The sequence below is a fragment of the Mytilus galloprovincialis genome, chromosome 5 (assembly GCF_965363235.1).
Source record: "Mytilus galloprovincialis chromosome 5, xbMytGall1.hap1.1, whole genome shotgun sequence".
Taxonomy (NCBI): Eukaryota; Metazoa; Mollusca; class Bivalvia; order Mytilida; family Mytilidae; genus Mytilus; species Mytilus galloprovincialis.
The window spans coordinates 37162443-37287599 of record NC_134842.1 but is presented as its reverse complement, the minus strand read 5'-3'; the positions used below and the strand labels follow the sequence as shown (position 1 = coordinate 37287599).

Sequence of the window (125157 nt, the reverse complement as noted above, 5' to 3'; positions counted from 1 at the left end):
CATTAACATAATATTATACCCATCACAGAAGTGAGGTCCAGGACAATTCAAGTATATCTTATGATTATCCTTTGTAGTAAATTCTATTTTTTTTATGAATGTGTATTTAGAATTATCTTAATTTTTTGTATGAGAATAATGTTCCTTGTTTTCCGTACGTACATATTAAATTAAAACAATTCTTAATATGACAAAAAGGAAAACATATGGCCAGGAATATCTGACAAGGATCTCAAATAAGGACTAGGTCCTAACAACCACTTAACCTTTTATATAATATGGTACATAAACTCAGCTCTGTAATTCTTTTCAAAGCAGAACCAAATGCATTGTACAATGAAAGTTCCAACCATGTACTTGGGTCCGAAGCTGCACATAACTCATTACAAACAAAGTTTTATTTCGTTTCAAGCCATTGTTTCCCTACTAAACTATGTATTCTTCTTACTAGTACACTTGGTACAATCAAAAACCTCAGCTGATAAACAATTGTTCCAATAAGGCCTTTGAAAATAGTGGAATAAATTGCTTTTAGAGTGTCAAAATTCGTTCGAAGTACTTGATAAATTGCATGCTTATAATTGGTGCTTTTGATTTTTCTACCCTATATACCACTTTGCCTCATAGTTTTATTAAGAAAAATTCACACACCTCATTAAATGGTCATTTAGAAAAAGTCAGAATATTCAAACTCTTTTAGGTCACTTTTTTGATTAGCAACAAAGGGAGCTTCAGTCAATATATATAAACAATACACCAATGTTTCATGAGAACTGCTGAACACAATTTTGTGTTAATGTCTGAAAACTGGAAAATCACCCCTTTTTAATTAATAAAACCCGTTAACTCGGAAACGTAAAATCTAAAATTTATAAAAATTGAAAGTTACCTCATGTTAATAGATATAAATAATTCACCAAAATTCCTTGCTTTGTGAAAGCATTTTTGAGAGATTAGCAGAAAACTGAAAAAAAAACAACAATTTTATTGAATAAAAAACCCATTACCCAGAAACTTAAAATCTAAAATTTATAAAAAAAAAAACAAAAAAAAAAAAACAAAAAGGGAGCTCACGTCAATAGATATAAACAATTTCCCAAAGTTTAATGCAAATGGTTAAAGAGTTTTTGAGTTAATGTCCGACATGTTGACAACAGACGGACAACAGTATACCATAATACGTTCCGTAAACGAGGTATAAAAAATATTATGATATATTGAGTAGTAATTTAAACACATTCTAGATACATAAATTAATACTAAAAACATAGTCATAAAAAATGGAATGCAAATTACAAAGGATTATATCCGTAATAAGAAATACTGATTTGTCAAAGACCGAATTATTTTAATATTTCATTTACTGTTATCTGTTTTTGTCCATTTTAATTCCTTGTTATCTGTTATGAGCCAAATCAATTTGCTGTTTTGCTGTTATTGGGACCCCCTGGCCCCCCCTCATTAATATCATTTTAACAGTATTTTTAAGAGGTTTTGTGTAAAGCGTTTGAAATGACATTTTGTTTTTTAGTTGTTTTATCAGTTTTTATTTAGATTTCATATTTCTGTTTGTGGTGTCAGGTCCTCTGTGACCGACGTGTGGTCTTAGTAATCCAACAGCTGTTTTACCTGCCTGGTAAGACTGAGGTTATGAATTCAATCCCCGGAACCTGGCTGGTGCATTTAGCTACATCTCTATCGACTTAGTATGCACTTTTAAAGCCACATTTCAGTGGTTCTTTCTAAGCACTCCAGCTTCCTTTACCAATGAAAACTTGTCAATTTCTTAGTGGAGAAAAATAGCACCAATTATTTGTGTAGATGTTGGATTATGTAATACACTCATTTGAATTAAGTGTAATAAAGTGTGCCATTACAACTACCCATGCTATGTTGGATTGATATGGACGGTCAATTGAATTGAAATGCTTTTCTTATAATTTGAGGTTTAAGTCTCTGCTTTAATTTGATTTTTGACAGCTATATTTTGATTGTATATGGACAATGATTTTAAGAATAAATCTGAGACTTAATATAAAAAGTGCATTTGAATGGGGACATATGGTTGGAACCCTAAACTTATCATGGGAACACCCCCACCCCCACGCCCTCCCCTTTTTAAAATTGTTAGATCTGCCCATCTTACTGTTTACATTTTTCAGTTGGGGTAAAAGTTCTCACGAAGATTATATTAGATTTCCAACTAAATTTTCATACACAACAGGCGATGTGGTTCATGAGTGTTTCTCTTTTTTTTTTACAGATTAGACCATTGGTTTTCCTATTTGAATTGTAGTTTGCTGTTCCGTGTTGAAAGCCGTACTTTGACATATAATGGTTTACTTTTTACACATTGTTAGTTTGTGACTTGGATGGACAGTTGTCTCCTTGGCACTCATACCACATCATCTTATTTTAATTTCAGAAGTATTATAATTCAAATCTGAAGGTATTATGAGAAGTAACTACATGCACTTGACAAATAGCAAGAAAGGAACTGCCATTTTATCACGACTCAGTCACAGTGGTAATAAACATAGGAAAAAAGCTCTGGATTCATTACAGGTTCAAGAAAGTCACTAATGCTATTTTTGATGTGATTTTTTTGCCATTTGAATGAGCAATGAGGCACACATATGCAAGGTCATATCTTCTTAAATGCCAAGAAACAAATCATATTTCTAAAATCTATACTTTTTTAATACTTAATAACAGAGGTTAATAACAATACAACTAGCATTCACAAAAAATAAATAATTGGAATGGTCATAAACATGATAAACTTTGAATAATTGTGCAAATTCTATCAAATCCATGTTTAAACCTTTCTACTTTACTCTTTTAAGAGACATTTGTCAAAATAGCAACAATAGTGACAAATTGTGTACTACATACAACATAATATATACCTTTAAAAGTTACTCGTTTTAATATTCAATGTACAACTTACTATACAAAAAATATTTGGACGGGGGCAATGAAGACAAAACTAATACACCATTTGATGAGAAAAATACATATTTCTAAAATAACTGTCTATCAGTTGCTTTGAATGCAAAAGTTCTAAAAAATGAGGGGCCTGATGGTGCATTTTCGCTATAGTGGTCCGTTTTTCTACAGATTATTATTTTTTTTTTATATATTTTTGTGATCCTTGATCATGGAAATTTATTTTCTGTGAATCGTGATTGACAAAAAAATCAACTCGTGAATCGTGATGAGACCCCTATCAGACACCTCAATAATATATGAATTTTTACACAAATTCATCAGTAATTTTTCTTTTTACAGTGACTTGACTGTTAGTGTTGCTCTCCACCAATTGCAACTCATTCAAAATTCTGACCAAATTGCAATTTGTTTTATAAAATCAAATTGTTCAACTGGTCAGAAATTTAAACAAACTGCTGCAGAAAACCACAGTCAAGTTGTGAAAGTGCAAGGTGATAAAATAAAACATACTTACAATCTAAGACTTTATCTCAACTTTAATGATGTTGTGACAAAATTAGTTTATCAGTTTGTATAGGTATATTATAGTTTACCATGCTTAAGGTGAACTTGTTATTTTGAATTGCTGTAAAAATGTCCAAACTAAGCTTTCATATAGTTTTTCTTTCGAAAAGTCTTCTATATCCATAAGAATCACACATTATGTGAACATTTCATATTCAGTAAAATATGTGTAAAATTGCAATATGTTTGAAGGAAGTTTCCATGGGGAGATAATAATTTTTTCTTTCAAATTTGGTTAAAAAAAACAATTAGTTAAAAATCTGAGCTAAAGAGCTTACATGTTTTCTTGTAATTGAATGCCTTTTTACCAAATTAAAAACAAATTTTATTTTGATATGATTTTGATATTCATTTAAAACGTTATTTTAATTTTTAACCACAAATGTATTTAGCATTGGGCCTGACTCTTTTCTTAATAAGTACTGTTCATGCATCAAATTTCTTACACAGTATGATTTGAACATGACATTTTTAACTTTTTCCAAGTGTTTATCAATCAAAAATTATTCTTAACTAATTGTTGATAGATAACAGTGATGAATGAATCCCTGATAATTTCTTTCCTGCTCACTTCTGAAATCATCAAAGATAAACCAACATTATTTTTCCAACTTTTCTAATTCATTTTTTTTATATAAGACCTTCAGATATTATCAATTATAAAATGGTGTCATATATTTGTGATTTTCTAACATTCAATACTGCTATGAGTAATCATATCTATCCTGCCAATATTCATCATCAGTTATGTTTTCTAAGTCTGTAAATTGTTTTAAATGGAATTTCGTAACTTGATAATTAACCATTGTTCTGATAGCAAAGTAGCCACAAATTGCTTCAAACACTATAAACAAAGCTTCTACAATATGTACAGCACGCTCAAATGGTAACAGTAATGGCTGAGTGTTGAAAAGTAGAAGTAATATGAGTGGTAACTGAATCAGTACTGTCAACAACCAGGAACCAGCTAGCTCTGGTACCTGCAATAAATAATTGTATCATCAAAACAAAATGTTTTCACTGCAATTAGCTAACATGTTTTATTTTAATTGCAATTTCTAGCTTTTCAAAGGACGAAAGTTTCCAATATTTATTTTTTTACTCTAGTTTTATTTCATGAACGGTTGGTTTTCTCTTGTTTGACATCTAGACAAATATATTTTAATTCATAACTAGAAAAGCTTTGGGTTGTTGTCTCATTAATCTTCATGTTTAGTTCATATTGTATATTAAAAGTGTTTGAAAAATTATGACAAATGGGCAGAAGCCTGCAAAATAAATGAAAGTATTATGAGGTTTGACATAAATTTGATCTTTGTGAGGTCAAACTATCCAGAGAGGTTTTGTCTAGATTCTTACAATACATTGTGCAGGCGAAGTCAATATGTAAAAAAATCTTCATGTTTAATGTATGATGTTTGGCAATTTAATGTGAAAGGGGATGTTATATGTCACATATTTTTATTCAATCACCTAGTGAATCTCTATGATTTTGCCCATCAATTTTTGTAGTGATTTGATTTTTGGTGTTTTAACGCCAGGTTTAAGCACTATATTTAGGCTATTTCCTGGTAGCCAGTTTTATTGGTGGAGGTAGACGGAGTGCCAAGAGAAATACACCAACCTTCGATAGGAGAACTGACAATCCTAGTCAATTAAGATGGAGTGGAGTGCACCTGCACGAGTGGGGTTCAAACTCACAACCTCAGTGTTGACTGGCTAGTGATTATAGTAGTTACTACTCAGACCACTCAGCCATTGAGTGAAAATGGACACTAGATTATTCTCAAACAGCAGGGATGACAACACTTTTTCAGTAAAATTTTTAAGTCTGAAGGTATTTTAAATGATTTCTGTATATTACATAAATCTTACCCTTTCTGCTAAGTTGCCAACAAAACCAACATATAATCTGACGACCTCCATTATGGTAAACACTACATATATGGCTATCAGTAATATCAGATATAAGGTGGACAAGTAAGAAAACTGAAAAAAATATACCAATCACTGATTTGAAACATTTACGTTATAATAAAAATACAATCCATGGCAATATTTATAACAGTATAGTATAATACATCAACAAGTTCTTTGAATTTTTCAAATGATTAGAATTATATACTACATTCACATTTTTGTAAATTCAAATATCTTCTATCTAGAAAAATATGGCAAAAATTTGTATCTCAATGAAGTGTTTTCCTATAAATGAAATGCTGATTTCCAGCAAATAGTGAAATTGTAAATACTGATTGAAGGTCAATTTGGCTATCATGATTATAGCACATAAATTAGATATTTCACAAACTAATGCAGAGTTTGCATGGTACCAGTTCATAATACTGGCTTCTTGCCTTTCTTAACTTAGTTATTCTTGATTAAAAAAAGTATATGTACACTGAATCACAGAAGAATAAACATACATTTACATCAAAAATACAATATAATTCTGTAAGATAAAAAATACTATATACAAATGATATAATAACAGTTAACAAGTAACATAAACAGAGGTACAGTAAAAACATGACTAAATTAATTCAATTATACTGGTCATATAACTAGCTTTCTAAAAATCTCAAAATGCTTCTTCTCCTGATATTGAAATGATGCTTTTATACACACTAACATTTGGTTAATGTTCTGCCAAATAGATATCGATGGACAATGTCATGAACAATACTACACATGTAGAAAGACATGCAAGAAGAAAATTAGAGAAATATTCATGCCTACCCTTGTTATCTTACTTTATTCGTGAAAAAAACATTTTGTGCAAATAGAATATCAATATTGTAGATATTTACCTTTACTTCAAATGTGACCAGTGTCGCTGTTAGCCAGAATGGAGCATAGAAAATGTTAAAGAAAAGTGCCATCTGTAGGGGCAGGTTTGTAACATATTCATTCCCTGAAAATTAAAATAAAAATATGCTATAGTAATACTTAATTTGTTCAACATGTAGGGCTGTTCATTGTATTAACATACTGACAATCAAACTTACTTTCAGGATTAACAGCATCATAAACCTTATTGCTAGTTGTTAGCTGCAACCAAACTCTACAATAATCAGAATATTAAATTCATCACATTTTGCTTCTCTAAGGGGGGTCTCATTGGGGACACTGGAGTGCCGATTTTTTGTAAGCGTAACATGTGAAAGTCAAATTATTGTGTCTTGAAAATGGGAAATGAGGTCTAGTGGGACCCAGGAAATGACAAAAAAATGAGAATTGCTTACATACATAGTGTAAGCGGGATACTGGAATCTGACAAAACAGTAAGCAGGATCCAGGATCCCAACTCCCCAATGAGACCCCCTCTAAGATGGCTTCATTAAGTTCATTAACACCTGAACCTAGTCAATCAAACGTTCATGTAGATGAGATGAAATCTAATAATTTACATAAATAAAAGTGTACATATTTACTATAGTGATGGTCTTTCAATCCTAATTTACAAATTAAATGATTCAGATGCTTATTTGTGTTTAAATCGGTGTCAGGATTGGAATCGAAAGTTGTTATGAAATTGTAATACACAGAAATGAATGCGGCATACGGAGAATCAATGATATTAAAGTCGGCACCATTGGCCTTCAGAAGACGAAGTCTTCTTCCACCAAAAATTACAACTCCAGCTAGACCCTTTTGTTATCGACATAATTGATGTTGCCAATAATTAACAAGTTCCGGGTCGAATCCGATACCGATACCAATAGTATATTCACCTGTTACCTATTACCTTATCTGTATGTTCCGCATCTGACAGGCGCACCACCAAACGGTGTATTTAGGATTTTGCTATATACACAGGTCATAATCACAGGGTTGACACAACTAAATTCAATCATTGTCAAATTGTTCCCTATTATAGTATTTTAATCAGTAATACTTTCTAAGATAACAATACGAATACTAAAAATCTGGACTTAAATAAGGCGTAAAGGTACAGTTTTCAATTTGTTAGCAGGCATGACGTAAAACAGCGAATAAAGAATTCAACTTTATTTACAATGCTGTTGATTAAAAAATACTCCATTCCAGGACCTTTTGTTTTCCAAATAATTAATATTACCAATAATTGATAAGTTCCAGGTCGACAGGTTCAAACAGAAAGATTTTGAAAGCAGAGAAAACTGTGTATTTTATAATTGGCATAACTTTATCGGATGACAATACCAATACTAAAATAAGGCTTATGAATAGTCATATACTTCAATTCAGTCACGGACCCGCGATATCAAAGATGTGTTCTAGTATACATATACTAGTATACATATACTAGAACACACCCGCGAAATCGCGGGGAAATAGAGTGTATATACATGTAATCTGTAAACAAAATTATAATTTGAGAATATCAGGAGAGGTATCAAAAGTCAAAGGTACTTGGGGACTGGGCACATTTTTTTTTTTGCCCTCCCCTATTTCCAAATACCGATTTTTATTCTTTCTGTTTTTCTGTATACTATGAACAAAAATATATATACTATAGTTACTATATAAAACGGTCACTGATATATTAAAAGTCACCTCAGTAAACTATTGGAATTTAAAGTAAATTATTGCAAACTTATACAATTTATTCATAGTATATATGTATCATTGGCAGATCCAGAAATTTTCATAAGTGGGGGCCAACTGACTGCCTAAGAGGGGGCCTACTCCAGTCATGCTTCAGTGACTCCCTATATAAGCAAACAGTTTTTTTCTCAAAAAGGGGGGCGGGACCCCTGCCCCCCTAGACCCCTCCTCCTAAATCCGCCTCTGTGTGTGTAGTATACAGGAATATTTCAGTGACCGCTTTATCTATAGTATATGTATGATCATAGTATACAGAAAAACACAAAAAAATAGTGTTCTGTCTCAAGTACTAATTCAAATTATGTTTAATTTCAAAACAGGCCTAAAGGGCAGCGGAAGTCTTTTATATTTCTCAAAAAGTCAGTACGATGACGGAAACAATATATGGACGCATTTATTATCGTTTTCCTCCCAATATAACCCAAACTGAAATACTTTAAGCAAGGATGATAAATGCTAGAACACCCCCGCGAAATCGCGGGCATCCAAGGGTGGTTGAAAGTATGTAAAGTGTTGTAGGTTGAATTTTTGTAAAAAAATAATGACTGGAGAATATTTCAGGAAAGCTGATAAAAAGTTATAGGTACTTGGGGACAGGACAATTGTTTTTCAACCCCTTCTCCTTTTATCCCAAAATTTCCATTTTTTTGTTTTCTATTTATTTCAATATGAACATACGTTTAGTATGTTATGAACATACATTACTATAAATAAAGTGTGTTTGCTTTTAACCATCAATTCTCAGTTAACTTATCAATCCACGGCGGTCATTGATATATTATATAGACCCTCTTTATTTAATATACTTAGTGACCCGATGAATTTTTGTAAGAGACTTTATGACTGAAGAATTTCAGAAAAGGTATGAAATGATTTAGATACTTTGGGACATGACAATTGTTTTTCTAGCCCGGCTCCTAATTTTTTCCTCAGAATTTCCTATAATTGCTCTTTTATTGATTTCAATAATGTAAGCGTTTATCTGTATATTATGAACATACATTACTATAAATAAAGTGTATTTGCTTTTTACTATCAACTATCAATTTACTAATCGATCCACAGCGGTCATTGACATATTATATAGAACATCTTTATTTAATAAACTCAGTGACCGCCGTGGATAGTTAACTTGAAAATAAATGCAAATACACGTAATTTAGGTCTTTGTTACATGTATGTACAAAGTACAGAAAAAACGCAAACCAGATGTCTAGTCTGACTTAAAATTTCATCCAATGACGGGACAATATCCGGATGCCTTTTTTTCTAGTTTTTCTCCCAAAATAACTCAATCTGAATAATCATATAAATGGATGACAAATGCGACTATGCACTGTACCTATAAGACACAGAGGCGTGTTGATTTATTTATTGTGGAAGGAAAAGAAGCGACACACAAAATGAGGTCTTCTCGTTTAATAGTTTAGATATATATATGTGCTGATTTACTTGCAACACTTTTTTTGCCTACTGCATCCTCTGATTTGTTTGGTATTGTTTCTGCATATTACTTGCTTCATGTCCAGTGGCAAATATTTCAAACATGTTCAAATACAGTAACATGTAAATTATGACTTACTTTGACATAATTTTAATAACAGTGCATACATGTAAATAAATTCCAAAATAATAACCCAATGTTTGATTGACTAGGTTCAGGTGTTAATGAACTTAATGAAGCCATCTTAGAGGGGATCTCATTGGGGGGTTGGGATCCTGGATCCCGCTTACTGTTTTGTCAGATTCCAGTATCCCACTTACACTATGTATGTAAGCAATTCTCATTTTTTTGTCATTTCCTGGGTCCTGTTAGACCTCATTTCCTGCTTTCAAATGTCACGCTTACAAAAAATCGGCAATCCTGTGTCCCCAATGAGACCCCTCTTAGAGAAACAAAATGTAATGAATTTAATATTCTGATTATTGTAGAGTTTGGTTGCAGCTAACAACTAGCAATAAGGTTTATGATGCTGTTAATCCTAAAAGTAAGTTTGATTGTCAGTATGTTAATACAATGAACAGCCCTACATGTTGAACAAATTGCCACCTTGAGGGTAAATATATATCAAAGGCAGTAATGGGGTACCCTACATGAAAATTGATGATATAAAACTATGCTATAACTTTTATGAGAAGCATTTACCTAAGTTGATCCTAATGGTTGTACCAGAACGAGATTGGACAAATGATGATAAAAGAAGTAGAACAGTAGAAAGGTTCATTTGTTGCCAAAGGTAGCAAATATTGGGAGGTGTGATGATAAATGCCAAAATAGTATTCTTACTACATTGTATCATGCATTCATGTCATGATCATCTGTTTTGATAATGGTTTAATTGAATAAATTGTTTAGGCCAAAAATAAAATATTGTTTGTTTCCCCTCACACGACCGACCCGGTAAAATCACCGCGACCTGAAAATTTTTATTGGCCATTTTTGTCCACTATTTTTTTTTTGCTGTTGGTTATTGGTGTGATCTTTCCGATGCTGTAGTCAACGAGCGTTGGTTTTTGGTGATACCTTTCCGATGCTGTAGTCATCAAGCGTTTTAAATCAAGGCATTTTTGCAAGGAAGCGCCTACATGATTCGGAATCAAGGAAACAAACAAAATGCTTTGACTCAGGTGGCAGAAACCAGTTATTTTACAATAAATCTTTAGAATTTCATGGATTTTTGATTTTATTTTCTTGAAAATTCATTCAAGCTTATATACAAATAAAATGTATGGTTTCAAGGAACTAAGATGTGTGCGTGCTTGTGTAAATATATAGAAAACCTTTAAATTTGGGTGTCTGTCCAGCATGGAGATTTAAAAATTTATAAATGCATTGCAAATAAGGCAAAAAATGTGATGCTCTGATACCAATCTAATCCTCACCTGCAGAATCCTGCTAAAAGCCGACAAGAATTTTAGCCAAAAATCAAGAGAGAAAGGATATTCAGTGAATTAGAGCCTTGTCCGAACCTATCCTTACCATCAAAATCTCAAGATATTTTTGTTTACATAAAACTGAATTTTTTCCCCACTTTGATTGGATGCCGTCATGTGAGGAGACCACAATTTTGACATCTGATTGGACCTATATGTGAAGGAAATCCCCAACCTGTGTATGCAACTACTTACTTGTGTAGTACAGTAGCCTAGAATTTACATTCATTTATTTTTTCAGTCCACTTGATGCAATTATATACCTCAATACTTAACTATAACAAATTTCTGCGTGGGACACATGTTCTGGTACACCAAAACTGGTACCTGCCACCTCACGATTTGTTTCTGTGCAAGGGTGATCTTTTTTTGAAAATAAAAAAAAAAACTGAAGCATCTTTTAACCCGCTGAGTGCATCTTGATTTGCTTTGTGTCAAACCTCTGTTCTTGTTTGAAGGATAAAATCTTAAAAGACTTTGAGTAAAAATGGTCTGAATCGTGCTTTAAAATCTATCTGCTATGCTTTGAACAGGTTGGGCACAAGTCTGAAAATGTGGGATACATGTATTCCCTGCTTTCAGGGAACGTCCCTGTTTTCTGGTGTAAAAAAAATAGTTCAAATGGGATTTCCTTTTTTAATTTATGGCATGAAAATTACAAAAAAGGCACGTTTTAATGTTAGAACTGCATCAGTAGAATTCGTAAATACTTATTAAAAGTATTTTAGGAAATACAAAAGTGAAAACATGAATATAATTTGAAGCCTTGTTTCTTCTAGAACTCGAAAAAACATACAAATCTTTGTTTAGGAATCAATTGACCAAGCTGCATGATCCAGGTGTTACTGAACATAACTAAATTATGTTCACTTCTATTGAAAATTTTTATTCACTGAATTTTAATTCCCAAGTGAATGACATGTATCTTTTTGTCATCTAATAATTGATTATCAAGGTATGAATTGGTGAACAAAGGAATTGTTTTGTTGTGAGTTATGCATCAAATTAGACTTGAAATAAGCTTGACTTTTTAACTAAAAAAACACTTGCTATCATTAAGCATTGTTATCACAAGTAGAATGTGCGCTTTTGTAGATTTCATGGCTATATCCTTATTCTATCCCGTCATTTCCATTTACGGGAAAGAATGAAGAGGCATATATATTTTATGTTGTATATTGTGTAGCGTGAAATTATGAATAAAGGAAAGATTGCACTGCCCATATTTACCTGTTTTTCTTACATTATTAAACGAAATAAACTTCATTAATTACTAATTAAGGTCAAATCACTAATATCGTTTATTTCGTCATTAGAGTTATAACTTTTATTACGAAATAAACCAATATATAGATTGCACCATATTTATTGAATTTGTATGCATAATACGGCATAAAATGAGAATCAGTATATAGATGTATACAAACATATCTTTAAAGACAAAAATTAAATAATAAATATCGTTTATTTCGTAATTAGAGTATTATAAATAAACTTTGTTACGAAATAAACCGATATATAGATTAAACCATATTGATTGCATTTTTCATACTAATATACTAATACGGGATAGTTTAAACTATCCCGTATTTGGCATCACAAATTGAATATTCATATTTCTTTTCCCCCCAAAAAATCTTTACCCCTTTTTTTTATAACATCTCCCCAAAGAAAACCCTTTCTTAAACTTTTATATAGATTAATTAATTATTCTTTTCTATCCCGTTCTTTATTGAAATCGTCTTCTTTATACTGATCCTCATTCTATCCCGTATTCAATATAAAAAGACACTTCTTTATTGAAATCGTCTTCTATATACTGATCCTCATTCTATCCCGTATTTAATATATAAAGACACTTTTTTTTTTTATTTATTGAAATCGTCTTCTCTATACTGATCCTCATTCTATCCCGTATTTAATATAATAAGACATGTTTTTAATATAAAAAGACACTTCTTTATTGAAATCGTCTTCTATCGTCTTCTATATATACTGATCCTCATTCTATCCCGTATTTAATATAAAAAGACACTTCTTTATTGAAATCGTCTTCTCTATACTGATCCTCATTCTATCCCGTATTTAATATAAAAAGACACTCTTTTTTTTTATTGAAATCGTTTTCTATATACTGATCCTCATTCTATCCCGTATTTAATATAAACAGACACTTCTTTATTGAAATCGTCTTCTCTATACTGATCCTCATTCTATCCCGTATTTAATATAAAAAGACACTTCTTTATTGAAATCGTCTTCTCTATACTGATCCTCATTCTATCCCGTATTTAATATAAAAAGACACTTCTTTATTGAAATCGTCTTCTATATATACTGATCCTCATTCTATCCCGTATTTAATATAAAAAGACACTTCTGTTTATTGAAATCGTCTTCTATATACTGATCCTCATTCTATCCCATATTTAATATAAAAAGACACTTTTTTTTTTATTGAAATCGTCTTCTATATACTGATCCTCATTCTATCCCGTATCTAATATAAAAAGACAACTTTTTTAATGTAAAAAGACACTTTTTTAATATAAAAAGACACTTTTTTAATATAAAAAGACACTTTTTTAATATAAAAAGACACTTCTTTATTGAAATCGTCTTCTATATATAGTGATCCTCATTCTATCCCGTATTTAATATAAAAAGACACTTCTGTTTATTGAAATCGTCTTCTATATACTGATCCTCATTATATCCTGTACTCAATATAAAAAGACACTTTTTTTATTGAAATCGCCGTATACATGGTATATTAGGGGAGAGAATGAGGATCATAATAATACACATCTTATGATATTTTTTTAAGAAGATATAAACTGAAATCTTTCCTTTATTCATATAAAAAAATAGCATAGTTTTATATATGTTGCAAATCGGCATTTTTCTTCAATCCCGTACGGGATAGAAACACGATATATACTGATCCTCATTCTATCCCGTATTTAATATAAAAAGACACTCTTTTTTTTTATTGAAATCGTCTTCTATATACTGATCCTCATTCTATCCCGTATCTAATATAAAAAGACACTTTTTTAATATAAAAAGACACTTTTTTAATATAAAAAGACACTTCTTTATTGAAATCGTCTTCTATATATAGTGATCCTCATTCTATCCCGTATTTAATATAAAAAGACACTTCTGTTTATTGAAATCGTCTTCTATATACTGATCCTCATTATATCCTGTATTCAATATAAAAAGACACTTTTTTTTTATTGAAATCACCGTATACATGGTATATTACGGGAGAGAATGAGGATCATAATAATACACATCTTATGATATTTTTTTAAGAAGATATAAACTGAAATCTTTCCTTTACTCATATAAAAAAAATAGCATAGTTTTATATATGTTGCAAATCGGCATTTTTCTTCAATCCCGTACGGGATAGAAACACGATATAGCCGATTTCATTACATTAAATGAATAGGAAAATAAGAAGGTCCCTGTATACTGGTTTTTTTTTAACACCAGAAAACTGGGGTGTACTGTACACTGAATTAGAATACAGGGAATATCCCACTTTTCTTGACTTGAGCCTTACCTGTTAAATTTTAGACAAATTCAATATAGAAAACCATGTCAAGGAATAAAATAAAATAATTTGCCTACCTACCTACCCATACCCTAACAACCTCAGTCGGGTGAGGGGAAACAAAGATATTTTTAATGTTGGCCTTAGTGTATTTGATAAAAATCTGTAGGAAAGAAGTTCGAAAACAGAAAGGACTCAGGAGTAGAACCAGTAGTTAAGTATAGATTCATTGTGAGGTAACCTGCTGCTGAAATCAATCTGAGTGTTGTGTTTCAACATGATTTTTACATGAAACAACTGTACCAGCTAAACCTTCACAGAATAACAGGATTTTAACTAAGTTTATTAACCTGTCTTTTTCAGTTGGTATTGTTGTGGATCCTGTGCATCTTTTGATATGGGAAACAACACGTCAGTGAATGATGTGACCGTTTTTCTTAGAGATCTCCCCAAAAGTGGAGAATCCATGTTTACCTTTTAGCGGGGTATGTCACATGATGTAAACATCCGGTTTGCATTTCAATATTTTCGTAATTTTATTCAGAAACAGTTGCTTTTTTAGTTTACAGTATTTGATATTTTCATAATGAAATATGATTTCAGAAATAAAATTCAAAACTTTGGAAGTAAAGTTTAATTTTTACAAAACTGTGAGATTTTTCTGATGACCAATCAAAATTTCGCACCAAATTTCAAACAAGCGGAAACCTTCACACGAAAACGTAAACACATGAAACAGGTCGATAATTTCATAGTCTGTGGTAAAAAAAAACCTAATCACAAAATAATCTGGTAAAATTGATTAATGGTGATAATGAATTATAAGTGACATAAGCCTATATGTTACGAAAGATTGATGGGAAAAGCCTGTCATGCACCCCCTTTTATATTATTTTCAAATCATTTAAAACTATTTTTGATTTTCATATAACTATGTTAAACAAGTGTGTACTCATACCAATATACCAATAATCTTACATCTTGTGGTCTCAACTCACTTGCCTTCTTGGTATCTTATTTCTTTAGATATCCCAGTAACACATCTTATCACTCCTTGCTGACCTAAGAAATATCTGTCCCACTCGATCTATACACCTTATCGCTATTTGTCCGCCATTACTGGATATCACACAGGTACCCGTAAAATTTTGACATCACAATACAAAATATCTGACACCACAATGGAAAAGTGATTGTTATATGCGTCAAAAGTTCAAGCGGCCGGGTCAGCCGGGATTAGTGATAAGGTGTATTGACGTCATACAACATGTGTACAACAATCACTTTTCCATTGTGGCGTAAGATATTTTGTATTATGATGTCAAATTTTACGTGAACCTGTATAATGTCCGGTTATCGTAATGGCAGACAAATTTATAGGAATACACCTTATCGCTATTTGTCCGCCATTACTGGATATCACACAGGTTCCCGTAAAATTTTGACGTAACAATACAAAATATCTGACGCCACAATGGAAAAGTGATTTTTGTATGCGTCAAAAGTTCAAGCAGCTGGGTCAGCCGGGATTAGCGATAAGGTGAATGGTAGTCTGATCTGTAATTTTATCCATTGTGTCCTATTCGAAATTTGACATCTTTACTGAGTTAATTTGCATGGCGGTTGATGCATGCATAGCTGGAGACGCATACCTTGTTGATTTTCCTGGTTGCATATTCCCTCAGTGACACCTGTTGTAACTGTTGATTAGGACGTAAAACTTGTCATGAATATGTTGCCATTTTTTTAATTGTTTTACAATCTAGATAACAGGATTCCGGTTGAGGCATATGTACAAGTTTTGAAAATTGATATAGTTGGCAGGTCTGCATGGTCTCTTTAGGTAAAATGTTGCCCTTTATTTACCCATACATGTACAATGTATGTTTGCGCCACAACACAAAATATCTGTAAATCAAATTAAAAGTTTACATAAATACATGTATGTATGCATTTTATCACTGAAAAGTAATACCCATAAATGAGCATGATGAGGATAGTTCCAGAAGTAAGTCCCTATTATAAACTTGCAATCTATTGATTTACCCTTACATGCATGTGGGAATTTTGAAAATCAACCAGAACAATCACATCATTTTAAAACAGATAGACACTTAAACAATTGACAACAATCATTTTTCATTGCTCGTGTTATATATTTTCCCCAATGACCTCAAATTTTTGCAGCCCCTTTAAACATTAATGAGGTCTGGAAATGATAGACAAATAGCTAGCCATTAGATGTATTTTGCTTGATGCTATAAGGTATATTTAAACCGTGAATAATTTCTTTCTTCATGTACATTGTACTACATATACTGATATATGTAGATTAATACTTTTTGGGATTTGGTGCCGTGGTTAGTGATTTTCTGATTTGGAACTATTCAGTTAAATGAATCCAACACAGAATCCCAAAAGAGATTATCTGCTGGTCTGTTCATATCCTGATTCCACCTGTAACCATAGGTCAGTCTTATCAGGCATTTTCCCTTCAGTGTACTAATTAAACTTTTATTTTATTTTGCAAACCCTGCATTTTTAATGTCTCAAGTGGAGAAGTATTGTAACATGCTTGATGTAGTACTATCTCTATGTAAGATATCAAACTTTATCATTATTGGAAAATCAGTTCAAATTTCATGTCATGTGTATGCATGATGCTTTTTTGATGCATTATAAAATATTCAGCTATCAAAATTCCAATACTTTTATTCATGATGATGTTTTTTTTCCAGGTTTTGAGTATACTCAAAGACAAGACAAAATGTTATGAATCTCTGAATATAATGGAATTACAAAATAAAGAAAATGTCTGCCAGTTTGAAAAGGTACTCATATTCATTTACAAAGATCTGGACATTTTTTCACCTTATTTCGGTCATTTTGAGATAACTTAAAAGTTGGTGCCCTTCTTCAAAAAATGATTGTCAAAATCTCATAACTGAGTATACTTATACTCGTAGCCTCAACGAACTTGTTCAACTGCTGCATTGCATTTACTTCATGAATTTTCCTACCATTATCCTAAAATCGTTCAAGAGCAAGAGCTTATAGTTTAATAAGAAGGGAACGCAACAGTTTGAAAATGAAAAAAAATTAATGACTCAAAACTATAAATTTCTCAGACATTGCTAACGTTTCTTTCGATTTTGAAAACAAAATTAAAACTGGAAGTTTTGCGAAATACTAAACCGAGTTATTCCGGACTCATTTCCAAGATTAGTTTTGTTTATAAAATTCACAGGAAATCATCAGCGTTTTAATTTACCAAATACTAGCTTTTTTATTGCCTAAAGCCAATAAACCTTTTGTTCAATACATGTATTTAATTTAGTTTAAAGTTTTCAATGTATGTCATTGATATATTACCTTTTTTTTTCTTAGACTGTTATGGACATACAGAAAATAACGAGGACTCCATTGAGGACACCTCTTCATGATGTTAGAAATCAGGATGTAATAAACAGGAGTTTAAAGAAGACAGTTCTTAGTCATGTGATAGCAGCAGAGCCATCTTTGAAGACACCCACCAGAAAATCTTCCAAGTGTGTATTTAAAATGCATTGATAACAGTATACCAAATGTGTCATAATGTAAAAAATTGGGGGATTATTGTAAAGTATTTTATCAATTCAAGTTACATGTGATGAAAGTCACAAAATGTAAGGAATAGGAATGCTAATTATAAAAAAAGAAGGTGTGGTTTAATTGCCAATGAGACAACTCTCCATCAACTCTAGATCTCCATAAGAGACCAAATGACACAGAAATTAACAACTATATGTCACCATACGGCCTTCAACAATGAGCAAAGCCTATACGGCAAAGTCAGCTCTATAAAAGGGCATGAAATGACAATTTAAAATAATTCAAACAAGAAAACCAACTGCCTAATTTATTTACAAAAAATGAAAGAAAACATATATATGTAACACATAAACAAACAAAAGTTCATACTTCAAACTTTAATCACTTTTATATCATTTACAGATAAACATCTAAAATCAATCTTGATATTTGTTGTTATGAAAATGAAATATACATTTTTAAATTTTAGGTTAATGATGATATTTTTTCATGATTTATTTTTGTAGAATAAGGCGGTCAATTCTTGTGTACCAAGACAAAGAGAATCAGCCTGAAGAAGAAATAAAGAAATTAGCTTTTAAGGAAGTGTCTAAAGTCATCAACAATGCTCAGCATGTAAGTCATGTAGGGCATTGATAGGTCAGACTACTACATCAAGGAATATTCAAGATAATTTATATTTTGAGCGTGAAGTATTGCATAAGGTGCAAATTTTCAAGATATACCCTTGTTATTGTTACCTTTAGAAGCAAACGATTGGTTGATTTTGAAAAGACCATATCCATCTATAAAAAACTTGAATAAAAGTCCATCTTGACTTATATCTACACAATAGTGATCCATTTGATTTGTGATTAAGTTCAAATCAAAAATGATAAAATTTGAACAGGCAAGTGATGAAGGTGGTGTTTGCAGTGACTCTTTTACTTTACTAAGTTGTTATTATATGTAGAATTCTAATTGAAAACAAGCAATATGTAATTACTATATAAAACTAGAAAAGTACATTTTATCTGTATAACAAAGAATGAAAGATAATCATGATAATGTAGATAGTTAAACAAACTTATAATGATCTGAACTGAATGTGAACATGTTTATTTTACAAACTTGCTCTATAATTTGTTGTTAACAAATCAATATATTTTCAAAATTGGGTTAATCTTTTTAAACTTTTCTATTTACTTACAGTTAATTTGTCCGCCTGTAGTTAATGTGGTACCAGCTACACCAATATGTAATAAAACAGTATCTTACAGTCCTGACAATGTCAGAGATCTACAATTTGACGATTGTCAAATCACTGAAGATCTCAAATCAGCAGATAATGATCAGGAGACTTCAAGCAGAAGCAAGATATCTATTAACACATCACAACCAGTGAAGACAGATGAATCTGAGGAACTGCAGCCAACAAATATTGACAGTGATTTATATGCAGAAAACAATCATCAGATTATTGTTGACAGTGACATTTTGATTGGTCTTGAAGAAATTTATGGTGATGTTTACACTGACAGTTCAGATGTATTATCTGAAGCTGTCAAAGACTTAAGCAACACTGAGTTATCTCCCTTGCAAAATTCTGTTACAGACAAGAATGGAAGTGTTATAGTTGGAAATGGAAGTGACCACACATATGCTGGGTTCTCATGTCACATGTGTAGTGTTGATGACAAACATGATGTCAATGAGTGTGGTACTTCTCCAATGACACCTGTTTCTAAAACAAGTACTGAAACTTCTACTGAAATGCCATCTCTACAGGAGACAGGATGTTCACCTCTTGTTAAAGAAACCAGAGACATTGGTTCTTTGGTGGAAATTAGTACACATGACATGGCATGTTCACCCTGTCACACCTGTAGTGTGGAGCAGGAAACAATGACAGAGCCTGTCACACCTGTCAAACTACCAGAGATGTGTGACATATCAGTCCAGCATTTGATTGACACTGTCACATCTGCATGTTCTCCAATACCATGTGACATGAAATCTACAGCATGTTCTCCAATAAGCAATCAGTTTACAGCTCAGTATAGTGATGACAGTTGTTCTGTTTCCACTATGACAAATGCTACACCTGTAAAACATGACATGGCATTACAGGTATTTATTGTTTTCAATTTTAAAAAACAGTTGTTAATGAAATAGTGTATGAAAAATTAGGATATATACCAACTTTTTATCATCTTAGTTAACATTTTTATGATTTTCAGTAATAAATATCTTGTATGAATAAAAACAAAATACATATGAAAAAGTTCTCTCATAAAAAAGAGAAATAAAAAGTTGTCAAAACACTCCCTTAATTTGTTTAAACAATTCAAATGCATCTTTAACTTAGTTTTTAAACATGTAAAATTACATCCTTATATACTTGTACAATGATACTTTACTACTTGAGATAAGTTGATAGTTGAATATAATTTTTGCATTTTGTATGATGCCTACTTTTGTTTTCAGGCAGTGCCAGATACAAGGTCTGTTTTATGTTCACCTCTTCACCCACTACACACCAAGGACTGTGGAATATCTGCCACGTCCACACAGTCTGATGTGATGACCAACACGGTCATTGTGGAACAGATGGACCAAGGTGTGGATGTTCGTCCAATGATGAACACGGGATCTACGATGACGGAATACCTCTTAGTAAACAGTGAAACATCAATGACACCTGTTAAACTTCTCAATAAGAAAGGACATAGGTAACAAATCAGCTAATTAGAATCTGTTTTATAACTGGAAAACAGTGGTATTTTTATCAAATGAATGTGTATTGAATTATTAAATAATTACATCTGTAATGGTAACTGGCCAAATGGTTTACCTTGTGGCTTATCAAACAGGGTTTCACATTATAAATGTCACATGACACTAACAGTATTTGTAAGTCGTTAAAAGATGTATATCAAAAAGTAATTGGAGGCATTCCCAAGAAAATTTATAGCATTGTTAATATTGGATGCAAAGTTATGTCCACAATTTTTACGTTATGTAAAAATAAACATGAAAATTGTATTGGTTTTTAAAAAAATACAACTTTATTTATAGGATTACTGCAGATGAGATCAGAAAGCAGCATCCTAGAATCTTGGCCAATAAACTAGACACTTATGCTCTGGAAGCTGAACGTTATAAATTAGATATAGGGAAAGTAGAAAAAGAAAGGGATCATTTTAAGTCTAGAATAACAGAACTTAAGGCAGTGATCAAAGAAAAACAGAAGATAATAAATGATGACCAAGGGAAAGTGGATCTTGAGAAAAAGAATTTGAAGGTATGCACATTATATTATTGTGAAGTTTGTTATTTTTTCAGAGATAAAAATGTTTTAAGAATTTTATTTTGTTTATTCACATCAATTTTGTGTTTTCAAATATATATATATAAGAGTTGAAATTTGGCTTTATAATTCATAAAAAGTCCATGATGCTTTAGCCTTATGTAAAGTAAAGATAAGAAAACTTTTGTGATCAACATTATTATTAGATGTAATATATATGCTTTTAAAAGCTATATGGGAAACTACTAAAGGAATGACTGTAATATTTTTTCTGTCTATGAAGAAACAACATAAAAAATTTGATGAACATTAAAAAACGTGTAGGGTTTTTTTTTTTAGTTGTACACCACATTTTTTATGTTATTTTTTCGAATAAACAGAAAATATTTGAGTCATTTCTTATAATTTGATTCTAAATTCTATTTAAAAACGAGTAAATCATGGAGAAACGTTGATGACATCACAGTCACATGATAAAATTCTGTCTATGATATGATAAACAAAACAACATCAGCCAATCAGAAGATGTGTTACATCCAAAATTAAATTATTAGGTTTTAACTAATAGTGTCAAAGTTATTCACCAATAGATTTAAAGCTTTTGTTCTATATTCATAATATCGTTAACAGGGTTTTTATTGTTGATTTATTCTGCTTATTTACCCCTTCCAGAAAGATTATGAAGAGAAAATAGAAAAATTGAGCAAAAGCCTTCAGGAAAGTGAACAGATAGTAAGAGATCAGAATGAAGAGATAATTCAGTTGAATGCCAGATCTTCAGAAGAAAAAGATCAGTTTGTGTCAGAGATTGAAAGTCTGAAAATAAAGTGTAGTGAAATGGAAATACAATTAGCTGATTCTACACAAACAAAAACCTTTGAGGTATTACAAAAAGAATTATCATTCATTCATAATTATAAGTCTTGTTTTAAAAATATTAGATGTAATGTATCATATATATTTTAAAAATGTTAATGCACAAAATGATTTGTAGTTATCTCCCTTTGCTTTGCTTGTTTTAAAAAAATTCTAAATTCAATTATTTTTTTACATATAAACTGCCAACTGGCTTCTGATTTTTGATTCTTCTAGCAGTACCCAGCCTTGGATGCAGTATAGTTTTCATAAATTTAAAAAAAAGAAAAAAATTAAGGAAGGGAGATAATTCAGAACTGATGTTTAGATACAAAATATTTGACCAACCTTTTTGTACTAAATCAATTTTTTGTTTCATTGTTTTGTAGTATTTGCATATTTTTATTTAAACAAATTTGCACCAGTCACATGAAAAATAGCTCATGTCCTAATATTAATTTGGATTGTTTGTAAGAAATAAAGTACTGCAAATCCATATTTTCAAGGGAGTTAATTTACAACTATTGCATACAAAAGGAAATTTCTTGTATAAATTGAAATCCAACTTAATTGGACAAGCAAACAATATCAATAAATTTTTGAAAATAAATGAAATCTGAAATTATTTTTTCAACGACCCACTGGTGAACTATTTGATTCTAATGTTGTTAGTTTCTATGGCTCTATTTACATGATTTTATTGTAATAGAATGTTGCCATAATTGAATGATTTATACCATCATAGATTGCCACTTTAAAAGAAGAATTAGACAAGAAAAAGAATGATCATCAGATGAGAAGTGCACATAATCTGATCTTAGAGTTACAGACTGAGTTAGTAGAGTATAAAGAACTAACTGACAGTCTCAAGTTAGCAGAACAACTACAGGTATTCATTATTATATGGCTTTATAGTTCTTGTTTATAAATTATGGGCAAAATCTGTCAACAATATTTATCAGTTGTTTTTATTGTTGAAAGAATGAAAAAAAATTACATAATGGTTAATGTTATTTGAAGTTAATACAACCCATTCCTTGAAGCTGACCTGCTGTTACCTTGTGAGGCTTTTTAAGCTGTTAACCCACTTATTTTCAAAAGATGCTGCATGTTTCAATATTCATTTGATGTATATAATCAGACTTAATTAATATTCAGCACTTTTTTAATGAGTCAAGTATGATATTCATACTAGAAATGTGTATGACTCTATTAAAGCCCAGATTACTTTATTATGGATAAAATCTAATTTCTTTACCAGCTGTTAGATCAGAACAGATACTTTTTCATTGAGCGTTCTTTGAAAATTGAATAAATAAATGAGAATGTTTTAATTTCAGAGTGAGATACAGAATGTTGTGTCAGATAATTACAGGAAAGTCAGGTCAGCAGCTGACAGATTAATGAATATGAAGAGAGGAGTAGATGTACAGGTGTGTGAAGTTAACTTCTAGTTATCTAGTCATAAGATAGTGCTGTTCTTTGACCATTGGTCAAAGGATGTTATTGAAATTCTGAGGAAATGGTCAGAAAAATAAATAACTCAACCTTTTCATGATATAAACCATATTAAGTTCATAGGAGATGAGCAGATTTTTTTCTCTCTAAATAACTGGACCTCAAGTTATGAGATTTCCCCAAAATAATTCTAAATAAGTGGACCTTTCAAAATACATGACACCCAACCATAATTAAAGATATGATACAGAAAGTATTTTTCTAAACTAAATTGAATGTTTGTTCATGCATAAGGTTGTTATATGCTTTTGAAATTACTTTTGTTTCTGTTAAATCATGATTTTTTTTGACAGAAAAAGCTTTGATGCTTTCTTTAGTATCATTCTCTTCTTGATAAACATGATAAACACATTCCTCCTTTAAAATCTGGAAGGAATCTTAACCTAAGGTTAACATTGCAGAATTGTTTTATGATATTTACATAAATTCTTTCTTCATGTTCCATTACATACAATTGAACTTATATTGTTAGGGATATTAAATTGCCTTCATTTCTGAAAGAACAGATTTTTTTCAATATTCATATGCAGTTTATCATGCTCTAGGATCGTGCAATTTCATAATAATCTATAAAGTAGACAGTGCCTTAACCATTTATGTGTCTGTTGCCTGAATAAGCCATAATCTAAGGAACATGAGGAAGCATGATCGAATTTAAAAAAAATCATAAAATTTAAAGAAACTTAAATCTTTTTACAGAGACTTGAAGTTATGCAAAAACAATGTGAAAATGAGAAAGAAAGTGAGAGATTTGATACAGAGAAGAAAGAAATGGCTGACAATTATAACAGTCTGAAGAGTACTCTAGAAACATCTAGGTCTAGTATGATGCAGGTAAAAAATAGCATAGAAAAATTCTGATACATCTCTGTTATTTTGTTCATTTCATAAATAATTAACATGATTAAGCTTGGCATATTTTATGAAAAATTTAATGAAATGTTAAAAAAAAATATAATTTATGGAAAATTGCATTCCCTCATCTTGGGCAAATTTTTGAACTCTGAGTACATGTATTGCATAGCGTTTTATTTTAGAAAGGCTCAATCTAAATAAATGAGACAAGGGATGTTCAACAAAATACTTAAGACTTTAATCAAAAATTTGTTCAAGCTCCAAAATCAAATGGAAAATGCAAATTGGTTCTAATGAAAATAAATGTATATATACAAGATGCAGTATACTTTGAATTCTTAGATTCATTTATTTTCATGGATATCAATTTTCATGGATTGCTGAAATCTTGCATTTTTGTAGATATTTGATATTATGGTTATGCAAATCTCGAAATACAAAGCCTATTGAAATTATGTTATTCATCGAACACATATTCATGGTTACCTCTTTTCACGAAACCCATGAAAGTTGTTATCCAACGAATGATAATGAATTCACAGTAATATATCATTTATTTATTTTCAGATTGAAACATTATATGAGAGTACATCAGCTGATCTTTTAAGTGCCTCAAACCAAGTACAGATTCTGAGTAGAGAGTTAATGACCACAAGATCAGGTATGTATACTCACTTCAGGGATAGGAAAGTATTAGTGATCATTAGGGTTTATTTTGTAAAGTAGACTAATTACACTGTAGACTGAAATAAACGCATTTTTGCGCCTGTCCCAAGTCAGGAGCCTCTGGCCTTTGTTAGTCTTGTATTATTTTAATTTTAGTTTCTTGTGTACAATTTGGAAATTAGTATGGCGTTCATTATCACTGAACTAGTATATATTTGTTTAGGGGCCAGTTGAAGGACGCCTCCGGGTGCGGGAATTTCTCGCTACATTGAAGACCTGTTGGTGACCTTCTGCTTTTGTTTTTTCTATGGTCGGGTTGTTGTCTCTTTGACACATTCCACATTTCCATTCTCAATTTTATCTCCATTCAATCGAAAATATGTAGGTTTACCACCCCTTTATGCATGATGGTAGTTTTCCAGGATATTTAAAAAACTTGTCTCTGATTTGTGCTAAAAATTTAAGTGCCCAGAATCATTAACCTTTTTAAACAATGGTAGTTAGAGAATATATAATTTTCAGGAAAAGAAATAATAAATTCATTTCCTTACGTTCATAAGAAATAGGAGACTACCAAAAAATACCTAAATAATTTGCCTTATAATGTACTACATCACCACACATATATGATTGATCATGATTTGTGGTGTTATTCTTATTTTTTTTTATTATAGCATTAGAAGAAGCCAACCAGGTAAAATGTTCCCTAGTACAACAAGTAGATGACTTACAAGAGAACGACAAGGCAGCAGTCCAGGAAATATCAAATCTTAGACACATCAATGAAGCTACAGAAAATGAATATCAAGACTTCAAAAAATGGTTTGTTTTGTGTCTCTTTATTGATTTAATCAAAGGGCATTCATTCATGGATGGGGAAAATCTTTACTCTCTAAATGAAAAACAAAAAATATAATTGGATACAATTGGGAGATGAACATATATTCTACCAATAGCATATATCTAAATGATAGATTTGAAGAAGTTTTCATTCTAGACTTTTTTCATTTTTTTCAAACATATTTTTCTTGATAAAAAAAATGATCTATACTATCATGACAACAGTTGATGACCACACCCAGCTATATGTTTATGCAAGTCAGTATCAATCATGGAAATAAAACTCGTAACCTACAAACAAATTAACTCCAAATTACAAAATCACATCATTTGCTCAAATAAATAGCCTCTAAAATTTGCAGAAAAATATAATAAATCTTGGAACCAAAGGACCATGTTGAGTAATCATACTTTGTCAGTCCCAGATAATGTTTGGAATCTGCTGTCGGGTAAACAAATCCTGCATCACCATGGCGTTAAAGAATAACTCAAAATTGAAATAAAGAGCAGGCATTGATTTTATAAGGCCCACATTCACTATCATGATAATGCCTGAATGAATTTCTTACTGTATATTGAAAACAGCGCATTATCATTTTTACACAAGAAGAAGTAGATCTAATATGACAAATTATATTTTGTAGGTCAAATGACAATCAAAGGAAATTGGCTAGTGAATTAGTAATGATCCAAGAGGAAAAAGAGAGGTAAAATTATAGTTTGTCATTAGAATTAAAGAAAGTACTGTGATTCATTTATTTTCATTGGTATCAATTTTCGTGAATTCAGTAAAACTTGCATTTTTCATGAATATTTGATTTCGTTGCTTGCCAATCTCTGCATCCAAAGCCTTTAGAAAATTTGTAATTCTTTGAACATTTGAATTCATGGTTCAATGGTACCCACAAAATCCACAAAAATTGGTATCCAACAAATAATAATGAATCTAGAATATTGAGTCACTTTTGCAACAATGTAATTTGATTTCATTTGAAAATATTGGTGTTCAACAGTTTTTAATTCTCCCCTTCGCATTGGTTAATAGTTTTTTTGAATAAGAATATTGTTAGATTTTGTGCAACTCCATAATCAGAAGCATGGTTAAGATTACGTAACAGACAATAATAATGGAACTACTTAATTGATGAAACACATGAAGTAAGTAATCAGGTAACAGTGCATGCCTTTTGTCAGGATAAATTGATTAGACTGACAGTAAGATTGTTTATGAAGGAAAAAGTCAATTCAGTCCAAAGACAACTTGGACACTATATAAAAAATGGCTTTACATTTAAACTCTTGTACCTTGTAATTAAGTGAGAATTTTTATGTTAGTTGTTCATTAGTCATGTCATTGTCAACACTTTCCAATTTGCACATTTGTATTAGGTTCCATTAGAGATTCTCCAAAATCAAAAGTTCTGACTAATTTTATTTGGAATCGGTCTGTTGTCTTCTGATGATAATTTTAAAGACTCATTTACACTTATAATAGTAACTTAAAAAAAGAAGATGAGGTATGATTGCCAATGAGACAACTCTCCACAAGGAACCAAATGACACAGAAATTTAAAACTATAGGTCGCTGTATGGCCTTCAACAATTAGTAAAGCTCATACTGTTTACTTCTCTATTTGACAGATTAGAGTTACTATCCGTAAACCTCCAGCGGACAGTGGACTCATTAAACGAAGACATAGATACTTTAGAGAATGATCTGTTTTCTACCAGAGAATTTTCATCAGAGCAAGCCTCCAGACTTGTCAAACTAGATGAAGATTTATCCCTGGCTAACCAAGAACTGAGTCATACCAGGCTGGAAAATATGGAACTTAGAGTAAGTATTTGACTATTTCCTGCTGGTTGTGAATTTCAAGGTAAATTAACTAGTTTAAATACAGATATTGAAACTGAAATAAGGTTCAACTTATGAAAATATGGAGATGTGGTTTAATTTGGCAATGAGAAAACTTTCCACTCGAAAACAAATGAAATGGATGTAAGCAATATCTTTTTCACTGCATTATAAATTCACCTTTGATGACTAGTATAATATTAAGATTACATCACTATATAGAACATATTAGGGATATTGACACAAGTCTTTTAAAATTCCTTCTCTGTGTTTATGATATTGTTTATATTTAGTAGAGTCCTAATCCTGTTTAACCTAAAGTTGCAAGAGACTAGTTATAATAATGATATTCAATAAAAAAGTGTTGCCACCACATAAAAAGCAAATTTAAGTAAATTGGGAAAACATGAGGAAACTTTGGAAAACATAGTAAGAATGTAAACATGGATACACAGAATAAATGGATATGAACAAACTTTGATATATTTGTAAATATTTTTTCTTTAGGATAGTTTGGCTGTGTTCAGAGGAAATCAGGACTATTTGCAGTAAGTTTTAGATAAATGTGACATGGTTTATTATGATTCAGTTTATGTAAGATTGGGAGAAATCACTTATCATTGGCTCATTATAATAATGTGCTCTTCATGGTGTATGTTTTCATAAGCAATGCAATATTTACTTAATTTTGTCACCTCATTTACTGTGGATTCATTTATTTTCGTGGGTACCAATTTTCGTGGTTTGAGGAAAACTTGCATATTCGTGGATATTTAATTTCGTGGTTTTGACAAAGTATGCATATATTCCTTAAGAAAATTTGCAATTCGTTGAATATTTAAATTCGTGGTTTCCCGGTACCCACGAAATCCACGAAAATTGGTATCCAACGAATAATAATGAATCCACAGTATATAGTTTTGCTACAGACCAATTTCTTTGCTATTATAATTTCACAAAAATCAAGACAAAAAGTAGTGGTTACCTCAGGCATAGATAACCTTAGCTGGATTTGGCAAAACTTTTAGGAATTTTGGTCCACAATGCTGTTCAACTTCCTACTTTATTTGCCCTTTTTAACTTTTTTGGATTCAAGCGTCACTGATGTCTTTTGTAGACGAAACGTGCGTCTGGCGTATATACAAAATTTAGTCCTGGTATCTATGATTAGTTTATTCACACACACCTATACAGGAACCTCTAATATTTACACTTATCAGTCACTTCAACTCCCTTGTAATATATTTCCTTTGATCTTGTTGACTGATGTTATTTTCATTATTGTAATGGTGAATTCTGCAACCAAAAAAACAGACATTATAAAAAGGAAATTCATTTTGACAGCCAATGTCAACAACCTCTGAAGAACAGAGTCCTTACTGGTACTTTGAGAATATGGTGGGGTTCAACAATTTTTTGGTGCCCTACCCCCTCTTTTTTTCTTATCTGAGACAATGGTGTTACACCACAACATGAAAACAAACCAAAAATCAGTTTGAAAGTGTGTGACTAGTAAGATTGGCTCTTAGCATAAAAAACAGTCCTACCAAAAATCTTTCATGAATGGTAAAGACAACTACTAAAGAAAAACAGTTGAGCACTATAAGAGTATAATTTAATTTTGGATGTAACGCGTCTTCTGATTGGCTGACGTTATTTTGTTATAAGCCCATAGACATAATTTAGTCATGTGACCGTGACGTCATCAACGTTTTTTCATGGTTTTCTACGGTTTAAAATGGAATTTAGAATTAAATTATAAGAAATGACTGTAATATTTTTTCTGTCTATTCGAAATAACATAAAAAATGTGGTGCACACTGTTAAATAACCCGCTACGCGCGTTATTCAGTGTGCACCACATTTTTTATGTTATTTCTTCATAGACAGAAAAAATATTACAGTCATTCCTTAAATAAATTTAATCAAGAGAAAACCACGGAGAGCAGAAAGTTTGAAAGTCTTACTTATATCAAAAGTATAAAAAAGGGGCAATCACTCTACCTACAAAACAAGAAAGCCATACCAGTATAAAACAAACATTTATTTGAACATGTATTACCCTTGAATGACATTGGTATTCAAACAACCATCTGTTTAGATGTGTTCAAAAGCTGAAAAAGTTAATTAAATATTTTCAAGGATTCTAAATTTTGTTAACACTTTCACTACTGAATTTATTTTTTTCGCGGGATTCCCTGGCCGAAATTTATTTGCACGAGCCGTTTGCCTGACCGATATTAATTTCACATGTGCTTCAGCAAAAAACGACCTCGTAGTTTTGGTCATTGAAAACTCGGGAACCGTAGCGAGTTGTGCGGTCAAATTTTGATAAAAAGTATATAAATATCATAGGTTGAGCGTCCGTAACCCTTTCATAGAGTGAGAGGCAGTTTACCTTAAAAACGTGTGTCGAAAACGTAGATTGATTGAGTCGGAAGATAATTTTTGTCATTGCCTACCGTATATCACTTTCACTTCCATTCGGCAACATTTCTTAAGCACACGTGTGTTTCAAAATTCTATTTCTATGAGCTACTGAATTATTTTCTTTCAAAACCCGTTTCCGTTTTCGTTTTCTTGGCAATAATACTTGTAAATCGAGACTGTCGTTCACGTAGATTTTGGCCGCCATTTGTTTACGGTTTCGAAAGAAGAAAGACAACTCGGGCTCGATAACGGACAATAACTCTTCGAGATGAGTTGTATAATACCCCCAGCGTTGATGTGCGATTACTGAACTAATTAAAAATAATTGTTAACTGCAATAATAATCGATGGGACTTCATTACTTTATGACTTAACCCCAGTAATGCCTTAATTCTTCCACATGTGAATGAGATAAAGCTTTCCAATAAATAAAAGTAAATGAACCCAAAAAGTGATTTTTTTTTAAAGTTCTAAATCCATGAAATTTCCAATAAATTTTGATTTGGGTCATGGGGGTTGTATAATATAAAAAAAAAATATTTAAGCATAAATAAATGTACTACAAATAAGCAAATATTCAGCTGTTATCTCAAGATAAAGAGCCTAGTGAATTTTTATTTTTTTTTGAAAATTGTTGAAATTAAATTTGAACTATGTAGTCAAAATTTAGGATGTATAAGATAACATAAAATTGACAAATACATCAACTGATGTTTGTTAAAGCAGCACAAATAAATACCAAAAGCTGGCATTTTATAAATTTATTTTCATCATAGTTAAATTTATTAATCACATGCAGTAGAGGTAAAGAAGATAATATATGCAGACAACTACTGAGTACTGTTTTATTTAAACTCATGATATGTACACACAGATGCAAGTCATTGAAAACTATTACCAAAAAGGGATTAAAATACATCATGTACATGTTTTACTGCAAAATGCAGTTTTAAAGTTCATTGATGGAAAGCTACACAAGGGAGCTGCATGATATAGTTTGTAATAACATTTGGAAGCTATGAAATTTGTTTTAGTTTATAATGCTGCACACTCATTGAATAGGATTCATATCATAAATTTTGATTTTAAAATTGAGTGAGGACAATGGAAACTATTTTATTTTTTTTATTTTCTGTTTATATTGTTGGTTATTTAATGGAATGGTTTGTCAAAAAGTGAATAAAAATTACTTGAGTGAGGTTGTTATACTATAACCATTGTTACCAGTCTATTAATTAATCTTTTACATCCAGCAGCAAGTGTTACTTACATATAAGCCTATATATTAATGTGGTATGAAGATACCTGCTTATGTGTACTAGTCCCATAAACAGTGTACATTTAAGAAGCTGAATTACAAGGTGACAGCTACAAGACCCTAATGTGGTCCCATTATCCCATTTCCAATTTGATCAGTTTTTTCTCTTACTCCTTACTACAACATGTATATGACTTGGCATCTGAGAGAAGAAGCAATTTATATACCATTTGAAGTCCCTTTATGAACACAAAAAAGATGTTTCCTAGTGTTAAAAATGGTTGCTTATATTGGCATTACAAATTGTAATAAAATTTAGGCACTGCCGCACTGGTCATTCATCTTTTGTGTTAGTGTGCAACATGAGGGGGAGTTCTTCCTCATAATTTCCAAAACAAAAAATTTAACCCCTATATTGTTTTCAGAAATATACAGGAACAGTAATATTTTACAATAATAAATGATGCCATCTCAAGATTAATCAGAAGCGACAGACAACACCTTATGTTATTTCACTTTGTGGAAAAAAATCACTTCCCTTCAGCAAAAAAAAATATTTTTTTCCCCCTTTCCAATTCTAAAAAAAAAAATAATGTTCCCTTCTAAAACAAATATAATTTTTTTCACTTCCCTTCTTTGACAATGTTTTTTTTTTTTTTTAAATGAGAAAGAAAACAATTTGTTACATAAAAATAATCATCTTGTCATCTTTCAGGATTTTTTTACTGTCTGTCAACATTATTTGTTTTTCAAAACAACTTTTAAAATTTTTGTATGCTGAACAAGACTTTTAAAAACCTCTGTCACAAGACGAGATACATCATGGAAAATAATTTACACTCGATTAAAATACAAATAAGATTGCAGAATATTGTCTCATCTTTCGAAACCACTTTGATGTAAAATAATAAATCTATGAGATGTAACAACACGTGTTTTTATGAACCGCACTATTTATAGACTCATCTGTCAATTTTGTCAATATCCGGTTCTATTTTAAATGAAAGTGGACTTTCGTTTTGTCGACCTACATACTGCAGTACAGCCTTTCAATGAAAAGAAATAAAACCCGTAGCACTACAGACTCCTGAGAGTGTCTAAAACGATGATAAAAGACTGACTCAATCGGTAATGAAAGGTTGACTGTCAAACGGCAACGAGAAATAATTATTTACAGTCGTGCACCTGATGGCGACAATCAAAGTCTCGATTTCAGGTTGTTTTACAAATATCCTTCTCACAACTCCAAAATATACGTACAATCACTACTTTTGTTCAAGTTAAACGACTTTCATGACCGCAGGTTAAGTTTTCTCAATGTTTCAACTCGAAATGAAACTCCTGACCATGATTGTTTATGATTCCGCCATTTTGTTTTTCACGAGTTTTTTTTTTCTCAACAATCTTTGAAAAAACATATTTTAACAGTGTTTTTACGCCCAAAACTAAAATATCGAATGCATTTGGTGTTTATCATAACATCCATGGAGCAACGGGGCCAAGAAACATGTTTAAACGTTATTTTTACTGTTTGCACTGTGACCTTCTAAAAATAGAAATCTATGTATCCTTAAGGATACATTCGGCATCTACACGGGGGTGCCAAAAGGATACATTTGGCATGCGCGCGGGTGTGCCAAAAGGATACATTCGGCATGCGCGCGGGTGTGCCAAAAGGATACATTCGGCATGAAAGGGTTATATCATTCATTGGAAGTTGTGTGTTGATAAACCATTTTTAAATGAGTTTTCTAGTAAAATCTAAATTCTTATTTAAAAACTCATTCTCGGTTGTCTGTTCAAACCAGAATAGGTTTTCAGGCTGTATGAATTTAAGATGTAAACTGTTTACTAAAGAAATCTTATTCTAGTTGGTACTTTTGTGTCATTGTAGACAGGGTATTGATCTAGCAGAGAGTGAGCTCCGAAGAAAGTCCTCAGAACTTGAGACCCGGAAGGCTGAGCTAAGGGAGAGCACTTTCTTATTAGTGGAACTGGAAAACAAAATGGCTAGTTTGTTACAAGGTTTGAGGAGCAGAGCAGGACTTGATAGATCACATATAAATGTATGATTGATTTTATTTGTTTTAATGATACATAAGCTATGAAGTTGTTCACATATTATCATATACATTTAATACACTGGAAAAAGAAAAAGAAGTAAAAATATGTCCAAGCAATTTTATTCATATTCCGAGTTTTTAGTATGGTGACAATTAATCATTTAGCTGAAACACTTTAATTTGGAAAATGCTGACTCAAACTTTTACCTTATATTTCCATAGATATTATTTGGGTCTCAAATCAATACAAATAAAATAAAGAATCAGCTTAAATTTTGGTAAATTACCTTTTTATATGCTATTAAGTCTTGTGTGAAAATTAAATGGGTGTTTGGGGCAAAATATTTTACCTTGTATGGTAAGGAAAAACACCCAAGGAGTCCAAACATTTGACACAAATTCCAAAACCTCACCTAAGTACATCCTTAAGATCACTGTTTAAAAAATACAACTGATCTACTAACAAATAAAATTTCCACAATGACATGAAGACATGTACTTGTAAAATAAACAAGATTTTTTTTTATTTTAGTCAAGTCCACTAACCAGCTGTATGAAACCAAGGTTAAAACCATCAGCTAAGAAGTCTGCAAGGAAGCCACAAACAAACAATATATCAGACTCTTGTCGTAAAACCCAGGATCGGTCATTCTTATCTATGGTCATTAAAGCAGCAGAAGGCCAGAGTGACAGTGAATATGAATCCTGTAAATCTAGTCCCAGTGACAAATCATCTAGGAGTATCTCACCCTACATAGAGGGTGTCACACCGTTCGATGAAATGTCTACTATTTGTGAAAAACTGAAAGACAGAGACTCCATTGAGGAAAGTCCTAGCGCCCAGAGTAGGGATAGGTTAGGTTTTTCTAAGAGAAATAGTGCCTTTGCCCCAGTAAGAACTGGAACTAGTGTAATCAAATCCAAGCCTGGACCATTAGATTCTACGATGAAGAATATCAGTGTTATGTCACAGTCACAATTAGAGGATACTAACCTAAGGTTGGCTGAACAGATAGAATGTATTGGTGAAACATTTAGTGAAATTATTAGATGTGCTAGTATCATAGAAAAGGCTTCAAGGCTTTCTATCGATGATTTACAATTAGAAAAGTAAGTTTAACTTTTACATGTGTTTTACCATATTTATGAGAAAAATGTAATGTTTGTCTCATAGCTAATTTCTTATATGAACACTGTTTACTTTACCATTATTTTTTTTTATTTAAGGAATGACTGTAATATTTTTTCTGTCTATGAAGAAATAACATAAAAAATGTGGTGCACACTGAATAACGCACGTAGCGGGTTATTTAACAGTGTGCACCACATTTTTTATGTTATTTCGAATAGACAGAAAAAATATTACAGTCATTTCTTATAATTTAATTCTAAATTCCATTTTAATCTGTAGAAAACCTTGAAAAAACGTTGATGACGTCACGGTCACATGACTAAATTATGTCTATGGTCTGATAACAAAATAACGTCAGCCAATCAGAAGACGCGTTACATCCAAAATTAAATTATTGTATATGGTATACAAAGTTACTAAAGATAAAATGATATAAAATTGAAGGTTATACACAAATAAGAAGAAGTGATCTGATGTCCAATGAGATAATTTTCCACCAAAGCTCAAGGACAGGGATGTGATATTAAAGGTTACTATATTGTCTTAGATAATTTAACAATGAGCAAAACCTACACACTATAGTAAGGTATTATGCCTAGGGGTAGTGAAAATATGAAACAATTCAAAAGAGAACAAAACAATCAGTTTGATTAGATTGACTCAAATTATTTTAAAAAAAACAGTATGCAAAAAATTCGTTTGCTTTTATTTTTTTTACTCTCTTTTATGCTTTTCTCTTTCTTATTGTACATTTTCTTTGTAATTTACAGTAAAGAATTGTGTGAACAATTAGATATATGCCAAACATCAGAACAGAGAACAAAAGAAGAGTTGTCTTTGAAGAAAAGTCATCTTACTGAAGCAGAGGCAAACATTTCCACACTGACAGAAAACATTACAAGTCTGTCTGACAAGATGGGATTCTATGTAAAGCAGGAGGCAGAAATAAGTGTAGGTGTTAGCCTCATATTTATTTTATTAGAGCTGTTCCATAAAAAAAAACAGTTCCCCCGCCCCAGGGAAGTCATTTTTTAAATTTTATGTGGGTGGTTGTATTTGAATAACCAAAATGCAAAGGGAGTGGTGCTCTAATTTATTTTTATTTCTGTGGGTGGTGTGGGTTAGAAAAAAATGTGGTCCCTTGGGGACATGGCTATTTCTGGAATAGCCATAAGGGGTTATACAATCAAAAAAGAAGTAATAAACATTCTAAATTTGATCTCTTAATCTCTTTTATGCGTCAAAGAGTTCTTTTTTCATATGTTTGATGAGCCTCAGTCATACTTTGTGTAAACAAAATATTACAACTTTCTCAAAATATTAGTCAAACTGATATTTTAGGCTTCATTCAGTTCAAAGTCCAATTTAATTTCTCCATCCATTTCATTATTTCATTTCATTTATAAAATTACCATGTTAAACTAAAAAGGAAACATCATATTGTATGTATATGAATTTCAATTTTGACTAATTTTGGTCAAACATTAAAATAAATCATTATATATATTTTATAGTATTTGAAATCCCACCTCTCCAATGCAAAGTCACAGATTGAACAGCTAGAGGCAGAAAAACAGATCTTATCTGGTCAGTTAAAGGCCGTACTGGCAGGTGTGACAGGAGAACCAACTGGCAACTTTGCTAAATATCACAATGATATTACTACTCTTAAACTGAAGGTAAACATAAATAATCAGTAGCTAAATACCTTAACCATGTAACTACACATAAACTGGAAGTCAACAAAAATATCAAGTAGCTACTGTTGTGTTTAGGAGGAATATGTTGGGTTTTATTTGTGGATTGAGGAAAACTTGCATTTTCTTGGATATTAAAATGATTTCATGGTCTTGCCCAATTTTGCATACATGCCTTTAGAAAATGTGTCATTTGTTGTACATGTAATTTTCGTGGTTCACCTGTAACCACAAAATCCACGAAGATTGGTATCCAACGAATTATAATGAATTCACAATAGATTCCAGCACTACAACAAGTGTGTTACAATATTTTTCCACTGGAGACAGTTATTTTTTTAACATTTAAAGCGTGAGGCTTGCCAAACTATTTAAATGATTAAAAATAACTAAATTGAGAGTGGAAAAATATTTCTATATACACAAGTTAAACTGGTGGAATGGGTTTCTCTAATGACTTTTATCCTCCCCTTTCAAAGATTTTCAGAAAGTTGTGTTCTTTATATGTGACCATCAGTCATGTTCGCCTTTTTTTATGACATCACAATAGGAAAATTCAGAGGAAACCAAGAAAATCTGATATCATATAATTAAATTTGGAACAATCAATTGCCGAAAACAGATATTTCACAACTAAAGATAATATTTTTCTCACATCAAGTAAATGTTGTCAAAATTTGCAAAAGTTAAAAGCATAAAAATTTAACGATTGTAATTAGTAATTCTTTTTTGGGTATGAGCAGTAGACAATTATATATGGTTTATATAAATGGAAAAGATAATCTTCTTTATTGAAATGGAAATAAAAGTATTGTATTTGAACACTTTTGCCAAAAAAGCAAATAAGGTTTTGGTATAATATGATTGTCAAACTATCCATCAAAGACAAAATAAATAGACAGAAGATTAATGTCCATCTGGGTTTAAAAAAAATCAACACAAAAACAACTACAAGTAAAAACCTGATATAAGAATTCAGTCATTTTTTGGAATTGATATTTTCAAACATATATTCTTAAGGTGGTACCCAACACTTTCACTAAAATTAATTTGGCTCGTTTAATTTTCATAAAATTTTGTTAAAATATTTACTTTGACCCTTTAACAAAAATATAAAAATTTTAAAAATTTTGAACCAACCATTTTGTCAGAAAAATTACACTGGTTATAAAGCAGTTTCACAAACACAAATTTTGATCATTGAGAAGCTTAATATTCCCTTTACAACACAACGTAATTAAAACGTTAAGCTGACTTTACAGAGTTATCTCCCTGTAGTGTTAGGTACCACCTTAACTGCTTTAGAAATACAAAGCAATAATAACTATTAAATGAAGATGAAAATTATATTTAATTTATTTCAGATTCAGAAATTAAAAGAAAAGGTGAAACAAGGGGAAGAATACCATGAAACTTTAGCTATAAAGGCTTCTAAGAGGGTAAGTTGAAACAGAAAATATCATGCATCTGCTTTGAAGCAAAAATGTATTGAATGTATTTTCTACAATCAAAAGTGACAATTGAAATTGTGAATTAAATGGGGAATATGTCAAAGAGACAACCTGACCAAAGAGTTATACATTTAGTGGGAGGTGTATACTTCAATGACATTGTCTGTCTATTCATACTTTTGACTTTTTGTCACATATTTCTCAGCTTTTTAACTCGCGGCAGATTCCAAATAACAAAGTTGAAAAGTTCCCAAAATTATGTTTAACAAAATCAACACCAATGAAGTTCTGTTTTGGAATGCATGTTATACTTATATAAGTAAACACTTTTTGACAAAAAATGGATCTATTCACATTATATTTTTTTAAATAAAGAACACCTTAAAAAAATGTTGCTATCATAACAAAATTGACAGACATTTTGACGGAAAATTCTTATGTTAGCAACACAAAAAATCCTGATATTTTCAGTATTTTCAAGGTTTGGATGTATATCTTGATTTAATATGAAAGGCAAATAGGAATAAAACATTTCTGAACATCTGCACCAATAAAAAAGGAATTGGAATAACTTTAAAAAAGGTATTTCTTGGAGTTGCTAACATAAGATTTGACAGACATGAACAATGCTGCTAACATAAGATTTGACAGAAATTAAGTCGTTGCTAACATAATATTTGACGGACTTTTTTGTTGCTAACATAACATTTGACAGACTTTTTTGTTGCTAACATAATATTTGACGGACTTTTTTGTTGCTAACATAATATTTGACGGACTTTTTTGTTGCTAACATAAGATTTGACGGACATTATTGTTGCTAACATAAAATTTGACGGACTAAATAGTGTTGCTAACATAAGATGTTGACAGACTTGTTGCTAACATAAGATTGTGCTAACATAAATAAATTTGACGGACAATATATCTTTGAGATTTTTAACCAACATTGGAGATCTTATCCTAGTTGAAAGTCATATTAAGAACTCCTGCAAAATACCGCTGCCTGAAATTTAAAAAGATTTCAACCCAGGACAGATAACTCTAATTTGTAACACATCCAAATGTTGCTAACATAAAATGTCAAGTTTGACAGAAATTATGTTAGCAACAGATTTGATAAAACTATTGATTAAATAAAGTAAATTGAAAGATCCAAAATGTGTATGTTTAATGTACATTATGAAATACAATTTTAACAGGCTTATATAAGTACCTACAATGATGTGGCAAGATTTTATGAACCTGTTGCTATCATAACATTTATTGACAGACGAGCACCTAATAAGTAAGGTACTTGAAATTGAAAAAAACATATATCACAGATGTTTTTAACAAAAGAAAAGCAAAAGATTTGGAAACAGGGATGTTTGAATAATCAGACTACACTAATAAAAATTATTATACCAGTGTCAACTTAAAGCCTCTTAAAACATGAACCTTGTGTCAAAAAAATGGGAAGTAATTTCCGTCAAACATTTCACATTTTTCAACTTGTTTTGATCATTTCTACTTTTAATGGAAACAATCATATCCAATAATTGGTTTGCTTGCTTTATATAACATTACTATTCAATAAAACATTCACATATTATCATTCAAATAACAGTTAGTATTATTTTTCTTAATTTGTTCTTTTTGACAGAAATTTTCTTTTCTTTTTGGAATCTGCCTCACCTGGCCCAAAGGACCAAGTGAGCTTTTCTCATCACTTGGCATCCGGAGTCGGCTTCGTTAACTTTTACAAAAATCTTCTCCCCTGAAACTACTGGTCCAAATTTAACCGAACCACAATCATCATTCGGGTATTTAGTTTAAAAGATGTGTCCAGTGACCTGGACAACTAACCAAGATGGCTGCCATAGCTAAAAATAGTACATAGGGGTAAAATGCAGTTTTTGGCTCATATCTCTGAAACCAAAGCATTTAGAGCAAATCTGAAATGGTGTAAAACTGTTTATTAGGTCAAATTCTATCTGCCCTGAAATTTTCTTACCAATCAGGCAACATGTTGTATGGTTGCTACCCCTGAATTGGTAATTTTAAGAAAATTTTGCAGCTTTTGGTTATTATCCAGGGATCTCCATGGATGAAAATTGAACGATGGAGGAACTTTCACTATTACAAACCGTGTCAAAGTTGTACAGTGTAGCGCGATCGGAAGTATTTTATCCCTCCATACAAGGAATGGTGATCATGCTAATTCATTGCTTATTTAAATTATATTTATTTGAATTTTCATTATAGAATTAGAAGTATCAATATTTTCATTTATTGTCGTTTTTAACCATTCAAATGCCAAGTCTTCATGGTCCCCCCTTAGTCGAGAATGACCAAAAAGCTGTCATGAAGGTCTCCATGTAGATTTCTTGTTTTTTTGGTAATTGTTATGGGGGTAAAAAATCATATGATGTGGAGCTTATTTTTCATGGACACTGTCAAATTTAGAACCCATTACCGGTATGGCTGATTTCAGCAACAACAAAACGATTCGTACGGGTTATGTAAAAGGTTAAAGAGATTTGTAAAGCAAACTTTAACAAATGAAAAGGTTTTTAATGACTTTATCTGGCAAATTGATACTGTGCAACATGTATCTTTCGAGTCTGAATAGAAACCGGAAACGCGGATGTATCAATTTGATTGTAATATACGAAATGAATTCGGAATTACGATACGATATTTCTTTACAGAAAATATTTAAAGTTTTTACTTTTAAACTTTTAAAGTAATTCTAAATTATCGTTACAGCAGTACTCGAGTTATTTGCGATGAAATAATATTTACTATTTTGCGTCTTATTTTGTACTTTTTTAAAAAGGGGGATGCTGATTGCGTAAGTCAAAACAAAGCACGTGTTCGACTTGTTAAAATGTTTTCTTTGTAACTGGATTATTAATTTATTTATTTAATATAAATTATCATAATCTTTTGCTAAAACTTAGTTGATTATTTCGACAAATGAATCGTTTATCCTCAGATAGTATTCTCGTGTCTGGTTTGTTGATCTACCTGTACAAGCTCAGGTACAAGTGATTAGCGATCTTAATCCGTAGATTCCTCAGGCGTTAGAACTGTATTGGATTATAACATAAAAAGCCTAAGGGTTATGCAATTACATGCATTTGATTATAATTGATAAAAAAAATGGCGTCGGGCTACAAAAAACGATGAAGTCTTGAACGATGGCGGAAGACATTTAATGATGGCGCAAGAGAATTTAACGATGGCGCGAGTCATTTGACGATGGCGCATGACATTTGAACGATGGCGGGGCGCCATCGTCAAACAGGCCATGGAGATCCCTGATTATCTTGACTATTATTATAGATAGAGATAAACTGTAAACAGCAATAATGTACAGCAAAATAAGATCTACAAATAAGTCAACATGATCAAAATGGTTGCCCTATATCACGTTTATCATGTTTATAGTCAATTTTTAACAATTTTCATAAATTTGTGTAAATTTTTGTAAAGTATTTCCCCCTGTTACTACTGGGCCGAGTTCATTATAGAAATATATAATTGTAAGCAGTAAGAATGTTCAGTAAAATATCAGTAAAGTAAGATCTACAAACACATCACCATCACCGAAACACAATTTTGTCATGAATCCATATGTGTACTTAGTTTAATATGCAAAAAGACCAAGTTGAGCGACACAGGCTCTTTAGAACCTCTAGTTATATTAAGGAATGATCGAGTATTTGGTCTACATCTGAATTTTCAGCTTAACAAACCTTCACTACCATTGATAGTTTGGATTTTCATTATACCCACTAAACATCCAAATTTTTGTAAATGTCTAATTAGTAATAACATATATGGTATAAAATTGAGAATGGAAATGGGGAATGTGACAAAGACCAAAGGGCAGAAAACAGCCAAAGGCCACCTATTGGTCTTCAACACAGCCAGAAAATCCAGCACCAGGAAGCATCCTTTAGCTGACCCCTAAACAATTATGTATACTAGTTCAGTGAAAATAGATGTCATACTATTATTAAAACTTCAAACACACAAAATGAACTAAAACAAAAAAACATTCAAGACTAACTGAGGCCAGGGGCTCCAGACTTGGGACAGGCACACAAATGTGGCAGGGTTAAACTTGTTAAGTGAGATCTCAACCCTCCCCCTATACCTTTTAGCCAATGTAAAAAAAAAATAATCAAAGCAATACACAGTTTAAAAGAAGATTGAGCCCGATTTCAGAATAGGTAACAAAAGAAAATAGGCAAAATTACAATGATACATAAATAGGAACACCTTGCAAATTTTGTTATTAATAATAAAATTTATATGTTTTTAGATAAAAACTTTAGATGAAAATTGGAAGAAAGCTGAAGAGGAAGTGTACAAGTTTGATCAGTTAGTGGATACAATCAGGGAGGTAAGTCAAAAGAGGAAATGTACAAGTTTGATCAGTTAGTGAATACAATCAGGCAGGTAAGTAAACATAGTAAGTGTACAAGTTGGATCAAATAGTGGATACAATCAGTGATGTAAGTCAAAAGAGGAAATGTACAAGTTTGATCAAATAGTGGAAACAATCAGGGAGGTAAGTCAAAAGAGGAAGTGTACACGTTTGATCAAATAGTGGATACAATCAGTGAGGTAAGTCAAAAGAGGAAGTGTACAAGTTTTATCAGTTAGTGGATACAATCAGGGAGGTAAGTAAACATAGGAAGTGTACAAATTTGATCAGTTAGTGGATACAATCAGAGAGTTAAGTCAACATAGGAAGTGTACATGTTTGATCAGTTAGTGGCTACAATCAGGGAGGTAAGTAAACATAGGAAGTGTACAAGTTTGATAAGCCAGTGGATACATTAAAGGAGGAAAGTCAAAATGGGAAGTGTACAAGTTTGATCAGTAAGTGGATATAATCAGGGAGGTAAGTCGAAATTGGAAATGTTACACGTTTGATAATTTAGTGGATACAATCAGGGGAGGTAAGTCAGAATATAAAGTGTACAAGATTGAGGGTTAATTGACTTGAAAGACTCATATTTTGTTTAAAAAAGTTGTATGTTTTCCAAGAATGTAAGTATAATGTATAGAACATTGACTCATGTGTTTTATAGGTCATTCAATTTTATTTCTTGTGGTTAATATTTTTAAGAAATTAAAAATAGTCTTTTTACAATTTCTCAATACTTCATTAAAATTGTGAAAATGAAGTAATTTTTTATGTTTTTATTTTCCAGACTTTAATAAACTCAGGATTGATACCAAAACACAAGGAACCATTAGCACGTATTATTAGAATGATTGATGGATTTGAAAGTGTGCAACCAAAACCAGGTCCATTGAAGCCAGTAAAGACAGCTCTATGGTAGTGTACTGGAGTCATCTAAAGACCTTGGAAAGCCAAAAACAATATATACCTCAGATCATCATCATTTAAATTTACTACATCATTATAGCTTTTGTAATATAGAAAAGTTTTTAGTATGATTAAGGTGAAAGTACTTATTTGATAGTTACATGAAATTGAAGGACAAAATTTTTCTTGGTTAGAATTATTTTCTGACATTAAATGAACATTCAGAAATTAGAAATTTTATATTTATTGTAATTTTAAAATGTAAATTTGCAAAGGGTCTGTTATGTTGATATAATTTTAAATGACTTTTTAATCTCTGAAATTTCATGAGTGCATCACTTGTAATACTAAGACCATCAATTGGTTGGGTTGTTGTCTCTTTGACACATTCCCCAATTTCCTTTCTTAATTTTATTCCTTTATTATGTACACAGTTTTTATCATAAATTACTATAAAGGTTGATTGCACTTTTATTAAAACATTATTTTTGGTGTTTATTCACAAAAGGTAGCTTGAACAATTATAGGAACTTATCAATTAAAATTTTGTGCATTGTGGGATTAATTTTTGCATGTTTCATTGGAATTACAAATTAGTATAGTTTTTATACAAATGAACAAGATTATGTTATTGTTTAGAAATGCATGTCGCTGTTCAAATTTTTAATTTTTGTTGAATTGAGGGACACAATTGATTTCTTTGTGTCAAACAGAAAATCTTATCTAGTCATTTAAAGAAAGAGTTCTGCAGTGATCTGAAAAAATGGTACATAAAATACTTCAAATGTTATGTAACTATAAAGTTTCAAATATTCAGTGAAATATATCATTGGAAAAACCTTAGGATTGATATATATGTAATTCAGGGAAGGCCAGAGTAACGCCTATATTATAGAAACAATTTTGAAGAACGGCATGTATTTCAAAGTTAATCAACCAAACATAGTGCAAGTTGTCTTCCCTTGGTTCAATGTCGTTTTAAGGAACAGTCCTCACCCAATATATCCTTGTAAATTTGATGATTTCCATTTCAATCTACACATCCTTGTATTTCAAGCTATAAATGAAAGTAATATAATATTTACTAATAGAAACCAGCCTCCAAACCACATGTTTATTTATATCTGTAATGACCCTTCTTATTTCATGTAAAGACTTGAATACTACATGTATGTATGACTTTCTTCAACTTTCAGGCAGTATTGTTCATATAAATGTAAATCTGTAAATTATTCAAAAGTATTTAAAATTAGTATTTTGTGAAATAGTGTTTAGTTATTCTTAGGTATTAACTGTCAAACAACTTATATAAACATATTGTAAAGGTATTTATTAAAAGTATACATCAGAAACCAATTTCACAAAAAATTTGAAGTGAAAAGTTAATCTTACAATAAAAATATTTAGGTGAATTGTTTAGGAATATTTTAGACATACGATAAATTTTACACTTAAGATTTTTTGTGAAAAGGGCTACAGGCTTTTTTCTGCTCGTTGGTCAATTGTTGTCTCTTTGACAGATTCCCCATTTCCATTCGCAATTTTATCATGTTTACCTTTACTTTTAACATTCTGACATTACTGCATATACTATTTGTACAATCATGATGTAAATATTTATTTTTACTGTGTCATCATCTGTCTTTTGTCATTAAAATGAGATAACCTGTTGTAACTTATAGAAATAAAAAATCTACATTGTAGTCAAGAATCTGTTTTATTAAAAGAACTTCTGTGGATGAGTGGTCATAGTTCATGTATTGTGATCACTAGCCTGTCTACAATAATTTTGACTGCAAATCCATATTGTGATACAAGAGAGGCAAAAGTTACTAAATTGACTTTCCAACTCATAAATCCAAAATAAACTAACAACCCCATGGCCAAAAAGTAAAAATACAAACAGACAAAACAACAGTGTACAAACACAATATGGAAAACTAGACTAAGCAACACGAACCCCACAAAAAACTGGGGGTGATCTCATTTTCTCCAGAAGGATAAGTTGATGCTGCTTCACATGTGGCACCCGTCATGTTGCTCATGTTAATACAAACCTGGTAATTAGTCTAGTTTGAGTTTTATGTGTTCATGTCTATTACAATTTTCAGTACTGTAAATTTTTACTTTGAAATCCTTACAATTGACTTCCAGTCTAACTTTAGAGATGGATTTTCTGACAAATGCAGTGCTGAGTGTATGTGATACTTAGCCAATGTATATTTAACCACAATAAACCAGCTGTGCACTCTTCCATTTTCATATGAATTACTGTGAAAGTACTTTAATTCATGGGTATCAATTTTCGTGGATTGAGCAATATTTACATGTTCGTGGGTTTTTTAATTCGTGGATTTTATTTAATTTTTTTTAAATTGAAAATTAAAGCCTTTAGAAACGAAGGTTACAAATGTTTTGAATGGTGGAAATTGCAAAGTAAGCATTGACCCCTGTAAATTGAAGTGATAACACTAATGAACCCATGATAAAGTGATCATCAAAGGTGTAAATTAGGGAGCTACCATTTGATTTTTATGGGGGGGGCTAGGATGAAAAATTTTGTCCTGCATTTTTTTTTAGTTGTAATCTCTGTCCTGCCTTTTTATTTTTCACTCTGTTCGGTCCTGCCTTTTTTTTATTAGTTATCCTGACTTTTTTTACCTAAATTGTCATCCTGCCTTTTTTTTTTGCAAAGTGTCTCATCCTGCCTTTTTTTTTTACTCAAAACTCCTCTCCTGCCTATTTTTTTCAAATTTCATCCTAGCCCCCCCCATAAAAATCAAATGGTAGCTCCCTTAGGCCATAAACATGTCACCTAAAGAAAATAGTAACATAAAAAATGATATAAACGTATCTTAAATTTTGAAATAATTCTTATCAAAATCAAGCCCAGTATGAAATTATTATTTCCCATATGTACGAGCACTATGAGGATATGAAATGAATACTTTATCATACTAGCATATCAATACCAGAAATCTGACTTTCATCGATCAAAAATATTTTTTATGAGAATTAAAAGATCAAAAGTTGTACAGTTTAGGCTATTAAAGATTAAATGAGTATAATCCTGCATGTGGTTGTAGTTCTGTGACTGCTATTAAAGTATTCTCAGATTTGGCGTTATTCAATATATTCTCAAGATTATATCAGTAGTCAAACCTACCGACGGGGATCTTTCCATGTCTTGATTTGGACAATGGTTGTTTTATTTCGTTGGAAACTTAAATTCGTGGATAAAGTCATCCACGAAAACCACGAAAATTGGTACCCCACGAATAAAAGTACTTTCACAGTACTAAGAAACTAAGGTTTCACTTCCTTCAGGCAAAGTTGACCTTGCATGGATTTGGCTATGATTTTCAGGTCTTTTTTAGTCATGTAGCTTTTCAACAGTTTTTATACATTTATGGCTTTCAAATGTTTGGTTTCAAGTGTTACTGATGAATGTAAGTTCAGGAAAACGGTTTAGACACATGAAATTTATAAAGTGTTTGTGGTTTTTTTTTCATAAGCAGGAGTCTTATTTGATATTTATCTTTCTTAACCTCTTAGTGACACATATTTTACCCATTGGAATTATCCAGAAAGAATATTCACAGTTAGCAAAAAAATTGTCTAAATCAATGAAGGATTGGTGTGTTGCTCACATTGGCAGGAACAGATCCAAGGAGGATTTTGCAGTTTCAAGAGAAATTTCAAATTTGTATTGTTAAATGCATCCTTTTTAACTCATTTTAAGCTTTGCAAACGTTTATGTACAAAATGTATGAATAAAGGGAGATGTTAGGTACAGTAAATAAGACAGCAACTTTTCTTTAATAATTCAATGATGCACACCAAAATACATGTATATATATATCTTCAATTCAACATAAAATGGTTGTTTTTTTTACAATATTTCAGTTCTTTTTAACACTTTCAAGTCTAGAATATTACTGTAAATTTCCTACATGCAAAAAAAGAGAATAAACATAACAAAGTTCTTATATTTGTATCAGAGTTATTGACTGAACTTTATGCTAGAAAGCAGAAGAAAATAAATATACATTCATTTATAAAAGATGAAAATATTGCTGGCAGATCATAAATTATTTTAAACATGGTTTTTTTAAGAAGAATTAAAAAACCTTTATTCACATGCAAATTCTATTTTCATAAAACCAACATAAGTATGATTTTAACAAAAGACATCAATTAAGTATGTCAAGGTTACAAAATTTCTAGAGTTCTTATAAACCTGGGAAGGATATATTAAATTAGTAAGGAATGCTTCAGATTAGTTCTAAGATCGCAGTCCTCCCCATTTAAATCAGTTGATTAACAGAAGGGTATATCAAAATTCATACTAAATAATATCAAGGATGTCTTATTGGCTTGCAAGTCAATAATCCAACCTCATTTGAATCTGTATTTTTGTTTGTTTAATTTTACCCTAAGCTGGAGATGGGTTATGCATGTACTCAGCATATTCGGTTCTAAGAAGAAAAGATTGATTATACATTTCCCTCAAAATCTAGATCAATTTTGTAACCCACTGGTCCCCACTGCCATTTACTGCTAAGGATGAAATCACATTTATCGTTTCATCAGCTTTGCGTTGTCAAGCTATTGTTATTAGGAAAACTGTTACTTAATTTCATTGATATAAATACAAATTTGATAAAATTCAAATTATATAAAAATCGACCACACATGGTTCTCAATTTTTTGCGGGAAATATTACCTCCCCTGTTCCAACCGGAAGTGACAATTTGGAAAGATCATCCATCAAGAAAATTCTACAAAAAAAGACACGTTGTGTGCCGGTAAACACTATTATTTAACTGAATGAAAAGGTAAACAATGAATTATGACCGTAAAAGCCTGCGCCACAGTTACGAGAAACTGTCTATTAAGCAGCTTAAACAAAAACTAAAAGCAAAAAGCCAGAGAACGAAAGGCCACAAACGGGATTTGGTAAGATGGAATCCAACTTGTTGTTGACTGTTGTGCTTTATTTTATCAATAGCTGTGTTTTCAAGCACTAAATACTTTGTTGCTTGGACATCAGTCATGCACGTTTATCGTCATTGTTTTCAGTTTTTTATATCAATCTCTTTTTGTGGTAGAAAAAGTGCACACACGACACAGTCACAGCTTATCTCAATATCTGCCCCTTTAGTCTCAATATGGAGCTATATTTATGATGTAGTTAATGCATAGACCTTGATAAACCTTTTCAAAATCATGGATCCACACCTGACTAAATTATACCGACTGAAGTGTCATAAATGTATCTTTCCAAAATTCGTGTCTGTATGTCATGTATGTACAGTACCTGGCCAAAAGTATAACTTGTCACCTGCATTTTTTTGCTATTATTTCATATAAAAACACTTTTTTTCCAAAAAAATCAACAAGGCCTTAACAGACGTAGAATTGTCTACAGTATGTTGTTTATTTGGTAATAGTTTTGTCTTCAGGTGTTTTTGTTTTCTCTTGATTTAAGTTGGTTGAATATAGAGAATTTCTGAACAGAAAATGATATTTGTGTTTATCTTGTGAAAAAATGAAAATGATCCACAAAAAAAATATAACCAAATAAACAAATAAACCTGTGACAATTCTGCTTCTATTGGTACCAAGTTGCTTAAAATCATTACAGCAGTTTAATCAATAGATATAGGAAGTTGTGGTGTGAGTGCCAATGAGACATCTCTCCATCCAAATAACAATTTAAAAAAGTTATAGGTCAATTATGTTTTTTTTTCATTTTGTCAATTTGCTGGTTTGAATGGTAATTTTCAAAGGTCCTTATTTTTATACAGTATGATTGACAACTGCCATATTCATGTCAGATCAACAAACCATTAGAATTGAGGTGAGGCTTTGATTGGATATCAACCTCCACTTAAATGCTTACCATATTGACCAAAGTATACCTTTTTGTAATCCTACATATTTTAGCTGACACTTTATGATGCAACTCAGTACACAACCCAACCTCAATATACAGTCAGGGGTACTACTTATTCAAGTAATTTTTTTTTACTTGAAGAAGTAAAAAAAAATATACACATATGGACCATAATTTGGTATTCGGCCTTTGGTTTCTTTTTGTATCCTTTTTTTATAAGTTCTAAAACTTTAACTTTTATTCTGTGGGTTGTGTTGATGTTAGAATAGTATTAATGGAACAATTGAGTTTTCGAGAAAAAATTAATACATTTTGATTCACCGTTTACGTGACAGGAAACAAAACAGGAAACCAATCTTTATTTTCTTTATTTTGCACAATATATTTCAAAAGACATAAATGAACACCATTACTAGTGTTACTTGCTTCATGTTAATATTTAAAATCTATTTTCAATGTTAAAGTTTTTTTTAAACGCGACAGGAAACCATAAGAAACCGAAAGCATTTTTTTAGTTTTATTTTATTGCAAAATCTGCTTAAAATGATCTGAACAGTATACTTTTTCTTAAAATCCATCTTAAATGTAACAGTATTATAAAACTCCTAAATATGTGCTTGTTTTGAAAACAATTAGTACAATTTATTCAGGAATTTCCGTATTTTCTTCATTGATACAGGATACCATAATCGTTGTATCTTGATGTTTTAGCCAAAAAAATGTATTTATATTTGGTTTTGAAATTCCAGTTATATACAATTTATTCCAAATCATTGGTAATGTAAAATTCTTTAAATCCAGTAAAGAAAACAACTTTTAACTTGGAATTAGCATCTTTAAAATAGGCACCATGTGATATTTGTGACCTGTACACCATCTACATGGTTTCCACATTTTAACCTACTTTAGTGGGCTAAAATCAATAAAGTACTTCCTTTCAAGTCATGCATGGTAAAAGTTTACTTTTCCTTTGACAAGTTTATTGCGTTTCTGATAAGTGTTTGCAGAACATGAATAAAAAAAATTAATTAAAAATTGTGACAAAGATACCAACTTTGTACATTCCAAGTGTAACGGTACATTAACATGTATTTTTTATTAAGTTATCTTTATTCACCTAAAATATCCAGTAATATTTACTGCTGAAGCTAAATCAATCCAACGAACATCGGCACCATGATAGGAGACGTAATTTCGATTGAATTTTCCAAGGACCCTTTACATCGTTATTGGGAAACGAAGTGTGTTAAAACGTCGGTCAAATCTGAAATCAATTTTGTCAAGTCTTTGGGCATTTATTTTCACACAAGATCGTATGTAACATTATGCACATAGGAAAAATAATAGACCCCCGGCGCAATCTCTTTGAAAATTGTATAATCCTTTTTTAAACAAGACGAAACAAGCCTACATATTATGTTTGCTTACATCCCGTTGGAAACAAAGACAATGTTTAGACCTAGTATTTCGTATATCCGGCTGTAAGGGCGTGATCACATGTTAGTCACATGTTTCACGTATGACCGGAAATGATTAGAACTTAACGACAAAAACAATTTTAATAAATAAATGGACTTCTGTTTCGTGTAAAATGTAACGCATAACGATAACGTCATTTTCTAACTTAATTATTACGAAGAACAAAACAAGAATGTAAATCATCTCTGTTTTACCTGTTTGAACATCTCGCGAGAGTTTGTATTTGCATATTGTTGCAAAGGATTCTTTTACAACAAAGCAGATTAAACCATCTAAAATGTGCGTTACAAAATGGGAAACCAAAATAACGACAGTGTTCTTACACCTGCTACAGAAATACTTATAGTTCTCGGCATTTTCTTCTCACTATTCTTATTGGTCGATGTTCATTGTTATTTTAAAGCAAAAATTACGAATTTGCCGGTGACGATTATCTATAAATGAGTCAGCGTTATGCACTTCGGACGCGAAAAGTAACGCGAGAAACGACACACAAATACGGTCGTATAATCTTTGAAATTTGTTAATTTCAATTTTTTTTCTAGGGAAGAGTAGCATACACTTGTATGTTGATAAAAATAATGGCATCTTTAGATGTAGTTACAACTTTTCTTACAGTAATTCACATTTTATCACTTTTCTATAGTTATAGGAAACGGAGCCCAAAAGCAAATTATGGTCCATATAAGTAAATTTGTAGGATACTTATACAAGTGAATTTTATTTACTTGTATTGGTAAAAAAAAATATTGGCTGAGTTATGTCCCTTAGACATTCAGATTTTTTTACTTGTAGAAGTAAAAAGTCATCCTATCTTCTTTTATTGAATTCTTAGGATTTTTTTGCTTTAATAGAATTTTAAATTATCCCTGCTCTTTGCAGATGTCTTTACTAATCATTTCAGTGCAATTTCATGGACAATGAAAATCCCATTTGTTTGTTATCTTCAGAACACTGCTCATTTACAAGCCCTGAAGGAGCAATTTTTTGAAGTCCTTGCGCAAATACTTAAGATCTTTGAACTTTATTAAAAAAAAATTGAGCAAACCTAGGAAAAATCATTAAAGGCATGATTTTACATCTCAAAACAGGGGTCACCACACTTCAAAATTATAGGGAGATGTCACTTCTCCCTGGCAGCCAAACAGGGAGAAGTGAAGACCCAACAGGGAGACTTCAGGGAGAAGTGAAGGCCCAACAGGGAGACTTCAGGGAAAATCAACAGATCACGTTTATACTTATTATGAATAAAAATTTTTGTTACTTTTCTAATCATTTTTTCATGACAATTGCTAAGGAAGTACATTTTGTAAGTCCTTGTCTTGCCATGCTTGTAGTCTGAAAAGAAATACTTTTTTATTTACATGTGGTCCTATGCAAATTGTCAAAAAATATCATGACATAAGGACCATAAGTTAGTGGCATAAGAGCTATGTTTATTCTGATAGGTCTGAATGAATTGAAGATTTGACCTGGATCAAATTATGCTGCATTTCAAAGATTTTAAAATTAAACCAAGTCCAAGAACCTTTTAAAACAAAAATGATAATCAATTAAGAAAAGTTAAAATACGGTTTCATAGCTAAGATCATGATTCAATATGCATGTGTTCTTAAGATAATATTTGATAAGAATTCAGAGAGAAAACTGTTTGACATACATGTGTTGAAAACGTAAAGTAAAACTGTTAATTTCAAATCGTGTACATGTAATCGCACTCATTTGCGGTATTTTCATGGAAATGCCAATTTCCAAAATCAAGTTGCCGTTAGAAATGTTTGTTATTGATTCTAAAACACTTCACGAGTGTTTAAATATAACTAAATCACAAAAAGTAACATTGGAAAAGTCGTATTTTTCATAACCGGAATGAAATAGGTACTTGTAAATCGAAAACAAATACCACGTGATTAATTCTAACTTTATATTTTTGAAAAATATACGACTTTGGAAGTAAATATTGCCGTTCCTTATCAAATTAATGAGCAGATATTCATTAAAATACTGTTTAAAGGACCTTTAGCTGAAACAAAGCACATGTATCAGTCTGTAAAACAAAATCCTGAACAAAAAACCGACTGCGTTTTGTAGTTTATAATTGTTGTGCTGGTTCCCGGCAGTGTACTAAACTACATACATAATAAAAATACAAGCGAATACCAGTTGATAATATTCCGTTTTTTAAAAGAAATCTGAAATTTTTTATGGGACATCACATTTTGTCAGTAAATATAAGAACATCAAAATTAATAGTGCATTTTAATATGGATAAGGTAAATGATGAGAGATGAAAAGATGAAATGGCACCATCTACAATTTTCAATAACAAAGATGGCGGACAATAAACAATCATAACAAAATCGAGATTTTTCTTTTTTCTTGCTTATAGTACACCTGGGCATGCAATTTTTACGTTGATGTATGATACTATCGCGGAGAAATCAGTTCTGACTTTGGGGAAACATGTTTTGTATTTCAATACCTATCGGTCGTTTACGTTTGAATCGAGAATTTATCAAAAATCATGAGGCGACATTGGGGAATTTTACTGAAAATCGAGGGCGACATAAACTTCTCCCTGGAGCTTCTCTAGAGCGAAGTGGGGAGACCTAGAGCGACTTTGTCGCTCACTTCGCCTGGTGTGGTGACCCCTGTCAAAACTTGAGGATTTTTGTGGGATTGTAAGAAAAATTAACTTATAAATACAAGTAAATTTTTGAGAAAATTAAGGGAACTTATTCAAACATTATTTATTTACTTATATATGTATATTTTTTTTTACTTCTTCAAGTAAATAAAATTAACTTGTTCAACAGTACCCTTGACTGATATAAATGTAAGATGTGTGATATGCAGTCAAACATGCCTCTTACATGTCTATTAAATGACCACTTCCAGATCCACTCAAATGTTTCCTATATTTAATTTAACTCTTTGCAGCAGTCAACTGTAGACTGGGTCAGCCCACACAGTCATTTGGCTAATTTTGCTGCAATGCACAGATATTCTCTTGTCAAATTTTAACAATGTTCACATGAATATTTAACTTCAAGTATAATCATGAATGTTAAATAATCAGTTCTGAAAAGTCCAAATAAGAATCGAAACCAGTTTGCAAAAGAGATTGCGTAATATGAGGGTAATTTGTGAATTCCTTGCAGATGAGAAAGTTGTTGATAATTATTGGGCATACTGTAACAGTGTTATTGAATCATATTTAGCTATTTGTAAAGAACAACATTACATTCAGATGTCTTCAAAAGTGCTAATCTTATTTAGGTTTGTTTTGTTCTCATTATTCCTATCAAATATAATTTGAAATTGATTACAGTATTCATCCAATTTTTCTTCTGGAGGTTTTAATTACTTTTATTTGTTTTTGGAATAAAAGTTATATCCAGTAGATTTAATGATGTAAATGTTTCTACTTTAAAACAGAAAATCATTTTAATTTATATTGCATTCTGATTTATGATTTTTCAGCAATTGTCTGTACTGCAATCAAGGTCTTAAATAGCCTAATTTTATACTCCATGCTTTCTAATGCAAGATACTCCTCTATGTGTGCTACTCACCTTACATTTTGTAGATGGATAGAAATCATTATGTTTGAGTAGTTCTTATAATCCCCCTATTACACAGTGTTGTCTTTACTTACTTATCTCCAACTGTTGCATTGATGTTGTAAACTTATTGGAGATTTCATAAAATTCATAATGCTTTATTTAATCATTCATGTGTGTGCATGGTTTGTTGTAATGAATCTGGTACAGTATTGTTTTAACTCTTTATTTGTCAACATACACCTGTTAATACTTATGTCTGTATAGACTTCTTATCAGTAACATATGTTCTATACCATGTACACAAGATATAGCAAATTTTGCAGTAAAAAAAAGAGAACAGAGAGACAATGAGAGAGTTATAAATTCAATTCTCAAAAAGAGATGTGTATATCTTTCTTTAGAGATATGTGTATATCTTTCTTTAGAGATATTCTTTAAAAAATGCATATATATATGCAAACTAGATGCATGCAAAAAATCTCTTGTAAATATTTTAAATATTTTATTTTATGATAAGGTTAGGGATAATTATTTAGCAGTCGTAACACTTGTATCAGATGCTTGTCTTTGCTTGTATACCTTTTTGTGTGTTTATTTTATCACAATTTGTTTAAATTACAATATATAGTTTACATGTAGGTTCTATATTAACATATAATAAATTTCATCTGATCATCTGATCAAGCATGGCTTGAATTGAAAGATTTTAACAGTATGAAATGACACATTCGTTGATCATGCTTATGGTTAATGTGTATTAACATACTAACAAAAAATGGATATTATTATTTTTACCAAAAAATGGAGGTAAAACCTGATCACATCATCAGATAAAATTTAATAGTACTATACTTGCTTTAATTGTAATAGATTAGTCCAAATAAAAAAGTATGTGTGGTTCCAGTTACACCTGAAAAAAAGTTGGGGTAGGAAGTTAGGGATTTTTTTTTATTTTATGTTTTTTTTTTTTACATTGAGTCTATGGGAGCAACATTCTGACTTCAACAGTACTTAATGAAAAATGACAATAAAATCTTTAGGGTAGGCTTTTTTTAAGCCGAAAAAGTAGGGACGGTAGGGTTACTGGAACCACACATATATTTTTATTTGGCCTTAACAATTGGTGTGGATTATTATTTTTCATGGATATGTATGTATTGTCACACAGAAATCGGACCAAATATAAATTTCCTGTAGTCTAGCTTGACGGAAAATTTTAATTGAATTCTCAATCCATTAGAATTGGTTCCCATGAAAATTAATGAATCCAGAGTGCATATTCAATGTTTTCCACAATATTTTTAAATAGCTCTAAAATAATAGAAACTCATTTAGTAGATCAAGGAATAATGGAATGCAAAATATTCATTTGAACTTAATATTTTAAATTATGTTTGAAAATACATGTTTGAATGGGTGTAATTTAATTTTGAGTTGTTTTGAATTATAGTATATCTTATTTCTTTGACTGCTGTGAAGATTAATTGTTTAAAATTGTCAATTCTTTTTAACATGTTTAATGAAATAATTTGTATCCTGTATTACTTTTGTTTTCATTCTAGATATTATTTTGTAGATAGAAAGGCTTATTGACGCCAGTTTAAGTGAAATGGACAAAAAAGGGGACAGAAAATCTCCCTCTGAAAACACAACCCTCAAACAAAGACATTCTCATTCCACTAACGGTGATGTTAAAGATAAGTCCAATCTACTAGACATTATGCATCAAGAAAGACAAGATCGAGAAAAAATCGTCCTGTGGAGAAAGCCATTGAAGACTATACACTTCTCCTGTCTGGAGACTGCCTCACTACTGAATCAAGCTGGAAAAAAGTATGTATTATTGTTGTACAGAAACTTACACACATACATTAATTATCTGCACATTGGTAAGAGTTGCAGACACATCTACCATTGTCTATATAAACATGATAAAGCTGTGACCATTCAGTCTTTACCAATTTGTCATAGACTTTTATTTCTAAAAACAGTTCCTTTAAAACTTTTAGATTAAGCTTTCGTCTTACATTTTATGTAAATCTACCCATTATCATCATTATTGATAACTTTACAGGATTTTCTCCCTATATAAAAAAAATGTGTCACTTAATTGTCATCTTCCTGGTAAAAGTTCACCATAACCATGATTACCTATATTTAGTTTTCAACAATGAGCAAAACCCATCACTGACTAAATGGCAAAAAACAAGCAAAGGAGACAGATGATATCAAAGGTAGAGCAAAACACTTAAGTCATGTAAGTCAAAGTGAGACTAGATAAATCATGGAAAAACAAAAAAAGGATGAAAAATCTGAACAAAACAGTACAAAGTCTCTTGTGGAGAGTTGTCTCATTGGCAATCATACCATATCGTCTTATTTATGTATAAACAACTAGACTGAGAATATCACGGAATATTATTTGACAAACCATTCATTCTAAGGAATAGATAACTAGTAAAAGTATATTTGATAAATTTCTTTTGATCTAGCATGGTATATTTAAATAACATATGCTAATAACAATGTTTATATTGAAAGGTTATGGAGACGGAAGGTTGCTGTGGTAACTTTATTGTTGATGCTGTTTACATTTTATCTCGTCTACATTACTCAGGGAACACATCAGCCAGTAAGTTCTTCTTTTATGCCCCATTTATGGGCATTATGTTTTTCGGTCTGTGTGTCTGTTTGTTCATTCATCCATCCATCTGACTCCGGCATCAGGTTACTGTCTTTGGTTGAGGTAATTTTTTTAGCTCACCTGGTCCGTCGTCGTCGTCCGTTGTCGTTAACTTTTACAAAAATCTTCTCCTCTGAAACTACTGGGCCAAATTAAACCAAACTTGGCAGCAATCATCATTGGGGTATCTAGTTTAAAAATGTGTGGCGTGACCCCGCCAACCAACCAAGATGGCTGTCATGGCTAAAAATAGAACATAGGGGTAAAATGCAGTTTTTGGCTTATAACTAAAAAAACAAAGCATTTAGAGCAAATCTGACATGGGGTGATCGTTCATCAAGTGAAAATCTATCTGCCCTGAAACTTTCAAATGAATAGGACAACCCGTTGTTGGGTTGCTGCCCCTGAATATGTAATTTTAAGGAAATTTTGCTGTTTTTGGTTATTATCTTGAATATTATTATAGATAAAGATAAACTGTAAAAAGCAATAATGTTCAGCAAAGTAAGATTTACAAATAAGTCAACATGACCAAAATTTTCAATTGACCCCTTTAGGAGTTATTGCCCTTTAAAGTTAATTGTTAACAACTTTTTCGTCATGTTTTTAGGAAATATTTTCCACTGTAATTACTGGGCCAAGTTCATTATAGAGAGAAATATTTGTAGCAACAAGAATGTTCAGTAAAGAAAGATCTACAAACACATCACCATCACAAAAACACCATTTTGTCATGAATTTATCTGTGTCCATTGATAATATGCACATAGACCAAGGTGAGCGACACAGGCTCTTGAGAGCCTCTAGTTTTATGAAGTTAAAGTCCAATTAATTTTAAACTAAGAACACATGTTCCCTATCATATGATCTTTCTAATTGTAATGCCAAATAGAGTTTTGCCCCTTATTTCATTGTCCACTGAACATAGAAAATGAAAATGATGATGCAAGTGGAGCATCCATGTATTATGGACAGGTTCTTATGTCAATATTTGTAAAAACCTAGAGAGAATGCCTGGTTCATTTGTAGATTATCAATGTTCTTCAAATAAAAAGGAATTTCTTAGCTGAATCTTGTTGAAGTATAAGTACCCTGAAATGAAATTTAGCCAACTAACATCCTCAAGTAGCACAATTTTGAACACTATAACAAAGAAAAGATCAAAAGAAAATTTGAGAAAATAGCAATAATTTTGTATATATCAATAAAAGTTGCTGAAGTTCAAGAATGAGAAAGGAAATCTTATATATATGTAGGACTCTAAAGTGCGATGGGGACGCTAAAGTGCGATGGCCACGCTAAAGTGCGATGGTGTACGCTAAAGTGCGATGTCCCCGGTCGCTAAAGTGCGATGGTCTGCGAAAGTATATTTGAAAGCGACGTTATTTCATTATGACGTTAACATATTTTTTTACAAACAAAAATGGACATGCCTGAAAATAAATTAAGTATTTTTGACAATCTTCTTTTACCCGGCAAGGGTTACGATATTTCACAATAGGTTAAAGTTTAACTAAGAGATGAACACCGGCCCCAGCAGTCCATGACTTACTGAATTTTAAAACTAGCTGTGTTATACCGGCGGAACCAAATGTATTTCTTTTTGGGAATTTTCCTACAATGGACCATTTCACTTTACAGTAAAGATGAAGAATAGTAGAGAGTGGTCGTTTAACTCTGTATTCTTCAATTTTTTCAGACACTTTTCTCTATTCTTTATACATTTTGACCCATTATTCTCTATTCTGTAAACCCTATCCACACCTTGTGTCCTGTTTCTGTTGCTGGCTAACGGGTACATTTATATATATATTACTGTTAAAGTCGTTCATCGTTTAAATTATGTTGATATAATTGAAAATCAACGTCAGTGGAAAAAAAAGGCATACGTTCAAGCGAATAAGATTTAAAAACAGTATTCGTAAATTATAAAAGTTATGTGTGAGCCCCTTATACTCTCTACGAAACAGAAGAAAAACCTCGCCTTTTTTCTCCGTTTTTCAAAGTACAAATCATAGTTATATTTCCGACAGACTATGTACAAATCTTGTATATTTTTTTTATGTACACAAAATGTTATTTATTTAGACTGAAATTGAAGATTGATAAAAGGTGTCCACTGTACTGTTAGAAAGCTGCGTGAACGGCAAGATACATCAATTATCCAAATACTTTATTTAATACGCTCGAATTCGGTTCAGAAACTCTTTTTTATATTTTAAAACTCATGTCCTTTACTTGCATAAATAAAGTCTACATATATACTGTAATTATTTTGTATTTACAAAATGGATCTCGTGTAATATTAGTTATCTTGGTGTAATCAGGGGTGTACAGAATTTTACACCGTTGTTGAAAATTCATACACCCTGAGGCGCAGCCGAATGGGTGTATGAATTTTCAACAACGGTGTAAAATTCCGTACACCCCTGATTACACCAAGATAACGAATTTATTTCTTATGAACAATACCTTTACTCATTTTGAAACCAGGACGTAAAATTGTAAAAATGGTAATGAAAAATTTCCAGCGTAATATTATTTCAATGTCCATGTTGCTGCACATTGTCAAACACTTTTTTACTTTATTTTTGGAAAAATTCAGAAAATTTTTGTGTTCTTTTGAGTTTACAAAAAAAAAAAAAAAAAAAAAATCAGTTTTTTTTTTTGTAGCATTTTCTTCTTATTATTTTTTTTCTAATTTTTTTTTCTTTATTTTGTGAAAATTTTATTTTTTAACCTTTTTTTGGCAAAATTTCATTTTTTTTAAATTTTGGCAAAATTTTATTTATCCCCGGGTGAACAAGGGTGGGGTGTTATTTACACCGGGGTAGTCAACCAATCAGATTGAAGTATTTTTGCTGCATAAGAAATAAGACATGTTACATAGGGCTTACAAGAATAGAAAAGAGTCTACCTAATACCAGGAAAAATGGCTTAAGGAAATAAAGTCTAATTAACTTAAGCATAGTAGAAAAACTTTAATTTTAAAAGATCTCTTTCAAACATTACTGTGCTATACCCCACTAGCACACTAACTTCTGTATTGTGACCATTACAGTGTTTTCGGACAAACACGTCTGTACTTTTCGTTTTATTTCATTGTACTTTAGACTCTGGTAAACAATCTTACGCAAGTCGCTGCGTGTTATACCATCGCACCTTAGCGTAAGACACCATCGTACTTTAGCGTAGACCATCGCACTTTAGCGTGAGACATCATCGTACTTTAGCGTAGACCATCGCACTTTAGCGTGACCATCGCACTTTAGAGTACCATCGCACTTTAGAGTCCTACATATATATACCTCCAAAGAAAATTTATTAGGCCTAAATAATACATTTCATATTGGCGCAATGTAGAATTGATTCATGCTACCAGGATTTGATTAGGAAATACTTAAAAAATCTTACCATTGAATTTTATCAAACGTACTTTTTAGCTCACCTGGCCTAAAAGGCCATGTGAGCTTTTCTCATCACTTGGCGTCCGTCGTCGTCGTCGTCTGTCGTCGTTAACAATTTTTCAAACATCTTCTCCTCTGAAACTACTGAATGGATTTGAATGAAACTTAGCATGATTGTTCCTTAGAGTATCCTGCACAAAGTGTGTGCTTCGATTTTTGATCCGTCAAAAAACATGGCCGCCGTTACTTAAAATAGAACATAGGGGTCAAATGCAGTTTGTGGCTTATATCTCAAAAACGAAAGCATTTAGAGCAAATCTGATGAGGGGTAAAAATGTTCATTAGGTCAAAATCTATCAGCCCTGAAATTTTCAGATGAATCAAACAAACCATTGTTGGGTTGCTGCCACTTAATTGGTAATTTTAAGGAAATTTTGCAGTTTTTGGTCATTATCTTGAATATTATTATAGATAAAGATAAACTGTAAACAGCAAAAATGATCAGCAAAGTAAGATCTACAAATAAGTCAATATGACCAAAATTGTCAATTGACCCCTTAAGGGGTTATTGTCCTTTAATGACAATTTTTCACAATTTGTTCATCATATTTGCTAACTTTAAAAAATCTTCTCCTCTGAAACTGCTGAATGGATTTGGATGAAACTTAGCATGATTGTTCCTTAGATTATCCTGCACAAAGTGTGTGCTTCGATTTTTGATCCGTCAAAAAACATGGCCGCTGTTACTTAAAATAGAACATAGGGGTCAAATGCAGTTTTTGGCTTATATCTCAAAAACGAAAGCATTTAGAGCAAATCTGATGAGGGGTAAAAATGTTCATTAGGTCAAGATCTATCAGCCCTGAAATTTTCAGATGAATCAAACAAACCATTGTTGGGTTGCTGCCACTTAATTGGTAATTTTAAGGAAATTTTGCAGTTTTTGGTCATTATCTTGAATATTATTATAGATACAGATAAACTGTTAATAGCAAAAATGTTAAGCAAAGTAAGATCTACAAATAAGTCAATTTGACCAAAATTGTCAATTGACCTCTTAAGGAGTTATTGCCCTTTAAAGACTTTTTTCACAATTTGTTCATCATGTTGACTTACTTTAAAAAATCTTCTCCTTTGAAACTGCTGTATCAATTTCAGCCAAACTTAGGCTGAATGAGTTTTAGAGTTTCAGAGTATCTAGTATAAATTTTATATTTCATTTCCTTGTATGTCAAGAAACATAGCTCCTATGGCTAAAATAGAACATAGGAGAAAATGATTTTTTTTTGCTTTTGAAGAAAATAGGACGATTCAAAGAACATTTAAATAAATTGAAAAGCCAAAATAATCATTGATGAGAGATTAAACCAAAAAAATTCAGGTGAGCGATTCAGGCTCTTGAGAGCCTCTTGTTTTATTTTTTTTTTATTTTTACTTGTATAAATGAAATGTTAAGCTGAAAAGAAATATTAGACTTATTAAGAAGAAATCATTTATATAGTATTTATAACCCATGATATTATGTTCTTATTTTTCAGTATGTTGCAAAAATAGAGAAATATGTATTATGGTGTGCCTATTGGTTAGGTCTTGGTGTACTATCATCTGTAGGTCTGGGGACAGGATTACATACATTTCTATTATATCTGGTGAGTATATCTTGGTGTACTATCATCTAGGTCTGGGGACAGGATTACATACATTTCTATTATATCTGGTGAGTATATCTTGGTGTACTATCGTCTGTAGGTCTGGGGACAAGATTACATACATTTCTATTATATCTGGTGAGTATATCTTGGTGTACTATCGTCTTCGGTCTGGGGACAGGATTACATACATTTCTATTATATCTGGTGAGTATATCTTGGTGTACTATCGTCTGTAGGTCTGGGGACAGGATTACATACATTTCTATTATATCTGGTGAGTATATCTTGGTGTACTATCGTCTGTAGGTCTGGGGACAGGATTACATACATTTCTTTATATCTGGTGAGTATATCTTGGTGTACTATCGTCTGTAGGTCTGTGGACAGGATTGCATACATTTCTATTATATCTGGTGAGTATATCTTGGTGTATTTACATTCGTCTGTCATGAAACACAGGATAACATACATTTCTATTATATCTGGTGAGTATATCTTGGTGTATTTACATTCGTCTGTCATGAAACACAGGATTTCATACATTTCTATTATATCTGGTGAGTATATCTTGGTGTATTTACATTAGTCTGTCATGAAACACAGGATTACATACATTTCTATTATATCTGGTGAGTATATCTTGGTGTATTAACATTAGTCTGTCATGAAACACAGGATTACATACATTTCTATTATATCTGGTGAGTATATCTTGGTGTATTAACGTAAGTCTGTCATGAAACACAGGATAACATACATTTCTATTATATCTGGTTAGTATATCTTGGTGTATTTACATTCGTCTGTCATGAAACACAGGATTACATACATTTCTATTATATCTGGTGAGTATATCTTGGTGTATTTACATTAGTCTGTCATGAAACACAGGATTACATACATTTCTATTATATCTGGTGAGTATATCTTGGTGTATTAACATAAGTCTGTCATGAAACACAGGATTACATACATTTCTATTATATCTGGTGAGTATATCTTGGTGTATTTATACCCCCTTTTAAAACACCCGCTTTAAAAAAGGGGGGGTATACTGTTTTACCTCTGTCTGTCAGTCCGTCCGTCAGTCAGTCCGTCCCATGAAACTTTCGTCACATTTTTCTCAGGAACTACACATCCACCCTTTCTGTAATTTGGTATCAACATTTATATATGTCAGCCATACCGTGTGATGCGTTTTCAGATTCATTACTTGACAACTTCCTGTTTACCGAACACTTGTCTGATTTTACACATGATAGCCAAGTTGAAAATTTTCGTCACATTTTTCTCAGGAAATACAATACAAGGATTTCTGAAATTTGGTTTCAGGATTTATATAAGTCAGCTATACCGTGTGATGCGTTTTCAGATTCATCACTCGACAACTTCCTGTTTACCGAACACTTGTATGATTTTACACATGATAGCCAAGTTGAAAATTTTCGTCGCATTTTTCTCAGGAACTACAATACAAGGATTTCTGAAATTTGGTTTCAGGATTTATATAAGTCAGCTATACCGTGTGATGCGTTTTCAGATTCATCACTCGACAACTTCCTGTTTACCGAACACTTGCATATTTTTACACTATTAATATTATCCACTTGCGGCGGGGGTATCATCAGTGAGCAGTAGCTCGCAGTTTCACTTGTTACATTCGTCTGTCATGCAACACAGGATAACATACATTTCTATTATATCTGGTGAGTATATCTTGGTGTATTAACATAAGTCTGTCATGAAACACAGGATTACATACATTTCTATTATATCTGGTGAGTATATCTTGGTGTATTAACATAAGTCTGTCATGAAACACAGAATTACATACATTTCTATTATATCTGGTGAGTATATCTTGGTGTATTTACATTTGTCTGTCATGAAACACAGGATAACATACATTTCTATTATATCTGGTGAGTATATCTTGGTGTATTAACATAAGTCTGTCATGAAACACAGGATTACATACATTTCTATTATATCTGGTGAGTATATCTTGGTGTATTAACATAAGTCTGATATGAAACACAGGATTACATACATTTCTATTATATCTGTTGAGTATATCTTGGTGTATTAACATAAGTCTGTCATGAAACACAGGATTACATACATTTCTATTATATCTGGTGAGTATATCTTGGTGTATTTACATTCATCTGTCATGAAACACATGATTACATAGACAATAACTGTTTAGTGTCTTTAAATATCAGCTGTATTTGTACTAGGCTAGGAAACAAGGTGTATGCGAGCTTTTAGCGAGCTACTACACCTGTTTCGAGCCGAGTACAAATACAACTGATATATAAAGACACTAAACAGTTATTGCCTTTATCCTGCAATTAATTCTGTATATTGTTTGTGTTTTGAAAGACACAAAAAACTTACATATTTAGTATTTATTTTCATTTTGTAATCCCTTGAGGCCCGCGTATTAATATCAAAATCACACATTACGCTGAAGACGGCTGAAGACAGGTTCGCAAAAAAAGAATCTCGAATGGTCAACAACAACACATTGCTCAAGGTGAATAATTATCTATTTTAACATAACAACTAATTTCAACAGTAAAAACAAATAACAAAACAGTGTCAAATTTGAAACAGAAGTGTACGAGTTGTCCTACGCTTCAGACTTGAAATTCATTAAACATGCATGCTGAAATTGACATGGTTGATTTTGTAAAACAATCATACACATTCAAGTTTTGAAATTGACAACTGTCATCGTCATTGGAATGCAACTGGAATACACATTCTGAGGTCACATAGGTTCAAACAATACTCAGTCCGGCAGTGGGCGGAGCTTTAAAGCAATATCTGTATAGTATACAGATACAGCACAGCGATATCTGTAGGGCTGTATCTGTATAGTAGGACACCCAATTGCAGGATAAAAACATTTTTTGAGTATCTTGTGATTGACCAGGATTACATGCAGTTCTGTTGTGTTTTGTAAACTTGTACATTTTGTCTTATCTCTAAGTCTGTTAAAAAGATTACTTTGTGTTTTTCAGAAATTCTAGATTCAGAGTTTATTTTTACATGAATTTAGATGTCATTCTCTACAACTCCATATACACAATATCCCATGTTAAATGTTATTTGTATTATTTCAGGGACCACATATTGCAGCAGTAACGTTAGCAGCTTATGAATGTAAATCTACAAACTTTCCAGAACCTCCATATCCCACAGAGTATGTATAACTAGATATATAAGAAGATGTTGTATGAGTGCCAATGAGACAACTTTCCATCCAAGTCACAACATGTAAACCTTTATACGTCAAAGTACGGTCTTCAACACAGAGCCTTGGCTCACACCGAACAGCAAGCTATAATGGGCCCAACAAAAATCTAACATAAAACCATTCAAAAGGGAAAACCAACTGTCTAATCTATATAAAAAACGAGAAACACTTATGATCCACATCAACAAATAACAACCACTGAACATTAGGTTTGCACATACTTCCCTTATATCTGAATTTAGAGCGATATCAATGGAATCAAAGTATGCTTTTTATACGACCGCAAAAATTGAAAATTTTTTAGTCGTATATTGGTATCACGTTGGCGTCGTAGTCGTCGTCGTCGTCGTCGTCCGAATACTTTTAGTTTTTGCACTCTAACTTTAGTAAAAGTGATTAGAAATCTATGAAATTTTAACACAAGGTTTATGACCACAAAAGGAAGGTTGGGATTGATTTTGGGAGTTTTGGTCCCAACATTTTAGGAATTAGGGGCCAAAAAGGGCCCAAATAAGCATTTTCTTGGTTTTTGCACTATAACTTTAGTTTAAGTAAATAGAAATCTATCAAATTTTGACACAAGGTTTATGACCACAAAAGGAAGGTTGGGATTGATTTTGGGAGTGTTGGTCCCAACATTTTAGGAATTAGGGGCCAAAAAGGGCCCAAATAAGCATTTTCTTGGTTTTCGCACTTTAACTTTAGTTTAAGTAAATAGAAATCTATCAAATTTTGACACAAGGTTTATGACCACAAAAGGAAGGTTGGGATTGATTTTGGGAGTTTTGGTTCCAACAGTTTAGGAATTAGGGGCCAAAAAAGGGCCCAAATAAGCATTATTCTTGGTTTTCGCACAATAACTTTAGTATAAGTAAATAGAAATCAATGAAATTAAACACCAGGTTTATGACCACAAAAGGAAGGTTGGGATTGATTTTGGGAGTTGAGGTCCCAACAGTTTAGGAATTAGGGGCCAAAAAGGGGCCCAAATAAGCATTATTCTTGGTTTTCGCACCATAACTTTAGTATAAGTAAATAGAAATCTATGAAATTTAAACACAAGGTTTATGACCATAAAAGGAAGGTTGGGTTTGATTTTGGGAGCTTGGTCCCATCAGTTTAGGAATAAGGGGCCAAAAGGGTCCAAAATTGAACTTTGTTTGATTTCATCAAAAATTGAATAATTGGGGTTCTTTGATATGCCGATTCTAACTGTGTATGTAGATTCTTAATTTTTGGTCCTGTTTTCAAATTGGTCTACATTAAGGTCCAAAGAGTCCAAAATTAAACTTAGTTTGATTTTAACAAAAATTGAATCCTTGGGGTTCTTTGATATGCTGAATCTAAAAATGTACTTAGATTTTTGATTATTGGCCCAGTTTTCATGTTGGTCCAAATCGGGGTCCAATATTAAACTTCGTTTGATTTCATCAAAAATTGAATAATTGGGGTTCTTTGATATGCCAAATCTAACTGTGTATGTAGATTCTTAATTTTTATACGCCCGGGACGGGACGTATTATGGTATACCGTTGTCCGTCCGTCCGTCCGTCTGTCCGTCCGTCGTCCACACTTCGGACAATAACTCAAAAACACTTTCACCAATTTCCAAGAAACTTTGGTGAATTGTTTATATCTATTGACGTAAGCTCCCTTTCGTTTTTTTTGAATTTCAGATTTTAAGTTTTGGATTTATGGGGCTTTATTCATAAAAAAGGGGGGATTTTCAACACTTCGGACAATAACTCAAAAAGGCTTTCACCAATGTCCATGAAACTTTGGTGAATTGTTTATATCTATTGACGTAAGCTTCCTTTCGTTTTTTTTTTAATTTCAGATTTTAAGTTTTGGATTTATGGGGCTTTATTCATAAAAAAGGGGGGATTTTCAATACTTCGGACAATAACTCAAAAAGGCTTTCACCAATGTCCATGAAACTTTGGTGAATTGTTTATATCTATTGATGTAAGCTCCCTTTCGGTTTTTTTTAATTTCAGATTTTAAGTTTTGGATTTATGGGGCTTTATTCATAAAAAAAGGGGGATTTTTAACACTTCGGACAATAACTCAAAAAGGCTTTCACCAATGTCCATGAAACTTTGGTGAATTGTTTATATCTATTGATATAAGCTCCCTTTCAATTTTTATTAATTTCAGATTTTTAGTTTTTGATTTATGGGGCTTTATTCATAAAAAAAGGGGGATTTTTAACACTTCGGACAATAACTCAAAAAGGCTTTCACCAATGTCCATGAAACTTTGGTGAATTGTTTATATCTATTGATGTAAGCTCCCTTTCAATTTTTATTGGAAAATGACGCTTCAGCGGCATTGTTCCGATACAATTGACCAGAACAACAGGAAGTCGATTATTGCCTCCGCCTACCGCACTCGGTTTCATATTTACTATTTTACACACTAACTGGTATCTGCTTGTATTTCGCTACACTCGAACAAAGTGTTGTAGTTGGAAGGGCACCAGTTTACATACTTTGTTTTATTTACAACAAAAATGTTGACCTGTCTATAGAAAGGCTTGTTTAGTCCGCGGTTTTATTCACCAAAATTGGACCTTCCAGAGGGGGTGCGGACTATAGAGTACAATAAGCAAGACATAAGAGAACCGGTTCAATTTCGCGGCGAGGTGTTTGTTTTCGTTCCGCCATCATTGATATTGTAGAGGGCACTCTCATCATTTTTCAAACTAGTAATTTTAACTCATCCATATTAATAAGTTATTTCTATTTAATATCAAATTAAAACTGATTAATATAAAAACTAAACCTTTCATTACAAATTTCTCGTTTGTTTTCAATGCATTTGAAATAAACTGGTATCTGCTAGATTGAAACGATCCAAACATAGTAAAAAAGACAACCGTAAACCAGCTTAGAATTTGTAAACTACAAAACGTAATCGGTTATTGTTCATTCCGTTTTGGTGTTTCATACCGACTTGTGTGGTTTGTATAAGCTTAAGACCCTTCAAACATTAATGTGATAGGTATAATAAAGACTTTTTTACAAGAGGATGGAACTGTTTTACTTTCAAAGTCGTATTATAGTGATATCTGTTATGTACGGATTCGACTTTCAACGGTTAATTTCTTCTTTAACACGTGCTTTTTAAACTTCCTGTTTAAACATCGCAAGTTTCAAAATTGTTTTTTAAGTGAATTAAACTTATTTTAACAATCATGACGCGTTTTAGAATCATTTTTACGCAGTTTCTACTTCTGTTTGATGATGGAAAACAGCTTTTCTCAAGAAAATACGGCAAACGATCGCAGAGGATTTGAAATATACAAGTCAAATCGGCACCTGGTTAAATCGGCATCTAGTCAAATCGGCACCTATTTCAAGTCAATTCGGCATCCAATAATATTTGTTATAATATTTTCCATTCAATTGATAAAATAGTTCAGAAAAATAAATATATACAAAATGTACATGAACCCCCAAAAATGTGAAAGTTAATATTTTTGGACAATCCCTTCCTAAGGTATTTATCTCTTTTTGCTTAAATACTGAACAAAATTCTGGCAACCCCTTTCTTATTTTTACTCTTTTTGCTGAAAATACTGTTAAAAATATATGTTTAACATGGGTGACGAATTGACTATATCAGGTGTCGATTTAACCAGGTGCCGATTTGACTATACTGGGTGCGAATTTAACCAGGTGCCGGTTTGACTACAATTCTTTGAAATTACCTGAGTTTCATTAGACCTTTGATAACAGTAACAAAACGATTACTTACCTAAAATTTTGTGGGGAGAAGGGGGTTCTGAATATGTACCAGTGAGAAATATACAAGCCTTTCTACTGTATTTATTTGGTCAATTCAGGTAGTCTTGACCTATTCATTTGTCTTTAAAAAAAAACCAGCCAGTTGTCATCTTCACTTCACACACACACATATACAAATATCAATTGTATGCTTACGAGACATGCTGCATTGTTAAACTAATTACGGTATGTGAAAATCAAGACTTGCATAAAAATTATACCAATATTAGAGACAGTGGCGTCATTTTTCCTCAGAGCTTTCAGCTCTTTGATTAATTTCAGATTTTTAGTTTTGGATTTATGGGGCTTTATTCATAAAAAAAGGGGGATTTTTAACACTTCAGACAATAACTCAAAAAGGCTTTCACCAATGTCCCTGAAACTTTGGTGAATTGTTTATATCTATTGATGTAAGCTCCCTTTCAACTTTTATAAATTTCAGATTTTACATTTCCGTGTTATGAATTTTTATGCTTAAAAAAGGGGGGATTTTCCAATTTTGGGACAGTACATTTAAAGCATAAAAGACAAGTTAAAAGAGCAACGGGCGTATCATGCGCTAAAGCGCAGCCCTTTATTGGTCCCGTTTTCAAATTGGTCTACATTAAAATCCAAAGGGTCCAAAATTAAATCAAAGTTTGATTTTAACAAAAATTGAATTCTTAGGATTTTTTGATATGCTGAATCTAAACATGTACTTAGATTTTTTATTAGGGGCCCAGTTTTCAAGTTGGTTCAAATCAGGATCCAAAATTATTATAAATATTAAGTATTGTGCAATAGCAAGAAATTTTCAATTGCACAGTATTCAGCAATAGCAAGAAATCTTCAATTGCACAGTATTGTGCAATAGCAAGAAATTTTCAATTGGACAGTATTGCGCAATAGCAAGAAATCTTCAATTGCACAGTATTGTGCAATAGCAAATATTTTCAATTGCACAGTATTGCTCAATAGCAAGAAATGTCTAATTGCACAATGTTGTGCAATAGCAAGAAATTTTCAATTGGAGTTATCTTTCTTTGTCCAGAATTGTAGTTGAATCAACTTAAATCATTGTTTTATACAATATACAATGTATATATTCACTTTTACTACCAACTGATAAATTAAAACAATCTTTACCATTCAGTGATAACAAGCACTTTATTTTACATTTTAATATTTTATGATGTATTTAAATGAGTAGTGATTGTTGCAAACTCCATTTAAAATTTGAATTGAGATCAGTTTTGGAAAAAGGGAAAGGGGGGATGTGAAAAAAAAGGAGGGGGGGGGGGGGGGGTTAAATTTTTCTCATTTCAGATTTCATAAATAAAAAGAAAATTTCTTCAAACATTTTTTTGAGAGGATTAATATTCAACAGCATAGTGAATTGCTCAAAGGCAAAAAAATATTTTAAGTTCATTAGACCACATTCATTCTGTGTCAGAAACCTATGCTGTGTCAACTATTTAATCACGATCCAAATTTAGAGCTGAATCCAGCTTGAATGTTGTGTCCATACTTGCCTCAACCATTCAGGGTTCAACCTCTGTGGTCGTATATAGCTGCGCCCTGTGGAGCATGTGGTTAAAATTTTAATTTAAAGTTTCTTTAAGACTTGCTTACTCTTGAAATTCATAGAATAGATTGATTGTGTTAAACTTCCTAAAATTTTATAAGCTTCCAATATAAACGATATCTTTTAGTAGTTGGAAAGTTTTTTTTTCATTTGATTCTTTTCTTCTTCAACAACAAAAAGTTTTGTGTTCAGTAATATTTTGAAGATTAGTTTTGCTGTTAGAATTGTTTTATTTTGTGAATGATAGGAATCAATCTGAATTTTATAATTTTCTGGATTTGTTTTAATAAATTTCTTTTGTTGAAATAGCATTTTTCTTTAATTTGCTTGTGTTTCTTTCCCTATTAGTTGTATGACATATAGTTTCTTTAATATTTATTATAAAGAAGAAGATGTGGTATGATTGACAATAAGACTACTCTCCTCAAGAAACAACCAAAATGATACAGAAATTAACAACTATAGGTCACCGAACGGCCTTCAACAATGAGCAAAGCCCATACCGCAAAGGCCCAAATGACAATGTAAAACAATTCAAACGAGAAAACTAACGGCCTAATTTATGTAATTTATAAAATATATTGATGAACAGATTTGATTTTTAAACTGTGTTAACAAATAATGTCATATATGAATAAATGTATATATATAGATCCCTTATTTCATACACCAGATTAAATTTAAGTAATATTGTATTTTTAGAATTGTTTGTCCGGAAGGTGTTACAGATGGCAGCACAGTATCGTTATGGACTATAATGAATAAAGTCAGACTTGAAGCTATTATGTGGGTATGCCATATATTCAACCTTTATGGAAATGATATTGTTTCCTAAATTATCATAGCAAATAAATAAACTCATTATAGATCATGTAGATATTTAGATAAAATTGGGAATGGATATAGGGAATGTGTTAAAGAGACAACAACCCAACCTGAGAGCAATATTCACCAAAGGCCACCAATGGGTCATCAACACAAAGAGAAAAATCCCGCACCCATGGCATGCCTTAGCTGGCCTCTAAACAAAAATGTGTACTAGCTCAGTGATAATGGATGTTAAACCCGAAATATATAAATGAACTAAAATTAAAAATCATACAAGACTAACGCAGGCCAGAGGCTCCTGACTTGGGACAGGCACAAAAATGCAAGAATATTTTTTATACCACACCATACAAGAAGTACTAATTATTGGATAATTTATATTATAGAGTGAGAGATTACAAAATTATATCTTTATGTTTCAGGGTGCTGGGACAGCACTTGGAGAATTGCCGCCCTATTTTATGGCAAGGGCAGCCAGGCTGTCAGGGGCAGATCTTGATGACGATGAGTTTGAAGAAATAGAAGAACTCATTCATGAGAAAAAAGAGCATCCTGAAGAATTAGTAAGTCTAACAGGTTATGGTCCGAGTGAGAGCGTGTACTGTTATTTTTGGCCTTTCATGTTTTTGTGGGTGCCTTCTAGTAATCTTCTGTTATATATGCCCCACCTACGATAGTAGAGGGGCATTATGTTTTCTGGTCTGTGGCTCCGTTTGTTCGATCGTCTGTCCGTTCGTCTGTGCATCCATTCAGGTTAAAGTTTTGAGTCAAGGTAGTTTTTGATGAAACTGAAGTCCAATCAACTTGAAACTTAGTACACTTGTTGCTTATGATATAATCTTTCTAATTTTAATGCCAAATTAGATTATTACCCAATTTCACGGTCCATCGAACATGGAAAAGGATAGTGTGAGTGGGGCATCCGTGTACTTTGGACACATTCTTGTTCTGTCTATTTTATAATTTTTACTTTTGTCCTTTGTGCATTTTGTGTCAACTTTTGTGAAACCATTGACACAATTTAAAATGTAAGTGGCATTCTATCTTTTTTAAACTCCCCTCCCAACAACCTAAGCTTTTGAGGTTTAAATCTAGGAATCAGACTGACTATCTGTCTGTTGGTCACTTTACATAGTTGTAGAACTCTACCTGAAAATGTACATGAAGGAATATAATCTTGGTTGTATTGTGATAGGGGAGATAATTGAACTTACTTCAATATAACAATATGTGGCACCCTATTCAGGCTTGCAAAATCAATAGTCTTACTGCAAAACTCAAATTGCTAGGCAGCAGTGCAAATTTTGAAGTACTTAAGGCAAGAATTTTGTGATGTTTGCTTACTTTGCGAAATGTTCTGAAAGAGTAGAGGGCACCTTTATTTCTTTTCAAATTCTTTAATGATTATCTGTTCCATACTAATATTCAATTTAAAAATATTTACTAATAAATATCAAAATGTAATATAATTCATTAGACATTTCTTATTTCTATTCATAGCATTGCATAATGATGTATAAACTACATTTTTACGTAAGAAGTTATTTATTGGATTTGGTGTTTAAGACAGCTGCTGGCGGATAATTTGGCTACGGTCATCACACGTTTAAGCCATGAATAAATTTAACAGTAATTTACTAAAAGCTAACACCTAATATCAAGTTGTATTTTTTCCCCAATATTTATTATGGATCGGATTTCTACATGTTTTACATACTTACAATGAAATTGTTTACAATTTACACAAAAACTTTCCAATATTTTTTATTTTTTTATACGCCCGTCGTCTTTTAGACGGGGCGTATTATGGTATACCGTTGTCCGTCCGTCCGTCCGTCCGTCCGTCGTCCACACTTCGGACAATAACTCAAAAACACTTTCACCAATTTCCATGAAACTTAAGTGAATTGTTTACATCTATTGACGTAAGCTCCCTTTCATTTTTTTTTAATTTCAGATTTTAAGTTTTGGTTTTATGGGGCTTTATTCATAAAAAAGGGGGGATTTTCAACACTTCGGACAATAACTCAAAAAGGCTTTCACCAATGTCCATGAAACTTTGGTGAATTGTTTATATCTATTGATGTAAGCTCCCTTTCAATTTTTATAAATTTCAGATTTTAAGTTTTGGATTTATGGGGCTTTATTCATAAAAAAGGGGGATTTTCAACACTTCGGACAATAACTCAAAAAGGCTTTCACCAATGTCCATGAAACTTTGGTGAATTGTTTATATCTATTGATGTAAGCTCCCTTTTAATTTTTATAAATTTCAGATTTTAAGTTTTGGATTTATGGGGCTTTATTCATAAAAAAAGGGGGATTTTCAACACTTCGGACAATAACTCAAAAAGGCTTTCACCAATGTCCATGAAACTTTGGTGAATTGTTTATATCTATTGATGTAAGCCCCCTTTCAATTTTTATAAATTTCAGATTTTACATTTCCGTGTTATGAATTTTTATGCTTAAAAAAGGGGGGATTTTCGAATTTTGGGACAATAACTAACACTTTCACAAAATTTTATGCAACTTTGATAAATTGTTTATATCTATTGACATAAGCTCCCTTTTCATTTTTATAAATTTTAGATTTTACGTTTTCTTAAGTAATAAATTTTTATACCTAAAAAAGGGGGATTTTATGAAACTTTGGTGAATATATTAATGTAACATCCCTTTTGATTTGTATATATATTTCTAGTTGATCATATAAATTCATTTAAAGCATAAAAGACAAGTTAAAAGAGCAACGGGCGTATCATGCGCTAAAGCGCAGCTCTTTATTTATTTTGTGTTTATTTAGCATCCGTACAGTCATAACAGTGTTCTAGAATCCTTTTCAACATTTTGAACTATAAACATTTTGAACTATAAACATTTTAAACGACCATGATCTTGAAAGTTGAAGAATTTCACTGAGTGACAAAAAGGTTTTTCTGAATTCCTGTTGCAAAAAGGGAATGGGGACTTATCATACTGGGCTTTTTATGGTAATTGTCTCTTGTAAGTGTAACTCCTCTTTAACATCTATGCACAGACATTGATGATACTTTCTCTAATTTTTGTGCTATTTTCACATTTCCTGACCGGTGTGAGAAAAATATTTCTCCTCACTAGTGAAAAATCTGTTCTCGGCAAATGATTAGTCGAAATTTGATTATGACATCTAAATGTTTTGTTTTCTTCTGAATTGTCCTATTGTGATGCCAAGAAAAAAGGCGGCAATGCCTGATGACGTCGCATATAAAGAACACAAGTTTCTGAAAATCTTTAAAAAGAAGGATAAAAATCATTAGAGAAACAGATTGCGACACTATAACTCGTGTATTACGATATTTCTCCACTTGAGACAGTTAAATTTTAAGCCTCGTGCTTTAAATAATAAAATTTAACTGTCTCGAGTGGAGAAATATCGTAATACACTTGTTGCAGTGTAGGAATCTATATAGATACAGTTGTTGAACACTACTTGACGGTGTAAACAAAGAAACGTTATCTTGTTCTTACTGTCAGAGTGAAGATAATATTATTTATGGTTTTGGGGATATCCATTTTAAAATTCACTAACAGTGTAGGTATTATACCTCCCTTTTAAAGCGAGCAGTATATAGTAATTGTATGTTTAACTTGTTGGTCTGTTTGTCTGTTCATTCTCATGTCTCATATTTGGACTGTACTATATCTTCTGAAGTTTTTAGGCATCTTGTTTCTGAACCAGCATTGAAAAGGATTTCATTTAAAAAAATTAAAGAATGTTTCTTGCATAATGATATTGAGCACATAAATAACCATATGCTACGTTTTAACAAAACTCATGACTTTGCTTTTTTGTTATGTTGGCTTGATTTGTCACACTTTTTACAGTGCTTACAGGGTATGACTTTGTTAGCTTTGTTCACTGTGTTTGTTAGTTTTTACTGTGATAAATAACATTAAAGGTACCAATTTTTCTGCACCAGATGTGCATTTTGACGAGAAATGTCTCTTCAGCAGTCAGGGGACTTACTTAAATGAGTGATTTTCTAAATCACTGATTTAAGTAATATTATTTCCATACAGATTGGAAGTAAGAGTTGTCTTTCTTTAACATGTTTAATACTCACCTATTTAAGTAGTACAAATTAATCACTAGAAGAAGTGATTGAATTTTATTATAGCTTTAAATATAGAATACTAATGATCCAGAGACTATTTATGTTTCTAAACTTATCAGAACCAACATCTGTGTTGTCTAGGATGACCAGGTCATTTCAGGTGATGACCTTGTACTGAATCTAGGATAATGACATAAAAATCACTTGTTTAAGTATCATACCTCAATTTCCTTCCCAAAAATCACTTATTTAAGTATCATTATTTTAATAAACCCCACTAATTTCAACACCCCCCGAACAGTGAAATTTTTATCGCGAACAGTAGAATTTTATTACATAATCTGAAAGATGAAACCTTGAACTTTACAGGAAAAATACTCCCACTGCTGGGAAAAATCTGTTAAGAAAGTATGAGTTTATTATGTAAAGCCATTATTATAGCATTTTTTCAACTAAAATAGAATTTGCAGATAAATGATAGCATCAAAGGCATAAACCTTGCTACATAAAAGAAGCAAAAAGTTCATTTTTTCCAATTTTATTAATGAAAAGATATTATTAAAACCTATGTGTTTAAAATTTTGGTAAAACTACAAAATCACAATTTGTGACAAAACTTCAATTTTGCTACTCAAATAAGTGATTTAAAAATCCCTTATTTCAGTAAGTCCCCTGACTGTTCAGCAAAGCTTAAAGTGGAAATATTTGAAAATCCAAAACTTATAAAAAAAAAATAAGAGCATATGAACTAAAACGAGGAAAGTATAGCTAGAAGCAAATTAGCAACAAAATTTTTTTCCATTATTTTAAATCAGTTCATATTTCAAGTAGATCTAAAGTTAACAATGGTTAAATAGTAGAATTAAATGTGTCCAAATGCATTTAAATAGGAAACAAACAAGAAGGATTTGAAATTTCTGTTATCTCAAGCATGTTTATTGGAAATGAGTGTTTAATATATTATAATCTACTGTCTTATGTTTTACTATTTCAGGGATTTATGGAAAAATCTAAATTAGCTGTACATAACCTTGTACAGAAAGTTGGGTTCTTTGGTATTTTAGCCTGTGCATCGGTAAGTACTGAGCTAGATAAACATTACTGGGGTGTCAATGTAAGGTTTAATCTACATATTAGTACTTTTAATTTTTTGTCTGAAAATCTGCTTGAGAAAGTATAAATCTTAAAAACATCACTTCTGGAAAAACTTTTTCCAAACAACAAAACATTTTTTCTATAAACATGGTCAAGTTGTCCATTATCAGACAAAAAACACATGCTTTATTTTAATCTGTGCCTCTTGGTTCTTTAATTCTATTTTTAAATCTGTATAAGAAGTCTGTCAGTTAAATATATGAGCTGCAGATGCTCCGATATTGGTACATATCTATTGATAAAATATTAAATCTAGGCTAATTCTGGAAATTGGTATTGTAATCTTTTAAACATTGAAAAAGCATACAGTCACACTAATAGATTTTATTTAAGTTATCATTGTGAAACTGGATTGCCTCTGAATTTGTATAAATTCAATTTTGATTGTCTTGACTATAAATTTTACTTTTTTTTTTTTACAGATACCAAACCCTCTGTTTGATTTGGCAGGAATAACATGTGGTCATTTTCTCATTCCATTTTGGACATTTTTTGGTGCAACATTAATAGGAAAAGCTGTTATTAAAATGCATATACAGGTAAGTTCTATGTTATGTTGTTGGTAGCTATCTCGTAATGAATACTCATTTATTTTAATTCATACACATTTGCAGTGTACTATAGAAAAAGTAGATACTGTGAAAGTACTTTTAATTCGTGGGTATCATATTTCGTTTTTTTTTTTTAGCAAAAGTTACATGTTTGTGAGTTATTAGAATTCATGGGTTCTAGTTTACTGAAGAAGAAAAAAAAATCGAGTTAAAAATTGATACATAAAATCTATCACTGTAGTATTTGATTTTATTTGTAAATATGCTACTGTAATTTTATCTTTTCTTTTCAGAAATTATTTATTATATTCATGTTTAGTGCACATCATGTGGAAACTATAGTCAAGTTTATAGGGTAAGTGTACAGCATAAAAGAGAAAGGGTTTTAAATTATATCTTTTTCAAAGGATTTTGACATTTATTTTTTCAAAAAGAAATAAGGAATTTAATTTGCTCCAGTATTTATAAGGAAAAACAAATGACTTAATATCACAATCATCAGGGGCGGATCCAGCCATTTTAAAAAGGGGGGGTTCCCAACCCAGAGTAAAGGGGGTTCCAACTATATGCTCCCATTCAAATGCATTGATTGTCCAAAAAAAAAGGGGGGGGGTTCCAACCCCCGGAACACCACCCCCACCCCCACCCCCTGGATCCGCCACTGATCATACCATACAGATACTGTAAATTCAGTAATTATTGTGTTCATTAATTTTTGAGATTTTTTTCAAGAATGTACAAAATTCCGAGATTAGTTGTTGCGATTTTGGAAGAAGCTGATATGTATTTAAAAAAAAATATCAGAATCTAAGCTATTATTGGGATACCCATCCAGTCGCATTATTTGTATTGATAGTAACCTCAAAATAATTTCTGAATTTAGATTTTGGATGAATGTTTCAATATTTTGAAAAAGTAGAAGTGCCAAAGTAACACATTTAGATTTTACTTATTTTACAAATATTTCTTCACAACTATTTAGAGCCAAGATATTAAGATGTCAATTTTTACAGTAGAACTGCAAGATGACAAATTGTTTTAGTTTAGTCATATGAAACCTCAAATTAAAAAAAAATATCATATGTTTTTTAAAACTAAATGGATAGTTTTCATTATAAAACTTATGTACATATACTTTTTTTTCTGAGGAAAATTCTTTAATTTGTCCACATTTAGAAGAAGTTTACTTATTTTTAATTGCTTGCTGCCAGGAAACTTCGGCTTCAAAACACAGCATTTAATGAGTAGCCATATTTATTAAACCATAACAGACAGATAGAAAAAAAATTATACGATATATTTGCGTAAAAAATGATAAAATCGTGCACAGAGGACTAAGTTTATGATATATACATGCATTTGTTCAAGAATTAGATGAACATTATTTTTCACCAGTCACTCGTTTCTTATGACTTTAAGTGAATTTTTAAATGCATTTTAACTTTTTTATTTCAGAAAAATTCCCTCCATAGGTATATCTTTACAGACGCCATTTAAAGAATATTTAGAAGTTCAGAAGAAAAAGCTTCATCATAAACCAGGAACTCATGTCAAATCTGTAAGTACTATCTAACAGGGGTAGGTCTGAGTAAGGGAAGGAATTGACAAGTAGTAGCTTTCTCAAAAGACTGACTTTTACATTTTATAAACATGCAAAGATATTAAACCAATTCATAACATGAAGCTAATTTATTGTCTGTAAACATTGAATAGCAGTGGAAAGTTGCATATACCCGTCACATTATTGCTTCTCTCTAAATGTTATTTCTTTATATACATTATTTTTATGACCACATAAGGGCATTATGTTTTTTTGTCTATGTGTCCTCTGCTCGTCCATCCGTCCGTCCCACTTGAGGTTAAAGTTTTTGGTCAAGGTAGTTTTTGATGACTCAACTTTAAACTTAGTACACATGTTCCGTATGATATGATCTTTCTAATTATAATGCTGAATTAGAGACCATTTCACGGTCCACTGAACATAAAATTATCTGTACTACGGACACAATCTTTTATATAACCAAAACAGTAACCCAACATTACAGAAAACCATCTGGAGACAATATAGACTGATGTCATCTAGAGTAGAAAAAAACATATGCACTTACTTAAATGAGCACTTCTGACATAACACTTTATAACTTATTCTTTGTAATTTCAGGATTCCAACCTGTTGGGATGGATATTTGAGAAAGTTATTATTGTAATGGTTGTTTATTTCGTCCTGTCAATCATCAACTCCACAGCCCAGAGCTACCACAAAAGACTGTGTAAAGAAAAGCACAAGAAATCTCAATCATGATTAGAGATATTATGTGTATAAAAAAACAGTGCAAATATTGTTTGTAAAATTGTACTACTGTTTGTGTGTGTGTATTTGTGAGTTCAAACCATATTAGGTTAATTCTTTTATACAATGTAGCACATATCATTTCAGTTGTGTAGTTTTTCAATTGAACTTTTCATTTACTATAGTCATGTATTAAAGGATGGAAATTCTATTTTCTTATAATTTTCAATTATATTTTTGTTAATATTATTTGTTTGATTTTGAAATATTTTGAAACTTCACTATTTAAAAGTTGTTAAAAGAATTAATTTATCATGGCATATTTATTGTATTTGAATGTTTGTAATACGAATTCTGAATAACTTATTTAAATATATATAGTTGGCTATATTAATGGAAAACACTTTATCGCTAATCCTGGCTGACCCGGCCGCTTGAACTTTTGACGCATACAACAATCACTTTTCCATTGTGGCGTCAGATATTTTGTTTTGTGACGTCAAGTTTTTAAGAGAACCTGTGTAATATCCAGTAATGGCGGACAAATAGCGATAAGGTGTATGCTTCATACTGTGTTAAAATTAATTTCAATGAAAATGATATCAGACAATGCCGTTGTTTTCAGCTCAACATACATAGCAAAAAACTATTCTTGAAGTTAATTTTTCAATGAAAATAATAATAAAGAGATATGGTTAGATTGATGCTGGATTTCAAATAATGTTGGTACATGGTTCACTCGTTGTTGAAGGCCATACATTGACCTCTAATTGTTAAATTCTGTGACATTTGATCTCTTGTAGAAAGTTGTCTCATAAGCAATCAAACCACATCTGTTTATTTATATAAATATATATGCTATTTAACTCACCAATGATCACATTTTTTTTGCTTTCAGAACATGATTTAAGACCATATTATTTATACAATATATATTCTCTTCCCCTTTGAGGTGAATTAAGTAAATATTTAACAGTGATAACCCTGTCAGAATTTTGTTGTCATTTATTTGTTTTTTTTTTCCACACATTGTAATAATAATCTGGGACTAATACTGTAAATTCAGAAATTATTGTGTGCATTTATTATTAAGATTTTTTAAGAATGGATAAAAATGTGGAATTAATTATTGTGAATATTCAGGACCATACATTTATATATAGAGGTTATCAGAATGTAATTTCTAATGCTTGCCATACAAACCTAGTCGCATTATTCGCATTAACCCTTATTAATTTCTGAATTAACAGTTCTTAAGAATATAATTGTATTGTCAGAGTAAAAGCATTGACTAAGCATATTTTGATTTAAGTGCTTCATACTTACAAATTTGCACACAAGACAAAAACATTTACAACCTTATAGATATACAAAAGTAAGCATTCAATACTTATAACTAAGTTTTTATGCTTTAATTATGAAATTTCAAGTAAAATAACACTTTTATTTGTTTCTTTATTGTTTTGATGTCATAGGAAGAATGAGACATTTTTAAAATGTGAAATAAAAATATTATTTTGGAATGCCTTGCCATTGTTGTCTGCAATTTGCACCAAAATCTTTTCAAGCTACTAGTCAGAATATTTGGACAATTTTCTTATGTTTATAAACAAATGTGTTCAAATACTTACTTTCAGAATAATTTTTACATTACCCCTACATTCCTTACCTGGTTTGAAATTTATTTTTAATAAAGGTATACATTAGTTAATGTAATAATTAGTATATGTTTCTAGTTCTTTTGAAGCTTTTTTTTTTTTATCAACATGACTGGTAGATTTAACTATTGTTTCATATTTTATAACCTAGTAGTGATACCATCTTGTGAGTCTGAACACAGGGCATTATTGAGCATATAAAAAATTTAAACTCTAAATGTATTAATTTTTCAAACATGAAATGAACAAAACAAAAATCCATCAACCTAAATGATTTTGTGAAACTTGTACAATATCAAATGTACCCTTGGCATTGTTTTGTTGTCTAGTTTTAAGCAGGCTCTCATATATTTCTAAAATCATAATAAACAGCAGAGGGTTTCAATATAAACAAAGGGGTCACTTTGTTTAAGTATTCTCAACTACTGTATCACTAGCCTATCAACACTTGAGGTTTCAAGTTCTAACTGTGCATAGGGCAAGCGCTTGACTCCAATCTAAATTTACTGAAATTGTCAGTTTTCCTATAGAAGGTCGGAGGTTCTCTCTTGGCACTTTGGTTTCCTCCACCAATAATAACTTGCTGCCACGAAATAGCACAATAGTGTTGAAAGTGGTGTTAAAAAACAATTAATCAATCAATATAAGCAAAGAAATTTTAAGAATACCATGTATTTTTTAAATCCTTTTTTGCTGGTAATCTTTGTATGTCAATATATAAGCTATTAAGGGACCTCAGTGGCCTAGTGGTCTAAGTAGTTACTACTGTAATCACAAGCCAGTCAACACTGGGGTTGTGAGTTTATACCCTGCTTGTGCAGGTGCACTTGACGACAATCTTAATTGAATAGGATGTTCAGTTTTCCTATCGAAGGTCAGTGGTTTTCTCCAGGCACTCTGGCTTCCTCCCCCAATAAAAACTGGCTGCCATGAAATAGCCTTAATGTGGTGCCTAAAAGTGGCGTTAACACACCAAAAATCAATTAATATAAGCTATTAATGTTAAACTCAAAACAAAATGTACAAAAATTTGCATAACTTTTATGTTAGTCCATCTGATTCAGTAGGAATTTCTCTATGATGTTTACCATCATCAAATACTATTGTCTGATTCAGTAATAGTTTCTCTTTGATGTTTACCATCATCAAATACTACTGTCTGATTCAGTAGGAATTTCTCTATGATGTTTACCATCATCAAATACTACTGTCTGATTCAGTAGGAATTTCTTTATGATGTTTACCATCATCAAATACTACTGTCTGATTCAGTAATAGTTTCTCTTTGATGTTTACCATCATCAAATACTACTGTCTGATTCAGTAATAGTTTCTCTGCAATGTTTTCCATCATCTGATATTACTACTACAGTGTTGGTACTCAAATCAGTCACATACACATTCCCCTCATCATTTGATGACACATATCTGTAAGAAAAAAAAGAAAAAAAATTGTAGACCATATACATGTTAAAATTAAAATAAAAAAGCTTCTAATGTCAAAATGATCTATGTAGGCATATAATATACATAGTACACTGATATAAATACAAGGAACCTCTGTAGTGTATTTTTATGCTGAAACACTACAAGCAAATACAAAATGGTCATCAATCAAAGAATTATATAAAAAAAAAAACTTCAATGTTGGCAAAGCATGTTCCAAATGTTCAGTTACTGTTCTCTCTATTATGATATCATCAGATATTACTTTTACAATGTTGGTATTCCTATTAGTCACATAAACATTCCCCTCATCATCTGATGTCCCAAATCTGTAAAAAAAAAAATATATATCTTTTTTGCATGTAATACCATATTCATGTTAAAATTTATAAGAGACTATTAATACAGTAAGCATACAATATACACATGACACTAATACAAATACCAGGAACCTCTCTAGAGCATTTTCATTGTGAAACTGAAGAATTATAAAAAAAAACCATTTTATTTTCAACTCCAGCTTGTATGATAGCAACATCTCAATATATAAGTGTTTGATCAAGGGCAGTAGATGATAGTACCATGTGATCATACCTGTAGCTAGGGTCCAAACTCCCCCTTGAAACCAAATAAGCACTGTTAAAGTCAACGTTTTGTTCAAATTGTGACTGTTAAAGTCGAGTTCATGAGTCCAAATACCCCCCCTTGGAAATTCCTGGCTACTGGCCTGGTGATACGATACAACTACTACACTGTCTGTTTTAGTCCCATATCTGTAAAATAAGAAATGACCATATACCTGTTTTTTTTGTCTGTTTTTTTAATTATTTAAATTCGAAATGATCTCTGTAATACATATACCAAGAACCTCTACTAGTTCATTTTTATTCTTTAACCATAAAAGTTCAAATGGTGATCAATTGAAGAAATAAAAAAAAAGAACTTCAATGTTGACAAAGAATGTTTCAAGTAAACAACCCCTGAATTTTTAACTAGCCTGTTTAGATTTAGCTTTGTATGAAAGCTACATGTCAATATATATAGGTGTTTGACCAAGGGCAGTATAAATAGACGATAGTACCATTTAAAGGTCAAACGCTATTGCTTTCAGTTTGAATTAAAACAAGAAATTTAGGGATAACGTTCCTTAGATAATTTGATTTTGTTAATTTTTGACTAAGCTGATTTTTAGAAAAGAATACTTTTAAGTACAAAAAATGTACTGTATATTCAGAAATTATTGCAAGGTTTTTATTAATGCAATAATGCAACTTGGTAATTATCGCAGAACTCACATTCTGATGTCTAGTATTTATATCTGTATCTGAAATCTAACATTTTTGTCAATTCTTCAAAAATCATAATTATAAATGCATGCAACAATTTCTGAATTTTCAGTACTTGCTGTAACAAATTAAAATGAATGTTATCAGTGTTAAACAAATACACATTTTTTCCATCTTTTTTTTTAATGCAAATTATGAAAAAAAACCAGATTGCTTGCTGCAACTATTTCAGATGATATTTCTACATTATTTTGTCTTTTTCAATGCTTTGGTATAAGCACATGTAAAAAAGTGTTGGTCATAGATCATGTTCAATATATAAATGTATAGTTTTGTATAAATATTTTATTTTTGTAAATATTGATGTATTTATTTCTAGTCTCAGTGCTTGATTTGATATTGTGCAATTTTGAAAAACAAAATGTCTGTCCAAGATGTTAGTTTAACATTTTTGTTTCAGAAGTGACAATGTAAAATATTAAAAGGGTATGCATTTTGATACTGTTCCCAGATACTAATCTGGCTATCTGTTACAGCAAAATGCCTTGAGTGTGTAGGTAAAGGTAATATATTTGTTTAGCTTATCGTGTATACTACCCTCCTTTTGAAGTAGTCTAGTCCTACAGTCAGACAGATTAGTTATCTGTTCCACTAACCAACTCTTAAAGGTAGGTAGTGTACCTAACTTGATAATGACTTCACAGTTCAGCTAGCAAGCAAGTTAACCAAACATATTTCCATTATCTACACACTAAGGCCTTTTGTTGTACCCGAAACAAATTTCATGTAAGAGATACATACATGTGACAAGTAGATCTGCTGTAAATCTAGTAAATGTCCAAGGGTAAGGAAAAGCAGAATCTGTTTACAATATCTAAAGTCCATTTAATTGATCAAAGAAGCTATATAGACATAACGTAAATGATCTCTTGATTTATTTCAGTTAAACAAGTTTGAATTTGCCTACACATTAAATGTGCATTACTTGATGGTCCTAACCAAGATATCTTGTAAATCAACAAATTCATGTTTCTATGTGCTGTGGGGAACATGCAGGGATATACTTCATTCTATTTTTATACTGGGGTAATCTATTTTTGAGGTGCTGTCTCTTATAACCCACATATTCTAACTTTTCATGAATAGTTCAAGATTTAAACATTATGGACTCATTCACATCTTCAAATAACTCACCCTGTTTTGATACTTAGGTTATAAAGGACACCTTTTAATCAGGATTCATCAGATTATAATTTGTTTAATACTTTTGCTTTAAAGAGGTAAGATATCTTAGTTGAAATTGTTTTGATTTAAATAGTATCAGGAAAGAAATGTCTGTAATTTCTGTTGCATATTAATACATCCTGAAATTCAAACTTTTCCTTTTAATTCTGCAGACAGTTATTGTATACACTGAGAAGAGATAATTTTTCTTTTAAAGAATAGATACTGCATTATATACAGTTGGTTCATGATAAAGTTTGCCCACATCTTGCTTATATAGTTACATTCAATAGAATAACAGTTCACAATAGGCATGGCCTTATGTATACATTGTTTAAAGACATTTATCTATCAAGGTTTTTCAGCTTTATCACATTTTATGGTACAAATAGTTGTAAGATTGTTCATTTTTCAGAATCCAATATTGTGAAAACAGAACTTATTGTGTGCACCTATTTATTGATATTTATTAAGAAATGACAAAAGATGTAAGATTAATTATTGCTTTAATTTGCTTACACATATACATATAATTGACATCAGAATACATGTTCTCTTTATTGCGATACTCATTTAATTGCAATTTATGCATTAATATAATCATCCCAATAATTTCACAATTATACAGTATTATACAGTTAACAAATATTTATGTTGATTAAATTGTTTGTGTTTAACACAACACCAGATATTATTATTTTAACTATGTTACCATAGTGTAAACAGTATACCTTGTTGTTCATCTTCTGTTGTTTTTATCCATAACCTAAATAAAACTTTACATTCCTAATGCTGTATTTATTTGTATGTAGTTTTAAAAACTCTTGTGTGAACATTATAATTTTGTAAACAAGGCATGTGTTTATAGACTACAGAAGACTCATCAGTACTGTTTGAATCAAAAGGCCAAATAAAGTACAAACTATTCTTAGATTGATTGATAGGTTGATTTTTAACACTACTTTCTGCACTATAGTGCTATTTTGAGACAATCAATTTTATTTAGTGGAGGAAGCCTTAGAGTTACCAGAAAAAACCAGAGAGCCATAGATAGGAAAACTGACACTCTTCTTATCAATAAACACCTTTGCCTCCAATCCCGCCTGCAGTCCTGATGGCAACCACCATTCTTTGATGGCCCATATGACCCTCCATACTTTTTTTAAGAACTGCCCAGCTGAACAGTCTTGGGTGCAAGTCTTCTGATGGCCAGAACATTTCTGGTATGGGTTGTAGGAAATTAACTTTTATCATGAATACATATATAGGTGGTACAGGAACACCAGGGGCGGATCCAGCCATTTTATGCTCCCATTAAAATGCATTGATCGTCCAAAAAAAAAGTCCAACTCATGACCCCCCCTGGATCCGCCAATGAACACAAGGAGGTAAAATATAGCCAAAATAAATATCGGCTGTAAAATCTAGGTCTCCATTATGTCAAACATCTGTAAAAAGAAGGTTTACTCCTGGTTTACCCACTTTCAATTCTACCAATTATCTATTAGTAAAGAAAACAAAAAAGACAAAAGGTTTAATGAGCATACAATTGTATAGTCTGTTCCAACTTAGGTATATAGTTTGTAAGTGTTTTCTATATATTTAGGTTGTTCTTTTGTATAGAAAAATTATTAAAAAAATCATATTTTTTCTCATTAATTTAATATAAATTCATTCAACAAACATACATGTACACAACAAATAACAATAACCAGATGCTCCACAGGGCACAGCTTTATACGACGGCAGAGTTGGAACCCTGAAAAGTTGGGGCAAGTATGGACACAACATTCAAGCTTGATACCGCTCTGAATTTGGATTGTGATTAAATAGTTGACACAACATAGGTTTCTGACACAGAATGAATGTGGTCTAAGAACTTTAACTTAAAAACTTAAAAATTTTAAATTGGACATTTACCTATTATGGTCCAATATCCAAAATCTAAATACATGGTTAGATTCAGCATATCAAAGAACCCCATTTATTCAATTTTTGTTGAAATCAAACAAAGTTTAATTTTGGACCCGATTTGGACCAACTTGAAATCTGGGCCTATAATCAAAAATCTAAATAGATGTTTAGATTCAGCATATCAAAGAACCCCAAGCATTCAATTTTTGTTGAAATCAAACAAAGACTAATTTTGGACCCTTTGGACCTTAATGTAGACCAATTTAAAAATGGGACCAAAAATTAAGAATCTACATACACAGCATATCAAAGAACCCCAATTATTCAATTTTTTATGAAATCAAACAAAGTTTAATTTTGGACCCTTTGGGCCCCTAATTCCTAAACTGTTGGGACCATAACTCCCAAAATCAATCCCAACCTTCCTGTTGTGGTCATAAACCTTGTGTTTAAATTTCATAGATTTCTATTCACTTAAACTAAAGTTGTAGTGCGAAAACCAATGTGTCTTCGGACGACGACGACCGATACCAATATACGACCTCAAATTTTTTTTGCGGTCGTATAAAAAATGATATTCAGTTACAAAAGTGTCTTTATAGTTCATTAGTTTCTGAATGATTTTCATGATAAAAATACATTAATAAAAGATCTCTTTTATTGCAAACATAATTTAATAAATTAATCAATTTTATAAATGCATTGCATAAGGAAATATGTAAAATAAGAAGAAATACAATCTTTTATATATACATCAAAAGTCACAAAACATTATATTTACAAAGTCACAATTTACAATATTTCACTTCATTGTTCAGTTCAAATGGAGAAGATGGCTGCGTCAGAGTAATCTACCACGCTGATTAGTCCTTGTTGGAATCGGTCTTTCAGTAGTTGGAGTCTAGTTGTATTATTCTGTATCGTCGTCTTTTTGATGGGTGGGCTCCTCCTGCTGCATACTGGATAATGTTGCATTCTGTAAGTGCCTGTGTCTTCTTCGGTAGCTCAATGATCTCGTAGATGTTTGCGTGGGCATGTTTGAGTCTCTTCTTAAGTTTGTTGTGCCCCCTTCCAGGTTATTTATGGCGCGGGATCCTTCTGTGTAATAGTGATTCCATAGAAAACGGTAGCTTTCAACACAGAACTCTGTCATGTATTCTGTAAATGAAGTTGTAGCGGTTTATGTTTTCAGCTTCTCAAATGTCTTCTTTAGTGTTTAGCCAAACTTCCCCAACAAATGGGGTGGAACAAGAGGTAGTACTGCGGCTCCTCGTATCAAATTACCACTGGGTGAAGTGGAAGAAGCAGCCATTCACATTTACCCATGGCCACAATGTTCTTTAGTTTCATTCTTTTACTTTTTACCTTTTTTTCTAGTTTTTGTATGAATAAAAATACATTTTCCTGCCAAAAATATATAAAATTTAGAAAAGTTTTCAGTGCACATTTTCAAGTTACATTTACTTTCATGCAGTATGGATGGACTGCTGGAACAGAGGCAAAGAAACACAGTTTGGTTAATGTTCACCTCTCAAGGTCATATTATAATCGAAAAATACAGAAAATGACAATATATTAGTAGGGATGGGATCATACTGACATACTCACTAGAAAATATGAAAATTAGGTCAAGGTCAAATGAAACATGTCGGACTGACATGTACACCAAACTGGGTGACCTTACAATATCTGAGAAACGAACCTTATCATGTAACTTAAACCTTGACTGAGTTCGACGTCAGGTGAACCCTGTCTGACAGACATGAATGATACCTTGCAAGGAAAAGTGGTCCTGTTGCTTACAGTACCTGAGAATTAACATTGACCAATGAATCATAAAAATAAGACCAAATGTATATGAACCCGACAGACAGACATGTATACCCTACAGTCATTACATAAATCAAATACAAAAAAATATTTTGCGTATAATAACTGAGATATTGACTTGACCAAGTCACTTTAAACGTAATCAAAGATCCATAACATGAGGTCAAGGTCAGGTGAGCCCTCCCAGTGAAGGATACTAATATGTAGACGTTGCAAGGAACCCATATACCAAATATAGTTATCCTATTACTCCAGCATTCACCGAACCATATAAATGAGGTCAAGGACAATACACATATGACAGACAGACAGACAGACATTATCATATAACATCTACATCATTTTGTCTCCAGTAGATAGTTGTCTCTATCATTGGCAATCATCTTAAGGCTCGGTCATTGGTATACTGTTGTCTGTCCGTACGTCCGTCGTCAACATGTCGGACATTTACTCAAAAACACTTAAACCAATTTGCATAAAACTTTAGGGAATCGTTTATATCTATGGACGTTATCTCCTTTTCGTTTTTTTTTTTTTTTTTTTGTAATTTTATGTTTTCAAGTTATTGGGTTTTATTCATTAAAAAAAGGGGGATTTTCCAGTTTTCGGACAATAACTCAAAAATGCTTTCACCAATTAGCAAGAAATGTTAATAACTTTCTTAAACTATCCTGGATTTCTACCAAACTTGGACAGAAGCTTGTTTATGATCATAAGTTAATATCCAGTAGACAATTTTGTAAAAATAACCTGTCTAATCTTACTTATGAATGGACTTATTTTTATCTGCCAATTAGCATTACATTTATGTGCATTCACTCAGTGGTTAAAGTTTTAAATTTTTTAATAACTTTCTTAAACTATCCTGGATTTCTACCAAACTTGAACAGAAGCTCAGAAGATAGTACTCAGAAGTAAATTTTGTATACACAAATCTTTTTTGTGTATTTTACTTATAAATGGACTTAGTATTTCTGTCAGTTAACATTACATTCACTCTGTGGTTAAAGTGTTAAAAATCTTAATAACTTTCTTAAACTATCATGGATTTCTACCAAACTTGGACAGAAGTTTGTTTATAGTCAAAAGCTAGTATCTGGTTGGAAATTTTGTAAAACGGCCATTTTTTACTAAAATTTTACCGTGATTCGTCAACATATCTATGTCGTGATTGAGATCTCAAATAATCACCATTGCCGTACGCGTTAATTTTGGAAAAAAAATAAAAACGTGATTCGTCAAAATCAGTCCATTTTTTTTATCGTCTTAAAATAAGTGTCCATCGTCATGCACCAAAAATTACCGTTAACGTCATTTGGCAAAATGTTTTACCGTTTTTCGTCATGAAGGTGTCCCCATTTAGACCCTCTTTAATGGATAGAATGAATGTAAAGTGACTAAGTGTACATGTTTGTCTAACAAGATTCTTCCTACCATGACCTAACTTGCATGGCTTCTTTATCACAATTGTTTTGTAGATCAGATGATATAAATTATAGGTCAACTTTATTAGAAGGATTGTACTTGGTGAACATATGTTGTTCCAATGAGGGATATCTTAATTTTAACTTTTTCTTCAATTTTTGTCTCGCATTTAAACTAAGTTCTGATAATTCAATTAGTGAGTTATTATATAATAACTCACTAATTGAATTAAGTAATTTCTCTTCTTTGTACCCGGTTCGCAACAACTTAATCCTCAGGTCCGTTTAATCCTAATTGTAAAATTTACTATTTTTGTCATTTATTTCAAAACGGATATAATTTTTGTTTACATCACAACCATTCAAGAATTGATTATGTTTATAAAACTTTGAATCTTGAAATCTTGAGGAATTGGAAACCGCGCGTTCTTTTTCAATCGCTATATAATAATAGTATACTAAAGTATCTAGAATACATCTTACCTAATAATACATTAATGTTACTATGAATCTGAAAAGGACATTTCACATTATTAGACGGACCCTGCAGATTGCGAGTAAAATAAAGCAATACGATGCCGTCGACACCAAAAGGATAACTTTCCAAAGAGTACAAGTTGATGACTATTACAAAGTGTTGTCTATAAGATCACCTGATGATGTTTATGAGGGATACGATTACTTACCAGACCGCTTCCATAAACTAATTAGTAGTTCCTCAATTGAAGGTTATGCAGCCTCTATCGACAACAAATTGGTAAGTCCTGTAAATGTATTAAAAAAAAAAGGAGACATACGAACTGAAACAACGCTTTCATTGTGGGTTTGACGTGCATGAAATGGTTACATTGTATCTTATCCACTTGTTTCTTTTTCGAAACGCAAGAAAACGACTTTTTAATACCACAAGCTCTCATAAGAAGATAAGAACTCGTGATACATATTACAAATTTTACCATTTATTAACATGCAGATCGTATATCCAAGTTTTGCTTACAAGGATCCGAAAACGCTCCGTTTAAATCTTTCGAGATTCTCTAGTTTTGTCGGATTAATACACACCTTCAAAAATTTGTAAGCAGAAAATTTATCGGCTGATATAATAAAAAACAAAACAGAAAGTAAAACTGAGTTGTTCAAGATCTTTTTAAACAAAAGGCTGAATTTTTATAAATGTCTAATATATGTCTCGGTATTTCTTGTCCCGGATAACATACTATACAACATATATTGCACATATACTAAGTATCCCTTGTAATGCTTATTATAAAGTAGTGGTCTAAAGCTAGATTTTAAACAAAATTATGATATAAAAAGCAGTATACGACTCTCGTTTTAAAAGATTAATATTTAATTTGATAATTATACTCTGCTGAATTTGAAAAAAACAAATCATTTTGAAGTTTATCTGATTTGGCAAGATTTAGAAGTACTAAAAAAGAAGCATCCACTGAGGCATGTAAACATGCACGAATCAACATGACGGGTTATCAAATATGCATTTGAGATCCAATGGATATTAGATCATATTAGCTTATAATAAGTTCTCACAGATATCTTTTATACGTATTAATATAAAAAAAGAAGATGTGGTATGATTGCCAATGAGACCAACTATCCACAAAAAACCAAAATGACACAGACATTAACAACTATAGGTCACCGTACGGCCTTCAACAATGAGCAAAGCCCATACCGCATAGTCAGCTATAAAAGGTTCCGATAAGACAATGTAAAACAATTCAAACGAGAAAACTAACGGCCTTATTTATGTAAAAAAAATGAACGAAAAACAAATATGTAACACATAAATGTTTATCCATTGTGTCTCATGCTTCTCAGTCACAGGTTCTTTCTTAAGTAGACCTTATTATACGAAAGCTAAAATAATCTCTAAATTTTCCATACTTTCATTCAATTTAAAGTTTTAACAGGTCCTAAATAGCATACCTTGTGATTTCAATAGTAGATACAAATTCATACAAAGTAGTTTGAACTTCCAGTATTAGGAATATGATTAAGACATTTGTCCATTATTAAAAAAAGCATAAGCGCACTAATTTTCCATTACAACATGTCACCCGGAAGGTCAAATATAAATAACACCCACACAAAAGAAGAAACAAGTGAAATTAAGAGAAACAGAGATTCGAACTTTGCCTCCACGTGTTACTTTTAACGTTAACTCTTCATCTCATCCTTACCACGCGTCCACCAACTTACACTTTATACAAACGTTTTTACGATATGAAAAGGCGCAAGTCTTGTGCACATATTGTACCGTATGATATAGGTACATGAAAAACAGTCATTTGAATATCATCCGAATGGTATATATTCGAGATTTTTCAACCGAGGAACTTCGAAGCCATATTCAGTCGATCATGACAAAACAAAATATACAAAAGTCATTAGATTGTTGTGTAAAACAAATTCAAATTGTAAACAGAAATAAGTAAACTTGCCAATTCAACCTTTATAAAATCAAGTACACAAATGGAATAATTCAATTTTATAACCCGAAGACTTCATTTCAGTGTCGAATTAAAGAAGCGTTGATTCGGGTAGAATCGGTTTTGGCGGACCCCGGATGTGACTTACTTGCTTGCATATAATAAGTTTACCGTGGTTTCTTTGTCTAAAGTCACGCCGTGTTTCGAATCAACCCATGAGTCGCAGATCTATGTTAAAGGGTATGGATGTGGGGGGGGGGGGGTCCTTCGTCTCTTTAGTATTTTCGGTCATTATTCTTTACCTTGAACAATAATACAGTAATTCTTTATATCTTAGCACCCCATTATTCTCTGTTCTTTGTGTTTTAGCACCCGGATATTCTCTGTTCTTTGTGTTTTAGCACCCGGATATTCTCTGTTCTTTGTGTTTTAGTACCCGGATATTCTCTGTTCTTTGTGTTTTAGCACCCCATTATTCTCTGTTCTTTGTGTTTTAGCACCCCATTATTCTCTGTTCTTTGTGTTTTAGCACCCGGATATTCTCTGTTCTTTGTGTTTTAGCACCCCATTATTCTCTGTTCTTTGTGTTTTAGCACCCGGATATTCTCTGTTCTTTGTGTTTTAGTACCCGGATATTCTCTGTTCTTTGTGTTTTAGTACCCGGATATTCTCTGTTCTTTGTGTTTTAACACCCGATTATTCTCTGTTCTTTGTGTTTTAGTACCCGGATATTCTCTGTTCTTTGTGTTTTAGTACCCGGATATTCTCTGTTCTTTGTGTTTTAGCACCCCATTATTCTCTGTTCTTTGTGTTTTAGTACCCGGATATTTACTGTTCTTTGTGTTTTAGCACCCGGATATTCTCTGTTCTTTGTGTTGTAGCACCCCATTATTCTCTGTTCTTTGTGTTTTAGCACCCGGATATTCTCTGTTCTTTGTGTTTTAGTACCCGGATATTCTCTGTTCTTTGTGTTTTAGTACCCGGATATTCTCTGTTCTTTGTGTTTTAACACCCGATTATTCTCTGTTCTTTGTGTTTTAGTACCCGGATATTCTCTGTTCTTTGTGTTGTAGCACCCGGATATTCTCTGTTCTTTGTGTTTAAGCACCCGATTATTTTCTATTTTCTTTCTATTTTTGCTAATTTTCTCTACTTTTTTTTGCTCATTATTTTCTATTCAGGAAACCCTTCCCATACTCTCATGCTAGTATTTTGTTTTTGTGCGGAGTTATTTGGGTTAATGCTTTAAAAAATGTATTTCTATTTAAGGTTGCTTTCCAACTAGTAAATCTTTTGGATGATGGTCGCACGGTCTTGAAACAAGCTGGACGAGTGGATAAGGAATATGAAGGAACAGGAATATACAACGCGCTTGATTCATTTACACAACAAAAGTATAATTTATTGGGTAGACAAAGGACTTTCTCATTTGACGCACACAACCAAACTTTGATGAAATATCTTTATGCTAGAAAAATGGAAACAGTTATGTCAAGAGTAAGAAAGTATACAATTCCTTAACAATTAAGTGTCAATATGCCTAAGAATCATACAGTGGTGAACACGTAACAAAATAAACCCTCTCAAATTTACATTAAGTTCAAAATTCATAATGCGTACACTCTACTTTAACAATTGTTTCTTTTTCCGGTTCTGGTAATTCTGTTTGAATTTGGTTGAAATGCACTAGAAATTGACTAATAAGGGGAGCTAACTCAGTAATTAGTGATAATTCTAACCTAAATTAAGTGAATCGAGAAACACGAAGCATAGTTAATATGAAAGATAACTTATTTTAACATTTGCAATTTGAAAAGGAATTGATAGAAAACATAAGGATGGTATGAGTCGTGAAGTGGAAGGGATATGTATATCTTGGTCAAATCAACAATATTCCTATGTTATATTACTGAACTTGTATACCTTTATTCATTTTAGGATGTAACAGCGTATCATGTGAAGTCTCACAGAGAAATACTTAAAAACAACGCAACTGGAACAAACAACAACAACAACACTATATTCCCTGTCCATCTTAAGGAAGTCTTTAAATCAGAGAAAACGAGTAGCGAACTGTTCCCAGAAGGTAGAATGCTATGTTTCTATGTTCCATATAAATTAAAAGATTCCAACATACCACTGATATATTCTCAAGGAACGAAAGTTCTGGGATCATTTACTGAAGGCTCCCTGTTAGTCACAGCAGGGACAAGCTTCCAATGTAGTAAAGGACATGTATTTGTACTTGACGTATACGGAACTTTAAACAATACATTTGTAAAGCACATACTACAACATTTCCGACATGTGGACCTACGATTTTTCAATGAGCCAATGGAAATAAACATACATTGTATAGATTCTGGAAACCAGTATATAACTGATGCTATGAGCCAACTGGATATTCAAAAAGACGAAAGTTTCAGAGATGTTCATCATGTAGCTACCGCGGATATGAACTAAAATTGTCGAATCTATATAAAGCAGGATACGATAAGTTATATAGAATTCTGACATATACATTCGCCGAGTACAAGTAGTTACGATTGAGACAGTAATAAAAAGCGAAAAGGGATATATTCTTTTTACAAATTTGAAATTAATAAGATCGGAATTACTATATGATTGTCAAATGATGTTTACCATAACCTGAATATTCATCTGAACTAATTTCATAAGGCTATATTATAATATAACTATGCATCTCCCCAAAATGATACTTTTGTTGAACGATATGGAGCTAATTGTAGCGAAAGAACCTTCATGTATTCTGGAACACTGTTGTTGAATTACTTGTCTTTTACTTTGAGAGAAAGAAAAAATGTAAATATAAATGTTTTAAAACAAAGATGTCAAAAAGGACTTTTCGTAGTCAAGTTATAATTTTATATTTTTAGCTCACCTGGCCTAAAAGGCCAAGTGAGCTTTTCTCATCACTTGGCGTCCGGCGTCCGTCGTCGTCCGTCGTCCGTCGTCGTCCGTCGTCCGTCGTCGTCCGTCGTCCGTCGTCGTCGTTAACTTTTACAAAAATCTTCTCCTCTGAAACTACTGGGCCAAATTAAACCAAACTTGGCCACAATCATCATTGGGGTATCTAGTTTAAAAAATGTGTCCGGTGACCCGGCCAACCATCCAAGATGGCCGCCATGGCTAAAAATAGAACATAGGGGTAAAATGCAGTTTTTGGCTTATAACTCAAAAACCAAAGCATTTAGAGCAAATCTGACAGGGGTAGAATTGTTAAGCAGGTGAAGATCTATCTGCCCTGAAATTTTCAGATGAATCGGATAATCCGTTGTTGGGTTGCTGCCCCTGAATTAGTAATTTTAAGGAAATTTTGCTGTTTTTGGTTATTATCTTGAATATTATTATAGATAGAGATAAACAGTAAACAGCAATAATGTTCAGCAAAGTAAAATTTACAAATAAGTCAACATGACTGAAATGGTCAGTTGACCCCTTTAGGAGTTATTGCCTTTTATAGTCAATTTTTAACCATTTTTTGTAAATCTTAGTAATCTTACTGAAACTACTTGGCCAAATTAATCCAAACTTGGCCACAATCATCTTTTGGGTTAGTAGTTTGAAAAATGTGTCCGATGACCCGGCCATCCAACCAAGATGGCCGCCATGGCTAAAAATAGAACATGGGGTAAAATGCAGTTTTTGGCTTAAAACTCAAAACCCAAAGCATTTAGAGCAAATCTGACATGGGGTAAAATTGTTTATCAGTTCAAGATCTATCTGCCCTGAAATTTTCAGATGAATCGGACAACCCGTTGTTGGGTTGCTGGCCCTGAATTAGTAATTTTAAGGAAATTTTGCTCTTTTTGGTTAATATCTTGAATATTATTATAGATAGAGATAAACTATAAACAGCAATAATGTTCAGCAAAGTAAGATTTACAAATAAGTCAACATGACTGAAATGGTCAGTTGACCCCTTTAGGAGTTATTGCCCTTTATAGTCAATTTTTAACCATTTTTCGTAAATCTTAGTAATCTTTTACAAAAATCTTCTCCTCTGAAACTACTTGGCCAAATTAATCCAAACTTGGCCACAATCATCTTTTGGGTTAGTAGTTTGAAAAATGTGTCCGGTGACCCGGTCATCCAACCAAGATGGCCGCCATGGCTAAAAATAGAACATGGGGTAAAATGCATTTTTTTGGCTTATAACTCAAAACCCAAAGCATTTAGAGCAAATCTGATATGGGGTAAAATTGTTTATCAGGTCAACATTTATCTGCTCTGAAATTTTCAGATGAATCGAACAACCCGTTGTTGGGTTGCTGACCCTGAATTGTTAGTTTTAAGGAAATTTTGCTGTTTTTGGTCATTATCTTGAATATTATTATTGAAAGAGATAAACTGTAAACAACAATAATGTTCAGCAAAGTAAGATTTACAAATAAGTCAGCATGACCGAAATGGTCAATTGACCCCCTTAGGAGTTATTGTTCTTTATAGTCAATTTTTAACAATTTTCATAAAATTTGTAAATTTTTACTAACATTTTCCACTGAAACTAATGGGCCAATTTCATTATAGATAGAGATAATTTTAAGCAGCAAGCATGTTCAGTAAAGTAAGATGTACAAACACATCACCATCACCAAAACACAATTTTGTCATGAATCCATCTGCTTCCTTTAATATTCACATAGACCAAGGTGAGCGACACAGGCTCTTTAGAGCCTCTAGTTACTTTTGACACATTTTTCTTCTTCTTATTTGTGCTGTACACTGTGTATTTTTAATTCTACGTATGTATAAATATGGTAAAAATTAGCCACTCCAAAGAGTATTAAACGTTTAGCTTGTTCGCTACGCTCACCCGCTAAAGATTCACATCACCGCTGATATTTTACAATATACATGAAGAGAAAATCCGATTATCTATGCTTATCTTTTACAAACTGTGTTATCTTACATGCTGATGAAGAAGGTCAATGGACTTATAAACTGTTTTGTTAACTATCATTTTTTTGATATTAATAGCTGCCACCAATTACGCCTCAATTTGATATTAAGATTTTGGAGTCTTTACTGTTGGTTCCCCTACTTAGAACCAACCCCTGTATCTGAGTAAAAATGCGGTTTTATTGTTTTACTTTTATTATTTAATATATTTTTACTTATTAGTATTAATTGCATTTATTTATCATTATTTATTGTTTTTTTCTCACATCAGTTATATATATATATTTATTATATATTTAAAATCATAAAAGCCACACTGAATAAATGCATTGCATAAACAATTTGAATTTTTGTTTAAGATCTAAAAAAGAAGATGAGGTATAATTGCCAATGAGGCAACTCTACACAAAAAACAACCGAAATTAACAACTAAAGGTCACTGTGTTGTCTTCAACAATAAGCAAAGCCTATACTGCATAATGAGACATAAAAGGTCCCGAAATGACAATAGTTATCAAAGGTACCAGGATTATAATTTAGTACGCCAGACGCGTGTTTCGTCTACATAAGACTCATCAGTGACGCAATGTAAAAAAAACCTAACGTTTTTTTTGTGTAGGAAATATAATGTGACAATCTTCCTTAACATCTTCTTGGGGGTATTTAGGTGTGATACAACCATTGATTTTCCCCTATTAATTCTTTTGTTAAATTTGCACTTTTCCAAAAATTGTGCAGAATTTATCTTAAATTGTTTTAAATAATGAAATACTGTGCATGAGTAAAGTTTTATTCTGTCCTGTACTATAGATTTTATTCATGCGCGCACTCCATAAATGTGGCAGAATAGTCAACCAGTTGACGGTGGCCGCTTACTGGAAGAAGAAGAAGAAAAAAAATCACATGTAACATTTTGTATATAAGATACGCTTCCGCGCATCATACAAAATAAACTTCGGTCAACACTTTTACACCCCAATGAAGTTACAAAAAGAAGCATTCAATTCTTAAATAACCATCACTGGAAGTTAACAAATCAAATCTCTCCCCTTATTTAACATGTGTACAAGATTTAGTAACCATGTAACCTCAAGTTTACAAAATATTCTATAGAAACCCAACATGAACAAATACCGGTGCTTTGAAACACACACGACATATGTTTATGAAACAGAAATGTTTACTGTAATAAAATGTAGGATTAATAACCTACAACTGCCAAATTCAAGAGAATATTTTTTTTCGATCTATTTTCGTATACAGCCGGATTTGACGTACCATGATTTGGTGGTATTACACTTTTTACAATACAAAAACTTTCCTACGTACAGATTTGTTAAATATGTTTTTTTTTATGAACATCACATTTGTTTAACACGATGAGAACCAGGACCTCGTCAATTCATTATAAGAAGAGCACGGCATCAACATCATTACCTACAATTTTCAGTCAATTTAAAAAAAAATCTTAGTATGAAAGGGTGCCACAGATAATCCGATTTAATTGAAGAAAGGTTAATTTATCATATGTATTTTCATAAGATAATCGATTAATACACATAATAAAAACGATTTTCAATAGAAAAAGTATAATACACTGAATGAGACAGCTGTTGCAGTTTTATATAGATAACCACTATTGACCATTTAAAGATGACGTGATATGTTTATTCAACACAGGAAAAAAGAAATATGAACATCGTTGGTTTGCTCGGATTTTTTCTACTGTTTGAGTCTTTACTTTGTAGTTCTGACAACAAAATATTCAAAGGCATCGTTACTGTAAGTACTGATAACACTAAAGTTTTGATGAATTAAAACATAAACTCTGGACAAGAGCAGCTTAAACGGTTATATATTATACTTTTTAAAATTTGTATTGTCTTTACAGTGCACATCACACGCTCTCAACAGTTTACTTTGTAGTCCAGCTGATTCGTGAATATCTTGAGAAGAATTGTGGGTTTGAAGATAAAAGCATGAAACTTTGCACAATTGTAGATCTATCATATGTATGGTAGTCAATTTCAGCTATAGACCATCCCTGAAAAATCAAATCTGGCGGTCATTTTCAAGATGGCTGCCAATCAGTCAAAATATTACAATAGTTTATAAATTAGGGAGCTTCCATTTGATTTTTATGGGGGGGGGGGGGGCATAATGAAAAATTATGTCCTGCATTTTTTAAGCTGTAATCTCTGTCCTGCCTTTTTATTTTTCACTCTGTTCGGTTCTGCCCCCCCCCCACCCCCCCCCATAAAAATCAAATGGTAGCTCCCGTTCAGCAAATAATATTAATCAAATCATTTAAAAACATAAAAGATGATGTTGCAAGATTACTATAGTCAAAACATTGTGATATTATCTTAAACGTGAAAAGCTCTTTTTTTCAGTAAACATTATTTTAGAGTTCACAAACATATATATTAATTGCTTCAGCTGAGCAGACACAAATTTGTTACAATTTTCAAAGAATTGAAAGAATGAATACTAGTAAAAAAAATGGGAAGCAAATCACACTTTTCAATATGAATTCTAACTTATTTTTTATTTTATTTCAGTTGAGTAACAAATGATCGTTTAAGAAGAAGTACAAACACGTTCTGGACTGGTTCCACAAGGAAGGACTTTACTAGTATCCACTATTTTACCCTTAATATATCTTTACTAATTTTGTAGATTATCCAAGTTGTGAGAAGCTTGCAGGCTTTAATATTAATGGGGTTAATGCATATTATTGAAGGCTGGCCTAATGAATATTAACGCCAGCTGTTATCGACGGATAGCTTCACACTAGTGATTACCCAATATAAGATACTAGTCGAAAGACAGATACAAATTTGGTTCATTTAAAATGGTCGCACATAAAGATAGCTGAAAACACAAAACCCACTAAAGTTCAAAGGTGATGCCCCCATATGTGTTTCAGAGGTTTTGCTTACTAGTGCTTCATCCGAAGTATGTTACTGTTGGAATTAATCTTAATACAGTGAAACCTGTTTAAACCGAACCTCTTCGGGACTTAAGATTTTGTTCGGTTTTGGGCGATCATCGGTTTTATCAGGTTCACAACACATACATTTCGATATGACAGTGCTTTAGAAAATGTTTGGGTTATACAGTTTTTCGGCTTAAGCAGGATTTGGTTAGCCAGGATTCGGTTAGCCAGGTTTCACTGTACATTGCTATTAATCACAACATAAAATGTAAATATAAAAAAAAACTTGCTGGGCTTGACTATAAACGATGGCTTTGTGATGACCTTAATATCCTGTTACTTTTATCCCGATCATCCTAAATCACCCTGTATAAGTTTTGAAACACCGTCTTTCAGATCTTATAATTGCCTATCACTTGAGTATCATTATGCAGAGTTTCGTCTCTAAATATTACATTTGTTACACAAGACCGTGATCATTTCATTAGTACTAATGAAATAAGAATCTTTGATTTAGTTAAAGAGTTTTTGTATATAAAAAAAGATAACGTGTATGATTGCTAATGAAACAACTATCTACCAGCGCCCAAATAACACAAAAATTAACAACTATATATCGATCACCATACGACTTTCAACAATGAGCAAAGTTAATACCGAATAATCGGCATTAAAAGGTCTCGAAAAGATAAATGTAAAATAGTTCAGACGAGAAAACTAGTGGCCTAATTATGTACAAAATAATAAACGAAAAACAAATATGCTACACAGCGATAGACGATAGCGACTGAATTATGTACAGGCTTCTGACCATGGAAAAGCACATACAGAACTTGTTAGATGGCGCTAAACACTCACCCTGACCTGGGAGAGTGGTTTTATAGTACAATTGTATATCAAATCATAAGAACAAACTATAATGATCAGTTATAAAGGTTAAACTAATCAGATGGATACAAATAGCAATATATCCAACCAATTCACAGAGTGGACGAGTACTTGTGCATCCCAACAATAGAAATTACAGATTTGATACAGATTTGACAGTACTCGCAGTTCAAAGCCAATAACAACTTATAAAAATCATGCATCTTAGACTTCATTATCAATCATTTAATGTCACAGGAAAAGGTAAGCGAAAAAGCTCTTCCGTTTGTTTGTTTCTGTTTAGAGATTATGCCTACACTGTTATTCCTTAACCGTTACAGTATACCACAGTTGAATGTTACAGAAGCGAACAAGATACCAGAACTAATATTGTACAATAAAAATGACGTGGAAATATTTGTAAGTTAGTCGTGGAAGAAAGTTTTTAAAACATAAAATGTACAATTAAATAATTTTTGCGTTTACAGTACTTTTGTTATTGATCTACTAATTTGCAATTTGATATAATTTTCTTCATACGATGTTCCTATTAAAGAAAAATATGAGCATGATTCTGTGATTATTTTTTTTAGCTCCAATTCACCAGTAAAGTTGAAGAATTATATTAAACTGATTCAGAACTTTATTTATGTAGACTCTTGTCCTTTTAGATGAGACATATATTTAAATACTGTAATTTCAGAAATTATTGCGTACATTTATTATTGTGATTTTGTCATTTTAGACTTAAATGCGATAAATCATGTTTTAATTAATTAATATGAAGTTTTTAAAAGTTAACATTATTGCGTTTACAACCCTGTCGCATTTTTTGCAATAATAAAAACCTCGCAATAATTTCTGAATTTACAGAACGCTGTACAAAGAAAAATAAAAAAATTCAACAACCGCATAAACGGATCTCTTATTTTCCTGCATCTTACTGTCATATCAATGACACTTTTTGACATTTATATTTCAGAGAATACCATTGGACAAAACCACATATGAAAAGTTAGATAACCTGATTAAAGATTTAGGATTTTACCGCCAAAAAACGTTCAGTGACAATCTTCCAGCAGAATATGAAAACGGACCAGTTCCCCCGCCAGATGGCGTTTCTATCGACGATCTCCTCGCTGGATTTTCCCTTTGTGAACGATATGGAATACAAAGCGAATTAGCTGCAGAATATTCTTGTGGAAAATAAATTTACTTTGTATGAAAATCGAAAAAAATAATTACAGCTTGATACTCAATGATATGTTTATTGAAACAATCAATTTGAATATAAACATGGATAGCTCGTTTCATGCTGTAATTCATTAATATCAATATTAAAAAGTAATGTTGTACATACACATTTGATATTTGATTTATTGATATGATATATATTTCCAATACTTTTATCTATTTTTATATTTCTATGTCACGGCGGAGTTAGTACAACGAAATGAATATTCACAACAGCAGTGCTTAGTTACATATAACTTCGTAGGTGTAACAACATGGAACAGTTTAATCAAAGTACTTTAAAGTAGTAGATTGAAAAGATAAACTTCTATTTTGTCATGCTATATTGATACTGTACACAATTACATTTTGAAGATATGTGCATTTCGACAAACAATGTCTCCGCAGTGATGATCGAGGTCAAAATATTTGATAACCCACAGCTTAATAAAATTACGAAGAGTTGTACACAAAAAAGGCAAAAAAATGCATAGCCAAAGCTGACCAGTGAATAAGAGCTTTGCATGAGGGAAATGCATTCCTTAATTTAAAATAATTTCCAAAACGTTGTAACAGCAAATTTTAATAACATACTAATCTGTATTTTCATGTCACTACCAAATTACTGGCTAATGGGCTGGTGATACCCAAGGGGACTTTCAGTCCACCAGTAGAGGCATCGACCCAGTGATAGTAATAACATAGACAGTACCAATGTTTCTGCACCAGATGCGCATTTAAAAAACCAATGTCTTTTCAGTGACGCTCGAGGTCAAAATATCTGAAAATCCAAAGCTTATTAGAAATACGAAAAGCTGTACACAATATAGGACTAAAAAGTATAGTCAAAGAATTAGAGCTTTGCATGAGAGAGATACATTCCGAAAACTTCAAGGAATTCACATTTAGATTCATTTAAAAAAAGAATTCAACAACACATTGCAATACCGTTGTTAACAATTTACCTCAAAAGTGAAATTGGAAATGGTACAAATATTCACTTAAGACCGAGGGAAAAAAAAGGTGAGCAATTAGATACAGATCACCGTTCATTTTCAACAGTTAACATGTACCAGTTGCATATAGAGACGGTGCTTCAGTACTAGTATAACACGTTGATTTTGTTTTCCTCGACGTTTTCGTAATTATTTGATTACATTCGACCCATTATGAATTTATTGGAAACTCACAAGTCGACTGGGGCCTCAGTGGCCGAGTGGTCTGAGTAGTTCCTACTGTAATCACTAGCCAGTCAACACTGAGGTTGTGAGTTCGAACCCCTCTCGTGCGGGTGCACTTGACTCCAATCTTAATTGACTAGGATTGTCAGTTTTCCTATCGAAGGTCGGTGGTTTTCTCCGGGCACTCCGGCTTCATCCACCAATAAAAACTTGCCGCCACGAAATAGCATAAATGTGGCGTTAAGACACCAAAAATCAATTTCCCGATTATCTAACTGGTATGTAGGCTTATTGATTTTTATTCAACCCATCGGTTTAATTTGGAGTTATTTGTTTGTCGTTCTGAATGTGTATGAGACATTTGTCATAGGACGATAAGCAAGTTATCATTTCAATTCAAGTAATGAATAAAATAGACCTCAGATAACTTCAAAAATTGCAACCTTAAAAAAGTCAGTATATATAACTTTTCTATTTTTAAAAAAGTCTAGAACAACAACATGAAAATGTGTGTATATGAATATATTGTACGTTGGGAAAATTAAAATCAATATTATAATATAAAAAAGAAGATGTGGTATGATTGCCAATGAGACAACTATCCACAAAAGACCAAAATGACACAGACATTAACAACTAAAGGTCAATATGCATTGTTCAAGGTATCTATTTTTGTTTTGGGTTTAAAGTCGATCGAACTGAAATTAACCGACTGCTTGATGAATTGAACACAATGCAAAAATGAAAAGTTATGATATAACATATGAATATATTGACAGATATTGGCGAAGTTTCAAGATGCACAGTTATGTAAGTTTGATTGACCTTATATATTTTTGTAGATACCAAATGCTTGTAGAAACGTCACCAGCTTTCGAAGAGGTAGATTTGCTTTCTAATCAGATTATCGCCGACACTACTTCTACATATTTCACAAGGACAACTTCAATTATAACAGAACATCAACGTGTCATATAATTATAAAAACAGAACTCATGGAAATGACAATGAAAGTATTTTTAATATTATACTCTTTTACTATATGTTCGAAGAGGTTGATCTTAGATGGAAACCTGTAAACTATTTTAGATTTTTATCAGATGACAAATAATGTTGACACTTCCAGTGCCTTTTGTAAGCTGCTATTAACTGATCATTTCTCAACCTCAATTGATGTTTATTTGTCTTGTAATTCACCAACTTATAGTTTGGGACTAACCAGGCATATGGTATTAAAAAAAGCCCCACACCTATAAATAATAATATCATTACGTGAAACTAAAAAAAATAAATAGATGAAAAGTAAAAATAGCTGCATCAAGTAAAAAGTAAAATGATCCAAATAATAATTAAATATTATGAATAGAGATCATGTTTTCAACTTGAATCCTATAAATATAGTTAACAGATGTTGTCCATGCTGAAAAAGGTACAAAACTAAAATATAAGTATTTCTCTACATATTTTATATTTGAATGTCACAGTTTAAAACAATTTTCTTCGGATTTCGGAGAATAGCGGGAAAATGTTGTCTAATCATAATTACAGAATACTTTTGATGGTTCCTTACATTGAATACGTGACTAGGGCAACCAATACAGACACAGGTTTACAACAAACAACATGTCGGAAACAGTTGAATTAATGTGTTCAACGACCAGATATTCAAAAAGCCATATCAATTGACAAGAATCAGAATGGATTTCGTCAGCATATTGACTACCTGTTTAATATTCAGTCGTCTGGATACTTTTCATTTGTGGTGTGAAAGATAGGGCAGATAAACGGTCAATTTTACGTTTTCAAAAGAAGATTAAACTAAACAAAATCGACAACAAGATGAAGGAGACCAACAGTGTAACGCAGATAAACCTATTGAACTAGAGTCAATAAATACAGACTTTGCTACGGCTTACGAATCTCAAGGTGGACATTTTGCATTATTTGACAATCAATTTCTTATATTGCACACATTTACAATAAACACACACCACAAGCTTTACGTATCTATTTAAAATGAAGTCCTGCCGAAAGCTGTTTTTAATTGTTCTGTTGTAACGTTTAAAACTATATTTTCAGTATTGAAATCATTAATCTTAACATATAACGGTACGGAAGAAGGAATTCAACCTTTGGATTACCAGTCCCTTTCTATATCGGACGCTATACTTGAATTCGTTGAGTTTATAACTGTTGACTAGTACATACCTTTCTTTCTAAGGAGCATCCTTATGGTATAGAACCACTAAATCAGGCCCGGTCGGAAAGAATATTCAAGAAAGTAGTACATATTTTGAACAAAATAGTTCTTACGCATAGCTGTATCTTTGTTAATTGCGGGTATATTTGGTTATTTGTGGTATCAAATGAAAGCTTTGGGACTTGGGATCACTGTAGAACCCTTGTTGAGAGATTTATTTCAATTATAAAGAAGAATATGAAATTTTGATAGAAGGGCACATTTGACCTGTTGTTCAGATCAGAAGTTCCTGTTTTTGTACTATCAAACTTCAGGGAACCAGTACGCTCTAATATGCAATTAAAGGTATATATGTTGATTTTTGCAGCACAAGTCAGGATAAGGTACCGTTTTGACATGAAATAACTGCCACTTCATTTGAACTTAAGACAAAGAAGCCATTAATGCTTGAAATTGCAAAATTTAACATAGAAAGCAATTGGGCTATGAATTAGTGTTTTTACACCTATTAATGATAATTTCTACCCAGTTTTGTGTTTTGAGAATCAATTATTGCAGTCAGGCGCGTAGCTACGTTTACGTCAAAACGCCCGGGCGTACACTTGAATTTTGGTAAAAAAAAAATTTAAATCTCAATAAATTAAAAAGATCTTGTTTGAAGCACATCAGTCTTGTAAATATTTCTTCAATACCTTGTAATTGCGAACAAAAATGACGAAATTGACTTTCGATCAAATGGTACCGTATTATATATTTGTTCATTTTCTGTCAGTCAAAGTCTAAATCTCTCGGGAATTCTTTTAACTTTCCATCTGTTTAAATTTAAAACAATTTATAATCAGCTAAGATTTGATGTGTGCTTTGAATTTTAGCCGAGACTGCGACATCTATGACAAAAAAAAGAAAAAGAAAAAGCTAACTAAGATTTCCTCGGCGGCATCAACTTTTAGGTTCAACATATGGTTAAACGTTTTTTGAATATCAATAATTTTGTCAAACCTTGTGAAATTTTACGAAAGTTGGACAGAAGCTGTTAATTCTCAGGAATATCCATGCAGAACAAAATGGTAAATTTATATTTTTAAATTTCGTATTTTACTGATAAAAGGATTTTTTTTTTGCAATAGATACATTCTGCTGTGAAAGTTTGTTACACTTCAATAACGCTGTCAAACCTTCATCGAACTTTATGAAACTTTGGCAGACTTTTCTTGTGATTAATGTCTGATGAACCATTTTGCAACTTTGGCAGACTTTTCTTGTGATTAATGTCTGATGAACCATTTTGCAACAGTATATTTTTTTTCATTTTTCAATTGATATTCGGACTGATCTTTCAGCAACTAACTGACGGTCTGAGATAATTATTTTTCACATGAAAATTTTTAAAACCTTCAGATATTGTCATGAAACTTGGACGGAAGTTAACATATTCTAGATCAAGTATAAAAAACATCTAAAGAAAATGTTTGATTATTTTAAATCCTGTAATGGACTGATAAATTGATTCCATTTTCGCGGGAAGCGGTAATCAAAGGCGAGAACCACGGCTTAATTAACAGAACCCTTTACGAATTTTCATAATGCACCTAAACATGTATGCAAATCAATCATTTCATATCCATTAACGACATTTGTACAAAAAGGGATTTTAGTCGTGTATTCGCTTGACCCCCTGGTTCCCTTTAAACATATTTTAAAGTAACTGGTTGGGATTTTTTCTCTAACACTAATGACCATTACATTCCATATCAACACAATCAATACATTTAACATAAACAAAAGTATCAACTTGCTACATGTATTGATTAGATTTTAATGACAAATGGGCCTCCTCCTCGAACCCACTACTTACAGGTGTTATAATTTAGATCCAATTGGAACCCTCAAACCTCTCGCCGAGGTTGGGGCGTACACTTGAAAATAGCCTAGCTACGCCACTGGCAGTCGGTCAAAAACTAGTCGTTATAATTGTGATCCATGGATGTTGAACGATAACTGTAGTTGATTACACAACTTTGGTACTTTTTTGTCGAAATTTTGATGATATATTACCATGTTTCTGACAAACCATGGAAGTATTATATTGACAGGAACGTTTCATCTGCGATGCCGCACCCAATTTAATGACATGTTAGTTAACTTGAAACATGGCACGTTATTTACATAGCAGCGTGTGGTGCCCTACAATATTGTCATTCTCGGTTGATTTCGGAAATAAACGAAGAAATCGAAAGTTGTGATAAATTCTTATGCCCGCGTCACACTGTCCCGATTTTTACACCGATGGCAACACGATTATGGAAATTTTCAAAATCGGGACTGATCGTATCCAGATCGGGCTATTCGTAGTGCCACCTTTAACCATCGTAGAACCATCGGCCACTTTTTCTAGCCTTCGGGGACAACTTCGGGAAGGGTTCTAAATTTTTTAACATGTTAAAAAATTCCCGAAGGTGCGTCCGATGTTTAGGGTTCGTATTGAGTTCGTATCACCATCCTCACCATCGTAATGTCACCGGGAATGCATCTTTGAACATCGTATTGCATTCGTGTTTCCATCGTTTCCATCGGACAGTTTTGACATTACGATGTCTACACGAATGAATCACGAAGCTAACCGAAGGTCTTACGATGGCAACACGACTTCGTTAAGACCTCGTAATCCCGTCGTGATGCCATCGAATAAAAGTACGAAGGTGACAAGATGGAACTACGACGGCAATAAATCCAGCTAAATGTAAGTTAATTTTCGCGCTAAAATACATTTAAAGTGCCATGCGCGATATGCACTGGTCAGTCTAATACGACAGTTAAGAAAGACGTTCACAAAACATGGACTTCATATCATATGATTCTATGAGAACAAGAAAGGCGACAGCGTTGTTTCTATTAATTCAAATGGAACAAAAAAAGCAGGTATTACAGGCTCAGGATTTACTTTTACAAATAAAATATTATTTTTTGTCAATTTTTCATTTCAAATAACATAATAAAAATCATAAACGCGCCTCGTATACCAACACTGCAGGTACACGTATACAGGGAAACCAACTTTTTCTTCAATATTCTGATTTTTTATGTATCGTCTGAGTTGTTAACTCCATAAACATTTTGTTTTCTTTCTATATGTCATATTTTGCCGCATTGGTTGCTTTCCCCACATCCTTCCTTTAGTCTATATTATTATGATATTCTCCTGGAAAGAGCTCTTTTTGAATAAAAGGGATCAACGAACCCATTACCTTACCTTAAAGATAGATCAGTAAACATGGGCATAATTATGGGTGATTATTCAGACTAGTGCACACATTTTACAGTTCAAACAAGGTAATGCCGAGCGTGGCATCCCCTCGTATGTAATACCCTAGTCCCACTAGGCCACGATCGCACTACGATCTGTGAAAAAAATGCAAATTTTGATGATCGTGGTACGATCGTGTAGGTCGCAGTAAGGTCGTACCACGGTCGTGGTGAGGTCTTCAAGATCGTGAAGAGCGTGCCCAACTTTGAACATGTTTAAAACAATCGTGGTGCGGTCGTGGCGAAATTAGGTCGTAGTAGAAGCGTAGTGAGAGCGCACTAAGATCGTAGTAAGATCGCAAAGGTCGCTGTACAATCGTAGCGAGAGCGTAGCGAAAGCGTGATTCTATTCGGAGAGATTGCGCTACGATCTCACAGCGACGTTCTCACGACCTTACTACGACCATCACGTTCTCACCGCGACCCAACTACGCTTCCACTACGACTTTACCACGCTGTTCACGACCATAGTACGATTCTAGCACGCCCTTGCCGTCATCATCACGCTCTTCTCACGACCTTACTACGTTCACACTACGACCATCATTTTTATTGTCATTTTCACATAAAATATATAAAAAAAAACTCCCTAGATTTTGTTTGTCTGAATGTATTTATCCATTTGCTCTAACGGCTCAACCATGCTTCTCGTTTTTATATAGAATAGACCGTTTTTTCCGTTTAAATGGTTTACCATTAGTATTTTTTGGGGCCCTTTATAGCGTGCTGTTCGATGTGAGCAAAGGCTCCGTATTGAAGGCCGTACCTTGATCTATAATGGTTTACTTTTATAGATTTTTACGTTGATGGAGAGTTGTCTCATTGGCACTCATATCACATCTTCCTATATATATTGACACATCTGTGTCATCTCTGCTTTCGTTCACTAAAATTTCGTCATTTGAGCTTTATGGACCAGCAATAGGTTGTAATTTAGGTTTGATTGGTCGTTCTGACATTTCTTGATGATAAGTATTATACTACTTATGTGTATAGTATCAGTTTAATTGAAGTCTGGAGCTGGCATGTCAGTTAACTGCTAGTAGTCTGTTGTTATTTATGTATTATTGTCATTTTGTTTATTTGCTTTAGTCACATCTTCTGACATCAGACTCGGCTTTCTCTTGAACTGAATTTTAATGTGCGTATTGTTCTGCGTTTACTTTTCTTCATTGGCTAGAGGTATAGGGGGAGGGTTGAGATCTCACAAACATGTTTAACCCCACTATTTTTGCGCCTGTCCCAAGTCAGGAGCCTCTGGCCTTTGTTAGTCTTGTACAATTTTTAATTTTAGTTTCTTGTGTACTATTTGGAGTTTAGTATGGCGTTCATACTTTGCTCCCTCTGCCTCTACATCAACCCCTATCACCACGCCCACGTGTTCTAGTAGATTTTGGTGGCATGACTGTATTGTTTCCGAGAAATCCTTGTTTTAATCAGAAATAGAAGGAATGGAACTATATTGATATGAAACACGATATTGACGGTATTGCTGAGAACATAGTAAGATCGCGGTATGAACGTAGTGTAATCGTGGTAAGAACGTGCTATAATCGCAATAAGATCGTGTTGCAATCGGATAACTCGTGGTATGGTCGTAGTGAGAACGTGAAGAGCGTAGAAAGATCTTTATAAGCGTAGTGAGGTCGCAGAATAAGCGCGGTGAGAACGTGGTTTAATCGTAGCGGGATCGTTGTAGAAGCGTAATTAGGACGTAGTAGCAACGTGAAAGCAACGAAAATTAACATTTTCATGCCGCTCATACCGCTGCCTCACCACGATCTAAATTTATTTTAGATCGCGGTGAGCGTGGTGCGATCGTGGTCTAGTGGGACTGGGGCTTAACATATTGGGGACAAATATGGACACTATATTGTATATGACACATGCAGAAAATGGTAAATTGAATACGCATATTTGATACATAAACTATTGTTTAGAAATCAACCAAATTATTCAGTAACTGGAAATACCCACGATCTTCCGTCTTATGATTAAACAAAAAGTTAAATGTACAATATAATATATATTCAATATTGATCAAACAATTTATAACGCGTTATGCCTTCGGCATATAATTTAAATGCATCGTAAGCTGTACACGGACGTCTTTTAGACATCGTATGGCCATCGCGCCATCATCGTAATCCATCGTGTAGCCTTCGTGATCCATCTTGTAGGCTTCGGCTGAGATATGAAGCTTAAATACCGTCTTCGGTTAACCTTCGTATGTCCATCTTTTGTTATCGTATATACTTACGACACCCTCGTATAGACTTCGTTATTCATCGTACTTGCTTCGGTCACTTTTGGGTATTTTAACGAGATCGGGACCAACTTCGTACGAACTTACAATTTTCGCATTCGGGTGTCCATCGTATATAAAAATCGGGACAGTGTGACGCGGGCATTAGGAAACAGCAATCGGCAAATTTCGGCAGATTCCGTTACCTAACTGTGCCGATTGAGTGATTGATGGATTAATGCGAGTCATCATCAATTCTATAGAAAACACGTTGACGATGGAAATGTGCACCAAATTTATTGAATAAATGCCCCATTTTTATTGATTTATTTTTTCGGTAGAAATTGCACTATATGTAATATATATCGCAAGTTGTGATTATATAATAACTACTGTTTACTCCATTGAGTGGCACACATTTCCTGCATATTTAAGACGATTGTAAATGATCGTTCTGATAAAATCAAAAGATCAAAGAGATTTTAAATAAATGTAGGGTAAGATCATTGGTTGGTATATACGAATGTTCAGCTGAACCCCGATGTGTTGATTTTTTTTAGTACTGCGACTCAAGTATTTGTATAGTGACATTGTACAAATTTTTGTGCGACTGTTCAATAATATTACCAGTATCATTTGTACGGTTTCATTTGGTCGGATAGTGATAACATATTTTAGGGGACAGAAATGTATTATATAAATATCTATATAACGTAGTTTCTTCTGCTGTATTTTGTTGATTGGTACTTGCTCGATTAATTTTCGTATTATAAACTGGAAATTTCTACTTTCCAGGATTATCCAGTAACTTAACCATATATATTACCCTAAACTTCACAGTTTTAATATTTATCAAATATATTTATTGTTAACCGGCGGTAACTGAAACACACCTTAATCGCGATTTAAACTTCACCCACAAACTAATAAAGTAATGTCACTCACTATTTCAAATCGTTGTAGAAAAATTAATTCTGGGCCGATTTTCATTTTTTATGCATCAGTCGATTTGTTTAAATAAGTTGTTCACGAATAAAGGTCTACCGACGCAATTGAAATAAGTAAAGGTGTTTTCCGACAGGTAATATTGTAAAGCTGTCTCGATTAAACCACGTGATTGATAAGAAGTATCTCTGGTCAATTTATGACTGCGGCATCGCAGATAGTCACAAAAGAAATTAACGACAGCGTACTAATTAGACAGTTTCCATATCTTTTCTACAGGGCTACCCGGGTTATAAATAAATGCTAATTAATCGTTGTAGTTCCTGTCAATATAATACTTCCATGGACAAACTTAGTGTGTGTTAGCTTTCTTAGACAAACCAAGGATCTTGTTGAAAACTGTTTCTACAAAACACGTACCGACACATGGTAGCAATCTGAATAAAATATCAATTGCAGTTATCGTCCTTTAATATGGATGTTTGCAATTTTCTCAATAATTTATTAAATAAAACATGTTTCGATAATCATATTTGAAAAGTACATAGAATGATGAAAAACCATCCTGCAAATGATAGCAAAATATCATAAACATCCTTCTGTAAGATAAAACTGCAAGAAATCAATTGTAAAAATACCAAAGCATACCACATTTTGGTTGAGATTTATAGTTTCATGTAAAAAAACCAACTGAACTTGCTCCTCACTTAATGAAGTTTAACTGAAGGTGAAGGTGTCGCCCTTTGATACTGGTAGACAATGGTGTTCTCCTGGATATACTGTGATTTTTCACAGCGGAGTAGAACATATGCATTGCTTCTACCAGTCATTAAAGTGGACTAAGTCCTTTTTGGATTGTAAATTGCCTAGGAGGATGTCTATGAACAGGTAATATTTAATGGTAAGTAAGAACGAGATAGTGAGTGAATGAGCTGGACACAGTGAGTGAATGAGATGGAGAGAGTGCTGGAGAGAATGAGTGAGTCAGTGAGTGAGTGAGTGAGTCAGTAAGTTGAGAGACAGAGTGAATCAGCTGGAGACAGTGAGTGAGTGAATGAGCTGGAGAGAGAGTGAATGAGTGAATCAGCTGTAGAGAGTGTGAATGAGTGAATGAGCTGGAGAGAGTGAGTGAATGAGCTGGAGAGAGTGAGTGAATGAGCTGGAGTGAATGAGCTGGAGAGAGTGAGTGAATGAGCTGGAGAGAATGAGTGAGTTGGAGAGAGCGAGTCAGTGAGCTGGAGTTGAGCGAGCTGGAATGAGTGAGTGAGTGAGCTGGAGAGAGTGACAAACTGAGCTGGAGAGAGTGACAAACTGAGTTGGAGTGACAGAGTGAGCTGGAGTAAGTTGGAGAGATAATGAGGGATGTCAGAAATCATGTTACATTATTTATTTTATGTAACAAATATGCTAGTGTCAAATTAAAGCCTTCAAATTGTAACACTAAGGTAGTTAAACCCTTTTTTGGACATTCAGCATGCACAGTTAAGATTTTACCTGAAATTTTAATTTTTGCATTTTCTAACACTTAAAGCAATGAAGCTTGTATATTATGACTAGTTTATAGATAAATATTGCTTTTGATCCAATTATCTAGTGAATGTCATGTTTTATTAGGTTTCTAAGTGAATTATTTATATCAAGGAAAATTGGTGTATACTTATATAGGAATTTCAAAATCTCACTGGAAATGCATTTCATAACCATTTTAGCAAGTTGTCTAGCTTGGAGATATATAAATTACTCTTGTTGATCGATGTTTATACACAAAAGTATGGTTTTTATCAAATCACTCTCCTTTTTTTAACATGTAGAAAAAAGGGGGGACACAATTATCAATTATATTTTATATTTGGACCACTGTATTTATATTCAAAAATAAGACATTTAGGTCAGAACACTGTTATTTGAGAAGTTATTAACAAATCAAAACTAGTAAAATTGAAAAAGTGTCATATCTGTCACTTTTAGTATCCAGATGTAGTTTTCTTTGTTTGACGCATATGTTACTACCAGTCCAATTAGAGCTTGAATTCAGTGATACAGTGTTTTGACAACAGCTTGATGTGTTTTTCAATGTTAGAAATAGATCATAGAAGAAAATTAAGCCAAGCAGAAGTCAATATAACAAGTTTAGTGCTGTTATAGGTATAGAACCACTAATTCAGGCCTGGTCGGAAAGATCTTTCAAGAAAGTAGTACATATTTTTAACAAAATAGTTCTTACGCATAGCTGTATCTTTGCCAATTGCGGGTATATTTGGTTATTTGTGGTATCAAATGAAAGCTTTGGGATTTGGGATCATTGTAGAACCCTTGTGAGATTTATTTAAATTATAAAGAAGAATATGAAATTTTGATATAAAGGCACATTTGACCTGTTGTTCAGATGATCCGAAGTATGTTACAATTGGAATTAGTCTTAATACAGTGACACCTGTTTAAACCGAACCTCTTCGTAACTTAAGATTTTGTTCGGTTTTGGCCGATGTTCGGTTTTATCAGGTTCACAACGCATACAACTTGATATGACGGTGCCTTAGAAAATGTTTGGTTTATACAGGTTTTCGGTTTAAGCAGGATTCGGTTAGCCAGGTTTCACTGTACATTGCTATTAATCAAAACATGAAATTTAAATGTAAAAAAACTTGATGGGCTTGACTATAAACGATGGCTTTGTGATGAGCTTAATATCCTGTTATTTTTATCCCGAGCATCCTAAATCACCCTGTTTAAGTTTTGAAAACACCGTCTTTCAGATCTCATAAGTGCCTATTACTTGAGTGTCATTATGCAGAGTTTCGTCTCTAAATATTACATTTGTTACACAAGACCGTGATAAATACAAATGAAGTAAGAAACTTTAATTTCTTAATGAGTTTTTATTTATAAAATAAGATAATGGGGTATGATTGTTGAATGAGACAACTCTCTAGCAGAGCCCAAATGACACAAAAATTAACACCTATATATCGATCACCATAGGAATTTCAACAATGAGCAAAGTCTATACCGAATAATCGGCCTTAAAAGGTCTCGTATAGACAAATGTAAAGTAGTTCAGACGAAAAAATTAGCGGCCTAATTATGTACAAAATAATAAACGGAAAACATATATGTTACGACAACAACTGAATTACATGCATCTGAATTTGGAAAAGCACATACAGAATGTGGCAGGTTAAACTAGTTAGATGGCGCTAAACACTCATTCTGACCTGGGAGAGTGGTTTTATAGTAAATCAAATCATAACTACAAAAGAGGGACGAAAGGTACCAAACTCATAGAAAGAAAATAATCTGACAACGCCATGGCTAAAAAAAATTGGCTATATATAATGATCAGTTTAAAAGGCTCAACTTATCAGCATCTTAAAGCTAATAACAACTTATTAAAATCATGCATTTTAGACTTCATTATCAATCATTTAATGTCACAGGAAAAGGTAAGCAAAAAAAGCTCTCGTTTGTTTGTTTCTGTTTAGAGATTATGCCTACACTGTTATTCCTTAACCGTTACAGTATACCGTAACAGAAGCGAACAAGATACCAGAACTTATATTGTACAATAAAAATGACGTGGAAATATTTGTAAGTTAGTCGTGGAAGAAAGTTTTAAATACATAAAATGTACAATTAAATAGTTTTTGCGTTTACAGTACTTTGATGATTGATTTACTAATTTTCAATTAGATATAAATATCTTTTAACTATATGTTCCTGTTAAAGAAAAACAATATGAGCACGATTCTGTGATATTATTTTTTCAGTCCCAATTCACCAGACTGAGTGTAGTTAAATAATTAAATTTTTTTCAGAACTAGAGTTATGTAGGTTGCTCTTTTCATTTGAAATAAGACATATACAGTCAAACCTGCTAAATTGACCACCTGTATTAAACAAAAATATGTGTGAAAAGACCACCAATTTTAGTTCCCTCTGACGTACATTTCATACAATTGAACCTGTATTGAACGACCGACCACCTGTATGAAACAGGTTTGACTTTATTTAAATACACTGTACAAAAAAGAAAAAAGAAAACACCTAACAACAACACACAAATGGATCTGTAATTTTCCTGAATTTTAATGACATATTAATGAAACCATTGCCATTTATGTTTTAGAGAATACCATTGGACAAAACGACCTATGAAAAATTAGATAACCTGATTAAAGATTTATGATTTTACCGTCAAAAAACGGTCAGTGACAAACTTCCTGCTGAATATGAAAACGGACCAGTTTCTCCGCCAGATGGCGTTTCTATCGACGATCTCCTGGCCGGATTTTCTCTTTGTGAACGATATGGAATACAAAGTGAATTAACTGCAGAATATTCTTGTGGAAAATAAACCTACTAAGAATGATTACAGAAAAAAATGCAAATTGAATATAAACATGGATGACTGGTTTCATGCTGTAATTTTAAATATCAATATTAAAAAGATAATGATGTAATTTTTATTAGGGTTAATATTTTCAATACTTTGTTGTTGTTTATATTTCAATGTCACGAAAGGGTAAAGGCAATGCCATGAATATACACAGCAGCACTTTAAATATACATATATATAACTCCGTAGATATATATATAAAAAAAAATTATGATAAAAAACGTATGTTTTTTTTGAGGTTTCTATAATTGAACATTTGACTCAACCAATCTGGACACAAGCTTTCAACACCAAACATGTTGCAGCAGGATGAATAAAGCGACCAGATCTAAAATGCCACAGGCCAGACTCAGAATGGATTTTTCGTTTTATTCAAATATAAATAAATTTGGTGTATTTACTGTCTTCTGATTTGTTAAAATTATTAGTTTTATTTTCAATATTGTCAATTTTGAAGACGACACGCCCACTCTGACGTTGTGTATTCATACGCCAACATGTGTGTACGTTGTTATTGTTAATATATATAATATAAAACGTTCTTTGAGCCTTATTTTTGATAGAAATTTATTTATAATGAATGGCATTAATTTATTTAGATTTTATTGAACCATAAAACTAATTTTTGACTCTTCACATTTTACATAATCCGCTTCAATAAATTCAAAATAAATAATAGCCATTCATTAAATAATAATTATGTCCTATCACATGTATCACTGAATAACCCATATATATATATCAGACAATACTTGCGTCTCATATTTCCCAATGAACTTGAAATAAAGGATACTACTGATATAATAAAGGACTGCTTCATATCTTGATCCTTAAAGTTTCCTCAATTTTGACATGTAGAATGACTTCCGACCTAAATCAATGACACGTGAGGATTTCAACTTCCCTATTATCAATTTCTAATTTCTCAGCAATAAAAGAGGGGTGAAAGATACCAGAGGGCCATTCAATCTCAAAGATGAAAAATAAACTGACAATGCCATAGTCAAAAAATAGAAAAAGACAAAGAGACAAATTATAGTACACAAGACACAATAAAATACCCTCTTCCCCTTCGTATGGTGTTAAATTGATACAGTTTGCCCGTGTATATTCACAATATACAGACTTCATAAACAAGAGAGTGCTACATGTGTAGAAAGAAGAAAGATTGAAAATAACACTCCGTAAATTTTATGGACACCATCACAAATTGGAGAATCAATACGATGTAGTGTCTAAACTGACAACATTTTTACCACGTCTTAGATTGTGGTTCACCATCTACATTGTTTTTTCTGCATATTACCAAATCAAATCAAATCAAATATTTTATTGTCATATAAACTTTACAGTTTGTGACCAACATATATTAATACAATAAACACAATAAACATAATTACATACATATTAAACATACAAAATATCAACAGCATTAAAATTTACAACAACAAACAAGTTGTTAAGAGTCCCCTGCCCTCAGTTCTAATGACTTTTTCAAAAAGGATCCTAACTTATTTGTTTGTAAAGGTGATGATGGATATAGTAAATAATGAATTTTTTCTTCTTCATTTAAATTATTTAAGTTATTATTTTCTGTACATATGTGATGAAAAAAGTCATTTCTTAGAGTTTTATTATACTCACAATATAGTAAAAAATGTTTCTCATCCTCTAGTATTTTACATTTATGGCAAAGACGTTCCTCTCTTGGGATTTTAAAATATCTCCCCTTTTCAATCAAGAGGGAGTGATCACTTATTCTAAATTTAGTGATTAATCTCCTTATCTGAAAATTAGATGTATTTAGATAATATTCTAGTTTGTAATCTTTTTTAAGTTTTTTTATAGAGAAAAAATTTACTTTTATCATCGATGTTTTGAAATTTATTTTGAATTAAATCTTCATATCTATTTTTCATTTTTAACTTTATATCGTTTTTTTTTATTTTATTTACATCTTTTATGTCCTTACAAGTAGAAAGAATATTAAGGTCAACGTTAGTCTCTTTAACAATATTTTTAGCATATGTATACCATGAGTAAGTTCCTGTCAAATCTAGAGACTGTGCTAGAGAAAAAGCTTCCTTTAACAATGGATTAATATTATTATTATATAGTCTAGCTAAATATAAAAGGGTTTGTGTTTTAATAAAGCATTCTATAGGCAATCTTCCTAATTCAACTCTTGCTCCTAAATTGGATGCATTTTTTCTTATCCCTAGAGTAGATTTACAAAATTTAAGATGCATATTTTCTATGGGGGTTTTGTCTATAAAATCAAGTTGATTAATTTCTTTTCCTCAGTTTAATCATGTATATCTATTATATAGATATAGGAAGATGTGGTGTGAGTGCCAATGAGACAACTCTCCATACAAATAACAATTTAAAAAGTAAACCATTATAGGTTAAAGTACGGCCTTCAACACGGAGCCTTGGCTCACACCGAACAACAAGCTATAAAGGGCCCCAAAATTACTAGTGTAAAACCATTCAAACGGGAAAACCAACGGTCTAATCTATATAAACAAAACGAGAAACGAGAAACACGTATATATTACATAAACAAACGACAACTACTGTACATCAGATTCCTGACTTAGGACAGGTGCAAACATTTGCAGCGGGATTAAACGTTTTAATGGATCCAAACCTTCTCCCTTTTTCCGAAACAATAGCATAACATCACAACAAAGAAAAACATACGATAAAATATCAATTGGCAGACTTAACTCAATCAAAAAACGTATGATTAAACAATGAACGAATAAATTTGATCTGCGATATCTGAATACAAATGCACAGTTAATTTAATATTAGAGACAAACATTCATGACCAAAAAGCTAACAAACAAATTCAAACACAGGACATGACTGAGAAATATTTAACCAATCAATGTTCACTTTAGAAAAAAACCGGTTTTTTTATAATCTTGAAGTTCATACAAATGTTATAAGAATAAGTGAAAAATTGAAGATATTACAAATAATGAAAGCTGGTGTACAGACAAGATCCATATAAATAAAAAATAACAAAAAAGCATTATAAACAGTATCAACAGGTCGAATTATATAGTCATTTTATAAAATGTACTGTTTTCAAAACTATGTATTATTCTTGATAATAATGATGTTTTTGTCCCAGGCGGATAACCCTGGCCTCACAACTTTTTGGAACTTTTGATCGTTGGCGATCATCAACTTTGTAGTTGTTATGGCTTCCAAACTTTTTATATCTGAGCATAGTTTTGTGTGGACGTAGCGCGCGTCTGGCGTATAAAAATATTTGTTAACCTGTTACTTTTTGATGGCTATTATTCGTTTGTTTCTCTGTCCTATATTTTCTCCCATTTATCTGTTTATTTATTGTAACCCTGTCGTGTAATGTTGTCCTTTTAATGTTATAATTAACTCTGCCATTAAAGCGGGAGGTTTGGCATGCCACACAACCAGGTTTAACCCACTATATGTTTTCATAAAATGCCCTGTACCAAGTCAGGAAAATGGCCATTGTTACATAGACAATAATAGTGCATTGACTTGACATATCAACGATATAAGGATGAGGCTTAGAAACGGGGAAATGCGAGGCTCTGCCGAGCATTTTCCCCGTTTCGTGCCGAATCCTTATATCGTTGATATGTCAAGTCAATGCACTATAATTGTCTTTATACTGCAATCTAATAAAAACATTTTTAATTGTTGTTTAATGTGTTAATGCTATCATTTGATTTAAATATTGGGAAAGTTCCCCCTTTTATAGAAAGGCCTCATATCATGCAGGCGGAGAAATATACAACACTATGAAATATACATCGATGGTGAACGAATATGTTTCAGAATGAGCAAAATATCAACAATAAGCATAAAACATAATGATTTATAGTTTGCAGACCAAAAATATCAACAAGTGAAACATGTTTTTTTTATAACAATTGCAAAAGAAATAAGTTTGAGTCGTTAAACGCATCTTTGTTTACATTGAAAACAAGAACAGGTTGAATAGGTCGTATGAATAATTAATTATGATTTCGGCAATTTCTATTTAAATATTCATGAGGAAAAGTGATATCATGTCAGTGACTGTATATGACATAGAAATATACGGTCAACGCATTTTGACTGCTCAAATAGAACGAGTGCAGTATAAATTATAGTTCGTTTCTGTGTGTGTTACATTTCGCTGTTATGTATCTGTTGTGTCGTAGTTCTCTTATATTTGATACGTTTCCCTCAGTTTTAGTTTGTATCCCGGATTTGTTTTTTCTCTATCGATTTATGAATTTTGAACAGCGGTATACTACTGTTGCCTTTGTTTATTCCGTGGTTAACATGTTATACTTTAAAAAAAAAATATTTTTCATGTATTTTTATGTGCTGTGTATTCTTCAGTTTGTTTGTACTGGATTCCTGTCCCGTAGTGTTGTCATTTTAGCAGTATATTGTCTTTTTTCCAACATATGAGTTTAAAAGTCCATTTGTCAATGAACGGTTGGTGATCATCAACTGATTAGTTATCGTTTTTACTTTTGAGTAATGACAAAAAAAGATCAGCGTCTACTTTCTTAAATGATATCTATAAAATCCATGACACTTATTCCAAAAGTCTGCTATTTACAACAACATTAAAAAGCATATTCATGAACTTATTGTCTTTTATTGAGATTAAAATCAGTTCTATATGTTATACCGATTCGTTTTCTATCGATTTATTACAATGAACAGCGGTATACTACAATGTGCATTCTTCCATATATCTCCTTTATTTTGTGTTTAATTATTTAAAGTGTATCGAACGTAACTAAAACTTTAAAAAGTTCAACGAACTGCTTGATCAACAAAACATAATGCAAATGTATGATATAACAAAGGTGCATATTTATATATATTTACAACAAGTTGTGGCGGATTTTTAAATTCAATGGTATGTTAATTTAATCGATACATAAATTTTAACGTTCAATGTTTGTCGAACTGTACCAGCTTTCCGAAGGTACATTTACTTTATATGTTTGCTTTGTAGTCAGCTTCTCTGCGACACTTCTTCTATACATTGTTGGATTTAGAATATGAGTTTACTTCAATTATAACAGAAAAGTACAACGAAAACACAATTAAGGTATGAAGTACTGTGTATTCAGAAATGTGGTAAAAAAATGATTAATGCGGAAATTGCTGCTGGAAAGATTCGTAAAATTAGCACCTCACATTTTTGATATTTCAAGTATTGTTTATAGAAAAATCGCAATTATTGATTCCGCATTTGTGTATATATCGTTAAAGGATAGCAATCATTATAAATGCAACTAAAACATTATTGAATTCAATAGTAGAGTATGTTCAATGAATTTAATCTTAGATAACTAAAACCCTTTAAAACACCGAGTTCTACCCAAGTTGGTAGTTTTGAGAAAACTCATCAACGGTATATACGTGCACGTAAAACTAACAAAACATTAAACAAAGACAATTCAATAATTTAAAAGTAAATCGGATCATTTAAAAGTTTTAATTTTCTTTATAATACGTATTCTTTAAATCAAAACATGTACATAAAGCGTAGGTTAAGAGTGCTACTCTGTATATAGAGTTGTTGACAACGGGTCACTGTGGAAGGATTCATTTTTCTGTGTCTAAAAGATTTATAACAATATGCTTTATACAACACGTGACTACGACAATCAATCAAGACGAAGATGTGGAACTTCAAAACATTTCGGTACCAAGATTGAAGACGCAATGAACCAGAACCAGAATTGATTTCAAGAATTGACAAATTTACGTTAAGACTACTCCATACTTTTTAAAGATCCGTTTACAAACACATAGTTATGTAGCTTTATGATGTAACAGAAATAGCAGAAAATGCGGTCCTAACAGTAACACCCTAAAAGTTAGATGAAATGACAGCGACAAAAAAGAAAGCCAAAAGGTTATTTAAGGAGCCTTAAGAAAACCAATGAAAATACATCAGTCAGTTGCAATGAGCAGCCTAAGTGAGATACTCATTGACAAAAAAAAAACCATACATACAAAGCTCAAGGATCAGTTTAAAAACAGATGGAGAACAGTCACCGAATATAAAACGTACAGTATTGCAAAATAACCTGAATTATATAAAAAAAAGTAATCATTGTTTGTATTAGACAATAACAGCATTGGCACCTTGAGTACTTTTCAAGCGTACCTAATTACAACTGTTTAATTTCTAATAAGATCTAATATTGAATGGAAGCAATTTTGGTTAACATAATTATACATCAAATGTATTTTTTTATTTACTTGTAGGAGTAATACTACATTCGCAGAATGGAAAAGGACAATATTGGGCCGCATCAGCAGTTTAATGCAGATAAGACCCTTGAACTTGAGCCAAAAATAGTAAAAATTGCTACGGCAAATAAATCGCAAGGTAGATACCGTACATTATGAATTCTTTGCCTTCTTGGTAGGGTATTTCCGAGACGTATGTCCCATAAGCAGGTACATACGAATAGAGAAGACTAACTATTACTAATGATGCAGTAAGAAATTTTATTCGATCATAAATCATAATACATATTTGAAGATTCCGATATTTTTAATTACGTCCGTCACAGCACAAACCCTTAACAAACGAAAAAAAAACCTGACCTGATAAGAAATTAATGTATATCTGAGCGAACAGATTTTTTGAAAATCAATCAACAACAACAAAGTTCAAACTTGATCCGAAATTTTATTTCAAAATAACAGAATGTATAAGAAAAGCACCACATCAAATGGAAATTACCAAACTAGACTAAACGGTAACAGTTATACTTTGAAAAGACAAATAAAAGTTATCATCATACAACAATTAGTAAAATCCGATAAAAATGCAAGACATGGAAAGTCCCTAATCAAATGGGAACTTCAAACACATCAAACAAATGGATAATGACTGTCATATTCATGACTTGGTGCAGACATTGTCTTATGTCGCAAATGGTGGATTGAACCTCGTTTTCTAGCTATATAAACCTCTCACTTGTATGACCGTTGCATAAAAATCCTTTATATTGACAATGATTTGTATAAAACAAACAGACAAAATAGGGACAACATCGTGTTAAAGTCTTAATCAATAAAACAAAAACAAATATGCAACAAAAACACAAATGAATACAGTAACACGTTATTAAGATGATAAACAACTTCAGTACCTATAGTTTGTTTCTTGATACCACATCTTCTGCGGGATTGCAACTTTCTATATACCAAACAACTAACTGATGGACGATGCGACTCATTAACGGACGTTCAACCATGAATAAGACTAACATGGAATGAAGATGATTAATGTACATCAATAACTGATAGATTCTTTAAGTCAAGGGTATGATGATCTCCAATTATTTAGAGCCTATTTAAATTTTCTGTAATCAACAGCATCATCGAGACCTTTGTCTTCTTTAGTTGTTTGTGATGCCGATTCGAACAAATAAAGCATAAAAAATAGATCATTTTTTCGGATCTGAATCATGTATCACGTAATTTTGGAACCACTTCGTCGTACTAGTTTTCCACCATGGAATCGATTGGTTGAAAGTCGTTTCCAGGTCAATATTATCCAGAATTTTATCTATTTGCTTCTTTTCTAAGCACATTACATAAATAGTAAGAACAAACTTGTAAGACTCGTCTGCTAAAATTCAAAACTATGTATCTGTGTTAACATTGTCTCATATATCTTATAAATATTTCTATGTAGCCTATGGCATACATCTCCATCCTTTTCAAGTAAAAAAAAGTGGCTTGTCATGTTGGATTTGTACACATCATTATACTTAGAGGCCACATAATGTCTAAATAAATACCAATGTGGCAAAATGACAAACAACAGAATAAAGGGAACTGTCCATAAATTATACACAATCCAGTAAACAATTGTCTTACCCTTTTTGGTGGTGCTTATCTTTAGTTTTCAAAGAAGTATTTTTGTGGATTTGTATGTCCTTCTATCATTTTCAATTGGGTTTTCCGAAGGACAAAAAGGAGCTTGAGCGCAA

The 125157-nt window shown here is 32.0% G+C and overlaps 3 protein-coding genes and 2 long non-coding RNA genes across 10 annotated transcripts; 4 read left to right on the top strand and 1 right to left on the bottom strand.

The window, feature by feature from the left end:
* Window positions 1-4085: 4085 nt before the first annotated feature.
* On the bottom strand, window positions 4086-15111 carry LOC143075740 (transmembrane protein 17-like). The gene is made up of 4 exons (XM_076251298.1): window positions 14956-15111; window positions 6327-6430; window positions 5392-5505; window positions 4086-4496 (listed from the first exon to the last, which is right to left on the bottom strand). The coding sequence occupies exons 1-4, from the start codon at window positions 15071-15073 to the stop codon at window positions 4221-4223; spliced, it is 612 nt and encodes a 203-aa protein (XP_076107413.1). The 5' UTR covers window positions 15074-15111; the 3' UTR covers window positions 4086-4220.
* Window positions 15112-15277: 166 nt separating this feature from the next.
* Window positions 15278-45140, top strand: LOC143075739 (uncharacterized). Of its 2 annotated transcripts, none has more exons than XM_076251296.1 (23): window positions 15278-15344; window positions 17344-17436; window positions 17993-18153; window positions 18703-18811; window positions 19388-20305; window positions 20663-20907; window positions 21254-21479; window positions 22158-22367; window positions 23086-23229; window positions 23681-23773; window positions 24558-24692; window positions 25281-25374; window positions 26054-26201; window positions 26864-26926; window positions 27861-28056; window positions 28582-28622; window positions 33657-33828; window positions 34358-34935; window positions 35728-35908; window positions 36472-36636; window positions 38019-38093; window positions 42421-42501; window positions 43319-45140. In XM_076251296.1, the coding sequence occupies exons 1-23, from the start codon at window positions 15336-15338 to the stop codon at window positions 43448-43450; spliced, it is 4269 nt and encodes a 1422-aa protein (XP_076107411.1). In that variant the 5' UTR covers window positions 15278-15335; the 3' UTR covers window positions 43451-45140. The 2 variants fall into 2 exon arrangements, with proteins under 2 accessions (XP_076107411.1, XP_076107412.1); XM_076251297.1 differs by having other exon boundaries at window positions 15331-15397.
* A 3011-nt stretch (window positions 45141-48151) lies between these two features.
* LOC143075738 (vacuole membrane protein 1-like) lies at window positions 48152-80658 on the top strand. Of its 5 annotated transcripts, none has more exons than XM_076251292.1 (13): window positions 48211-48275; window positions 49248-49300; window positions 55958-56214; window positions 56923-57013; window positions 62010-62120; window positions 65255-65334; window positions 71443-71530; window positions 71991-72131; window positions 76660-76740; window positions 77243-77359; window positions 77665-77726; window positions 78827-78929; window positions 79533-80658. In XM_076251292.1, the coding sequence occupies exons 2-13, from the start codon at window positions 49271-49273 to the stop codon at window positions 79671-79673; spliced, it is 1302 nt and encodes a 433-aa protein (XP_076107407.1). In that variant the 5' UTR covers window positions 48211-48275; window positions 49248-49270; the 3' UTR covers window positions 79674-80658. The 5 variants fall into 5 exon arrangements, with proteins under 5 accessions (XP_076107409.1, XP_076107408.1, XP_076107406.1 ...); XM_076251295.1 differs by lacking the exon at window positions 49248-49300 and adding an exon at window positions 54299-54321 and having other exon boundaries at window positions 48212-48275; XM_076251294.1 differs by lacking the exon at window positions 49248-49300 and having other exon boundaries at window positions 48152-48245.
* A 10263-nt stretch (window positions 80659-90921) lies between these two features.
* Window positions 90922-95786, top strand: LOC143075737 (uncharacterized). The gene is made up of 3 exons (XR_012978402.1): window positions 90922-91200; window positions 94166-94393; window positions 94835-95786. It is a non-coding gene; the product is annotated as an uncharacterized LOC143075737 (long non-coding RNA).
* Window positions 95787-99448: 3662 nt separating this feature from the next.
* On the top strand, window positions 99449-102983 carry LOC143074475 (uncharacterized). The gene is made up of 4 exons (XR_012977879.1): window positions 99449-99601; window positions 100381-100454; window positions 101966-102044; window positions 102607-102983. It is a non-coding gene; the product is annotated as an uncharacterized LOC143074475 (long non-coding RNA).
* The last annotated feature ends 22174 nt before the right edge of the window (window positions 102984-125157 follow it).

Excerpts from the sequence above, each read along its gene's own strand:
- LOC143075739 (XM_076251296.1), top strand. Across the intron at positions 20,306-20,662 it reads AACATGACATGGCATTACAG|GCAGTGCCAGATACAAGGTC; the intron begins GTATTTATTGTT and ends TTTTGTTTTCAG. Across the intron at positions 28,623-33,656 it reads GGAAATCAGGACTATTTGCA|ACAGGGTATTGATCTAGCAG; the intron begins GTAAGTTTTAGA and ends GTGTCATTGTAG.
- LOC143075738 (XM_076251291.1), top strand. The coding sequence starts at position 48,283 with ATGAATTATGACCGTAAAAGCCTGCGCCACAGTTACGAGAAACTGTCT. Across the intron at positions 56,215-56,922 it reads CTGAATCAAGCTGGAAAAAA|GTTATGGAGACGGAAGGTTG; the intron begins GTATGTATTATT and ends TTATATTGAAAG. Across the intron at positions 77,360-77,664 it reads TTATTAAAATGCATATACAG|AAATTATTTATTATATTCAT; the intron begins GTAAGTTCTATG and ends TTTTCTTTTCAG.
- LOC143075740 (XM_076251298.1), bottom strand. The coding sequence starts at position 15,073 with ATGGATTCTCCACTTTTGGGGAGATCTCTAAGAAAAACGGTCACATCA. Across the intron at positions 6,431-14,955 it reads ATACCAACTGAAAAAGACAG|GGAATGAATATGTTACAAAC; the intron begins GTTAATAAACTT and ends TTTAATTTTCAG. Across the intron at positions 4,497-5,391 it reads TTGGCAACTTAGCAGAAAGG|GTACCAGAGCTAGCTGGTTC; the intron begins GTAAGATTTATG and ends TATTTATTGCAG.